This window comes from Diadema antillarum, unplaced genomic scaffold (assembly GCF_040938485.1).
Source record: "Diadema antillarum isolate AM-2024a unplaced genomic scaffold, OU_Dant_1.0 scf00000030, whole genome shotgun sequence".
NCBI lineage: Eukaryota > Metazoa > Echinodermata > Echinoidea > Diadematoida > Diadematidae > Diadema > Diadema antillarum.
In genome coordinates, this window is record NW_027270919.1 from 2,803,873 (window position 1) to 2,933,722 (window position 129,850).

General features: G+C 39.9%; 4 protein-coding genes and 1 long non-coding RNA gene across 5 annotated transcripts in view; all 5 read right to left on the reverse strand.

The window, feature by feature from the left end:
* Positions 1-1,519, reverse strand: part of LOC139740435 (uncharacterized) — a 10,361-nt gene extending 8,842 nt beyond the window's left edge. Inside the window, exon 1 of the mRNA XM_071651032.1 lies at positions 1,326-1,519. The gene's annotated coding sequence lies outside the window, so the exon portion shown is untranslated. The remainder of the gene's footprint in view (positions 1-1,325) is intronic.
* Positions 1,520-2,264: 745 nt separating this feature from the next.
* Positions 2,265-9,515, reverse strand: LOC139741038 (uncharacterized). The gene is made up of 3 exons (XR_011711602.1): positions 9,287-9,515; positions 6,447-6,586; positions 2,265-2,542 (listed from the first exon to the last, which is right to left on the reverse strand). It is a non-coding gene; the product is annotated as an uncharacterized lncRNA (long non-coding RNA).
* A 29,272-nt stretch (positions 9,516-38,787) lies between these two features.
* LOC139740463 (zinc finger protein 711-like) lies at positions 38,788-40,034 on the reverse strand. Its single transcript, XM_071651060.1, has one exon. It carries the CDS (start codon positions 40,032-40,034, stop codon positions 39,156-39,158), a length of 879 nt encoding a protein of 292 aa, XP_071507161.1. The 3' UTR covers positions 38,788-39,155.
* Positions 40,035-56,874: 16,840 nt separating this feature from the next.
* On the reverse strand, positions 56,875-73,231 carry LOC139740473 (uncharacterized). Its single transcript, XM_071651071.1, has 5 exons — positions 73,015-73,231; positions 65,811-65,944; positions 64,163-64,351; positions 59,898-60,578; positions 56,875-56,888 (listed from the first exon to the last, which is right to left on the reverse strand). The coding sequence occupies exons 1-5, from the start codon at positions 73,026-73,028 to the stop codon at positions 56,875-56,877; spliced, it is 1,032 nt and encodes a 343-aa protein (XP_071507172.1). The 5' UTR covers positions 73,029-73,231.
* Positions 73,232-84,344: 11,113 nt separating this feature from the next.
* Positions 84,345-111,622, reverse strand: LOC139740969 (uncharacterized). The gene is made up of 5 exons (XM_071651556.1): positions 111,441-111,622; positions 106,357-106,499; positions 103,447-103,644; positions 92,437-93,174; positions 84,345-87,754 (listed from the first exon to the last, which is right to left on the reverse strand). Exons 2-5 carry the CDS (start codon positions 106,469-106,471, stop codon positions 85,167-85,169), a joined length of 3,639 nt encoding a protein of 1,212 aa, XP_071507657.1. The 5' UTR covers positions 106,472-106,499; positions 111,441-111,622; the 3' UTR covers positions 84,345-85,166.
* Between the last annotated feature and the right edge of the window lie 18,228 nt (positions 111,623-129,850).

A 129,850-nucleotide genomic window follows, 5' to 3' on the forward strand; every position in this document is an offset into this window, starting at 1 on the left:
AGCCTCCCCGGGCAGAGCCCCAAGCGCCACGGGAGCATGGCTCGTACCGGCCAGCAGCTCCCGATGCGACGGCAGGGCATCTTTGGCCATGCTCAGACCGGGGGGGGGGGGGGGGATGGAAACAGATTTACAGATCAAAAATTAGACTCTCAATGCTTGACGTGGGTCTCACGCATGCAAAATTTCATCACGATTGCACCGATGGCCGAGATCTCGGGGGGGGGGGGGGGGGGGGGGGGAACAGATTGCTTTTAATTAGACTAAAATATGATCTTGAGCTTAATTTGCATAATTAATTAATTAAAATTAGAAATTGATTGATTGATTAGAAATTGATCTTGTAGATTTTGACATGGGTCTCACGCAGGCAAAATTTCATCGCGATTGCACCACCGATGGCCAAGATCTCGGCCATCGGTGGTGCAAGCGTGATGAAATTTTGCATGCGTGAGACCCACGTCAAGCATTGAGAGTTGTTTCTGAATATCTCGCAAAACATTAAAAGCTAAATCCTCACATCGACCAGAAGTGTGCACACCCTTCAATGCTACAGGGCACATGGGGACATTTTCGCGTGTTGTTAAATTCGTGATTGAACTGTGATTCATGAAATTTGCAAAAGAAACAGCTCATACAGCATATTTCTTTTTCTTTTTGCAAATACACAAAAAAGTCACAACGTTTCATTTTCAAGCATGCAACTAGGCCTTTATTTCAATGCATTGTGGATTAACTTGGACCCCGTTTATATTGAGTGAAAAGTCCAGGCTCAGCCATTCCTTGCTGTACCAAAATTGACCATGCATTTGGTCAAGCTCCAGAGGTAGTCTTGGCCATGGCTGAGCTGCGGCAGAGCTTGGCCTCTTCTCACCGTAAAACAAACTGCGCTTTAATGTGGTACCAAATTTAGTCTGGCTTCCAGACACTCTGTCCATACTATTTCGCTATTCAGGATATCAATGCTCTCAACACTGAAAACTAGTATATAGGTGGTTTTGTCCTGCGGAGGAATTTGCTTTCTGCAAAGGTGGTGACACCGCCGCAGGGTGCCGATTTTGTCGCCGCAGAGTCCAGTTGGCAAAGGGTCTGGAAACCAGTCTATACCACATTGTGGCCAGCGCCCTCTCAATAAATAGTGTTTGTTTGAACCTTGACAATTGTCTCAGCGCCATCTAATCTACCTGTCCAACAAAGACTGTCAAACCATCAGTTTGGAAAGTTGCAAGTTGCTACCTTTTGAACAGAGCCATTTCATCATCAAATGCCACGTTTATGGTTTGAGAATAATGCATGTTGGTTTAATACATTCCTATCACCATCATTACCTGGTGGGGCAGGGCTCTCTTGGTTGTGTCTGGATCCATGTCTTGTTAGGTGCTGTCTAAAATCTTCATTGCTTGTGAATGCTTCTCCACACTCTTCACACAGAGGTAGCTTGAAAGTCCTGACCACAACTTTTCTTTCCTTCTCCAGTTTTGGATTCGAGGATGTTGAACATGGGTCGGCACCATACTCTCCTGCAACAGAGCATTGAAAGACATATGTACATTGTATAGAATTAGAAGGTACTGGCACTATTCATTCAAGATGTTCATCACAATGTCCATTCATTTCAGTAAAATGGAAGACTCTTTTGGGGAGTGAAAAGGTGAACTGTCCTTGGCAATAAATGCTTCACTTACTATCACTCATACACTGTACTCCAACTTTAAATTTGTGCATCTCAAATAAGAAGTTACTGGCACCATTCATGAAGATTAAAAGTACAATGCAGATCACAAAGCCTATACATTTTAGTATGGAATAAATAAATGCACTGTGGATTAACTAAGGGCTTGTTTTCTTATATCATTCTTCCCACTGAAAAAAGTAATGTAGTCATCTTCACAAAATAAGGCCTCAAGCTCAAGGTAATAAGGGAAAAAGTATAGGAGATTTTCTTTAGAAAAGCAAGATTTCTCACTCTCCCAACTAATTTTGAATAGTGTTAAAAGCATCTTCACTATTAGAATGCAGATATCCTTGGTAAAAATATGAATTTTTAATAGTTCACTTGATATATTTCTTGCCAGGTTTGCACTGCTAAAAATTCAAAATTCATTACCATCACAGTCATGGTAGTTGTCAGAGTTGCTTGCTTGTATTTGGAGGTCTCCTGGCAGTGAAGATTCAACCTTGACAATTGTATCAGTGGAATACATGGAATCTATTGGTCCATCAAAGACTGTCAAACCATCAGCTTGGTTAGTTGGAAGTTGCTGCCTTTGGACTAGACCCACTTTGTCACTAGATTCCACTTTTATGGTTTGAGAATAAAGCATGTTGGTTACATTCCTATCACCATCATCACTTGGTGGGGCGGGGCTCTCTTGGGTGTGTCTGGATCCATGTCTTGTTTGGTGCTGTTTGAAATCTTCATTGCTTGTGAATGCTTCTCCACACTTCTCATGCCGAGGAAGCTTGTAAGTCTTGACCAAGACTTCTCTTTCCTTCTCCAGTTTTGGAATTGAGGAAGTTGAACATGGGTTGGTATCACTTTCTTCTGGAAGCGGGTATTGAAAGACATACATTGTAAAGAATTAGAAGTTACTGACACCATGCATGAAGATGTTAATCATAAAGTCCATTTGTTTAGTAATGGGATGCACTTTTGGGAGTGACAAGGTGAACTTCCCGTGGCAATGAATGCTGTACTATTCACTATACATTACAATTTTAACCCTATTCCAACAAGGGGGGCATTTGGCCACCCTCCTCGATGTTTCGCATGATTATTCCACAACATGTTATGCTCTCGCCGTGACATTTTATAACCTTTCAAGTATCGCGCAACTTTTGAGACCAAATTTGTCGCTCCCGGGCATACTGTTTTGAAGCCACGCCCTTTTGAAAAAATTTGTCGACCCAAAAATTGCCCTAAAACGTGATTTTGTGCACAAATCCAACGTAAGTTGTGTTTTTGCAATGAATTTATATACAAATAAATATTTTTACTTTCAATGGTTGATAATTTATTTTAGCTTGATTATGCTTTAAAAACTTTCTACGACAAATTTTGACAAAAAAACAACATAAACAAGGTAAAAAAAAATCAATAAACAAAATGCATAAGAAATAATTATGAAGCCGAATTTTTGCTTCAATATTAGGTGATAAGCACAATCAGGGTATGCAATCATGACTTTCTCACTTTAAAAAATTGTAACTTCTAAAAGAATGCACCAACTGACTTAAAAATTCACATGCAGCATGCTAAGACATCAGTAATCACATGTGGTAAGACAATAGCTAATTTCTTCTCATTTATTGTTAATTATTAAAGATTAATTACCAAAAAGTCCCCCAAAACCCGCGTAATGCGTCAAAAAAAGCATTTTACAACTTACGTAAAATCAAGATTTGAGGTCCATATTTTAAGTCTACCCCTATGTGTTTGGTATCAAATTAATGGATTTTTTTATTGGCATTGCTTGCATGCAATAAAAAACAGTGGTTCTTTCAGCTGGAGAAAGTTAAGAGGTCTGAAGTCCCAGCCTGGTAGGAGTGTAATGCTGGCTTATTTTTGTGACATTGTGACCTTTTAACCCATGCTGTACAGCTATACATGGAGAAACAGCTTATTTTTCTGCTTTTCCTGAAAGTACTGAAGACACACTACAATATGGTGCCAATAAATGTTCAGCCAGTTTTTAGTTTTGAGCCATTTTCAAATGCTGAGCAAATTAAGTGCAGCCGTTTTTCAGTATTTTCAGTGAGGTGTATCCTAATTTGACTACTTTAAAGAATCTTTTCCCCTTATTGAATATCCTTGTTTTTTTAACCATGAATTGTACATATGTAGAAATCTATTGTGTGAAAATTTTAGCAAATTTGAGCGATAGGAACTTATTTCTTTATATTTTTACAAATTGCTGAGCATAAAAAAGTGCAATACAAGCCCATGTTATACTGCATGAAGGTCATATGATAAGTGTTCAGTGTTCATATTTCAATGCTTGTTCAATTTCTAAAGATATCATAAGCAAAAACATGGTATTTTGGCTTAATATGTCATTGTTTGAGTGTCACAGCTTGGATATCAACTCAAGTCATCATAAATCTCACATTCATTCTTCTATCTGTGTTTACAAATATGAGAATTGATCCGAACACTGTGCGCACATTCAAGGTCAAACTGTACAGATAATTTTTTGATGAAAAATATATCTTCCAAAGTACCAGCCCTAATTTTATAAAAATTTGTAATAATGGCCACTATATGTCTGTTACCTATTCCTGAAAGTTTCGCCTCTTCACCCTTTGGCAAAAGTGAAATATGATAAAATATATAAAAGTGGTTTTATTTGAATTCAAAATAATGCCTACAAAATTGATCATCCATTTCGAGAAGTGAAAATATGAAATTTATTCATATTTTGTGATATGTCATGGCTATGTGCTGGTGGTGAATGAAAGGGATATTTATCAGAAATATCTAACAGCAATATCAGATGAAAAAAACATTCTCCTTTTTTTTAATGAATTTTTCCAATATATTAGTCATTTCAATGTAATTCGACACCCCTAATTTAAATGCTAATTTATGCGCAGTTTAATGCAAAATTTTGACTCTTTCTTTACATGAAACACTCAGCTACAACAAACAACAAAAAAAAGCATTTTCACCAAGTTTTTTTCATTTTTGCCCTGTTACACAATTGCATAGTCTATACCCTGATTGTGCTATGGACCATTACTGTTGAGGATATTGAAAAGAATATGTTCATCAAAAATTAGAAGACTTGGAGCTTTATTTTTTATTTTATAGGCAAATTATTATTTTTTGGCATAACTTAGCACAAATTAACTAATATAAAATACATACATAAACTAAAATTTGAAAAATCTAACTATGCACTCTTGTAGATTACATTGGCCTCTACCTTCGTAATTTTTTTTTTTTGCGAGGATCGTGCAATCCATGACCGAGATCTGAAGGGGGGCCAAAAAGGCCCCGTCGGTGGTTTCAAGTCCCTCAAAAAATCGGGTGGGATTAGGGTTAAATCCAAGCATCTGGAATTAGAAGTTACTGGTACCATTCATGAAGATTAAAAGTACATAATTATGCAGATCACAATGTGTATACATTTTAGTATTGGAGATGTATTCCTGGGGAGTAGGTAAAAGCAGAATTGTCCCTGTGAATGGTTGGCACAATGTACACACACGTGGATGAAATACAGTGGAAACTCGATATAACGAGATGGTCGGGACCGAGTCATTTTCCTCGTTATAGCCAATATCTCGTTATATCAGTAGGCATAACATAAAGACATTAATTTGCACATGTGGGACTACCCATCATATTTCAATCAATACTGATAACTTGATATTGTGTGTAAGGGAATTACTCACATTTATGGGTAAGAAGATGTTTTTCGCCCAGGAAATCCAATATCAAGAATGTGTTTCTTATTAATTGTAGATGTTTGAATTTGTAAATTTATATAGCTTGCGATTGTATCAAGATCGTCTGTGGATTGGTATGTGGTTATCGTATGGGTGTGTGTTGTGTGGAAAGCTTGAATATGGTTTGCACAATGCTGTGTGTGTATGTGACAGATTCTGTGTACATTATGACTGCGTGTGTGTGTGAAGATGGGGAATTCCCTACGTAGAAGGCCAATCACAGCATCAGATTGCCTCACACCTGCTAAACGTCATGATGATGTCATGTACATACATATGGCCGTCCCACCACATTTTCTGCATGTATCAGTGTGCGCACACACACACACTTACACGTACAACATGCAGTGCTAGCTGGAGTGCACTGAAGAAAATGATTATGTGTGTACAAGACAGTTTTTGGCGCATCAAGCTTTACAATCTCGGAAGATGATAGCACAGGCGAAGTAAAGCTTTACCGAAGGCATTTTGCTTTACCTCGCTATAGCAGGTTTGATTGACTATGTTTTTCTTTGTTTGGAAGTCACAAAATTTATCTCGTTATAGCAGTTATTTCGTTATAGCCGATCTCGCTATAAGAGTAACATTTTACATAGACTTGTGTGGAAGGAAATTTGGGAACGGGAAAATTTCCTCGTTATAACCGATATCTCGTTATAGCAGTGTTCGTTATACCGAGTTTCCCCTGTAAAAACAAGTTGCTAAATTGCATTTTAAAAAAATTATAAAGTTGTGAAACTCATATAAGATAAAATGGCGACCACATGGAAGCGAATATGTGCTATTGTATTCGCGATAGCGAAGGGCTTTTTTCTTTAAATCTCTAGGGTCAAGGATATTTTAGGGTCTGTCGGGATATTTTACTTTTTTTTTTTCTTGGCCTTATATTTTCTCATACAGTGTACGTACCTGCATTCTTATTGTTAGGCCAATAGTTTGACAAAAACTGTGTAAGTTTCACAGAAATTACTTTACATGCACAATGTACAATATTGTACCTGCTTCAGTGATGTCGTCCATAAAAACCACCTTCCACTGGGATTCATATTCTACTGCTTCATTCTCATCATCTTCTTCCTCCATCTTAATCCATGAGACTGCTATGTCCATCTGTTGTATGCTGGAAAGGAGTCTGCAACTAAAAAAAAAAGCAAAGGGACTGAATCTATGATCACATGAGATGAATGAGAGGTTTTACTGCACAGGACATGAGACCGCATGTGACAAGCACAGAGACTCCAACTCTCCCATTTTCGACGGGAGATCTCCCGCCGAAAACCCATTTTTGCAAAATCTCCCGTTCTCCCGCTTGAGATTTAATTTCTCCCGCCCTGGCTCCGTGTCTCCCATTGGAAAGGATTTCTTACTTATTGCTATTGTATGTTGAAAAAATAAGCCTTTGATAGCACCAGAGAGCATCTAGAACCCGAGGAACTTCGCGCTTCGCACACATCAACTTGAAGTCTCCCGTCTGCTAGGGGTTTCAGATCAGAAGGTGCTTTGGGTTGGAGTCTCTGCAAGCATCACAAAACCAACAAAAAGCTGCACACCCCAATTTCGTGTGAGGACTAAAAATGGTGAAAGAGGTCAACATACTCAGTCTTGACTCTTTGACATGACTTTTTGACATGCTGAGAGTTATTCTATATTTTTCAATTTCCAGGTAATGTAAAACAAATGGGAGATAAATGCATGATCTTCTTCTAGCCCATGATAAGAAAACCCAGACGGACATCATTATTTTGGATTTCTCCAAAGCGTTCAATACGGTACCACATGATCTACTACTACACAAACTAACCCATTATGGCATAGAAGGACCCATACATTGCTGGCTTACATCTTTCCTCACGCAACGGAAGATGTCAGTCGTCATTGATGCTATACAGTCAGACTGTGCAAATGTCAGCTCGGGAGTCCCACAGGGGACAGTCCTCGGACCGTTACTCTTCTTGTGCCATATCAATGATTTACCAGATACTGTCAAGTCCCAAGTACGTCTTTTCGCCGATGACTGTTTACTGTATCGACAAATTAATTCTCAGCAAGATCATCTCAAGTTACAAGAAGATTTATCCCAACTGGAAAAATGGGCATCCGACTGGGGAATGAGGTTCAATGCTGACAAATGCCAAGTGATGAGCATCGATACCAAATCCTCATATTTTTACCATATAAATGGGCACATCCTCAAGTATACATCACAACATCCATACCTTGGACTCACCATAGCTGACGACCTCAAATGGTCCCACCACATCAACAGATCAGTGAAGAAAGCAAATACAGTACTCACACTATCACGCAGGAATATCAACTTCTGCCCTGCAAGTTGCAAGAGAACAGCATACATTGCCTTACAACTCGTACGCTCGATCCTAGAGTACGGTGCTTGTGTATGGGACCCGTATTTGCAGAAAGACATCGAATGCCTAGAAAAAACACGACGGAAAGCAGCAAGGTTCATATGCAGTGACTATATCTCCCGCAACCCAGGCTGTGTCACGCAAATGAAGGAAAGATTAAACCTGCCACCTCTTGCCTCGAGACGCCAGGTCCTGAGACTAACATCCTACTTCAAGGTGGTCGAGGGGTTGGTCCTAGCCCTACCTGTTGAAAATTTTCTCTCAAAAATAAGACCAAAGCGAAACATCACAGCCAAGAAATTCAAAGAGTGTAACGTAGACAACATTGTAGAGATGTACGTTACAAATCATACAAAGTGTTATTCTGTAAGACAAGTCATTGTACACATAAAACAGAGCAACTGAAAAATTCTTTTTTTGTGAAAACTACCGTGGCTTGGAATCAGCTTCCCACTGAAGTTGTCAGTAGTACATCACCAGAGGTCTTTAAAGCAAAACTCGAGAAAAACCATTTCCATTACGACTAAAAACCATGCGCCCTCTCTCAGCCGGTGCTTTATACCTAAAGGTCGGTCCTGCACTGTACTCACATCCAGATCCAGGGCCAGGTTGCCTCCTGCACACGCCACGAGACGTGACGCCAAAGCCCGAAATCGAAATGTGTTTTAGCAGCGGCTCAACATACAGACGTGACGCCTTGACGTACGGTTGCGCTCGGCGGCACGTCCTTCTCATTCACCCAATCGAAAGCTCCAGGTATTATTACCACAGCACAGGTATCGCGTCACAGTCAGTTTTTCCTGCAAAGACTATATCATTAAAGTTCTCTCAATTTCCAGATAATGAACACTTTTTTTGCATAAATATTCATGCTAAAACAGTCAATCAAAAATAAAAGTTAAATATTCTTGAATACGCATTGCACAATTGGCCCATGAAAACACGTTTTAATGGGCGCTCTGCATCGGTTGATTAAAACTCGATTTTTGAAAAAAAAAAACAGGTAGGATTTTTTCTTCTTTTCATCATGGATAGTGGACATGTGTGTGTAACAAAAAATCACCGTGCAAAGTTGCGACAATTTATACGTCAGATGTGAGATGAATAGAAATGAATAGGGGGGCCTCATGAGGCGTTCCCCCCAGGCCTCATGAGGCATGGGGGCGGTCCTCATGAGGCGGGGCAGTCCTCGTACGCGGGAGCGGTCCTCATGAGCGGGTTTTCCGGACTAGATAGTGATACTGATGAGAGACGTGAGGCGCTCAGGCTGTATCTTAGCAACTTAACCAATTGACCTAGGGGCAAGATATTTTGGGATTTTCCGTTAGACACTGTAGGGAACATTTGGTGCGATTTAAAAAAAAAAAAAAATCGGAGGGGGTCGGGTGACAACTTTTCTGAAAATTGCATGATTTGACGTGGATTGACCCATGTACATTGTAAATACAAATACAATGAAAAAAGGTACTCACCAACTTAATTTCACGTAGGTGGGACTGACATTACGTTGCAAGCGATTAATCGTAATTTTTGTGCGCACTTTACAGCCAATTGATTGTAGTGATCAAGTTGAAGCGATAATACCACGTCATTTCCTTCCAAATTAAGCTCCTGGTGGACAGTAGTTGTAAAAAAAAAAACAAAAAACGACGAATTCTGATGATAAGATAACCCAGATTCTAATGCTACTTGCTAGCGAAGTTTGACTTCTATTCGAAGATCGACAAAGCTGATGCCATGCCACAGATCCAAATATGCTAGCTACACTAGCTGTGTGTACGTACGTATGCACCGCCAAAACTATGGCTGGCCATCGCTGCCATTAACGCCATCTACTGTACGTACCAAAGAGTATGATAGTCCATGAGCCATGACCCGAAAAATTGGTACCACCCGAGGTGGCAAAACCTTTTTGGTGTCATTTTGTTTGTCGGACATAGATATGCTTATCAAGCTATGATAGCATTTCCAAATGAGTAGCTTAGTCATAATAAATTAATTTTTAACCAATTTGGTCTCGTTTTTATATCCCTATACCATAGCTCGACACTAACTTTTTTGTTTGGTGGCCCGATGGGGCCACCAAAATCCTAAATTTCAAATTTTTGGTGGCCCGAGAAAAAAATTTGGTGTCCCGAAAAAAACAAACAAACATTAAAAGTCTTTTTTTTAATGAGTCAAATATTTAAGATTTATGATAGTAAGAATTAGAAGTTGGACATATCTACTCATAAATAAACTTCAACAAACTTGCAACACTCACTCTCAGGCACTCATTCAGTCCTTTTCATCCATCCTTTGAACAAATTTAACTGCTAATTTCCAGCGCAAAAAGTTATGAATTTATTGACATACTTTTCAAAAAATTTTGGTGGCCCGAGGCGGGCCACCAAATTTGCCCTTTTTTGAAATTTGGTGGCCCGACTTTCATTTTTGGTGGCCCCGGGCCACCGGGCCACCGTTAGTGTCGAGCCCTGCCTATACTTCTGAATCGAAACTAACCGCTATATAAAAAAGAGCGCTCTCTTCTGTATGTCCACAGGTGTTCTGTTGTAAACGCGGTGCGCTTAGTCTTTATCTAGAACAATGTACCGTTATCATATCTAAAGTTCCTAATAAAAGGGATTATTCATACTGTCTTCATACTATCCTCTCAACAACAAATACATCAGTTTTGATCCGTAAAAAAGGTCGTGCAAAAGATTTTGAAAGAGCTCTTATTTGGCCATTTATGCATGTACGAATAGTGGTAATGTGGCATCAATTCCACAAGCCTATGGCTGTGGAAGTTGTGACTTGTAAATTTGTACATTTCACGTGAACTACGCATGTACCATGTTCTCCTATTGATCCATGCTGGCTGCCCTGGCTGACACAATCACGATGCTCTCGGCTAGCACCTCGCTGCCCGCATATTTCCAGCGGGGTTATTTATAGGGCGCTCATGAACTGCGAATCGAATGTAAACTGAATAGCGAGCACGTACGTACGCACGCAGTGATCACACGTGATCATGTACGTGTGTGTAAATAATGTACAGTATGGCGAGTCCGTTCATCCTGTACAAATAAATTGGCCAAAGCCATAGAAATTCATGAAGTCCAGGCGCTTGCGCACTTCAAAATTTCAGCTAAACTTATGAATAATTCATGTCCTGTAGCGTTTCCATGTACGAAAAAAATATTCGCGCCCAGGCCTTCTCGGGTTATCGATTTAGTATCTCAAGGAGCATAACCATGTCTTTTGACTATTAGTTCTTGCCTCCCTTCTAGAGACAGACCATGAACCTCTGGGGAAATCTCAAAATTCGAACGGTTTTATGTTTTCTACAAATTTAACAAGAATGCATGATCGCAGACACCGTTTAATATTATACATGTATGTAGTAACATTGTACAGCGTGTCCCAGAAAAAACGAAACCGAGGTTTACTGCAATTCTTTGCGATCATAATTACATATTTGCTTTATGGGTTGTACATGGATTGAAAGAAACATTTCTCTTATTTCATTTGATGCACAACTCATTGTTCAAAATTTGTGCATGACCGAGTTAGAACAGTAGACAGGAGTGCTACTAAATGTTTGTTTGCACGAGCAAATGTCAATTTTGAATGAGTTTTTCAGACTTTTTCAGCAATTTTTTGCAAAAAAAAAAATGAAATCATAGTCTTAATATCCATTCTTTTTCCTTTCATAATATATATGATATCCCATGCGTCAAAAATGATCAACGCCTGCTCGAGAAAACTTAATTTGAAAATATGTTTCCATTTTACCCAGATGGATAGATAGTAAATAATGAGCCAGTTAGCTTTCCCAACATGCCCAACATGGCAGATAACAATGGCCTTCATGCTTCAATTAATGAATTTTTCACAAACATGAAGGGAGGGGGTAAAAGAGATTGTTACTGACGGTTCGGTTGTGAATTGGGTCTTAAATTAGCACATGATCATGAGCTTGCCTGACCATGCAGCTAACTACAGAGCAAAGGGTGTTCATCAGCGGAATGTTTGGGAAGGTGGGGTGGGAGAAACGGACCGAAAAAGCCCTTCCGAGCCCCCCCCCCCCCCCCCACCCGCCGAAAAAAGACGACTTTCTGCCCTGCATTTGCACATTTAAATGTTGGAAGAGCAAGTTCAGTGATAAATAAAGTGATGTACCCTCTGTTTCTACTTCACCTCCCCGTTCAAAAACTTCAACACCCTGTCAGTGATGAAGGACTAACCATGCGTAAGGGAAATGTAGAGAGGAATGAAAACAGTGAAATAAGTTTGAAGTACAAAATCATCAAAATGTAAATGTGTATCATTGTTGTAATGTTGATTTCCCGCAGCCATTGGACTGCGTGCAGCCTGAGCACAGGCCTATACTCACGATATTAGTCTTCAATAATTTTGGTCATGTCTCATAGCTTATTCTAAATAAATGACAACAAAGGGCTTTCCGTCTCATGCAGGATTCTCTGTAAATACCCCCCTCCCCAACAACAACATTCACTGTAGCACTGCGGTTGTTTTGTGTGAATTCAGTGGTGCAGATGAGCCCATTGTCTAATGCTAAGTCGGGAGAGCTGAATGCTTGTTTTTCGACTATCCGTAGAATCGGTAGAAATGAAACATGTTTTCATGCAAATTTTTCTCAAGCATGCATGATTCATATTTGACGCGTTAGTACTCATATGAAAGAAGAAAATATGAATATCTGGCTAATGAACTTTGTTTTTCGAAAACGTAATGTTAAATGTCTGAAAAATTCACTTTAAGTTACGATTTGTGCATGCGAATGAAAATTTGGTAGCACCACTGTTCATTGTTCTAACTCAGTCACGCATGAACAAAGAACATTAAGTTGTACATCAAACGAAAGAAGAAACGTTTATCTTTCCATTGATGTATAATGTATCTCATAAAGAAAATGTATGATTTCGATAGTAAAAAGTTGCATGGAAATCCGGTTTCGTTTTTTTCTGGGACACGCTGTATAACAAGAAATCAAAGTTAAAAAGCAGTATAGTATTGTTGCCTATATTTTATACCTGTAGCTATTTCACAAATAAAAAGACGTCACTTTTGTGCATATGGCTTTTTTTTTTCGGGGTCATCCTAGTAGACTGACACCCACGAGTCATACAGCCCACTAGCTCCACATTGAAAACAGGTCCATGAGTCATACAGCTCACGAGTCATACAGCCCATGAGTTCGATAGTAAGTGAAAACAGCCCACGAGTTCGACAGATACAACACGGTGTGTAATGTGTCGGCCTCGTGGGCCTTTTGTTGGCTTAGTGTCGAACTGATGGATTGTATGACTCCTGAGCTGTGTAACTCATGGGCTGTATGACTTGTGAGCTGTACGACTCGAGGATGTCGGTCTCATGACGTGCACCCATTTTTTTTTTCGCCCTTCTATTTTTTTAGTCTGGTCTGAAACGGCCTATATGGTGGAGCATTTTCCGCACATATTTAGGCCGAGATGCAAACATGAAAAAGTGCTCTAATTTTTGCTTTTTGTGACCATTATGTGGCAACTTGATAAGATTTTGCACATATAAAATTATAGAGATTTGTTTTGATTAACCACACAAAGTCGTCAAGTCGAAAAAGAGCACAATTCTGAGTTATCATACATTAATATTTCATAATCAATCATATCATAGTTCAATTTGTACACTAGGCAATCGCCTGTGTATTAGCTCACTTTTTCTGCAGTGTTGCAACAAAATTGTATGGCCTTAAATGCACATACATGGTACACTATGAAAGAACATTTTCTTGTTTTACTCGAAATATTTTCAATTGCTGGGACACTTTTGCAAACTACTTCAGTTACTTTGTAAGTGGGAACGGGGGTAATACTAACCTCTGAAGCATGTTAATGTTCAGAAATTAGTGTACATGTATATATGTATAGTAAAACTTGAAGTGTATGAAACATATTGTTATGTTAATACATGTTGTAATAATAAGATGCTGAGCATAATTTTCTTGTATTTCCTCATCACTGTCATACACTCTTCTGCTGTCATTCTCTTTTTTTTTCATACCTGTACTCTCTAAAAAAATCGAGTGAAAATTTTCACTCTTAAAGGAGTGAATACAAAAAAGAGTGAATTTTGAGTGAAATTGGGTTGAATTTTGAGTGAAAATGTTCATTTTCACTCGTTTTAGAGTGACGTCAGGGATCACTCCAAAATCTTCGAGTGATCCTTGAGGTCACTCCAAAATGAGTGAAAATGAACATTTTCACTCGAAATTCACAATTTCACTCTAAATTCACTTTTTTGTATTCACTCCTTTAAGAGTGAAAATTTTCACTCGATTTTTTTTAGAGAGTATACCTCTCTCTTTCTCGATCTTTTGCATTCATGCTTGCAGTTATTGCACACACACATACACACAAACACACAGCCACGCCCCCTTCTCTCTCTCTCTCTTACTACACATCTCTTCATTCCAAACATAAAATTTTGAGAAATAATGAAACCATTCACGCATTTGATATTGCCAGAAATATACTTTTCTGTAAAAAAGTTAATTTCCATTTTCAGACTGCCCTCTTTAGTCATGTTAGACTGGTAGCTTCCTGAGGATTGCATGATTAATTTCAGCATGAAGACACATGCGCACACAGCACAGTTGTATAGCAATCAAGTTAGAATGAAACGGTATGTGACAACAAGATTAAAGTCTGGGGGATTGCAACGTATAAGCAGAATGGTCATCACTATCTGATATTCTTACAGTTCTGTATAACTAAGGCCAAGTAAAAAAAGAAACCAGTTTCTCGTCCTCGCGCGCATCGATTTTGGCCGCCGCATCAATTTTTTTACTATTTACTATTTTCAAAATGGCGCTGAAAATACCAAGAAATTCATAATTCTCGTCCCAGCCCGCTCCCCGCCCGCATCGATTTTCAATTGCCGCATCGACTTTTTTGATATTTACTATTTTTTCGGCCGCCGAAAAAAAAATCGACAAATCATCTACCAATCGTGATGTGCTCTACTTAGCTGTAGTACAGCTGTAGCTTCTGTAGTGCGTATGTAATAACGCATGCATTTCACACTGTGAAGGAATGACCCACAAAGCAGTCGAACTGTAGTTGGATGGGCGGTCCTGGGCTGTGTGGTGTACAGCGCACTCGGTACGTCGTGAACGCGATAGCGGCAACATTTTTGCGAACAATCGCTGATATTCCATGCATATTTCGCGCATTGTTCGTATTTTCCCCCGTTTCTCATATTTTAAGCGGATGAATTGTACTGTACAAATGCTTGTGAGGATTGTATCGAGTTTGTATACATTTTCATGTCATTGTGACTATGTGCGTATGTGTGCAGTGTCGCAAGGTACGGTGCCAGTGCAGTGGCCGTGCCGGCCGCGTATGTGTGTCTGTACAAGTAGCTAGCTGTCAGGGTCCCCAGGCCCCTGGTCTGTCAGCTGTCTGCACGCACGCATGAACACATTCGAATGTGTAGAGGCCCGTACACTCTGCTCTGTAACGTTGCATCTGACAGCGATGTATTGTTCTATTTTGAAGAGAAAATGATTGCGCTTTTCCAGCAAATGTAGAATTATTAAATGGGTGTATCTACAAAATAAATAACTTTTCCACGGATTCTGGTTTGTCTCGTATTTCTGCGGGATACTTTTCTTTACGATGTAAATTCACGGACACGGCTGTGAGTCGTATCACCTGTAGTGTGGTATACAATCGTCATCCAAATGATGAGTGATTATCAAATGTCTTTTTAGAACATGAAGAAACATCTTTAAACGTTTAATGCTATAATGCCATATCAGTATCATTTTGACATCCATCTGCAATTGTACAAGCCAGTTTCCAGTTGAATGTGCTACTGTACTGTGAAGAGATGCAGATGCATACCAGCTGTGTGGACACAAAAAGTCACAAACACCAATGATAAATAAAGCAGTGTTTTGAATATCATGGAATTTATTTCAGTCGTACATTTGTTGAAAGACATGTTTTATACCTGTTTCAATTAATAGCACAATACATCAGAATTGCAAGTACACTGGTATCAGAAATGCCATTACAACACTAAATACCAGTATTAAGATGGTCATTTTCCCTTGACATCTGTAGTGGAAAGAAAAAGCAAATGTATTTCTGCATGCATGAAGTTTCATTTCAAGTATGGTACATTTTGTTGTTTGAAAATGCACAGAGTGCAGGCAAGACATACACTTGGGACCTGGTCTCTCATAACACAGCTACCAGAGTGATATTTCATTTCATAAATTTGATATAGAAAATAGTAAAGCCCTCTCTCGTTACCTTTCTCAGAATTACCGGACGAGAAACACATATTACGTGTACTTTCATTTTGACAATCCTCGAAAAAAATAGTAAGATATCAAATAGTAAGGACCTCCCTCATCGCCTTGCTCAAAAAACCCGGACGAGAAACTACTTTCTTTTTTTACTTGGCCTAAGCTGCATGAAAGTTACAAGCAAGCCATACAAAGACATTCTTCTGAACAAAATGTGACATCGAAATACTGACAATCCAAATTTTGGAATAGGTACATTGATCATGATAACATCAATTCTCACCAACGAACACTGAAGTTTTCGACATCGTTTGCCTTTTGGGATTATAACATTAGAAATTACCGATATATAACGAAAATAACATTTAGAAAAATCCGTCAATGACACCAATACTGTTAGATGCTCATGATCTAAAATCACTGCAACATGTAACACAATGTGAATGCACTTTATTTCTTTGAGTGTTTACCTAGTTGTCAGGAGAGAAATTTATTTTGATTTTGCCAGTGAAGTGAAATTGAATTTGTTTGAATTTGTAAAGATTTAGAATTTTAAAGTTGTCCTAGAAAGCCACTAGGTCAAACTGCAAGAGACTGACTGCCTGGAAATTTATATTATATGAGACAAAGTAAAAGTTAAAGAATAATCTGGCATAGCAACAGCATGTCTAGATCAGTCAAGTTCAGACAGAGCAGTCACATGAAACGAGACAAAGCAAAAGTTAAAGAAATAGCATGGCAACAGCATCCCCGGTTTGTAATATTATGTATTAGTTCAGACTATAGAAATTGAGTGAATAGGGTGTTATGCAATAGCTCCCATCCAGGTGGTGGCTAGGAATGTTCTCTAGCTCAGTCGAGACTCGGCTATGTCAGTGTCATTAGGGTGTTGGTTGTAGTTTATTGTTCACAAGTTCATGAGTAAAGATGTTATGTAACAGCAGTCTAGACGATGGCTAGACATATTGTGTAGAGTTTCAATAGGGCTATATTTAAGCATGATGATTGGATGATTTCTTTGATGTAGGAAAGGCATGAAAATGCGAGTGTATGGGAGTGTAAGGGACTTTAGTGTTAATCTCTATGGTTAGGGAAGCTAATAAAAAGCTGAGTAATGTAGAGGATCGAGGAGAAACACTTTAATCAGACATCCAGCATAGATCTCCGCTTAGGCAGCAGTCGTTCTTCTGGGGGTTTTCTACGTCGGTGAGATGCGAGCTCCAGCTGCCGACAAAACTGAACTCTGACAGTTATGATCCGAACTTTGGTACGGAGCTCAATCTCCATTTGCCTGCTCGCCGTCGTTTGAGCTCGGGCATCGCAGGTCAAGGCATGAGTCTGCGTGGTAGCAGGGACTAGTGAAGGCCGAGGAGCTGAGAGGACCGCCGATAGGGTAGCGTCTAGCTGAGTGGCCAAGTCAAGGGGTGCTGCCAAGAGACAAGCCAAGCGACTGTGCCGAGGTCGACGACGAGTGTATCCGGCATCGATGGCGACTGAGCCAAGCTGAGGGGATCACCAGTTCAGGTCATCCAAGATAACCTAAGTTATGTATTTGTGATTTGTTTCATATTATATTTTATGCTCAATGTATTGTTATGAACGAGAAAGCTGCAAAGATTTGAAAGATTAAACTCGAACATAACTGTATACGAACAGTTTGAATTTCCATTATTTTGGTGTCAGAGTAGCAGAGAGAGAGAGAGAAAAAAAAAGTCACTCACGAGACAATTTGGAGGTCCCACCGAGATACTAGTTTGCAGGCACAAACCCTTGTTGGTCGTATAGAAGTCTGCATGCGCCAAGACTAATACACGCACCACTACACTGCAGCCTCTCCCAACATTTGTTGGGAGAAGCTTCAACACAGGGCCTATGGGACAGTGCCAAAGTGGTGCATGTAGTAGTCTTGGCGCAGACTCCTTTACGACCAACAAGGGTTTGTGCCTGCAAACTACCGAGATACTGCTACCTGATTAGAAAAAGTATTCAGATACTCTTTTAACATGCTTTAGGCTTAAATGCAATGTTTGTGTTTGATTCATGATTGAAGTTTCATTGCTCAATCGTACGCATTACCGTCATATATTGCATGTTATTATTGTCGATATGATAACTGTTTCGTATGTTTGATTGGAAACATTACCCCAGTGTGAATCGTATGAGTATGTCGCCTTACGTGACAGTTTGATTTAAGTTTTTCTCCCCAAGGTTATGCCCTTGGTGTTGCCTACTCTATAGAGGCACATGTGTGATGTGGATTCGGGTATTGAATCTGTGTGGAATGTTGCTCCGTTTTCAAGGTTACGCCCTTGGTGTTGCATGTTATATGCATGTTTGATAGATTCGGGTTTGTGTGCATGAGTCTATGTGGAGTGTTACTCCTTTTTCAAGGTTACGCCCTTGGTATTGCCGGTTAGAGGCAGTTTGATAGATTCGGGGTTTGCATGCATGAATGAATCTGTGCGGAGTGTTACTTCATTGCAAGGTTACGCCCTTGATGTCGCCTGGTATAGGCATGTTTGATGGATTGTAGTGTTGGGTTTGTACAGTCCCAAATCAATGGTATACTCATTGGGAGATACAGCTCTAGTATGCTTATTGACTAAGGCATATTTGGTATGTGGAATGTTTGTTGAGTGAACTCGTGTCATTTCAGATTGCCTGCATTCCAGTGCGCTTTTGACAAGGTACTAGCGGTTTTGGTATGCGGAATACTTGTTGAGTAAATTTCAGCTGTTTGTCATTTGCAATTGTACGCTCGTTCGGAGATACAAATTGTTAATAAGTATACGCTGGCCGCAAGGTAGTACTTTTGTCGGACTTTGATAGCTAGGTGCTAGTCAGCTGTTGTTTTGTGCGACTACACGTTTGCTTAACTAGTCTGGAAGTTACATAGTCAGTATGGCTAGTGTTGAGCAAATCAGAGAGTTCTCTTCATTAGGCAGAGAAATGGGCCTTAGTGGTGGTGAATTGAGTAGCTTTGTTTCAGAGCGATGCCAGGCAATTGAAGCAGAGCTTAAAGCTGAACGCGAAGCTCGTGAAGCTGCCCGTGAAGCTGCCCGTGAAGCTGATCGTGAAGCACGTGAAGCTGAAGGTAAAGCACGCGAAGCTGAGCGTGAACGCGATGCTCTAGAAAAGGCGCGCGAACATGAAATTAAATTAGCACAGTTGCGTGTAAGGGAAGAAACAGCGAATGTTGGTAGGCCCCAGTTAGCTGGCTTAAAGCTGAAAGTAGGTCGCTTTGATGACGCACATGATAAGTTTGATGCTTATGTCACAAAGTTCGAAATGTTGATGAAAAGTCAGAATATTCCGGTAGACATGTGGGTGTTGTATCTGATTTCCAATCTAACAGGCAAAGCGTTAGATGTTGTGAATCGGATGAGTGCTGATGATCGCCAGAGTTATGCTACAGTGAAGCATGAGTTGATGTCATTTATCATCTCACTGAAGAGGGGTATAGGCGGAGTTTCAGATCAGCCAAGCCAATGAAGTTTGAGCGCCCAAAACAGTTTGCTACTCGAATGAAGGGGTATTTTGATCATTGGGTGGAAGAGGCTGAGATTGGGGATACTAGGAAGGATCTAGAAGATTTGATTTTGCAAGAGCAATTTCTGATAGATTGTCCCAGAGAAGTAGTTAGGTTTGTCAAGGAACGAATATGTAAAGATTTCAAGGAGGTAGTTGACTGCGCAGAAATCTATGTAGAAGCTCACGGTCCTCATGCATTTTCGGGTGTACAGAGATCGGAAAGAAACCGATCTGATTCAAAGCCGGATGGCGAACCACCCCAACAAAGTCAGGTCAAAAGGAATAGTACGTATCAGAAACCGGCTGATACTCAGTCAAAGGCGAGAAAGGCTATGGGAAATAGGACTTTTCAGGGCAGGGGTTGCTATATGTGTGGAAACCCAAATCACATGAAAAGAGATTGTCCCATGTTGTCTAGGCCTGCATCAGCTCAAGGTTTGATGGGTGCTGGGGAAGGTACGGCCCCAAAAGTAGACATGAATGTGGCGAATGAGGTGTCTCGGGGTCTAAGCCGGGGGTTGTTGGTTCGACGGCAGGTTGTTTCCCCATTGAAAGAGTGGTCGATGACTTTCAGGATGTGAAAATGAAAGTGGTTGACAGAGTTGGAATGGCATACAATGATGTCGCCGCGATGGTGAATCGTATGCCGGTTGTGTCTGGGAGGCTGATGCCAGATAATACACCCGTGTCTGTTTTGCGTGATACATGTTGTAGTACGTGTGTGGTGAAAGAAAGATTGGTTAGAAATGACCAATTAACAGGTCAACATCAGGCAGTGAGGTTAATTGACGGTACGGTTAGGCGTTTTCCCGTGGCTAAGGTAGCTGTTGACTCGCCATATTTTGAAGGGGAAGTTGAAGCCGTGTGCATGCCTGATTGTTTGAGTGAGGTAGTTATCGGGAATGTAGAAGGGGCTCGTGAACCGAGTGACCCCAATCTACATTGGGTCCCAAAGAGTGTTGTCTCTGACCCGGATGTAGAGGTCATAACTCCGGGTATGGGTCTAGAAAGTTCAAATGATGGTGTAGAACAGGACGTCGAGGTCGCAATCCCGGTTGAGCCGGATGATACAGGGATGGCTGTTCAAACTCGAGCACAAAAGCTGAAGGATTCGAGGCCTAGTAAAGGTTTGACTGTTGCAGATCCTGTTGATAATGTGCGGTCGAGTGAATTTCTAAAGGAACAGAAAGATGATGAGTCATTGCGCCCTCTATGGCAGAAAATAGGACAGGTTGATAATTCCAAGTACAAGTTTGTGTGTGAACAGGGGTTTCTACTTAGGCAGAAAAAGGATGAAAGTAATCAGGGCATAGGCCCTAAATTGCTCGTAGTGCCTAAGCCTCGTAGGAACGAGATAATGCGAGTCGCACATGACTCACTCCTAGGTGGACACTTGGGTATCAACAATACATTGTCTAAGATTCAGACTCAGTTCTGTTGGCCTGGGATGTCGGAAGATGTGGCTAATTTCTGTAGGTCATGTGCAGGGGCGTCACCAGCTTTTTTTCAAGGGGGGTGCGTTTTGACCCTAATGTAACGAGATTTTTTTTTTTTGACAGACATTTGGAATATAGGAAGCTCTCAATCCCTACACTTTTACTGTTTTTGAGGGAAACCAAGCGGGGAAAGGGTGTGGAAGTGCCTGTTGTCTCCCCCCCCCCCCCTTCCACGGTGAGAACTTTTTACATTCCGATGTTGTAAATGCTGCAATTTGATGCAGGCTTTTTGCGTGTTTTTATCGACTTGAAACAGTCCCACTTGTTTAAGGTAGCAGTACATTTTGATGGAATTTGTTGTTGAACAATGTGCCTATAAACTATATCATTTCAATAAACTTCTTGAAATTGATTCTTACACTGATGTCATGAACGCGACCGAGCCCGAGCAAGCGGAGAGAGCGAGGGGGAATTTGATGCATGTTTTGCCTGTTTTATCGACTTGAAACAGTCCCACTTGTTTAAAGTAAAGCAGTATATTTTGATGTAGATTATTATCGAACAATTTGCCTATAAAATGGTATCATCCAAATAAACTTCCTGTTTTAATATTTACACTGAATATCATGAACGCGGCCAAGCAAGAGCGAGAGGAGTGAGCGAGGGGGAGGATATGGGAGGGAGTGTCCCCCTCCCACGGTGAGCTCTTTTTGCATTTTGATGTTGTAAATGGTGCAATTTGATGCAGGTATTTTGCGTGTTTTATCGACTTGAAACAGTCCCACTTGTTTAAGGTATCAGAACATTTTTAAGTAAATTGCTATTGAACAATTTGCCTATAAATGGTATAATTCAAATGAACTTCTAGTAATAATTCTTACACTGATGTCATGAACGCGACCGAGCCCGAACAAGCGGAACGAGCACGGGGGGAGGTTGTGGGAGGGGGTTGTCCCCCTATGAATGGATTTTGGAATGACGGTGTGAAACGACAAATTACTGGCAGCAATATCGGGAGAATGGCTTAACGATTACATGCGAGCGAGCGAGCTTTGAAATTGTGACATTTTACTGTCCCAAAACTGCCGTTTGTAGCCATACATATATATATGTATATATATATATATATATATATATATATATATATATTTTTTTTTTTTTTTTTTTTTTTGCTTTGGAAATTAAAGGGGGGGGGGGGCGCACCGGGCGCAACTGCTGGCAATTGCTGGCAGCAACATCAGGTGAATGGCATAACGATTAAATGAGAGTAAGCGAAGCGAGCGAGCTTGAATATTTTGACATTTTACGGTAAAAAAAAAAAAAAAAACCCTGCCGTTTGTTGCTATATTTTTTCGCTTTGGAATTTAAGGGGGGCGCATCGGGCGCAACTCCTAGCAATTACTGGCAGCAATATCAGGAGAAAGACATAACAATTAAATGCGAGCGAGCGAAGCGAGCGAGCTTGAATATTTTGACATTTTACGGTAAAAAAAAACCCTGCCGTTTGTTGCTATATTTTTTCGCTTTGGAATTTAAGGGGGGCGCATCGGGCCCAACTCCTAGCTATTACTGGCAGCAATATCAGGAGAGCACAACGATTACATGCGAGCGAGCGGAGCAAGCGAGCTTGAAAATTTTACATTTTACAGTCCAAAAGCTGCCGTTCTCAGCCATTGTTTTTCGCTTTGGAAATCAAGGGAGGGGGCGCACCGGGCGGAACCCGCTGGCAGTTACTGGCAGCAACATCAGGTGAATTGCATAACGATGAAATGCGAGCGAGCGAAGAGAGCGAGCTTGAAAATTTTACATTTTACAGACCCAAAACTGCCGTTCTTAGCTACATTTTTTTGCTTTGGAAATTAAGGGAGGGGGCGCACCGGGCGGAACCCGCTGGCAATTACTGGCAGCAACATCAGGTAAATTGCATAACGATGAAATGCGAGCGAGCTTGAAAATTTTACATTTGACAGTCCAAAAACTGCCGTTCTTAACCATATTTTTTCGCTTTGGAAATTGAGGGGGGAGGGGTGGAGTGCATGCCACGGGGCGCAACTGCTGGCAATTACTGGCAGCAACATCAGGTGAATTGCATAACGATTAAATGCGAGCGAGCGAAGAGAGCGAGCTTGAAAATTTTGACATTTTAAAGTAGAAAAACTGCTGTTTGTAGCTATATTTTTTCGCTTTCGAAATTAAGGGGGGGGGCGCACTTGGCGCAACTGCAGACTATTACTGGCAGCAATATCAGGGGGATTGCATAAAGATTAAATGCGAGCGAGCTTGAAAATTTTGACATTTTACAGTCCAAAAACTGCCGTTTGAAGCTATATCTTTTTTACTTTCGAAATTAAGGAGGGCGCACCGGGCGCAACTGCTGGCAATTACTGGCAGCTGTATCAGGAGAATTTAAATGCGAGCAGGCGGAGCGAGCGAGCTTGAAAATTGTGACATTTTACAGTCCCAAAAACTGCCGTTTGTAGCTATATTTATTTGCCGTAAGGGGGGGGGGGCGCATCGGCTGGAACTGCCGGCAATTACTGGCAGCAACTTCAGGAGAATGGCATTACGACTAAATGCCAGCGAGCGGAGCGAGCGAGCTTGAAAATTTTGACATTTTACAGAAAACTGCCGTTTGTAGCTATACTTTTTCGCTTTGGAAATTAAGAGGGGGCGGGGGGGGGGGGGGGGGACGCCCGGTGCGCCTCTCCCCCTGGATCCACCACTGGTAGTCAAGGGTGTCGGTTTATGTTCATGACTAGGGGAGGTATGACCAGCGAGGTGGCGTCGAAGTGACCAAGCATGGGATGGATGTCCAAAATCTATCTAAATAGTAAACACTGTATAGAATACACTTGTACTATAGATTATGTATAAAATCATTGCTCCCAGAACCAGGGTGCGAATTGTTTTTTCCCACGATTTTTTTCTTTTTTTCTTCCCCGATGCAAAATTTCCCCCCCCCCCCAAAAAAAAAAAAAAAAGATAAAAAATAATAATCATTTAGGGTCCGACGTCGAGGTCGCTGGCGGACTGAATTTTTTTTTTTTTTTTTTTTTTTTTTTTTTTTTTTTTTTTTAAGGGTCTGAAGGGGGGTGCGTTCGCACCCAACGCACCCCCCCTGGTGACGCCCATGATGTGATGTATGCCAAAGGACTATTGACAAAAATAGTCGGCATGAGGAAGTGCCAGTGGCCAGTTGCTTTGAGGTTGAGGGGGTCGAAGGCAATGAGGAAGTTGTTGAGGTCATGGCTGACGAGGAAGATATAGCAGAGGCTGGTTCTGATTGGAATAGGGAGATGTCCAGTATGCCTAGTGTAGTGCAGATGGAGTTTGTTGACATGGTGACAGTAGATCCAGTCCAATGTGGAATCTCGTTGACGACTGAACGACCAGTGCGATCTCCGCCTCATAGGGTACCTCAGGCTATGGAAGAGGAGATTAGCAAGGAAGTTGATTCCATGCTGAAATTAGGAATAATCGAGCCTTCTAACTCTCCGTCCATTGTGCTAGTCAAAAGGCCGAACGGCTGACCTGTTTATATTGTTGTTGTTTGTAATGGTCCTTGCTTTTCCATTACATGTTGATGAGGTAAGGCTCAAAGAAAGAGAGAACATAATGATGAAACACATATTTGTTGAGTTGTCATGAAGGAAATAATGCGCATGTAAGTGCAAATGCTACAAAAGCCTTTCTCTCTCTCTCTTGTTTCTCTTACAGGAACAGCGAATCGCGAATACAATGTAGATGTAAAGGGATTAAGAGTAGGGAATAATGTTTAAGGCTTGGTTAAATCTCACAGTATATGTATTAAGTAAGCTATAAGGCCTTTATTAGGAATACCAACAAAGCAAATGTTGGTTGTTAAAAGGCTTGGGAGATGATTATGAATTGTTTCTTTTCAGAACAAGGATAGCAGAAGGGAAAAGGATAGTGTAATGCATGATGCATATATGCTGTTGGTATTGATGTCTATCAATCTCTCTTTTGAACATCAATGCATATTGGCATGCATTGTGAATAGTATGTTGGTTGATTGAATACTAGTAGTATGTTGCATAAATTTCTTGTAGGATATAATTTTGATATCCCAATTATATTTTAAGGTGGGGGATATTGTCAGGAGAGAAATTTATTTTGATTTTGCCAGTGAAGTGAAATTGAATTTGTTTGAATTTGTAAAGATTTAGAGTTTTAAAGTTGTCCTAGAAAGCCACTAGGTCAAACTGCAAGAGACTGACTGTCTGGAAATTTATATTATATGAGACAAAGTAAAAGTTAAAGAATAATCTGGCATAGCAACAGCATGTCTAGATCAGTCAAGTTCAGACAGAGCAGTCACATGAAATGAGACAAAGCAAAAGTTAAAGAAATAGCATGGCAACAGCATCCCCGGTTTGTAATATTATGTATTAGTTCAGACTATAGAAATTGAGTGAATAGGGTGTTATGCAATAGCTCCCATCCAGGTGGTGGCTAGGAATGTTCTCTAGCTCAGTCGAGACTCGGCTATGTCAGTGTCATTAGGGTGTTGGTTGTAGTTTATTGTTCACAAGTTCATGAGTAAAGATGTTATGTAACAGCAGTCTAGACGATGGCTAGACATATTGTGTAGAGTTTCAATAGGGCTATATTTAAGCATGATGATTGGATGATTTCTTTGATGTAGGAAAGGCATGAAAATGCAAGTGTATGGGAGTGTAAGGGACTTTAGTGTTAATCTCTATGGTTAGGGAAGCTAATAAAAAGCTGAGTAATGTAGAGGATCGAGGAGAAACACTTCAATCAGACATCCAGCATAGATCTCCGCTTAGGCAGCAGTCGTTCTTCTGGGGGTTTTCTACGTCGGTGAGATGCGAGCTCCAGCTGCCGATAAAACTGAACTCGGACAGTTATGATCCGAACTTTGGTACGGAGCTCAATCTCCATTTGCCTGCTCGCCGTCGTTTGAGCTCGGGCATCGCAGGTCAAGGCATGAGTCTGCGTGGTAGCAGGGACTAGTGAAGGCTGAGGAGCTGAGAGGACCGCCGATAGGGTAGCGTCTAGCTGAGTGGCCAAGTCAAGGGGTGCTGCCAAGAGACGAGCCAAGCGACTGTGCCGAGGTCGACGACGAGTGTATCCGGCATCGATGGCGACTGAGCCAAGCTGAGGGGATCACCAGTTCAGGTCATCCAAGATAACCTAAGTTATGTATTTGTGATTTGTTTCATATTATATTTTATGCTCAATGTATTGTTATGAACGAGAAAGCTGCAAAGATTTGAAAGATTAAACTCGAACATAACTGTATACGAACAGTTTGAATTTCCATTATTTTGGTGTCAGAGTAGCAGAGAGAGAGAGAAAAAAAAAGTCACTCACGTGACACTAGTTTATCAAGAACACTAGATATATCGCTACGGCGACTGATATGCCTCCGCCATAATGCATGGCCACCATAAAGCATGGTTCTCCTGATAGGTCTATAGTACAATGTCTTGACAATGTGTGATGACAGTTTCAAACAATTGGCAAAATATTGAAATGACAGGTTTGACACAAATGTGCTGAATGTTCACTTTCCTAGAACTAGGTTCAATTGGATGAATGATTCAAATGTTAGAGTGCAGGTATTTGGGGAACTGATGATTTTTACTTGACTTTTGACCCTTTTATAAGTTTATGCATTGAGCAATTTTTCAAGGTATTGAGAAAAAGTATAATTTCAATATCAAATGGGAAAATAGCATTATCTAAACCTGGCCTTTGACCTCACAGTTCCAAAGAGAATCACTGTTAGGTTGAACATGCATAAATATGTAAGTTTCATGATGATACCTTGAGTTACTTGTGAGATATGGAGGAAAAAGTGCAATTCAGCACTTTTACTTGACCTTTTGACCTTTGACCTTTTGGCAAGAAACTTCCCACAGAATATATATTGGATAATACATGTATACATCAAGTTAAAAAAAAAAACCACCTTCATTCATTGCATAAATATAAGGAAAGTAGTGATATTTTGAAGAGTTGACCTTGACCTTTGACCCCTGACCTTTGACCCATGACCCCCAACTTCCCTAGATAATCACTGCCCATCGGTACAAGCATATATACTAAGTTCCATGAAGATACCTTGAACCATTTGCGAGATATGGAGAAAAACATGAAATTTCAATTTTTTTTCACAAAATTCCTGTGACCTTTGACCTTTGACCCTGTGACCCTAAAATCCACACAAAGTATTATCCCCAAGGATATACCCTCATACCAAGTTTCATGTAAAACCACCACACGGTTCTTGAGATATTGACAAAAACAAAACGGGACGGACGGACGTATGGACGGACGTACGTACATACGTACGGACGGACGACCCGAAAACATAATGCCTCCGGCCACTTCGTTGCGGAGGCATAAAAATCACTTACCGCTGTAAATGTAATGAAAGAGATAAACCAACATCAGCTCATTGTTTGACATATGATGGCTGAAAAAACAAAAAACATGCCTTGAATAAATTGAGATTACAGACATATCCAAAATTGTCTGTCCCTCTCAATTCCACTTTCAAATTTGAAAACTTTTTCTTCATCACCAGTCTTTCTCTTGATTTTAGCTGAAAACAAAACAATGCCAACATAGAATACTCTTTCACTGTAACTTATAATACTACTTCACTTCAAGTTTCTTACTGTACAATGTATTGAACCACAATGCAACATTTGAAGACCTGAATATAAGAACGACCCAAGTCCAATTTTTGGCCAAATTCAGTTTGACATGGGAAATTGTAGCTTATACATGGACTCATCTTGTGTATAAATGATAAATCCTAATTACCCCCGGAAGTGTCTGAAATAAATGAGTTAAATCTTATATGAATGTAAGAATGAAGGACTTGGGTCATTCTTACATTCATATTATAGTGCCCTCTCTCGTCCTTCTCTCATCTCTATAGCAGAATATCATGTATATGAATCTAAGAACGACCCAAGTCCATATGAATCAAAGAACGACCCAAGTCCATCACACAAAATGGCCTCTCCACAATTAATGCAAATGTTAATTGTCATAATAATATATGTTCTAACTTGTATATACAATGTTACCTTCCCATCACAGTTAAATAGAATATTATTGGACAAATAAAAAAGATATGAAGTTTTTCTAAGTTTACTCGAAATGGTCTTCCATGGACTTGGGTCGTTCTTATATTCATATACTCATTTGAAATAGTCATTTTTGGCTTTACTTCCATTACATCACTTTGTGAGGAACACTGCCGTGCATGTCACTAACAATTCTGTTGCTGTATCTCAATTTTCTTTATACAGCACTGAGAATAAATCTTCAGAATTGATATTTACTTTAGAACTATACAAAATGAATACATGAAATATTTACTGACAAAAAAGAAAATGGTTCTGCGTACCAGAAATTTGCACAAACATTTCACCAATTACCTCATTGTGCTGAAAATGTTACCTTACAAAACATGCAAAAACATACATGCACAGTAAGACAAGTTCTCACATTTTGGAAAAATGCCAGCTACAGGAAAGATAAGAACGAGCAAATTGTAGGTTAAATGGCATCAATTATGCATACAAAGTCAGATTTCATTATCAATATCATTAACAATGAAATCCCCTTAAGAATATAACTATGTCAAAGTAATTTCCAAGGTCACAAAGCAGTTTCTCATATCACAAGATTGACAAGAATAATTACAAGTATCCTTATCAAGGACCACTCCAATCTTTTAATTTCCTCTAATATTCTATATACTGTAACTCCAATAAAGAATAATTGAGCATCACATCATCAACAATTTATCCATTTTAGTTGTGCATTGTAAAAAATTTCATATCATTCTCCCATTAGACAGTATGGCTACTAAAAGTCAAACTATACAAACTTACTGTTAACAATCAACATTCACAATTCAATTCAATTTTTTTCAATTCAATGAAGGTTTATTGACAATAAAAAAGAACATGCAGCTCATTAGCTGAAATTGTTCATTTTACAATTAAAACAGAAATACAACATTATACAAAATAAATACATATATTTGTGAAATTGGCTATCGATATGAATATGAATATGACGGAAACACTGTACAAACCGATAAAACATTGATACATTGTATTTCAACCCGGCCTCAAATCCCTGAATTTCGAACCTAAGACCCTAAAATTCCCAGGGAAATTATCAACAAACAGTACATGCATAAATATTTTCTTTTTCGCTGATTAAAACCTTTGACCTCTTAACCCTCAATAAAAATGCATGTATTAAAATTATTAATAATGGAGAGTGAATACAATGTACTGAAAAATATTGCACATGTAAAGAAACAAATGATTGTAAAAAATCATTGAGTAACTAAACTGAGCAGGGAGTAATTAAATTTCTGAACAATAAAATAATTAAGCTTAATTATCGATACGCATCATAAACACAATCATATGAATGTAAACAAACTCAAGGCGCCGTTATGGCACAACATGTGGTTCTCAAAACAAGTCTAAAGCACATCTCAAATATAAAGCAATATTTCAACACAATTGACAAAGCATTAAAAAAACAGTGTATTTATCACAAAGGTATTGAATGCTTCCCACCCCCCACCCACCAAGTTCAAATTCCGTCTGAAGCAATGACCGTTGTCATTTCTGTTTAAAAAAGGAACTATTTGCAAATATATTGTAATTGCTGTCTCTGTAAAATACACGAAATGTGTTTTTTCTTAATGCTTGTTAGAAATTACCACAGAGCTTAACCCGTTGAGGACGGACTGACTTTGCTTCAACACGCATTTCCCATTGACACCTGCCCGAGTATACTCGGGACTCGTCCTCAACGGGTTAAGAGATCTTGATTGACTAAGGCCGCGTTTATAAGATTTTGCGTGCCCAGAATCACTGTTTTGAAACACTGTTTTGAAACACTGTTTCAGATCACAGTTTCGTCAGGAGAGCGTTTATAAGATTTTTTCTCCAAGCGTGTTGGGGCTCTCGCTCAGACTGTGCCATTGCGCAACTCACTCTGCGCAGTTTTTCCTCAGCAAAAGGTCAAATAGGGTGCGCGCAAGCCATTATGACGTCACATAAACAGTGTTTGAGATCGCGGTTGCGTTTATAAGATTTTTGAAACACTGTTTCTACAGAAACACTGTTTGTAAACGAACTATTTTGTGCGTTTCAAAACAGTGTTTCAAATCACGGTTAGCGTTTATAAGATTTTTTTTCTTGCTAGAAACACTGTTTGGCCAAGAAGAAGAAAAATCTTATAAATGCACCCTAGGTTACATAGCACTCCTTTGCAACCAACCAAGTAAAAAAAGATAACAAAATTGGATTATTGTAGTTGTTGTTTGTTTCTGTTTGTTCGTTTTGTTCATAGAGGGAGAGAAAGAGAAAGTGGAGGGAAAGAAAAGTGGGAGTGACAAAAAAAAAATAGCGTGTTAATATGCCATAAAGGACAAACAACTTTGCCCCGACTCTGGGAGAGAAAACAGAGAGAAAGAAGAAAACTATAAATGTCACTATGGTGACTTCTATGCCTCTACCATGATGCATGGGTCCCTTAGGTCTATGTCTATAGTATAATGTCTTAACAATGTATGATGAGTTTCAAATAATTGGCAGAATTTTAAATCACAGATTTGTCAAAATTGTGCTGAATGTTTATTTTCCTTGAACTATACGTAGGCTTAATTAAATGAATGGCTAAATTGTCCTAGATTGCTGGTATTTTGCAATGTAAGGGCTTTTACTTGACTTTTGACCCTTTTATGAGATCATGCATTGAGTCATTCTCAAGGTATGGAGGAAAAGTAATTTCAGTATTAAATGGTAAAGTATTATCATTTAAGCCTGGTCTTTGACCCTTGACCTTGACTTTAAGACCATAAATTTCCCAAGAGAATCACTGTAAAGAAGAACAGTTGTAGCCATCTTTTATTTGGGGCCGTCGTCATAGTAACCACACTATGGAAAGCCAATAGTGCATAATCATACATAACAACCCCCCCCCCCCCCTCCAGCTCCCTATCACGTTTATGTAGCCTATTTGAAAAAAAACCCCAAAAAACCCAAAGGATATTTTTGTAGAGTCAGGAGGTTTTAATCACTGTAAGGAAGAACAGCTGTAGCCATCCTCCATTTGGGGCCGTCGTCATAGTAACCACACTATGGAAAGCCAATAGTGCATAATCATACATAACAACCCCCCCCCCTCCAGCTCCCCATCATGTTTATGTAGCCTATCTAAAAAATAAAAAAAAACCAAGGATATTTTTGTAGAGTCAGGAGGTTTTAGTTTTCATTTCAGGAGGATTGACTTTGAGTCACTTAGCACAGAACACAAGACGGGAGCTACCAACCTGCTATGCTGTGGTCAGATTGGGCACATATCGAGGAGATGTCCAACATGCGCTGACTCCAAGCACACGCAGGCTTTAAACATGTAAGTCCCACAGAAGGAGGGCGCTCTGTGGGTATTATGAACCATGTTAGCCCAACCAACAGAAAGGAATCAACCAACGGACCAAAAATGATGAATCAACTAATTGGGTCTGTCAAGTGTACCTGTATTTCCATCAGTGGCAAGAATTGTCCGGCACTGCTTGACACAGGATCCCAAGTCACGACGACATCGTCTGGTTTTAATGAAGCTCACCCAGTCCTGAGCAGACACACAATTCAGCCTGCGGATATCACAGTCGAAGGTGCTGGTGGACAGTCTGTACCATTTCTGGGCACTTTGAATATTGACATATAAGTTGAAGAATTAGGAATACGGCTTTGGTTGCTCCAAAGAAATACGGTGACAACAAAATACCTTGCCTTTTGGAAAATAATGTTCTCCGTGCATCCAGAGACAAGCTTCATAAAGAAACATGGTAGATGCTTCATGATGAAGATAAAGCCTGCTTCACCCCAGTATCTTGCTTGCCAGTCGCTCAATGATGACGGATTGGACCTGGTTGACAAAGATGGTTCACTTGGAATTCTTTGCCATGTTGAAAAGAAACTTATGTCAATACCGCCAGGACATCAGCAGATGGTGACAGTCCAAGCTCCAAAGATTGTCGGTGAACGAACCCTAGTAGGACTGGTTGAAGAGTAGTCTCTGTACCATCACATAAACGTTGAAGCAAGTCTGTCAGTGGTAGAAAGGAGAAAAGTCACCATTTCCGTCATCAATCGTACAAATGATGCTGTTGCGTTGAGGAATTATACACCTGTTGCAAAACTTGAAGTCGCCAATCTTGTAGACGATGCACCATTGGACGAACAATGTGAGGTATCTGCCAATCAAGATGTTCCTCCCGAGTGCAACAATATTGGACCAGTGGCAGGAATTGAACTGCCAAAAACTGACTTGACCGAAAAGGAAAGACAAGACTTTGAAAATCTATTGGTTGAGAACAATATGTGTTTTCCACAGGATCAACGGACTTTGGAAGAACGAACACAATCACGCATGACATACCCCTGGTAGATGAAACGCCATTCCAACTACCTTATAGTTATAGACGAAGAAGTCCAAATGACTACAAGGAAGTGAAGGAGCATATACAGGAATTGCAAGACGCAGGAGTAATATGCCCGAGCAAGAGTCTATTTGCATCGCCTATACTCATTGTCCAGGAAAAGGATGGAAGAATCCAGATGTGTGTTGACTACCGCAAACTGAACTCTCGCACCGTGCGTGATGCCTATCCCATACCACGGATCAAGGAATCACTAGATGCTCTGGGTAAGGCTAAATACCTCTCAAGTCTTGACCTTGTGTCAGGGTATCTTCAAGTAGGAATGGTAGAAGCTGACCAAGCTAAGACAGCCTTCACTGCACCTCTTGGACTCTTTGAATACACCCGCATGCCCTTCGGTCTCATGAATGCTCCTGTAACATTTCAGCGTCTCATGAATACTGTCTTTGGTGATCTTAAGGGGGCACTACTCCGAAAATTTGAAATTTTTCCAATTTTCTGTGACAGTTTAGGTTCTTACCTTCAATATTCAGTAGGTTCTACACTAAAAAAATGCAGTAAAAGTGGTTAGAATTCCTTTTTTCTGATACCCTTTTGAAGGTACATTTTTGCAGTGGAGGAACGCACACTCATATTCAAAACTCTATAGGTGGGACTACAGTGTGATAAACACTGAATATAATCATTATACTGTGTTTTTGAGAGTTAAAATCATAATTTTTGACAAAATATGTTTGTAAAAGTGCATTAAGTGAATTCTATATATATTTTGAAGGGATATTTATGTCTATATACTGCTAGAAAAGGCATCTGCCTGTACTTTGAGGTCAATTTTGTGTTGAAAGTATGGCGAATGCAACTTTTTTATGTATTTTATTGTTTGAAAATGACATCTTCATTTTCAAATGCCGTTTTCTCAGAATGTGTTTTTACATAAATACCTTTGTTTACAAATTTTGCTATAACTTGAAAATGCTTCAATATTTTCTTCCCAAATTTTTAATATGCAGAAGGACATGCTTAATAATCTAACTGAGCACTTTGGAATTATGGGCTTTGGTTTTTAAGTTATTGACAGCTGAATTCTGATTTGTTAATACCGGTTGCCATGGCAACAGGAAAACACACTTTTCAAAAATAGTCATTTAAAATCTTTGTTTTTTTTAGTTGCATCTATCGACCAAATATGAACTAAGAATGCCAAAGTTTACAGAAGTAGTAGGCATTTTTGTGGTAACCAATCACCTGTAGGCATCTGGTTACCATGGTAACCATGCATATTATATATTGCAATGTATATCATTGTATTGTTGACATCTCTAGCAACATGTACATATATAGTTTTATGGGGTTTTGATAAATTCTTCATGACATAAATGCAAGATATGTGATTTTTCGTCATTTTCAATTTTGTTGGTGTAGTGCCCCCTTAACCTGTCTGAAGTTCTCATCTATCTTGATGATATCATCTTCAGTGAGACCATAGACGAGCACATTTCTCGACTAGGTCATATATTCGCGTGCCTTCGAGAGCATGGCCTCAAGTTCAAACCGAGCAAGTGTCATTTGCTGATGGAAGAGGTCCTGTACCTAGGACATATCTTCTCCCAAGATGGTATCAAGACTGATCCAGACAAGGTTAAAGTTGCAAAGACGTGGCCAGTGCCCAAAACAGCCAACAGCTTCCTGGGATTTACGGGATATTACCGCCGCTTCATCGAGAAGTATGCTGCTGTGGCAAAACCTCTGTTCGAGCTGCTTGGTGGGAGCGCAGTGCCAAGAAATCACCACCCAAACCATTTGTGTGGACAGACGAATGCCAAAAAGGTCTTTGACGTGCTCAAGAGGAAACTCACTTCAGCGGCAGTCCTTGCACACCCAGACTTCACGAAACCCTTCATCCTTCAGACGGACGCTTCACTTGATGGATTTGGAGCGGTTCTCGTCTGAGAACAGGAAGACAAGGAGAGGGTAATTGCATATGCAAGTAGGAGTTTTCAACAAGGTGACAGCGCTACCCTGCTCATAAATTGGAATTCAAGGCATTGCACTGGCCTGCTACTGTGAAATTCCGGGACTATGTTTATGGCTGTGTCATTGCTGTGACAGACAATAACCCACTGACGTATGTTCTCAAGTCTGCTCAGTGTGACCTGGAGATTGTATAACGCCCTGGGAAAACAAATGACAATGCAGACAGTCTTTTGAGAGTTCAACGCCATGAGGTACAACACCTACTGGATCAAGCATCAAGAGAATCACCCAAAGCAAAGCTTAACACTGTCCAAGCCACTAGTGATGATGACTTATCATCCATGCTGTCTGGAACTGACCTTGTAGAAGCTCAATTTAAGGATGTGGAAATTGACAGAGTCATCGAGTTAATCACGAAGGGGAACAAACCGACCAGGAGGCATATTGGAAAAGAGTCCAACTATGTCCGGAAACTTCCGGGTAGATGGAATCGTCTCGTCCTAGTCAAAGGAGTACTGCACTACCAACCTGGCACAAAGGAGGGTATTGAGACTGTTCCAGTCATCCTGAAGTGCTGTCGAAAGAATGTCCTACAAAGTGTACATGACCAGATGGCCCACATGGGATATGAACGAACTCTAGACCTAGCAGGAAGACGCTGCTACTGGGTATGAATGGCATCAGATGTCAAGAGACATCTCCACCATTGCAGGAGATGCACCCTCAGGAAAGTAGCAGAACCTCAAGGTAAGACCAAGCTTACCAGCATGAAGATCTCTTACCCACTGGAAATAGTGTGTCTAGACTTTCTGAGCCTCAAAACTTCTGGAGGGGGTGATTGATAATGTTCTGGTCATAACAGACCATTTTACGCGTCACGCCAAAGCCTTTCCAGATGGCACTAATCGTGGCAAAGACGCTCTTCAGGAAGTACATAGTACACTATGGTATCCCAGAGAGGATTCATTCGGATCAAGGAAAGTGCTTCGAGGCAGATATCATCAAAGAGCTGTGCGAACTCTGTGGGATGGAAAAGTCGAGAATGACACCATACCATCCACAAGGAAATGGTATGACTGAGCGCTTCAACAGCACACTCCTGAACATGCTAGGGACTCTTCAGCCTTCCATGAAGAACTGGGCAGAACACGTGGAAACACTCACCCATGCATACAATTGCACGAGGCACCCCTCAACAGGGTTTTCACCATTTTTCCTCATGTTCATGAGAAAACCTAGGTTTCCACTTGACGGAAAACTTCACAGAGAGACAAAGGAGGAAAACAGAGAGGGATACTGCGAGTATGTGGCACAACTGCAAGAATTTCTCGAGGAGGCACATCACCAAGCTAACACAAATGCACAGGATGCTCGATCAAGACAGCAGGCACACCGGCCAGCAGAATTTTCTGCTGGGGACATCGTGCCCGTGTCAAGCAAAGGTCATCGAGGACGTCACAAGATAGCACACAAATAGGAAGAGACCCCATACTCTATTGTTCAGAAGATCGCAGACTCTCCTGTATATGTTGGTAAGCAACAAGGCACAGAAAAGGAGCACACCCTCCATCAGGACATGCTCATCCACTGTACCTTCAGTCTCAGTGAACAAGAGGACGACGTCAATGACTTCGCCAATGACGCAGATGACGAAACAATTTCACCCTCTTCTGACGAACATAATCTTGCTCCTCTCCAATCCTCATAATCCCGGTAAATCTGTGCGGATACATTAGTATATGCTTTATGTAATGTATAATTATCATGTCGTTTTCTTCACCATTATTGATTATACATTGTATCTATGTTGCCAGGGATGCCAACCGTTTAAAGGGCTGGTGAGTGCAAGAAGAAAAGATTGTAATTACAACCACGTATACATGTATTCTATGCTGCTACATCTTGGTGTGCCAGGTATTCTATTTTTTCGTTCGTCATTGATATTGTTATGCATGATTACCATTGATTTCTGGACACGTGTACGTGTGTCATATTCTGTTATGTAATTAGTACATATCATTCATACGATTATTGCCAGAGACCGTAATTATTCAGTTTACAGTGAGTGTCACAGAACAAATTTGTTGTACAGATAATATTCATGATATTCATGCTTGCGAGATATCAATACTTTATTTTTTCTTAATTATGCAATTACTATTGTTATATGTTATATTGACGGGGACGGCCATTATTTTAAGCAGGGGTTTGTGTGGGAGGACAGGATTGTCTCCTCCATCAGCACCATTGAGCACGTGGCGCAAGCCCCCGCGGTCACCATGGCGGCCTGGCCAAAGGCGCGTGTTGTTGAGCAGCATGGTAACCACACGCCTTATTGTTATCATAGCGCAAATTGTTATTACTTGCATATAATTTAATTCATTGTTGGATTGACTCGTTAAGACTGCGGACGTAAATTTTACAGCACGCCATCTTGTACCGGATTTTGTCATAAAACGACGAACTGATTCATTCATAGGTAAGTTGTTTTGCTGATAACTATTAAAAACGTATTTTGCATATATTATATTTGTTTGTTTGCTTTGACAATAATTATATTTACATTGCAAATTAGCCCGATTGTTTTATTACCAACATATGTCTGTTTAAACTGTGGTTCGTGAAATATATCATTTATCACTGTCGTACACATTCAGAATGCAAGTGTATACATATGTATCTTCTTATTAATGTTAGCGACATCCAGTATGTCATATGCTCTGTACCGCAGTATCTATTTATTACGGAAATACTATCACCAGAGCTGGTTGTTATTTGTAAATATGCGAATATACAATGTATTCGGTTTTTTTATATGTTTGTTTAGTCCGTCTACAGTAGTTTTATAGTGTAATTGAACTTCTGTTATTGTGTAGGTGGCGCCTACTATGTAAACGCTAACGGATCAGCTGGCGAGGCACCGTGGACGGTGTAATTTGCTTATTTAGGAGGTAAGTATATTTTAAGTGTATTTTGTATTGTAAGAGGTATATTATAACATATTTATGTATTCTTATTCATTAATGTATGAGCTTGTATCATACAATTATTACTACTATTATTTTTAATATCTTTCTGTTCTTGTTTGACATTTTACTTTCTGTTAATTCATCCAAGATTTATAAAGTAAGATAAGTATTGTGTCTTGGCGTGCTGTTAGAAAATATACAAATTATTTCATTCTTTCCTTATGTATTATTTACAGACGTCATATTGTGCTGTGTTGGTTTTCTCCCATTTATTTTTTTAGTTTTCATAATATTTATAGTTTTCATTTTATCTTTAATTATTTCAATAAACAAGCAATGATTTGAAATTTAAGATATTATTTGAGTTCTTCCTTTTCACCTTCTCTTCACGTGTTTGAATCAGGGATTGTTGGTGTATGTGTTGTATTAGAGTAATGCACGTTTTCAGTCTGTCACATTGGGACCATGCAAAGACGTGTGCCATTTGAGGTAGTTCTTTTTTGCGAAGCACCTTGAACAAACTTTTGCAGCGGAATGGCTTCTCTCCTGTGTGCACTCTCATGTGGACCCTCTTATTGTGCTGCAATATGGATTTCCCACACACTTTGCACTGCTATTGCTTGTATCTCATCAATTGGGGCTTGCTTTGGTCTTCATATGAATTCATCCACTTCTTTGACACATTAAGAGAGCTTGTCTTTATAGTCTCACTAGACGAATCTGTGCATCAAAGCATTATCCTATTTGTGCTTTGGACCGAGCAAAACCATGTGCAGTTTGAGGGACTATCTCTGTATGAAGCACCTTGAAAAAACTTTTCAGCGGAATAGCTTCTCCCCTGTGTGCACCCTCATGTGGACCTTCATATTTTTCTTAAATATTAATTTCCCACACACTTTGCACTGCTCTCTTTTTTCAAAAGAGTGCTTGGATCTCTCCCACTCCGGGGCTCACTCTGGTGTTCATGTGATTTCATCCTCTTCTGTGACAAAGCAGGAGAGGTTGCCCTCACTATCTCACTTAACAAATTTGAGTTAGTTGTATTACATGTGTGCATGTGACCTTGCAAAGACATGTGCCGAGTGAGGGAACCTTTCTGTGTGAAGCACCTTGAACAAACTTTACATTGGAATGGCGTCTCCCCTGTGGGCACCCTCATGTGGATCCTCATATAGTTCTTTAATATGGACTTCCCGCACACTTTGCACTGCTCTCTTTTTTTCAAAACAGTGCTTGGATCTCTCCCACTCAGGCTTACTCTGGTTTTCATGTGATTTCATCCTCTTCTTTGACACATCAAGAGAGGATGCCCAATACAGCCAATGTAGGCTCACTAAATGAATCTGGGTTAGCGTTATCATATGTATCCTTGGGACCATGCAAAGACTACTTTTGCCGTTTCAGGGAGTCCATTCTGTGTGAAGCACCTTGAACAAACTTTTCAGCGGAATGGCTTCTCCCCTATGTGCACTCTCATGTGGACTTTCATATGGTGCTTAAACATGGATTTCCTGCACATTTTGCATTGCTCTCTTACAATAAAGTCCTTGAATTTCTTAGACTGCTGCTTGCTTTGGTGCCCATGTAATTTCATCCTTTTCTGTGACACTTCAAAAGAGGTTGTGCTCATGGTGTAGTCTCACTAAACTAATCCTGGTTAATGTTATCACATGTATGCTTGGTACCACGCAAAGACATGTGCCGTTTGAGGGAGTCCTTTCTTGAGAAGCACCTTGAACAAACTTTACATTGGAATGGCTTCTCTCCTGTGTGCACTCTCATATGGACCTTCATATTGGTCTTCAATATAGATTTCTTGCACACTTTGCACTGCTTTTGCTTGTATATCCTCAGTTTGGGCTTGCTTTGGTCTTCATATGAATTCATCGACTTCTTTGACACATTAAGAGAGCTTGTGCTCATAGTCTCACTAAATGAACCTGGGTAAGCATTATCACAGTTGTGCTTGGGACCAAGCAAAATCATGTGCAGTTTGAGGGACCCACTCTGTGCGAAGCACCTTGAACAAACTTTGCAGCGGAATGGCTTTTCCCCCGTGTGCACCCTCATGTGCGCCTTCATATTTCTTCTCATTATAGATTTCCCACACACTTTGCACTGCTCTTTTTTTACAAAAGAGTGCTGGGATCTCTCCCACTCCGGCTCACTGAGTTCATGTGATTCAAGCCTCTTCTTTGACACATCAAGAGAGGTTGCTCTCATGGTCTCACTAAATGAATCTGGGTTAGCAATAGCATATGTTTGTTTGATAACATGCCTATACACGTGCCGTTTGAGGGACCATCTATATGTAAAGCAGCTTGAACAAAGTTTGCAGCGGAATGGCTTCTCCCCCGTGTGCACCCTAATGTGGACCCTCATATTACTGCTTAATATGGACTTCCCACACACTTTGCACTGCTCTCTTTTAACAAAAGAGTGCTTGGATCCCTCCCACTCCGGCTCACTCTGGTGCTCATGTGATTTCATCCTCTTCTTTGACACATCAAGAGAGGTTGCTCTCATGGTCTCACTAAATGAATCTGGGTTAGCAATAGCACATGTTTGTTTGATAACATGCCTATACACGTGCCGTTTGAGGGACCATCTATGTGTAAAGCAGCTTGAACAAAGTTTGCAGCGGAATGGCTTCTCCCCCGTGTGCACCCTAATGTGGACCCTCATATTACTGCTTAATATGGACTTCCCACACACTTTGCACTGCTCTCTTTTAACAAAAGAGTGCTTGGATCCCTCCCACTCTGGCTCACTCTGGTGTTCATGTGATTTCATCCTCTTCTTTGACACATCAAGAGAGGTTGCCCTTACAGTCTCACTAAACGAATCTGGGTTAGCCGTATTAAATGTATGCTTGGGACCATGAAGAAAAAACATGTGTAGGTTAAGGGATCTTTTCTGTGAGAAGCACCTTGAACAAACTTTACATTGGAATGGCTTCTCCCCTGTGTGCACTCTCATGTGTAGTTTGAGGGACGAACTCTTTGCGAAGCACCTTGAACAAACTTTACATTGGAATGGCTTCTCCCCTGTGTGCACTCTCATGTGTAGTTTGAGGGACCAACTCTTTGTGAAGCACCTTGAACAAACTTTACATTGGAATGGCTTCTCCCCTGTGTGCACTCTCATGTGTAGTTTGAGGGACCAACTCTTTGTGAAGCACTTTGAACAAACTTTACAGCGGAATGGCTCCTCACCCGTGTGCACTGTCATGTGTAGTTTGAGGGACCCACTCTTTGTGAAGCACTTTGAACAAACTTTACAGCGGAATAGCTTCTCACCCGTGTGCACTCTCATGTGCTGATTGAGGGACCCCTTCTGTGTGAAGCACCTCGAACAAACTTTACAGTGGAATGGCTTCTCCCCCGTGTGTATCCTCATATGGGGAATCATATTTTTCTTTAACATGGATTTCCCACATACTTTGCACTGTTTGCGCTCAAGTCCCTTCAACAGCTTGCCTTGGTGTTTGTGCGATGTTGAGGCTGATGGTGCTGTATTAGTCTTCTCACCATTCACTGAGGTTGTGTCATCCATTTCATCTGCAACTGGAAAGCACTTTGTATTTCTTGCAACATGTGCAGAATTACAGTGTTGGTCGGATTCTGGTATCTTAAAGTCTTTCTGCATTTCACTTTGAGTAGGAGTGCTTGTTCCAGAAACAGAACCCTCATCGCCATTTAGAACATGGTTCTTTGTTTCACCTGTGGAAATGATGAATATGAAAAACTTCAATGTAAACACTAATAGTCAAGGCGCTAATTCCTGTAAGGGGCTTAATTAAGGAGTTCGTTCAACCCACCCCGCAGAAAAGGTTTGACCACACAGGGTGGTAGATGGGACCTCTATGGACATCCCCAGGTAGTATGTGGTTCCACATTGTGGTGTCAGTAGAATTTTACTGGTCACTTTTCATCATGATTTGTTGGAACAAACGTAAAAGAGTCTGCACACGCCAAGATCCCCTAACAAAAAAGTCCTGTGGTACTCCCTGTGGTACTTGTCGGTACCACACAATGTACCACACACTTGTAATGTTACCACAGGAACTGTGTGGTACTGTACCATGGCTTGTAGGGTACTCCCTGTAGTACTTGTCAGTACCACACAATGTACCACATAAATAAATGTTACCACAGGAACTGTGTGGTACTGTTTTACAGGCTCATGTGGTACTCCCTGTGGTACTGGTTGGTACCACACAATGTACCACACAAATATATGTTAACACAGGAACTGTGTGGTACTGTGTCACAGGCTCGTGTGGTACTCTGGGATGTACCACAGGGCAGTACCACAGGACATTACCACAGGAAAGTACCACAGGACAGTACCACAAGACAGTACCACAGGACAGTACCACATGAATTGTCCTGTGGTATTTTGGGACGTACCACAGGAGAGTACAACAGTAAAGTACCACAGGATAGTACCACAGGACAGTACCACACGACTTGTTCTGTGGTATTTTAGGATGTACCACAGGACAGTACCACAGGGCAGTTCCACCGGACAGTACCACAGGAAAGTACCACAGGATAGTACCACAGGACAGTACCACACGACTTGTCCTGTGGTATTTTGGGACGTACCACAGGACAGTACCACAGGATAGTACCACAGGACAGTACCTCACGACTTGTCCTGTGGTATTTTGGGACGTACCACAGGATAGAACCACAGGGCAGTACCACAGGAAAGTACCACAGGACAGTACCACACGACTTGTCCTGTGGTATTTTGGGACATACCACAGGACAGTACCACAGGAATTGTCCTGTGGTGTATTTTGGGATGTACCACAGGACAGTACCACAGGATAGTACCACAGGACAGTACCACACGACTTGTCCTGTGGTATTTTGGGACGTACCACAGCACAGTACCACAGGGCAGTACCACAGGGCAGTACCACAGGACAGTACCACAGGATAGTACCACAGGACAGTACCTCACGACTTGTCCTGTGGTATTTTGGGACGTACCACAGGACAGTACCACAGGACAGTACCACGAGCAGTACCACAGGACAGTACCACAGGAAAGTACCACAGGACAGTACCACACGACTTGTCCTGCAGTATTTTGGGACATACCACAGGGCAGTACCACAGGACAGTACCACAGGATAGTACCACAGGACAGTACCACACGACTTGTCCTGTGGTATTTTGGGACGTACCACAGGAAAGTACCACAGGGCAGTACCACAGGACAGTACCACACGACTTGTCCTGTGGTATTTTGGGATATACCACAGGACAGTACCACAGGAATTGTCCTGTGGTATTTTGGGACGTACCACAGGATATTACCACAGGACAGTACCTCACGACTTGTCCTGTGGTATTTTGGGACGTACCACAGGACAGTACCACAGGAATTGTCCTGTGGTATTTTGGGACGTACCACAGGATATTACCACAGGACAGTGCCTCACGACTTGTCCTGTGGTATTTTGGGATGTACCACAGGACAGTACCACAATACCACAGGGCAGTACCACAGGACAGTACCACAGGAAAGTACCACAGGATAGTACCACAGGACAGTACGACACGACTTGTCCTGTGGTATTTTGGGATGTACCACAGGACAGTACCACAGGGCAGTACCAAAGGACAATACCACAGGGCAGTACCACAGGACAGTACCACAGGACAGTACCACAGGACAGTACCACAGGAAAGTACCACAGGATAGTACCACAGGACAGTACGACACGACTTGTCCTGTGGTATTTTGGGATGTACCACAGGACAGTACCACAGGGCAGTACCAAAGGACAATACCACAGGGCAGTACCACAGGATAGTACCACAGGACAGTACCACACGACTTGTCCTGTGGTATTTTGGGACATACCACAGGACAGTACCACAGGAATTGTCCTGTGGTGTATTTTGGGATGTACCACAGGACAGTACCACAGGATAGTACCACAGGACAGTACCACCCGACTTGTCCTATGGTATTTTGGGACGTACCACAGCACAGTACCACAGGGCAGTACCACAGGTCAGTACCATACGAAAGTACCACAGGACAGTACCACATGACTCATCCTGTGGTATTTTGGGACGTACCACAGGACGGTACCACACGAATTGTCCTGTGGAATTTTGGGACGTACCACAGGACAGTACGACAGGAATTCCTGTGGTTATTTTCGATGTATACCACAGGAGAGTACCACAGGAGCAGTCCAAAATCCCACAGGAAAATCATAATATGGTGCTATTCCACACAGAAGTATCACACAGCAAATTAAATTCGTAAGAACCACAGAAAAATGCTACAGGATATTTTTTTTCTTAACATTTTATACCAGAGGACTATCACATCAGGAGAATATCAAACAGCAGTACCACACAGGAGTACCACACAGGAAAATTGTAAGGCAGAATCAACTGAAATTTATAACAAAAATACAAACAAAAAAGCACATATTAATATTCCTCAATTAATTGATAGATGAGTTATGCTGTGAATTATAACAATTGATTTGCCATTACTTATCCTGTCCTATACTCCTACAGTGTTACCTATTTAGTGAAAGTGCTGATGTAAAGCATGACTATTACACACACCACTAGCACTGCTACAGGCGCCAGTGCCAGTGCTGCGTGTAGTAGTCTTAGTGCACATAAACTTTTTCTTAGACAAACAAGGGTTTTGCCTGCAAACTAACTTTTCACGCCAAGCTGGGGTCTGTGTAGTGTAGTTTCTAGCCGTTTTTATTTCGTCTTTATTTCAAGAGTTCAAGCAAGCCGAGTTAGAGCGCATACCCGGTGACTGTGATGACCGAAATGCAATCACTGGGTATGTGCCCTCACGATCTGCTTAGCGCAATACTGCGGGCTTCTGCATAATACACGAGCTGCAACTCAGAGAAATACGACGGAAAAAAAACGGCTAGAAATTAAGACTAGGGTCGGTAACACTTGTCGCTATTGGGGCACTGAAAATGACAAACTTACACAGTTTTTGCATTTATTTCATGAAGAATTAATCAAAACTGCACAAAACTACATATGTACATGTTGCTAGAGATGTCATCCATAGAGTGGGATTCATTGTAAGTTATAATATTGTGCATGGTTACCATGGTAACCGGATGACTAAAGGTGACTGGTAACCCCCAAAATGCCTCCTACTGCTGCAAACTTTGATTTTTTTTGATCTTATAGACGCAATATTAAAAAAAAATGATTATTGTTTAAAAAAAGATTTTCTCCTGTTGCCATGGCAACCAGTATTATCCAATCAGAATTCAGTTGTCAATAACTCAAAAACAAAAGCCCAAAATTTCAAAAACCTCAATAAGCATGTCCTTCCTTCTGCATAAAGTGTACGACATATTTGTGAAGAATATTTTGAAGCATTCTCAAATTACAGCAAAATTTGTAAGCAAATGCATAATAAACGGCCATTGAGAGAAAGATATCATTTTTGAATAGTAAAATGCATGAAGAAGTTGCATCCGTCGTACTTTCAACACAAATATGACTTCAAAGTATAGGCAAATGTATATAGTTTTTAATAATGTATGGACACAAATTTCCCTTAAAAATATAGGTGAATACAGAGAGCAAAGCCAATATTCTATTGTTAGCTCTTTTGAGCATTTACAGAGCGATGGCTATTCAAAACAATCCTGGAAAAGAGCAGAGGAAAACAATTATTGATTGCTTATGTTCTTAAAGGAAGTTTACTCAAGAATGCCGATAAATTCCTTTCTAGAGAAGGAATATACACGTGCGCTGGATTATCCATCAAAGAACAAGGAAAAGTAGAAATTACGCGGTGCGTAATATATGTCCCCGCCGGAAGTAGCATTTAGTAGCAAAATGTACAATATAGGTAAAAAGATGAAGGTCAAAGGTCAAAGAAGTCAAAGGTCAAAATTCTATGTAGAAGTTTTGAAGCCCTCACCTAGTGCCATCACATAAAGCAAACGGAATCGAAATCGGGTTAGAAATGGCGAAGGAGTAGCATTTTGTAGCCAATGTACAATATAGGTAAAAAAATCAAGGTCAAAGGTCAAAGAAGTCAAAGGTCAAAATTTTATGTAGAAGTTTTGAAGCCCTCACCTAGTGCCATCACATAAAGCAAACGGAATCGAAATCGGGTTAGAAATGGCGAAGGAGTAGCATTTTGTAGCCAATGTACAATATAGGTAAAAAAATCAAGGTCAAAGGTCAAAGAAGTCAAAGGTCAAAATTCTGTGTAGAAGTTTTGAAGCCCTCACCTAGTGCCATCACTTAAAGCAAACGGAATTGAAATCGGGTTACAAATGGCAAAGGAGTAGCATTTTGTAGCAAAATGTACAATATAGGTCAAAAATCAAGGTCAAAGGTCAAAGAAGTCAAAGGTCAAAATTCTGTGTAGAAGTTTTGAAGCCCTCACCTAGTGCCATCACATAAAGCAAACGGAATCAAAATCGGGTTAGAAATGGCGAAGGAGTAGCATTTTGTAGCCAATGTACAATATAGGTCAAAAATCAAGGTCAAAGGTCAAAGAAGTCAAAGGTCAAAATTCTGTGTAGAAGTTTTGAAGCCCTCACCTAGTGCCATCACTTAAAGCAAACGGAATCGAAATCGGGTTAGAAATGGCGAAGGAGTAGCATTTTGTAGCCAATGTACAATATAGGTAAAAAAATCAAGGTCAAAGGTCAAAGAAGTCAAAGGTCAAAATTCTGTGTAGAAGTTTTGAAGCCCTCACCTAGTGCCATCACATAAAGCAAACGGAATCGAAATCGGGTTAGAAATGGCGAAGGAGTAGCATTTTGTAGCCAATGTACAATATAGGTAAAAAAATCAAGGTCAAAGGTCAAAGAAGTCAAAGGTCAAAATTCTGTGTAGTAGTTTTGAAGCCCTCACCTAGTGCCATCACATAAAGCAAACGGAATCGAAATCGGGTTAGAAATGGCGAAGGAGTAGCATTTGGTAGCAAAATGTACAATACAGGTCAAAAATCAAGGTCAAAGGTCAAAGAAGTCAAAGGTCAAAATTCTGTGTAGAAGTTTTGAAGCCCTCACCTAGTGCCATCACCTAAAGCAAACGGAATTGAAATCGGGTTAGAAATGGCGAAGGAGTAGCATTTTGTAGCAAAATGTACAATATAGGTCAAAAATCAAGGTCAAAGGTCAAAGAAGTCAAAGGTCAAAATTCTGTGTAGAAGTTTTGAAGCCCTCACCTAGTGCCATCACATAAAGCAAACGGAATCAAAATCGGGTTAGAAATGGCGAAGGAGTAGCATTTGGTAGCAAAATGTACAATACAGGTCAAAAATCAAGGTCAAAGGTCAAAGAAGTCAAAGGTCAAAATTCTGTGTAGAAGTTTTGAAGCCCTCACCTAGTGCCATCATATAAAGCAAACGGAATCAAAATCGGGTTAGAAATGGCGAAGGAGTAGCATTTTGAAGCAAAATGTACAATATAGGTCAAAGGTCAAGGTCAAAGGTCACAACTGAAATTCTGTATAGAAGTTTCAAAGCTCCCATGTAGTGCTATCATATAAAGCAAACAGAATCAAAATCGGGTTAGAAATGGCGAAGGAGTAGCATTTTGAACATTTCGATCACACACGGACGCACACACGGACGGACACACGGACACACGGACGGACACACACACGTATGAAGCCCGTTTCATAGTCCCCTGCTCGAACTCATTCGGCGGGGACAATTAAGCGTACTTTTGTGTTCGTTAGCTATTGTAAAAAATATATATATATGTATACACATATATATATATATATAGAATAAAATGAAATATCATGATATGTAAATTTGTATCAAAAAGTGCAGTAATGAATTAATGCTTAGGAGAGAATGAGGGAAAAATCTTGGGCGTCTTTCCCTTTTATCCAGGCTAATTTTACAGTGTAGAGGTAGATAGGTACAGATCTACAATGGGTGAGGTGCACGAAAGGCAAAAGAAACAAACCTGTCTAAATTCCAGATATTTTGGGGGGTTACCAATCACCTGTAGGCATCCAGTTACCATGGTAACCATGCACAATATTATACCTTACAATGTATCCCATTGTATTGCTGACATCTCTAGGAACATGCACATATATAGTTTAAGGCGTTTCGATGAATTCTCCGTGAAATAAATGCAACAAGGAAAAGTAGAAATTACGCGGTGCGTAATATATGTCCCCGCCGGAAGTAGCATTTAGTAGCAAAATGTACAATATAGGTAAAAAGATGAAGGTCAAAGGTCAAAGAAGTCAAAGGTCAAAATTCTATGTAGAAGTTTTGAAGCCCTCACCTAGTGCCATCTCATAAAGCAAACGGAATCGAAATCGGGTTAGAAATGGCGAAGGAGTAGCATTTTGTAGCCAATGTACAATATAGGTTAAAAAATCAAGGTCAAAGGTCAAAGAAGTCAAAGGTCAAAATTCTGTGTAGTAGTTTTGAAGCCCTCACCTAGTGCCATCACATAAAGCAAACGGAATCGAAATCGGGTTAGAAATGGCGAAGGAGTAGCATTTGGTAGCAAAATGTACAATATAGGTCAAAAATCAAGGTCAAAGGTCAAAGAAGTCAAAGGTCAAAATTCTGTGTAGAAGTTTTGAAGCCCTCACCTAGTGCCATCACTTAAAGCAAACGGAATTGAAATCGGGTTACAAATGGCGAAGGAGTAGCATTTTGTAGCAAAATGTACAATATAGGTCAAAAATCAAGGTCAAAGGTCAAAGAAGTCAAAGGTCAAAATTCTGTGTAGAAGTTTTGAAGCCCTCACCTAGTGCCATCACATAAAGCAAACGGAATCAAAATCGGGTTAGAAATGGCGAAGGAGTAGCATTTGGTAGCAAAATGTACAATACAGGTCAAAAATCAAGGTCAAAGGTCAAAGAAGTCAAAGGTCAAAATTCTGTGTAGAAGTTTTGAAGCCCTCACCTAGTGCCATCATATAAAGCAAACGGAATCAAAATCGGGTTAGAAATGGCGAAGGAGTAGCATTTTGAAGCAAAATGTACAATATAGGTCAAAGGTCAAGGTCAAAGGTCACAACTGAAATTCTGTATAGAAGTTTCAAAGCTCCCATGTAGTGCTATCATATAAAGCAAACAGAATCAAAATCGGGTTAGAAATGGCGAAGGAGTAGCATTTTGAACATTTTGATCACACACGGACGCACACACGGACGGACACACAGACGGACACACGGACGGACACACGGACGGACACACGGACGGACGGACACATGGACACACACACGTACGGAGCCCGTTTCATAGTCCCCTGCTCGAACTCGTTCGGCGGGGACAAAAACTGTGATACTGTAAAACATGATATATTCGCGGCATGAAATTTTCGCGAATTGGAGCCGATGGCCTTTTTTGCGGCATGAAATTTTCGTGAACTGGAACTGGTATTCAATGCATATAGTGTAGAAAAGAAATTCGCGAAATTAAAATGCACACGAACATTTCTCGTTTTACAGTAATTTTGTCATTTTCAGTGCCCCAATAGCGACAAGCGTTACCGACCCTAGTCTTAATTTCTAGCTGTTTTTATTTTGTCTTTATTTCTCTGAGTTGCAGCTTGTGTATTGTGCAGAAGCCCGCTGTATTGCGCTAAGCCGAGTGAGGGCGCATACTCAGTGATTGCCACAAAAAAAACGGTTCGGGCGTCACAATCACTGGGTATGCGCTCTCACTCGGCTTGCTTCAACTCGGAGAAATAAAGATGAAATAAAAACGTCTGGAAACTACACTACTCCGACCCCAGCTTAGCGTGAAAAGTTAGTTTGCAGGCAAAAACCCATGTTTGTTGCGGAAAAAGTCTTTGTGCCCTAAGACTACTACACGCACCACTTGCATTGGCGCCTTTAGCAGTGCTAGTGGTAGGTGTACAGTAGTCTTAGCGTGCGCAGACTCTTCCTCGAAGAATAGGGTCTTGTCGCAACTAAAGTGGCCTGTAAAATTTTATTGATACCATAATTTTGAATCACATACTACCTAGGGGTGTTCCAGAGGGTCCAACCGACCACCCCATGCAGTCAAACCTTTCCTGCGGGGTGGGTTGAACGAAGTCATTTTTTTCTGGCTCCCTGCGCCTGGACTATAAATGAAAAACTAGTTCTCCCTAAAACAAATAGCTTCAATTTCTAAATCTGGAACCTTTGAGAAAATCTGAATTAAAAGGCATGTAGCTGTATTTCTTAGCTACTTCTCAAGTAATTCAGTGTAATGTATATCCATCGCTCATGCTTCAGTGAGCATCTAACAGGGGCGGCGCAGCCGTGGGGGCCGTGGGGGCTCGGGCCCCTACACTTTTTGTGCACCATACAAAGGAATACATAAGGTGTCATCACTTTGGGCCCCCACACTTTTTTCAACCCGGAAGTACGTAAGTGGCACTAAAATAGAAATAGATAGAGATCTTGAAGTACGGCGGCGGGAAGGTTAAGCGTTTTCTCAGAAGACCTTTTTTTTTATAACACCCAGAAATGGGAGGGGAGAGAATGAGCTGAGGAGTTTTTTTTTTTTTTTTTTGCTTGTCAGCTGAAGAAACCCCGGAAGTGGACGAGGACGGGGAGAGATGAGCTGAGAACGTTTTTTTTTTTTTTTTTTTGCGAGTTAGCTCATGAAAACACTGCACCGGCCCTTTGGACATTAGAACAAATTTTGAGTTTTGAATGACGTGCGGGCAGAACATCACGGTAGAGTGACCACAGGGTTACAATTGATTAAATGGCAGGTTGAGCATGTTTCTCGTGGTAAATTTTATCCTGACAGGCCTAATTCATGTTTTGCAAACCTAATAAAAATCAAGGTCAAAGGTCAAAGAAGTCAAAGGTCAAAATTCTGTGTAGAAGTTTTGAAGCCCTCACCTAGTGCCATCACTTAAAGCAAACGGAATTGAAATCGGGTTACAAATGGCGAAGGAGTAGCATTTTGTAGCCAAATGTACAATATAGGTCAAAAATCAAGGTCAAAGGTCAAAGAAGTCAAAGGTCAAAATTCTGTGTAGAAGTTTTGAAGCCCTCACCTAGTGCCATCATATAAAGCAAACGGAATCAAAATCGGGTTAGAAATGGCGAAGGAGTAGCATTTTGAAGCAAAATGTACAATATAGGTCAAAGGTCAAGGTCAAAGGTCACAATTGAAATTCTGTATAGAAGTTTCAAAGCTCCCATGTAGTGCTATCATATAAAGCAAACAGAATCAAAATCGGGTTAGAAATGGCGAAGGAGTAGCATTTTGAACATTTTGATCACACACGGACGCACACACGGACGGACACACGGACACACGGACGGACACACACACGTATGAAGCCCGTTTCATAGTCCCCTGCTCGAACTCATTCGGCGGGGACAATTAAGCGTACTTTTGTGTTCGTTAGCTATTGTAAAAAATATATATATATGTATACACATATATATATATATATAGAATAAAATGAAATATCATGATATGTAAATTTGTATCAAAAAGTGCAGTAATGAATTAATGCTTAGGAGAGAATGAGGGAAAAATCTTGGGCGTCTTTCCCTTTTATCCAGGCTAATTTTACAGTGTAGAGGTAGATAGGTACAGATCTACAATGGGTGAGGTGCACGAAAGGCAAAAGAAACAAACCTGTCTAAATTCCAGATATTTTGGGGGGTTACCAATCACCTGTAGGCATCCAGTTACCATGGTAACCATGCACAATATTATACCTTACAATGTATCCCATTGTATTGCTGACATCTCTAGGAACATGCACATATATAGTTTAAGGCGTTTCGATGAATTCTCCGTGAAATAAATGCAACAAGGAAAAGTAGAAATTACGCGGTGCGTAATATATGTCCCCGCCGGAAGTAGCATTTAGTAGCAAAATGTACAATATAGGTAAAAAGATGAAGGTCAAAGGTCAAAGAAGTCAAAGGTCAAAATTCTATGTAGAAGTTTTGAAGCCCTCACCTAGTGCCATCTCATAAAGCAAACGGAATCGAAATCGGGTTAGAAATGGCGAAGGAGTAGCATTTTGTAGCCAATGTACAATATAGGTTAAAAAATCAAGGTCAAAGGTCAAAGAAGTCAAAGGTCAAAATTCTGTGTAGTAGTTTTGAAGCCCTCACCTAGTGCCATCACATAAAGCAAACGGAATCGAAATCGGGTTAGAAATGGCGAAGGAGTAGCATTTGGTAGCAAAATGTACAATACAGGTCAAAAATCAAGGTCAAAGGTCAAAGAAGTCAAAGGTCAAAATTCTGTGTAGAAGTTTTGAAGCCCTCACCTAGTGCCATCACCTAAAGCAAACGGAATTGAAATCGGGTTAGAAATGGCGAAGGAGTAGCATTTTGTAGCAAAATGTACAATATAGGTCAAAAATCAAGGTCAAAGGTCAAAGAAGTCAAAGGTCAAAATTCTGTGTAGAAGTTTTGAAGCCCTCACCTAGTGCCATCACATAAAGCAAACGGAATCAAAATCGGGTTAGAAATGGCGAAGGAGTAGCATTTGGTAGCAAAATGTACAATACAGGTCAAAAATCAAGGTCAAAGGTCAAAGAAGTCAAAGGTCAAAATTCTGTGTAGAAGTTTTGAAGCCCTCACCTAGTGCCATCATATAAAGCAAACGGAATCAAAATCGGGTTAGAAATGGCGAAGGAGTAGCATTTTGAAGCAAAATGTACAATATAGGTCAAAGGTCAAGGTCAAAGGTCACAACTGAAATTCTGTATAGAAGTTTCAAAGCTCCCATGTAGTGCTATCATATAAAGCAAACAGAATCAAAATCGGGTTAGAAATGGCGAAGGAGTAGCATTTTGAACATTTTGATCACACACGGACGCACACACGGACGGACACACGGACGGACACACAGACGGACACACGGACGGACACACGGACGGACACACGGACGGACGGACACACGGACGGACGGACACACGGACACACACACGTACGGAGCCCGTTTCATAGTCCCCTGCTCGAACTCGTTCGGCGGGGACAAAAACTGTGATACTGTAAAACATGATATATTCGCGGCATGAAATTTTCGCAAATTGGAGCCGATGGCCTTTTTTGCGGCATGAAATTTTCGTGAACTGGAACTGGTATTCAATGCATATAGTGTAGAAAAGAAATTCGCGAAATTAAAATGCACACGAACATTTCTCGTTTTACAGTAATTTTGTCATTTTCAGTGCCCCAATAGCGACAAGCGTTACCGACCCTAGTCTTAATTTCTAGCTGTTTTTATTTTGTCTTTATTTCTCTGAGTTGCAGCTTGTGTATTGTGCAGAAGCCCGCTGTATTGCGCTAAGCCGAGTGAGGGCGCATACTCAGTGATTGCCACAAAAAAAACGGTTCGGGCGTCACAATCACTGGGTATGCGCTCTCACTCGGCTTGCTTCAACTCGGAGAAATAAAGATGAAATAAAAACGTCTGGAAACTACACTACTCCGACCCCAGCTTAGCGTGAAAAGTTAGTTTGCAGGCAAAAACCCATGTTTGTTGCGGAAAAAGTCTTTGTGCCCTAAGACTACTACACGCACCACTTGCATTGGCGCCTTTAGCAGTGCTAGTGGTAGGTGTACAGTAGTCTTAGCGTGCGCAGACTCTTCCTCGAAGAATAGGGTCTTGTCGCAACTAAAGTGGCCTGTAAAATTTTATTGATACCATAATTTTGAATCACATACTACCTAGGGGTGTTCCAGAGGGTCCAACCGACCACCCCATGCAGTCAAACCTTTCCTGCGGGGTGGGTTGAACGAAGTCATTTTTTTCTGGCTCCCTGCGCCTGGACTATAAATGAAAAACTAGTTCTCCCTAAAACAAATAGCTTCAATTTCTAAATCTGGAACCTTTGAGAAAATCTGAATTAAAAGGCATGTAGCTGTATTTCTTAGCTACTTCTCAAGTAATTCAGTGTAATGTATATCCATCGCTCATGCTTCAGTGAGCATCTAACAGGGGCGGCGCAGCCGTGGGGGCCGTGGGGGCTCGGGCCCCTACACTTTTTGTGCACCATACAAAGGAATACATAAGGTGTCATCACTTTGGGCCCCCACACTTTTTTCAACCCGGAAGTACGTAAGTGGCACTAAAATAGAAATAGATAGAGATCTTGAAGTACGGCGGCGGGAAGGTTAAGCGTTTTCTCAGAAGACCTTTTTTTTTATAACACCCAGAAATGGGAGGGGAGAGAATGAGCTGAGGAGTTTTTTTTTTTTTTTTTTTGCTTGTCAGCTGAAGAAACCCCGGAAGTGGACGAGGACGGGGAGAGCTGAGCTGAGAACGTTTTTTTTTTTTTTTTTTGCGAGTTAGCTCATGAAAACACTGCACCGGCCCTTTGGACATTAGAACAAATTTTGAGTTTTGAATGACGTGCGGGCAGAACATCACGGTAGAGTGACCACAGGGTTACAATTGATTAAATGGCAGGTTGAGCATGTTTCTCGTGGTAAATTTTATCCTGACAGGCCTAATTCATGTTTTGCAAACCTAATAAAAATGTTTGCACATAGTATGTGTTAATTCACTGTTGAATGAGCACATTATAAAACAAAAGATAACCACACTCAAATTGTAAAGTATATACTGCTGTAATTCTGAATTCACTGAAAATCAATGGCATGAATTTTTTATTACAGTGTTTATAAATTTTGTACAGTATTCCTATGGCATTGTTTGTTAGTTTTTTTCAAGATTTTGCACCTCAACGAGCATGTGGGTCAGGAAAACCCCATCATGTTAATGAATTATCATTTTGTATGTTAGGTTTACCTTTGGTTAAGTATTGAAGCATTCTTCTATTCTGATCTTATTCGGATTTAACCCCCCCCCCCCCCCCACACACACACACTGTAGTACACTTCAGTGAGCACAGAGACGAGCAATTGTGCTAATTACATCTTTGGGACCTCTCTGGGTGATGAATATTGATTTGGGGTTAAGATTTTGAATCTTGGTGATGTCTTGAAGCCATGCATTAACTCATGGTAAAAATGAGTACTGTATAATTAAACAATGAAAAAGGGTTCCAAATTTCATTTCTGTTAAAGGCGTGTTGTCCCGGTAGTGTTGAGGGCCCTGTTGATGAGAATGCCAATCACCGTTGCACAAATACAAAGATTGCCGAAGTTGACCTGTCATCAAGAGTAAAGCGCATGCTAGGTGTTGATAGGTACATAACATTGTCTTCGCTGTCTCCTATACAAAGGAAACGGATTTACAGTCCATTTATAGGGTAAAAAGGGTTTACTAGCTGCATGTGCTCGTTGAAGCGTAACACCTTGAAGGAAAAGGCACAAAATCACTGCACATGCACATCGGTGTTTTCATAACACAATGAAGAAAATGTCATCCAGTCGAGTCAAGAGCACATAATCAAAGCACTACGTGTACTGCATAATTTCAATATGATTCCTTGTTTCTTTTATACTGTGTTCATTCAACCATAAATTGGCCAATATCATGTGCAAAAGTCATTGTTAGCTTTCCAAAACATAAATTCCATCTGTTGGAATAAATGTATCATGGGAAACATATCCAAACTGCCATTTAGGCAATTTTTACCCCTTGGTCATTAAACCGTGAGATTTTACCCACAAGTCATACAATATGCCAAGAAGCACATAAATTGTACATTGCGTGCCTTCTTATGCTGGAAAATTGACATTTGTTCCAATATTATTGAATCAAATATATATGAAATACAGCTTGTGAATGTCAAAATGTGACCATTTTGCCTTAAGAGGATGCTCAATGAAGTGTGACCTAACGATAGCCACTGAATTCCACATGAAAGTTCAGCTACTTGCTCCTTTGTTTAAATTTCCTAAAAGGTTCCTGATTCAGAAATTACAGTGATTGGTTTTAGGGGAGCATATCTTTTGTTTAGTGTTGTTGTATTGTATTATCAAACAACAACTTGGTTCCCCCCACAATACACAAGTCAGTGTTCTTTTTTTCATAGCCATGCCGTCAATCCCTCGTTTGAGGCGAGACCCCACTTTAACGAAGCTGATGGGGTGCTATACCCCCCTAACGACTCTTTGTTTGAGAGTTGGGAGTTGAAGTATTTGTCCATTGCAAATTAACTTTCTGCTCAGGCGTGACAAACCTGGAGGCCAAGCCAGGGTTTAATGACTACAGCAGCTGTCGTATTACGTAAGAGCATGATAAGGATATCTGCCTGTGGCAGACCATTCAAAGTGCACTCAATTTTCTCTATTGTTTCTAAAGTTTTAGATTTTATATTCTATTGAGAAATTCTATAGTCGTCATTTTGAATTTCGAACGAAAAAATTTGACCCATAAATAACGAAAATACAGGAATAAGAAGGAGAGCATTGTAGAAGTTTGTCGACACACACACGCACCATGGAGCTACATAGCCCATGCCAAAACCAAAACAATCTCCTCCTATAAATTCATAACTTTTTAACGGATTGTCCAATTTTCCTTAAACTCTCACTGTCTCGACTAATATGCAGCTGCATTTACTCAATCCACATGTCTGTGAGGGTGGACATCCGTTTGTCCTTTAAGGCACTATTGAGATTTGGAGCAAGTATGAAGTTTAGCACTTACATGTGACCTTTGACCTTTTCTCATTTGATTTACAGCAAGAAACACCCCAGAAATTCTCTATTGGCTATCAAGTACATTTACATATTAAGTTTCATGAAATATTGTGCAGGCATAAATTGGAGGGAAACAATAAAATTATGAGTTAACCATGACCTTTGACTCCTGATCCTGAAATTTCCTAGATAGTCACTGCCAGTCAGTACACGTATGCATACAAGTACTGTTAAAGCGGATATTTTCTTGTGAGTAATTTTTCACACTCGGCTTGGTAAGATTGATTTCATGTATTTTTAATCCTGTGGAATCAGGACACTAACTACTGGTAAATATGGCATGCAAAAATACAGTTTTCGCCTGCTTTTATTGTAGCATCTGGTTGCCCGAAATGCGTGAAAATGTCTCCATCGCAAAAATTTAAAATTTTACAGTCTACAGTAAGTTCCTCGAATCATTTGGGAAATATTGAGAATACAGTGAAATTGTGATATTTTCACATGACCTTTGACCTCACGTCCCAAAACTCTCTTTGGAGAATCTTTATTTGATAGTAATGACAATGACAAAATGTCATAAAACTAGTTGTATTGCATTATCAAGCAACAATGGTTCCTTTCCTAATACCATAATCACTGCTATTACATTCATGGTTTTCATCTGTTAAGAAAGAAAGATTTCAAAATTTGTACAAGAATGAGTAGCATGATCAGACATATCATCAGGAAAAGGCATTAAAGCAACCAAATATTGTGTGCATGAAGATTCTACATTGTATGTGCAGGATTGTGTGGAAAACCTTGTACTTAGTGACCCTCCACTACAAAACCAACAAAAAGTTGTCAGACATAAATTAGTTTAAGGGCAAATTCTGAAAGAGGGCATGCCAAAGATAAGTTAACTCACACTTTATATCCTAGGGACATTTCAGAGGCCTTTGTGGCCTGAAAAAATAGTGTAAATGGCCTCTGATTATACTACACGTCATAGTGATTGTTATGTAGGAGAAGTATAATCATGTAAAAAAAGGAGAGAAATTAAAAAAAAAAATGACCTTGACATTCACAATTTAGAACAGAAATTCTTTGCCGTAACACATGAGACCAGAAAAAACAATGTTTCTGAAACTTTTTTTTTTACCCTGAAAAGTCCCTAAAAGTATTTTATTTTGCAACTTCTATCTCAGTTTCATAAAAGTCATAACAACCTCACAATTATCAGGTATAATTTTCATGTCTATTGTCATGAGGCAAACAGCTCCATATTCTAATTATTCAAGGGGATGGCTACAAATGTAGTAACTGATCAGTGGGAATCAGTGGGAATGTTGGGGGATGACTATTCCAATCCTTGTGGGATGCATTTAGGAGTACATTATAGATCAATTGTTATGTAAAAATTATTTGCTTCAGATTGGTCTCATATCCACGTAATGTGTAGTTCAATATTTCCAAGTTAGCATGACTGTAAAGTGTCGGGTCGTTAACGATTGCCCGACACTCAACGGTTATAATGATAACTTGGAATCATGAGATCTTGCACAGGACAGCGTAGGTACCAATGCCGTGTACCGTATTGTATCCCAAGTACAATCAATGTAACCTTTAAGTTCATCTTCACAGACATGCAGATTGAGTGAATGCAGCAAGAGAATCCATTTACAGTTGGAGTTTGAGGAAAATCAAGCAATCCATTCAAAAGCTATGAATTTTTGAATTTTCTGCTCAGTCACTGCTGGATGAAAAGATTACTGCAGCTTGTGATGTCACATGTGTAGAACAATAACAAAGAAATTTATAGACAATATTACATACTTGTATTTTCACTTTTTTTTGCATACCTGGGGGGACATTGGACAGGCGGGTGAGTTTGGACAGTTCAGAAAAAAAAAGATTGTTTCACTTACATTTCTTTTGCCGTTGGTTTTTCTGAAAATATTTTTGTAGGTTATGAAAGGGGGATATGTGAATATTTGAATGACTGCACTTCTCTTGTATATTGCATTACCTTATATGTATTTGGGGCTTTTCTTTGCAGGGTCCATGGAATACTTGAATTTTGTGGCCGTCGAACTTTTGGTACTCTAGGAATACAGAAGTATGGAAGCTCAAGCCTATTTGTTGGATAGTGAATATGAAGTGGTCATGAACCCACCTGTATACTCAGGATACCTGACCATCCTTACAAATTTCAAAAAAGGTCATGTCCAATTTCACCCCTGAATTTGGGGTCACTTACGGGGTGACTTTGGACACCAAAGAAGTACCAAATGTTCGACGGCTGCGCAATGTTTTTTCTTTCTTTTACAGATGAGATAATAAGGTAGGATGGGGAGATCATATAAAAGACGATCTGGGTCAAGAGACTACAGAAATTTTCCAGAAGAAAGCATGAAAGATGCTGTGAAAGCTTGCAAAAATGGAATGTCGATCAGGAAAGCATCCCCATGTGAAGAATTTAACGTTAAAAGAGGGACTTTGTGTATTACAGACTGAACAATCGGCACACAGGCACACAAGATTTCCAGTAGACATTGCTTTTCATTTTGTGAACCTATGTCCAAGAATTTAAGCAAATATTTCCTGTAGTTGGTTTTACTTTTGTGATTCCTAGGGCCAAGAAAACCTTGTATTTCCAATAGACATTGGCTTTACTTTTGTGATAACTACAGGGCCAAGAAAAGCCTTGTGTTTCCAGATGACACAATCTTGTTCTTTCTTTCCAAATGCATTTTTTTTTTGAAATAGAAATGTGTTATTTTGCAAACATTTCAAACTGACCTAAAGTTACAATGAACAACATTCAAAGGAAATTACAAAATCATCTTGTACGTGTAGAACTACATACCCCGGTACTTTAATCTGGCCAACATCATGTGTACACTGTACATGCATTTCTTGGGGTAAAACCCCAAATTATTCTTTAAAATTACTTGAAAGTGATTTATGACCCATTTGAATAGTAAATTAACATCTGTAGAATTGGACAACTCAATGATAGTACATGTACAATACCTCACTTATCCATGTGATCAAACTTGCTGACTATCCTAATTGCAAGAAAATTCATGCAGTGCCTTGTTTAAGTAGCATCCTTTTTCATTTTTGTTCTAAACTATTATGAATATTTAGGTCTACTGAAAATTCAGATTTTCAAATGTAGGGGTACCAGTAATTCTATTACTGGTATCTTGAAAAAATTGTGAAAAATTGTGCAACCAAATATCTGTGAATGCCTCTTTAAAGTTACATTCTTCACATGTTCATTACTGCAGAATTTTGCTTGTAAAAACTACCATACACAATGTATAAATCATTCTTGTGTATTTTGTATACTTGCTGGTTGTTATGAAACATTTCAACATTGTGTTAAAACTTTTTTCAAAACTTGTTATGAAACATTTATACATGTTAAAGTTGTTATAACTTTTAAAAAAACTTGTTAGTAGTCTAAACTCCCCCCTTAGAGAGTTAATCCTTGGACTAACAACAATCCTGTAGGGTATATTGACATGGTTTATATGGTTGTCCAAAGTTGCCCCGAACCCAGGGGGCACTTTGGACAAACTTTAACCAAAAAAAATTAACATGAAATAGAATAAACTGAAGAAGTCTCTATATGGCATGATATCCTCTTTATTAGTACTTGTTAACCCCCACATTAACCCCAGAATTCCTTTGTTCTTAATGAAGATATCAATAGAAATAGTTCAAATTTGTCCAAAGCCACCCCGGTTTACGGTAATGAAAAAAAACACTTGACTTGCCTCTGCCAGAGGGTAGGGGGAATGATACATGTAGTAGGCATGATTCGGCATGCGCTTCTTCACTGTGGATGAGCATGTGTTTCTTGAGTCTATGAGGTGTTCCACATGACTTCCGGCAAATGTGGCAGACGAAGAGTTTTGGAAACTGCTCTGGTACACCATTCTGTACTTCACCTTTTCTAGGAGTGTGTACATAATCTTGTTTGAGAACTTGGCTCTTCCTGTGTGTTTCCAGATTCCAGCCATGTGGAAAGCACCTGGAACTGCACTCACAATTCAACACATTTCTCCAGGCAAGGGTTTCTTGTGAATGCAGTTTCTTGTGCTTGTTAAGATTCCATTCGTTGACGCACATTCCATACTTGTAAATGGATTGCCCACAATGTAGTTGTACTTCTTCAGGATGCACTATTCTCGCATGCTTGTTCAGGCCCGACTTTGTCCAGAAGTCTTTTGAACACAACTTGCACTGCCATTTTTTTTGCCCCTCATGTAGCTGCATGTGTCTTGCAAGATTGGCAAAATGGCCTCCACAAATACGACACTCTTCACTATGGGTCAAAGGCACATTCCCATGAGACCCAGAGTTGCATTCCACAGAAGTGTCTGTTTTGGCACACACACTCAGGACCTTGGCCAGTGGTCTAAGTTTCCCCGGTCCAGACTGCATGTGACTGGATGCCTCTGATGCCAAACTTTTCTCAGCATCAGCTCCACCTTGGACTCCAGTGTCCAGAGCATCATCTATTTCAAAGGAGTCAAACAATTATAGACAACATTTGTCACAGATATCACACAAAGTATTTGAGTGTATACCGTAATATACACTCAGCAACAATAGTAAGTTCCCCCCTAACATTTTTGGATATATCTCAAAAAGTATTTTACGGATTTTCATAATTCAAACGGGATTGGATAGGAAATTTCATTACTCATAGTAACATGAGTGGCATATCATTGCCATCAGATGTCATTATTGGTGTAAAAAAAACGAATTTTATGTCAAAATACATGGAAAAAAAGTTGCACTTCAGGCTATATGAGGCATATTGTGTACATTTCCTATGTAAGTTAGCAAATGACCTTTTTAAATTGCTTAATAGTCTAACACTCAGGAATTTCTTCATGGAAAATTTGTGCTTCCTTATTCAACAGATGTTATGCATACTTTTTAAACAATAGGCCTTTTCAATATGAAAATGTTTGGTAGAAGCCATGTGATTTGTAATTGCAATTTGGGTTGATCACATTAATGTGCCTATGGCTATTTTGCATCATGCGCTCAAGTTGTAGATCAGTTTGTTAATGGAAATGGCATCGAACGTATGGAGTGGCCTGCAAGATCACCTGACTGTAATCCAGTAGAGAATCTTTGGGATATCATTAAGCGGAAAGCGAGCAAGAAGGTGAAAGATGACACTTCACTGCAAGAATTTCAGCGCATCTTGCAGAGAGCATGGGCCAACATTGAGCAGCGCCAAGTACAAACTTTAGTTAACAGTATGAGGAAGAAATTGAAGCGGATGGTGGACATATCAATTATCAAATGCTTTACTGTATGCTCACGAAAGAAAGAGATAGAGAAATATGCAATAACCCATGCTTAAATGTTCAGAATCATGAGTGATTGTTTGATTATTTGTGTAAAAGTCATTGCAAATCACTGAAGTGCAACTTTTGTTTCCATGCATTTTGACATAAAATGCATTTTTTTCACACCAATAATGATATCTGGTGGCAATGATTTACCACTCATGTAATAAAATTCCTTATCCATTTCTGTTTGAATTATGAAAATCGGTAAAATACTTTTTGAGATATGTCCAAAAATGCTAGGGGGGAACTTACTTTTTTTGTTGAGTGTACAACTGTATATAGTGACTGTGCGTCACAAAACGAACAAGAGACTTGGGGGTCTCGTGCTCACCTGAGTATCGCAAGTTCACCTTCCATGCATTCTTGCAGATTCTTACCTGAGAACATTGGAAACATGTGAGGGGTAGCTTTCAGAGCTGTGTCCATTTGCGTATATTTCTTCACACTGGTAAAAATGCCTGCCAAGTACCCTGTACTTTATAGTATGTTGGATTATGCTGTTTGTGGGGGGAAAAAAGACCTAAAGCAATATCACTTTGATTCTAGAGAAGAATATTATTGATATATTCCTCAATTTAGGAGGTTCTGGACTCTACAGGGCCCCAGGGAAAGCATGGTGCCCATTCAAACACTTTGAGATCCTATCCCCATAGGAATGCTATCTGCCAAATTTGGTGAAAAACCAAACTGGGGGGGGGGGGGGGGGGGGGTAGATAGGGAACCTTAAGGCCCCCAGGTGGGGCATGGTGCCCATTTGATGGAATTGAGATTCTGTCCCCCCAGGCATACTTCCTGGGAACTTTGGTGAATATTCATCATTACATTTTCAAGAAAAAGATGAAAATGTACAATTTGGGCCCCATTAGGACTCCTCCCCACTCCCCTCCCTGCCCTGGGTCCCAAGGGGGGGGGGGGGGGGGGCATCCCTGATTCCTCCATGAACAAACTTGAAACTACAGTCATCAATGTAGGCCGACTATCTCATAGTATTAAGTCAGCTCTATCACTTCTGGTTCTAGAGAGATTTTTAAAGATTCCCTAAGTTTTGGGAGATGGGCCCCTCTTGTGCCCCTCGAGTGAGGTATGGTGCCCACTTGAAGAAATTGAGATCCTATTCCCCTAGGGATGCTACCTGACAAGTTTGGTGAAAATCGGTCAAGGGGTTCTCAACAAGAAGATGAAGATGTAAAAATTTTACGCAACACGGATGACAGACACTGGACGAAGAGCAATCGCAATAGCTCGCTTAAGCCTTCAGCTCAGGTGAGCTAATAAAAAGTCGCACCCCTTGATTTTAAGTCAGGACTCAATAAAGGTGAAATGGGTCAACAAAGTCGATATTGGGTTTTCAAATTTTCTGAAAGAACTACCCTTCTTCTACATTATTTTTGAAGTCAGGATCCTAAAATGAATGGGAAAGTGCATTTTCACTAATCAGCAGTTTCTCTACAACTCTGTTTTTGTTTTTGTTTTTTGTAGAGCATAATGTGAGAGCAGGTATGTCTGCAAAGAGACCCTTTTCATTTCTTGAAAGCCCTTTGCACACTCTTCACTTTCAAGTCTACTGACATTTGAAGGGCTAAAGTCAATGCTTTGAAAGTTGGCATTAAACATAAACAGAATGTGTTGGTAGAGCACACAATTTTAGCCTAATCTGATACTCTCTTCATTGTTGTTGCTCCAGTCGTTTACACCCTGTATTTTGTCCTGTTCATTGCACAGCTAGTATGGTTTGGTGAAGATTAAGCGCTTGAAGAGACCCTGTACTTCAGAGCCTCTTTTCTCGCTTCACCCTTTTTCCAGAGTGTGTGCTTTCTTTCCAATATTTACATAGTTTAGAATTGCATGCATGCTCTTTGAGATCTCATAGAGTGGTTTCTGAATATCTCGCAAAACGTTAAAAGCTAAATCCTGACCTCGACCAGAACTGTACACATCCTTCAATGCTCTATTTACAGGGCACAAGGAGGCATTTTCATGTGTTGTTAAATTCGCGATCCAACTGTGATTCGCGAAATTCGCAACAGTACCAGCTCATACAGTTTATTTCTTTTTCTGCTTATACACAAAAAAAAACCACAAAAATTCATTTTCAAGCATGCAACTAGGCCTTTAATTCAATGCATTGTGGATTAACTTAGACCTCGATTTACATTGAGTAAATAGGCCAGGCTCAGCCGTTCCTTGCCGTACCAAAATTGGCCATGCATTTGGCCAAGCTCCAGAGGTAGTCTTGGCCATGGCTGAGCTGCGGCGGAGCCCGGCCTCTTCTCACTGTAAACACAAACTGTGCTTAATGTGGTATCAAATTTAGTCTGGCTTCCAGACCCTCTTTCCATACTATTTTGCTATTCAGGATATCGATGCTCTCAACATCAAAAACTAGTATAGCTTCAGGTGGTTTTGTCCTGCAGAGGAATTTGCCTTATACTGCAAAGGCGGCGACACCGCCGCGGGGCGCCGACTTTGTCGCCACGGAGTCCAGTTGGCAAAGGGTCTGGAAACCAGTCTATACCACATTGTGACCAGCCTCCTCTCAATAAATAGTGTTTGTTTGAACCTTGACAATTGTCTCAGTGGCATCTAATCTACTGGTCCAACAAAGACTGTTAAACCATCAGTTTGGTAAGTTGCAAGTTGCTACCTTTGGACCAGAACCACTTCATCATCAAGTGCCACTTTTATGGTTTGAGAATAATGCATATTGGTTACATTCCTATCACCATCATTACCTGGTGGGGCGGGGCTCTCTTGGGTGTGTCTGGATCCATGTCTTGTTAGGTGCTGTCTAAAATCTTCATTGCTTGTGAATGCTTCTCCACACTCCTCACACAGAGGTAGCTTGTAAGTCCTGACCACAACTTTTCTTTCCTTCTTCAGTTTTGGAATGGATGAAGTTGAACATGGGTTGGCATCATACTCTTCAGCAACGGAGCATTGAAAGACATACATACATTGCATAGAATTAGAAGGTACTGGCACCATTCATGAAGATGTTCATCATAAAGTCCATTCATTTCAGTAAAATGGAAGACTCTTTTAGGGAGTGAAAAGGTGAAATGTCCTTGGCAATAAATGCTTCACTTACCATCAATTATACACTGTACTACAACTTTAAATTTGAGCATCTCAAATTAGAAGTTACTGGCACCATGGTGACCCTACACCACAAAACAAACAAAAAGTCGCCAGACATGAATTTTTAGTTGAGACCATATTCTGAAAGAGCAAACTTTAAGCTTTAAAATGGTGTATAACTCAAATCAAATGGACTCTCCTAACCTATCTAGATATTGGAAAGAAAGCACAAACTCAGGAAAAGTGTGAACTGAGAAAAGAGGCTCTGAAGTACAGTGTCTATTCAAGCGCTTAATCTTTACTAAACAGTGCTGGCTGTGCGATGAATGGGACAAAAAAACAGGAAGTAAACCACCTGAGTAACAACAATGAAGGGATTATAAGATTAAACTGAAATTATCTCTTAAAGGACAAGTTCACCTTCATAAACATAAGGATTGAGAGAATGCAACAATATTAGTAGAACACATCAGTGAAAGTTCGAGGAGAATTGGACAATCGATGCAAAAGTTATGAATTTTTAAAATTTTTGGGTTGGAACCGCTGGATGAGGAGACTACTACAGCTTGTGAGTCATATGCGTACAACAGCATAAAGAAAATGTAAAAGAAAATTCAACATATTTTCACTTTTTTCGCATAATAAAAGAGCACTTGACTTGCCTCTTTCTAAAGGCAGGGGGGATAATATTACCCATAACATTTGTCGGTAACGAGTCAGGGGAATATGTACTTTTTTCAAAAAATGGAATTTTGTGAAATTCTCTTTATATTTTCCCTATATTGTTGTACGCATGTGACATCTAAGTTATTCATACACTGCAGTAGTCTTCTCATCCAGCGGTTACTGCACAAAAACTTTAAAAATTCATAACTTTTGAACGGATTGTCCAATTTTCCTCAAACTTTCACTGATGTGTTCTACTAATATTGCTACATTCTCCCAATCCTTATGTTTATGAAGGTGAACTTGTCCTTTAATGTGACAGGCCCAAAACCCCTAACGTGCCAGAGGTTTTTACCTAGCGAATGTTTCGAAACTGTTGTTTTTTCCTGAGTTCATTTAAAAGAGGAAGAGTAAGGGAATAATATCATGTCATTTTCAGAAAATTTTCCTCCCCCGACTTTCGAATCCTTTTGTTGCAGCGGGTCACATATTTTAGGGTCTGTCGGGATATGCCAATTAATACATTTTTTTCTTGGCCCTATATTTTATCATACATTCTGCATTCTTATTGCTACAACAATACTTTGACAAGAACTGCGTCAGTATGACAGAAATCATTTTACATGCACACTGTACCTGCTTCAGTGATGTCTTCCATCACCTTCCACAGGGATGCATATTTTGCTGCTTCATTTTCATCATCTTCTTCCTCCATCTTAATCCATGAGACTGCCATGTCCATCTGTTGTATACTGGAAGGGAGTCTGCAACTGAAAAGAAAAAAGAAAAAGCAAAGGGACTGAATCTGTGATCACATGAGATGAATGAGAGGTTCTTATTTACAAATGTACATTTGTACAGGACATGAGACCGCATGTGACACGTACATCACAAAACCAGCAAAAAGCTGCACACTCCAATTTCGTGTGAGGACTAAAAATGGTGAAACAGATCGACATAGTCTAGACTCTTTGATACAACTTTTTGACATGCTGAGAGTTATTCTATATTCTTCAATTTCCTGGGAATGTAAACAAATGGGAGATGACATTTTTAGCTGTTTTAAGTAAAACATTTTCAGTAGAATATTCTCATTAGGTATCTTATTATATTCATGAAATTCTTCCGTATGTACGCCCATGATTTTTTATCATGGCTACTACTAAACACTGATCAATTCAGTGCTTATTTACTGGAAGAATTTCATGAATTTGAATAACAAAGCAGTACCCGCTGCATGCTATAAGGATTAGAACCAGCACTTGCTTTCGGGCGAAAGCTCGGTGGTCTAGTGGAGATGACGCCTGTCCGGTGATCAGGAGGTCGTAGGTTCGAATCCTGCTCGAGTATGTACGCCCACGATTTTTTATCATGGCTACTACTAAACACTGATCAATTCAGTGCTTATTTACCGGAAGAATTTCATGAATTTGAATAACAAAGCAGTACCCGCTGCATGCTATAAGGATTAGAACCAGCACTTGCTTTCGGGCGAAAGCTCGGTGGTCTAGTGGAGATGACGCCTGTCCGGTGATCAGGAGGTCGTAGGTTCGAATCCTGCTCGAGTATGTACGCCCATGATTTTTTATCATGGCTACTACTAAACACTGATCAATTCAGTGCTTATTTATTTACGTCGATGTAGGGCAATTTGTCAATCAGTTGCAATGAAAACATCTCGACGGAAGAATTTCATGAATTTGTGAATGAACATGTTACCAAAGAAATATTAGAGTATTTGTGAATGTACTGTTTATTGGCTGTTCACAGTACACAAACAGCTACCAGTTTCATAACATATTAACCAATTCGAAAATTTGAGGTCTTTGTCACACTTTGATACGTGCCATGTATAAAATTTCCAGTAAAACCACAATCCCGAAAAAAAAATGTGACCATGTAGGACCAATATAACAGAAAACTAGAGATTGGTGCTCGGCGGGTCGCGCAGCTGAGCACATCCCCCGAACCCACAGCATCATACATCATCGCAATATATAGAGCTCACACAGAAATTTCATAAATTTTATAAAATACAGTTATCGTGGCAACAATGATCCTGTCCACATTTTGCCTCTGGGTACCAAATTTCATGACAATAATATGATGCAGCGGTGTAACTCTGCAGTGCTCTGTCAAATTTGAAGATGATCATATATAGAAGAAATGCAGCCAGTAGAGTGCTCACAAGGAAATCTCTGCTATATCCACAAAAATTCTTGTTACCATGGCAACAATGTCTCTGCCCACACCAAAAATAGGCGGCCTTGCTTTTAATACCATAATAGACCTTCATGCCAAATTTGAAGATGATTGGAGAGAAGAAATGCAGCCAATAGAGCGCTAACAAGAAAATCTCTTCTACATCGTATTTCCACAAAAATTCTTGTTACAATGGCAACAATGTCTCCGCCCACACCAACAAGGAAAAGTAGAAATTAGGCAGTGCGAAATATATGTCCCCGCCGGAAGTAGTAGCAAAATGTACACTACAGGTAAAAACTCAAGGTCAAAGGTCAAAGAAGTCAAAGGTCAAAATTCTGTGTAGAAGTTTTGAAGCCCTCACCTAGTGCCATCACATAAAGCAAACGGAAGTGAAATCGGGTTAGAAATGGCAAAGGAGTAGCATTTTGTAGCCAATGTACAATACAGGTCAAAAATCAAGGTCAAAGGTCACAGAAGTCTAAGGTCAAAATTCTGTGTAGAAGTTTTGAAGCCCTAACCTAGTGCCATCACATAAAGCAAACGGAATCAAAATCGGGTTAAAAATGGCGGAGTAGCATTTTGTAGCCAATGTACAATTATAGGTCAAAAATCAAGGTCAAAGGTCAAAATTCTGTGTACAAGTTTTGAAGCCCTCACCTAGTGCCATCACATAAAGCAAACGGAAGTGAAATCGGGTTAGAAATGGCGAAGGAGTAGCATTTTGTAGCCAATGTACAATACAGGTCAAAATCAAGGTCAAACAAAGAAGTCAAAGGTCAAAATTCTGTGTAGAAGTTTTGAAGCCCTAACCTAGTGCCATCACATAAAGCAAACGGAATCGAAATCGGGTTTAAATGGCGAAGGAGTAGCATTTTGTAGCCATAGTACAATATATCTAGGTCAAAAATCAAGGTCAAAGGTCTAAATTCTGTGTAATAGTTTTGAAGCCCTCACCTAGTGCCATCACATATTAAAAAGCAAACGGAATTGAAATCGGGTTAGAAATAGCGGAGTAGCATTTTGTAGCCAATGTACAATATACATGTAGGTCAAGGTCAAAGGTCAAAATTCTGTGTAGAAGTTTTGAAGCCCTCACCTAGTGCCATCACATAAAGCAAACGGAATCGAAATCGGGTTAGAAATGGTGAAGGAGTAGCATTTCGTAACCAATGTACAATATATAGGTAAAAAATCAAGGTCAAAGGTCAAAGAAGTCAAAGGTCAAAATTCTGTGTAATAGTTTTGAAGCCCTCACCTAGTGCCATCACATAAAGCAAACGGAAGTGAAATTGGGTTAGAAATGGCGAAGGAGTAGCATTTTGTAGCCAATGTACAATATAGGTCAAAAATCAAGGTCAGAGGTCAAAGAAGTCAAAGGTCAAAATTCTGTGTAGAAGTTTTGAAGCCCTCACCTAGAGCCATCACATAAAGCAAACGGAATCGAAATCGGGTTAGAAATGGCGAAGGAGTAGCATTTTGTAGCAAAATGTACAATACAGACCACAAAAATCAAGGTCAAAGGTCAAAATTCTGTGTAGAAGTTTTGAAGCCCTCACCTAGTGCCATCACATAAAGCAAACGGAATCGAAATCGGGTTAGAAATGGCAAAGGAGTAGCATTTTGTAGCAAAATGTACAATATAGGTCAAAAATCAAGGTCAAAGGTCAAAGAAGTCAAAGGTCAAAATTCTGTGTAGAAGTTTTGAAGCCCTCACCTAGTGCCATCACATAAAGCAAACGGAATCGCAATCGGGTTAAAAATGGCGAAGGAGTAGCATTTTGAAGCAAAATGTACAATATAGGTCAAAGGTCAAGGTCAAAGGTCACAACTGAAATTCTGTGTAGAAGTTTCAGAGCTCCCATGTAGTGCTATCATATAAAGCAAACAGAATCAAAATTGGCTCATAAATGACAGAGAAGTAGCAAATTGAACATTTTGATCACACACGGACGCACAAACGGACGGACGGACAGACGGACACACAGACACACACACATACGGAGCCTGTTTCATAGTCCCCTGCTTGAACTCGTTCGGCGGGGACAACAATAGCCATCTTCGTCTTATCTCATACACCTTCATGCCAAATTTGAAGATGATCTAAGAAGACCTGCAGCCAGTAGAGTGCTCACAAGCAGACCCTATTGGATTTACCTTTTCATGTATAAAGACTGAACAAGCGAGGCGCCATCACCAAAAACCATAGGCATCTTTGTCTTATCATAATACACCTTCATGCCAAATTTGAAGATGATCAAAAATAAAGAACTGCAGCCAGTAGAGCGCTCACAAGCAGACCCTATTGAATTTATCTTTTCATGTATAAAGACGTAACAAGCGAGGGCGCCATCTCCAAAAACAAAAGGTCTCTTCATCTTACCATAATACACCTTCACGCCAAATTTGAAGATGATCGAAGAAGAACTGCAGCCAGTAGAGCACTCAAAAGCCAGACCCTATTGAATTTACTTTTTCATGTATAAAGATGGAACAAGCGAGGGCGCCATCACCAAAAACAATAGGCCTCTTCATCCTACCATAATACACCTTCATGCCAAATTTGAAGATGATCGGAAAAGAAACGCAGATGGTAGAGCGCTAACAAGGAAATCTCTGCGGTGGCGACGGCGGCGGACGCGGACAAGGCGCGACGAGGCCAAATCCATAGTATCCTCCGAACTCTGTTCGGGGGATACCGGGTACAATAAAATTCTGGAATGGATTTGTGTACCGGTATGCTTGTATTCGCTCAGAACCTCTCATGAACACTGATGGAGTCGGAATTTGTAGCTCCCGCAATTCCAGCATTCGCTCCAATGAATATGGAAGGGGTACGTGCAAGCTTTTGTGTCTTCCGCGTAATCCTCAGCACCCATTTAAGTATTATGGAGCTGGTAGCACTGCACTTTCCGCGTATTCCTTCAACATCTTCACCTTCAACATTATTTGTATTGTACATCAATGACCTTCCTGAGTGAGGTGCTCACAGTCCAACTGTGTACAGCAGAGAGAGTGCAAAAGAGGGCAACCAGGATGATCCCCTCTTTGAGACAGCGGTACCTGCCTAGCCTCACACCACAGAAAGGCTTTAACTCCTCAACATACCTTGACCGAAAGATCGGTCTGTATCTATTCGTCGGGGAATGTTCCGCGGAGACTGCGTCTGGCTTCACTGATCCCCTCCTCTACGGAGGACAGCGATAATGGCAAAATATAAAAGAGTCCTCCAGACAGACGGATCTTTCTGTAACATACCATGCCTTGCATGTACTACCCAAGTACCAAAAAAAAAAAAGAAAAGAAAAGAAGAGAAATGCCAGGACTGCGCAGTGTGTGGCTAAATCGTTTTCGTGTGCGTCTTCACTATGTCATTATGTGGAAAGTGTATTATTACCAAAGAGATTATACCACAAGAGGGTGTAGTCCAGTGGGGAGGCAGCCACGCGAGGGAGCTGCCATTTCACGTTGTGGAAGCCGCCATTGCACGGATCCTGTACAGTTATTAATCAGTAGATGGCAGCGCAATGTTTAATGCGCTCGACTTGAATATTCGGCACAGTGACCTTGCGTTGTTTTATTGTGACATCACAATTGTCATGTTCAAGCGTCATAATGGTGCTGATGTTGTTTGATTTTATGGCGTGAGTTGGGAATGTACGCGAAACAATCGTCATAAGGCTGCGTTCACATAGAAGTATTCGTTATTCGTTATTCGGTATTCGCTATTCGGGCACCGAGTACACCATCGCCCGCACCGTCAACTCACCATCCCATGCAGTGAGGATTTCTTCCTCCTACAGTACCGGTATCCCAGCAAATCTTATTAATAATTTCTAAACTGCATCAGAATGTCAGTCTACATGCTTATTTTTGCTAAAGGGTAAATCCAGACCAAAATTGTCATTATTTCATAAACGAGAGACGGCATACGCTGCAAGAAAATCGAACAAGCTCGATTCCCACTTTGTTATACTATTCGCAGCTATTCGGTACTTTCGAATAGTGCCCTCTTATGTGAATCGGTGTCAGGAAATCCTATCGTTCGATTCAAGCTATTCGCGTGCCCTCGAAAACGAGCCCCGAATACCCCGAATAGTATACTTCTATGTGAACGCAGCCTAATGCTCAAGTACTGTCTAGTCTACACCCAAGTTCCCACTGTTTATTTTGCGAACAACAAAAAGGTCTGGACTCTACCAAATAATGGTTCAAATGATTATGATATCATCATAGTCCTAGAAACTATATAAAACAATTAACCAAATTGTGATTCTGAAAATGAAAATGTGTAATAAAGAATAGCATATCATTCCAGATATGATACGAGAAGATATGATTTGAACGTAGACTTAGATCCAGTGCCAGGAGCTGAGTGTGCGCTCCCTCTTCAATTTTGGATGCACTATTTGTACGCACACGTATGGCGACTACGTTTTTACCGTACTCTATACTATAGACTCTAGTAGGGTGGGACATCCAATTACCGGACGCTTTTTTTCGTGGCTTTGATTTCCGTACTCAGTGGATGAAATTTCGGCTAAAAATAACACCACTTATTCACAGACTCCTGGAAATTACGAATTCAGCCAACTTATGTCAATTCTTCGTTCAGTTTTTAGAAAATATGCTTCAAACATACCCCTCTAAAAATAATTGTATTTTGCGCGGTGCTACATCGCATTGCATTACTGGACGCGATTTTCGTAATCGAATAATCGAGGTCTTTCGCACCTAGTCCTTGCACCAGAGTCATAATTCATCCCACAAATCACCGTACACATTCTCACCGAGTGGATGACAAAGAAAAAATCGGCAAATGAGGCTTAAATTTTGTATTTTACGGTAAAATGTCTGTCTTGGACATTTCGAACAGTTCACACAATAAAGCCTTGTGAGAAATTGACAACTGGTTAGACTCTATACTTCTAGTTTACGTGCTTTGTCTATAGGAGCTGCACGCGTGGGTGATGAGCTGCGGGCCCCTAAGCGCACAACTATTCCGCATCGTTCGCGTTTGAAGACGATAGCTACAAATGTCCGATATCAATCAGTGAACTTTTGGTTTTATTGGAATCTTCAGCATTTTTCCTGTATGTGAGTGGGATTTCATAGAATTTCAGTCATGAAATGTGATTCAAACATGCATAAATATTAACTATGAAGAAGTGCGGGTCACTCAACTATAAATTTGAGGTAAAATGTGAATTTTTTTCGTGTTTTTACATTTTTATGTGGCGTTTTTTGCGATTTCGGTCCACACAAAGTTTTGTGAGGCTAATCTACGAAGTCTCGCGCGTACAGAATGTCATTAGTACGCAAAAATGTGCGTGTCCGGTAATACCATGCGTCCGGTAATACCATGCTTGCCCCTACACATGTACATGTAGTTGTTGTAGGTACTGTATCTCTTTGATTACACAGTCAGGACAGTAGTCATCATCAAATTTAAATTTAAACACTAAAATTTCAACGTTAAAATGAAAAAACTAAGAATTACATTTAGTCACAAAACATTCTAGATTCTATCTAACCAGTAAGCATGGTTAGAGAAGAGAGAACTATTGCTGGCTATATATTGTTGCCTTCTACTCTATGACATACAAATTGTATGGAATACAATGACAAAGTTACTCACCAACTGTATTTCATGTAGGTGGGACTAAGATTACGTTGAAAGCGATTAATCCTTATTTTTGTGCGCACTTTACAGCCAAATGATTGCAGTGATCAAGTTTAAGCGATAATTCCACGTCATTTCCTTCCGAATTAAGATCCTGGCGGACAGTAGTTGTAAAAAAGATAAATTCTGATGACAAGATAACCCAGATTCTAATTCTAATCGCTAGCGAAGTGTGATTTCTAATCCTCTATTCGAACTGCGTGTACGCATTTGCACCACCGAAAACTATGGCTGGCCATCGCTGCCATCATGGAATTAGGTCCATGGACTCATGAACCTATTACACGTGTATTGATGTCGGTCTCGTGGACAGTATGACTTGTGGGTGTCGGCCTAGTGATCCCACGAGGCCGTGGTAGGGTCTCTCAGTAAACACCTCTAAAAGTATGACAGTACTAAATTTTTACATAGCATGTGTATAGACTGCTCCATTCTCTTTTCAACGTAAGGAAATAAAAGTAAAAATGTGCGGCCCTGGCACTGATTAAAAAAGCAGACTTTAAGAAACCCCTTTATCTGAAAAAAAGGGGGAAGAACAAAAAAAAAAATGATTTGTCCTCGTGAATAGCGTAAGTTTGGAGGGTGTCGAAAAAAGACTTCACTAATATTGACATCCCGCCCAGTCCTTCTCGGGTCATCGATTTCTATCTCAAGGAGCCTAACCATGTCTTTTGACTGCATTAGTCCTTGCCTCCCTTCTAGAGGCAGACCATGAACCTCTGGGGAAATCTCAAAATACGAACGATTTTGTTTTCTACAAATTTAACAAGAATGCATGATCGCAGACACTGTTGAATATACAGTTGTACTTACATTGTACAACAACAAATCAAAGTTAAAAAGCAGTACAGTATTGTTGCCCATATTTTATACCTGTAGATATTTCACAAATAAAAAGACGTCACTTTTCTGCACGGTGCGTAATGTGTCGGTCTCGTGGGCCTTGTTGGCTTAGTTGATGAGTTGTATGACTCCTGAGCTGGATAACTCATGGTCTGTATGACTTGTGGGCTGTATGACTCGTGGGTGTCGGTCTCGTGAGGTGCACCCATTTTCGCCCATTTTATTTCATGAGTCTGGTCGAAAACTGCCTATCATGGTGGAGTATTTTCCGCACATATTCAGGCCGAGATACAAACATGAAAAAGTGCTCTAATTGTTGCTTTTTGTGACCATCATGTGACAACTTAATGAGATTTTGCACAAGTAAAATCATAGAGATCTGTTCTGATTAACCACACAAACTCGTCAAGTAGAAAAAATGGGTCTAGGAACACTACCCCCTGGAAAACCACCCCCGGATAACTACCACCCGGATTATTACCCCCAAGGAAAATTCCCCCCTAGGGCAACTAGGCCTACCCCCGGACAACTACCCTCCAAGGGCAATTACCCTCCAGGGTAATTACCCCCTAGGACAACTACCCCCCCCCCCCGGACAACTACTCTCCTAGGGCAATCACCCCCCAGTGCAATTCCCCCTCGGATAACTACCCCCTGGGTAACTACCCCCCGGAGAACTACCCTCTGGATAACTACCCCCGGAAGCTACCTCCTGGGTAACTACCCCCCGGAGAACTACCCCCTGGGTAACTACCCCCCGGATAACTACCCCCCCCCCCCCCCGGATAATTACCCCCGGATGATTACCCCCCGGATAATTACCCTCCGGATAACTACCCCCAAGATAATTACCACCAGGATAATTATCCCCAGGTTAACTACCTCCTCCTCCGATAACTAGACCCCAGATAACTTCCTCCCGATAACTACCCCCTCCGATAACTTCCCATGGATGATTACCCCGGATAAGTAGGCTTACAACTCCCCCTCCCCTATATAACTATCAAAAGGAAAATTACCCCCAGGACAGTGCACCACGTCAATTACCCCCCGGATAAGTACCTCCCGGGTCATTGCCCCCCCCCCCCCCAACTCTTACTTTTAATAAAAAGAATATTATTACTACAGGAAACGAAGTTCTTTGTATCATTTGCCAGGAATCACGGAGATGCCATACTGATACTTCATCTTATGAAACAACATCTTAAGGATTTACGATTTGTATCTTTTGCATTTAGGACGATTTATGTACAAGCTTACTCCCTTCTGTATTTTGACTCTATGTTCATCAAAAACGAAATGTCCCTGCATATCCTACCCGGTAATCCAGTAAATGTCAATGCCTTTAACCAAAACTATTTTCGCTAAATCTGTACAGTGTATTTTCTCTTACTGTTCCGAAATTTCGGATTTCTCTTGATAGTAGTATAAAAGAAGTTTTAAGTTTGAATGCCTTTACCATTGAACTAAAGACATTTTGAAGAAATGTTACACTTCACTTTTTGCAATATTTTTTTTAACCACAATCGTCTATCGTTTACCACAACTCCATGCAACACTTCTTTATTTTGAGCTTATATCTCATGCCTCACGTGCCCTGGTTTTGACCCATCATCTTCCTCTTCCCTCTCGCTTTTCTCTGTCCATGTACCGTGAAGGTAGTCTATTCATGTCATTCATTACTCACCTTTCCTCTTTCTCTCATTACCAGGGATTTATCTCGTGTGTGTTCAATGTGCAGTGCACTCTGTTATGACGAAATGCTCAGGACCGGCAGTTTTTTTATTTTTTTCGTTTTAACGAAATTTCGTTATAACCGAACAAATATGATATGCAATGTATAACGAAAAGGAGGAAACCACGCATAAAAAAAAAAAAATGTTTGTTGAATCATCATCATACGCTGGAAAGCTATGTGAAATGGGAGAGTACCTTTTTAATTTTGTTTAAATATTACATTTTAAAAGAGCATAAAGTTGTTTGTGGTGTCACAAATGTAGAGAAAATGACGGTGTATAGGATTTGGTTACAGTTCGTTATTCTAAAGGTTCTTTTCTTACTTAAGTACGTTACTCCGAAGGCTCCTTATTCCGAAGTTTCGCCATTCCCGGGATTCCGATGGTTTGTTTATCTGAAGGTTCGCATTTCCGAAAAATCATTATTCCGAAAGTTCATAATTTAGATTGAAATAATATTGTTCATTTTCCGAAGGTTCGTTGATCTGAAAATGAAATGAGGTTCGTCATTCTGAAGGTTAATTATAAATTAAAAAAAAAATAGAAAGGTTCACTATTCAGAAAGTCCGTTGTTCCGAAGGCTTTTTCATCCGAAAATGAAATAAGGTTCGTTATTCCGAAGAAAGTTTGTTAATGAAAAAAAAAATGAGAAAGGTTAGTTATTTCGAAGATTTCTTTATCTTAAGACGATTATAAGGATTGCAATTCTTAAGTTTTGTTAGTCTACTCACTTTTTTCCACCATGGATTAACGATTCTTTTTGTAATGTTCCGATTAACGAACGTTTTGAATTCCTATCATTTTCGGTCTAACGAACCGTATAAGAATAAGAATAAGAACCATATTTTATTATCGGATTAACAAACCTTTGGAATAACGCCAAAATGTGCTTAATATTTCATTTCCGAACTATTACGGACATTTAGTTGTATCAGAATCTGTGTGTTTTGTATTAAAGGACTTCGGAACAATGAAGCAAACCTTATCTGAATTCAGATTATTGTATTACAATAACGCAAGATCCCCTCGGAAACTGTGCGTGATACATGGAGTGAACATACAATGACGTGAAGCGTTCGCTCATGCATGCAGAGACGCTATAAAAATGCTTGTTCCGCTACGCATTTCGTTGTAACGGAGCACATTTCTGTTGTTTTTCTTTGTCAGTGGCGCTCAGAAAAGACTTCGTGATAACGAAAATTTTGTTATAACCGTCTTCGTTATAAGTGAATTTTGTACCATAGACTTTAATGGCGATAATTTTGGGACCAGAAGTTTTGCTTCGTTATAACGAAATTTCGTTATAACCGTGTTCGTTGTAACGGGAGTACACTGTATCTTTATTTGTGTACTTCGTCTCTGTCTTAATTTGCTTTCTTTACATTTCATCAATTTTGTAACTGTTTTACTATTATACCATTAACGCTCATTTCAGAATTGCCCTACTGCATCATTGGGCGTTAACAACTAGTATATCAAGGATGCGGAAAGAGATTGTCACATCCTTGGTATGATCACCGCAGAGCATTACCTCCCTTGACAATTACTCCTTATTAGAATTAGGCTCCAAACAATCACCCTCTTGCAATAACTCCCCCCCCCCCCAGAAAAGTACGTCTCTCATTGTCATTTTCGAACAACGTTTGCTATTTGAATTGAAAAAAAAAACAAACATTTTTTTCATATCGTCTGGTTTTAGTCAAGACCTAACTTCAGATTTTTAACATCTTTTGGGTGAGATAATTAGAAACCCCTTACGAAATATTAAAGAGCATGTTATTCCAAGAAGGATTCAAGTTTTTGTGAAAAAGAAAATACATGAAGTCTTACAATGGCCGGGATAAAACAGAGCAGCCCTAATGTAAGAAGGATTCTGTCAACTACAACTCTCTAGATCTATTCAAAAAGAGGATGCAGGACAAAAGACTTCTTTAACAACTAGAGGTGTTTTGTAAAAAAGAAAAGAAAAGAAAAAGAAATACACGTTGTACCGTTAAACTCTTGATATTTTACTCTTTCTAATCAGACTAGCTTATATTTGAACTGGATTTCTCCTTAAAGTGTCGAGAACATTTAATTTGGAAACTAGCACAATTCTACTTGTATGTAAAATAAGCTGTAATTTTACTCAAATGACAGATTAGGGCACCGTTTGATAAAAGTTGCCAGTGATGACATCTTGTTAGTCTTTAATAATTTCAATAAAACCATGGGTTCTGCTTGATTAATAAGCTCGAGTCACTGACTTGTTACCATGGACCTGCTTTGATCGACCTACAACGACTGGTAATTGTGTGGAACTGACAGCTTGTCAGGACTGATAACTTTAATAAAACCGTGCCTGGATCCTATCAGAAACTATGGCTTTATATCAAAGGGTCCCTCGCTAATGTTATGGGAATATGAATTACAGTGAAATCAACTCTCCTTTTCTTATATTTATCGTCTAATGTGTTATAATGGTAGAAAATGACAAGCCAAAAGAGTAAATGATGACAGTGTAAGAGAAAGGTGCATTAATGTAGGGCCTACATGAGCTTAGTCTTCTGATATGGTATATGAACTTATGGAAAAATTACAACGGGTGTATGGTAACTTACGGGGGGGGGGGGGGAGAGGGAAGGTTGTCCAGTGGGTAAGTATCAGGAGGGGGGGGGGGGTTCGGGGTGTGGTTATGGGGGGGTATCTCGGGGTGGTAATCCGGGTGGTACTTATCCTGGGGGTAGTTATCCGGGGGGTAGTTATCCGGGTGGTAGTTATCCTGGGGGTAGTTATCCGGGGGGTAGTTACCCAGGGGGTAGTTCTCCGGGGGGTAGTTATCCAGGGGGTAGTTATCCGGGTGGTAGTTATCTGGGGGGGTAGTTATCCGGGGGGTAGTCATCCAGGGGGTAGTTACCCAGGGGGTAGTTATCCAGGGGGTTAGTTATCCAGGGGGTAGATGTCCTAGGGGTAACTGCCCTTGGGGGTAGTTGCCCTAGGAGGGTAGATGACCGGGTGGTAGTTGTCCTAGGGGGTAATGGCCCTGGAGGGTGACTGCCCTAGGAGGGTAGTTGCCCTAGGGGGGAATAGACCTGGGGGGTAATTATCCGGGTGGTAGTTATCCGGAGGGTAGTTGCCCAGGGGGTAAGTGCCCGGATACGAGAAAAAAGGCACAATTCTGAGTTATCATACATTAATATTTCATAATTATGTTTAGCGTAATCTTGAGTTCAATTTGTACACTAGGCAATCGCCTGTGTATTAGCTTACTTTTTCGGCAGTGTTGCAACAATGAGTACTATAAAAGAACATTTTCTTGTTTTACTTGAAATGTTTTCAGTTGCTGGGACACTTTTACAAACTATTTTAGTTACTTTGTAAGTGGGATAACTGGGGTAATATAAATTTTGTCTGACCTTTGAAGCATGTCAATGTCAACAAATTAGTGTACATGTGTAGTAAACTTGAAGTGTATGAAACATATCGTTATGTTAATAATAATAAGGTACTGAATATAATTTTCTTGTATTTCCTCACCACTGCCATACACTCTTCTGCTGTCACCCTCTTTTCTCATACCTGTACCTCTCTCTCTTTCTCGATCTTTTGCATTCATGCTTGCAGTTATTGCATACACACATGCACACGCACACACACACACACACACACACACACACACAGCCACGTCCCCTTCTCTCTCTCTCTCTCTCTTTAGGTACTACACAGCTCTTCATTCCAAACACAAAGTTTTGAGAAATAATGAAAGCATCCACACATTTGATATTGCCAGAAATATACTTTTCTGTAAAAACTTTAATTTCCATTTTCAGCTTGCCCTCTTTAGTCATGTTATACTGGTTGTTTCTTGAGGACTGCATGATTAATTTCACCATGAAGACGCATGCGCACGCAGCACAGTTGTATAGCAATCAAGCTAGAATGAAACGGTACGTGACATCAATTATTATAAAAGTCTGGGTGATTGCAACGTATTTAATAGCAGAATGGTCACCATTGTCTGATATTCTTGAAACCAAGCTGCATGAAAGTTACAAGCAAGTCATACAAAGACATTCTTCTGAACAAAATGTGACATCGAAATACTGACAATCCAAATTTTGGAAAAGGTACATTGATTGTGATAACATCAGTTCTCATCAACGAACACTGAAGTATTTGACATCGTTTGACTTTTGGGGTTATAACATTAGAAATAACCGATAAACAAAACAAAAAATAACATTAAAAAATCTGTCAACGACACCAATATTGTTAGATGCTCATGATCTAAAATCACTGCAACATGTAACACAATGTGAATGCATTTTATTTCTTTGAGTGTTTACCTAGTTTATCAAGAAAAACAATCATTTACTGCTGTATAATGTAATGACAGAGATAAACCCACATCAGCTCATCGTTTGACACATGATGGCTGAAAAAACAAAAAACATGCCTTGAATAAATTGAGATTACAGAAATGTCCAAAATTGTCTGTCCCTCTCAATTCCACTTTCAAATTTGATTTTTTTTCTTTTCTTCATGACCAGTCTTTCTCTTGATTTTTGCTGAAAACAAAACAATGCAAACATACAGTCTGTAGATACTCATAATACTACAATGTACTTCACTTCAAGTTTCTTACTGTACGATGTATTGACCCACAATGCAACATTTGAAATGGTCATTTTAAGCTTTTCTTCAATTACAGTGTACTTTGTGAGGTACACTGCTGTGCATGTCACTAACAATTCTGTTGCTATATCTCAATTTTCTTTATACAGCACTGCAAACAAATCTTCAGAATTGACATTTACGACTATACAAAATGGATACATGAAATATTTACTGGCAAAAAAGAAAATGGTTCTGCATACCAGAAGTTTGCACGAACATTTTCAACAATTACCTCAATGTGCTAAAAATGTTATCTTACAAAACGTGCAAAAACATACATGCACAGTAAGACAAATTCTCACATTTTGTAAAAATGCCAGCTACAGGAAAGATAAGAGCGAGCAAATTGTAGGTTAAATGGCATCAATTATGCATACAATGTCAACTTTCATTATCAATGTCACAAACAAGGAAATCTCCTTAAGAATTTAACTGTGTCAAAGAATTCACCATGCACGACGTTCACCTCGGTTGAACTAATGAAAACTTTCATGTCAGAACATCAAAGAGTTGATTTTATGAGGTAGATTCTTTGACATGATAATTACACCATACATGTAATCAATACTGTTCAAACATTAGATTCAAATAGAGTCTTTATAAATGGGTCACAGTTATCATTCATGTCATGATCAATCATAAACTCTCACTAGATAAAACAACGCTGTCATTATACATGTACACTAGGAATATCAAATTGATCTGCCACAGCCACAGTACTTTAATGTGGAAATATAAACTGTGTAGCCATGAGATATGCAGGCCTAACTGGACAGAAGTCTCATACATTGTATACCACCACTGGCAAGCTACACATATTATTTAGCCCACCATATTCTCTCTTTTGTTATGTTGAATCATTTTTTTATTGTCTGTATGTCTTACATGATTCATTTATATATTTTGTATTACTTATAATGTTTGATGTACACATGTATCACTCATAGGCCTTTTTAGGCCGGCCGTCCGTGTGACGGGTGTGATCTTTAAAGAATAAACTACAACTACTACTACATGTCTTGGCACATGAAGAATAGAAGAAGTAACATTAAAGCAACCTTAACACCCCATTCTTTTTTTGTAAGATACCACTCAATTGCAACAAAAATTCGATTAGAATGAAGTTCACTGGGCCAGATTGTCATTTGTGTGTGTGTGTGTGTGTGTGTGTGTGTGTGGGCTGGAAGAACAGCTGTTTTGTGCTAGCGGTAGGCTAAACTCTTTGTTTCCTCATGTGTTCATCCAACCTGCAACAGTGGACCCATGATTTGTGGTACATGTTGCAGGTGTAGGCCTACAACACATGTGGAGGCAGCCATGCTCAAGATCGTACACAGACATGTGGGGATCGAGGGACCCACTCTGTGCTAAGCACTTTATATAAACTTTGCACCGGAATGGCTTCTCCCTTGTGTCCACCCTCATTATGGTAAATCATATTTTTCTTTAAAGGACAAGTTCACCTTCATAGACATGTGGGTTGAGTGAATACAGCAATATTAGTAGAGCACATTGAGAGTTTGAGGAAAATCGGACAATCCGTTCAAAAGTTATGAATCTTTAAAGTTTCTGCTCACTCAAGGCTGCTTGAGAAGACAACTATAGCTTGTGATGTCACATGAGTACAGGTGATAAGCACAATCAGGGTATGCAATCATGACTTTCTCACTTTAAAAAATTGTAACTTCTAAAAAGAATGCACCAACTGACTTAAAAATTCACATGCAGCATGCTAAGACATCAGTAATCACATATGGTAAGACAATAGCTAATTTCTTCATATTTACTGTTAATTATTAAAGATTAATTACCAAAAAGTCCACCAAAACCCACGTAATGCGTCAAAAAAAAAGCGTTTTACAACTTACGTAAAATCAAGATTTGAGGTCCATATTTTAAGTCTACCCCTATGTGTTTGGCATCAAATTAATGGATTTTTTCCTAGTATTGCTTGCATGCAATAAAAAATAGTGGTTCTTTCAGCTGGAGAAAGTTATAAGGTCTGAAATCCCATCCTGGTAGGAGTGTAATGCTGGCTTATTTTTGTGACATTGTGACCTTTTAACCCATGCTGTACAGCTATACATGGAGAAACAGCTTATTTTTCTGCTTTTCCTGAAAGTACTGAAGACACACTACAATATGGTGCGCTGTTTGCCAATAAATGTTCAGCCAGTTTTGAGTTTTAAGCCATTTTCAAATGCTGAGTAAAATAAGTGCAGCCGTTTTTCAGTATTTTCAGTGAGGTACTGCAGTATATCCTAATTTGACTACTTTAAAGAATCTTTTCCCCTTATTGAATATCCTTGTTTTTTTGCCCATGAATTGTACATGTGTAGAAATCTATTGTGTGAAAATTTTAGCAAATTTGAGCAATAGGAACTTATTTTTTTATATTTTTACAAATTGCTGAGCATAAAAAAGTGCGATACACGCCCATGTTATACTGCATGAAGGTCATATGATGTGTTCAGTGTTCATATTTCAATGCTTGTTCAATTTCTAAAGATATCATAAGCAAAAAAATAGTATTTTGGCTTAATATGTCATTGTTTGAGTGTCACAGCTTGGATATCAACTCAAGTCATCATAAATCTCACATTCATTCTTCTATCTGTGTTTACAAATATGAGAATTGATCCAAACACTGTGCACACATTCAAGGTCAAATTGTACAGATAATTTTTTGATGAAAAATATAATATCTTCCAAAGTACCAGCCTTAATTTCATAAAAAATTGTAATAATGGCCACTATATGTCTGTTACCTATTCCTGAAAGTTTCCCCTCTTCACTCTTTGGCAAAAGTGAAATATGATAAAATATGTAAAAGTGGTTTTATTTGAATTCAAAATAATGCCTACAAAATTGATCATCCATTTCGAGAAGTGAAAATATGAAATTCATTCATATTTTGTGATATGTCATGGCTATGTGCTGGTGGTGAATGAAAGGGATATTTATGAGGAATATCTAACAGCAATATCAGATGAAAAAAAAACATTCTATTTTTTAATGAATTTTTCCAATATATAGGTCATTTCAATGTAATTCGACACCCCTAATTTAAATGCTAATTTATGCGCAGTTTAATGCACAATTTTGACTCTTTCTTTACATGAAATGAAAATTTGAACACTCAGCTACAACAAACAAAAAAAAAAGCATTTTCACCAAGTTTTTTTCATTTTTGCCCTGTTACACAATTGCATACCCTGATTGTGCTATCGACCTACAACAATATAAAGAAAGAATAAAGAAAATTCAACATATTCTCACTTTTCTCGCATAACAAAAGAACACTTGAATTCTCTCTTTCAGAAGGCAGGGGGAATGATATTACCCTTAACATATGTCAGTAACAAGTCAAAGAAAGGTGCACTTAATTCAAAAAGCAAAGTTTTGTGAAATTCTCTTTTTATTTTCTTTATATGGTTGTATGCATATGACATCATACACTATAGTAGTCTTCTCATCCAGCAGTGACTACTCAGATACTTTAAAAACTCATAACTTTTGAACGGATTGTTCGATTTTCCCCCAACTTTCACTGATGTGTTCTACTAATATTGCTGCATTCACTCAAGCCACATGTTTATGAAGGTGGAGTTGTCCTTTAATATTACTTTCCCACCCACTTTGCCCTGCTCTCTTTTTACAAAAGAGTGCTTGGATCTCTCCCACTCCGGCTCACTCTGGTTTTCATGTGATTTCATCCTCTTCTTTGACACATCAAGAGAGGTTGCCCAATAGTCTCACTAAACGAATCTGGGTTAGCAGTATTATATGTGTGCTTGGGACCATGCAAAGACATATGTGCCGTTTGAGGTTCGTATTCCATGAGAAGCACTATGGACAAACTTTACAGCGGACTGTCTTCTCCCCTGTGTGCACTCTCATGTGGACCTTCATACGGTGCTCAGATATGGATTTCCCGCACACTTTGCACTGCTGTTGTTTGCGTCTCTTCACTTGGGACTTGCTTTGGTCTTCATATGAATTCATCTGCTCTTTTGACACATCAAGAGAGGTTGTGCTCATAGCCTCACAGTAATTGAATCTGGGTTAGCAGTATCATATGCTTGGGACCAGGCAGACATGTGCCGTTTGAGGGATTCCTTTCTTGCGAAGCACCTTGAACAAACTTTGCAGCGGAATGGCTTCTCTCCTGTGTGCACTCTCATGTGGACCTTCATATTGTCCTTCAATATAGATTTCTTGCACACTTTGCACTGCTCTTGCTTGTATCTCCTCAATTGGGGCTTGCTTTGGTCTTCATATGAATTCACCCACTTCTTTGACACACTAAGAGAGCTTGTCTTATAGTCTCACTACACGAATCTGGGCATCAAAGCATTATTATATTTGTTTTTGGGACCGAGCAAAACCATGTGCAGTTTGAGGGACCATCTCTGTATGAAGCACCTTGAACAAACTTTTCAGCGGAATGGCTTCTCCCCTGTGCACCCTCATGTGGACCTTCATATTTTTTTCTTACTATATATTTCCCACACACTTTGCACTGCTCTCTTTTTTCATAGCATTGCTTGGATCACACCCCCTCGGGCTTACTCTGGTGTTCATGTGCTTTAATCCTCTTCTTTGACACATCAAGAGAGGTTGCCCTAAAAGTCTCACTAAACGAATCTGGGTTAACGTTATTATATGTATCCTTGGGACCATGCAAAGTATGCCGTTTCAGGGAGTCCATTCTTGCGATGCACCTTGAACAAACTTTGCAGCAGAATGGCTTCTCCCCTGTGTGCACTCTCATGTGGACCTTCATATTGTGCTTCAATATAGATTTCTTGCACACTTTGCACTGCTTTTGCTTGTACAGTGTATCTCCTCAATTGGGCCTTGCTTTGGTCTTCATAAATTCATCCACTTATTTGACACATTAAAAGAGCTTGTGTTCATAGGCTGACTAAACGAACCTGGGTAAGCATTATCATATTTGTGCTTGGGACCGAGCAAAACCATGTGCCGTTTGAGGGACCCTCTCTGTGTGAAGCACCTTGAACAAACTTTGCAGCGGAATGGCTTCTCCCCCGTGTGCACCCTCATGTGCAACTTCATATTTCTTCTGCTTATAGATTTCCCACACACTTTGCACTGCTCTTTTTTTACAAAAGAGTGCTTGGATCCCTCCCCCTCAGGCTTACTCTGGTGTTCATGTGATTTAATCCTCTTCTTTGACACATCAAGAGAGGTTGATCTCACTGTCTCACTAAATGAATCTGGGTTAGCAGTATCATATGTGTGCTTGGGACCAAGCAAAAGCATGTGCCGTTTGAGGGAGTCCCTTCTTGCGAAGCACCTTGAACAGATTTTGCAGCGGAATGGCTTCTCCCCCGTGTGCACTCTCATGTGGACCTTCATCTGGTGCTTAGATATGGATTCCCCGCACACTTTGCAGTGCTTTTGCTTGCGTCTCTTCAATTGGGGCTTGCTTTGGTCTTCATATGAATTCATCCGCTTTTTTGACACATTAAGAGAGCTTGTGCTCACAGTCTCACAAAAAGAGCCTGGGTAAGCATTATCATATGTGTGCTTGGGACCAAGCAAAATCATGTGCCGTTTAAGGGTCCTACTGTGTGCAAAGCACCTTGAACAAACTTTGCAGCGGAATGGCTTTTCCCCCGTGTGCACTCTCATGTGCACCTTCATATTTCTTCTCATTATAGATTTCCCACACACTTTGCACTGCTCTTTTTTTACAAAAGAGTGCTGGGATCTCTCCCACTCCGGCTCACTGAGTTCATGTGATTCAAGCCTCTTCTTTGACACATCAAGAGAGGTTGCTCTCATGGTCTCACTAAATGAATCTGGGTAAGCGGTATCATATGTGTGCTTGGGACCAAGCAAAAACATGTGCCGTTTGAGGGAGTCACTTCTTGCAAAGCACCTTGAACAGATTTTGCAGCAGAATGGCTTCTCCCCCGTGTGCACTCTCATGTGGACAGCCATATGGCTCTTAGATATGGATTTCCTGCACACTTTGCACTGCTTTTGCTTGCCTCTCTTCAATTGGGACTCGCTTTGGTCTTCATATGAATTCATCCGCTTTTTTGACACAGCAAGAGAGGTAGTGCTCATTGTAGTCTCACTAAACCAATCCTGGTTAGGGTTATCATATGTATGCTTGGTGCCATGCAAAGATATGTGCCGTGTGAGGGAGTTCTTTCTTGCGAAGCACTTTGAACAAACTTTGCAGCGGAATGGCTTCTCCCCTGTGTGCACTCTCATGTGGACCCTCATATTGTGCTTAAATATGATCATCCCACATACTTTGCACTGCTTTTTCTTGCCTCTCTTCAATTGGGGCTTACTTTGGTCTTCATATGAAGTCATCCACTTGTGTGACACAGCAAGAGAGGATGTGCTCATAGTCTCACTAAACGAATCTGGGTTAGTTGTAGTGTGCTTTAGACCATGAAGCAAAATCATGTGCAGTTTGAGGGACCCACTCTGTGCGAAGCACCTTGAACAAACTTTGCAGCGGAATGGTTTTTCCCCCGTGTGCACCCTCATGTGCAAGTTCATATTTCTTCTTATTATAGATATCCCACACACTTTGCACTGCTCTTTTTTTTCAAAAGAGTGCTGGGATCCCTCCCACTCCGGCTTACTCTGGTGGACATGTGATTCCATCCTATTCTTTGACAAATCAAGAGAGGTTGATCTCACTGTCTCACTAAACGAATCTGGGTTAGTTGTATCATATGTGTGCATGTGACCTTGCAAAGACATGTGCCGTTTGAGAGAACTTTTCTGTGAGAAGCAACATGAGCAAACTTTACATTGGAATGGCTTCTCCCCCGTGTGCACCCTCATGTGGACCTTCATATTGTGCTTTATTACAGATTTTCCGCAAACTTTGCAGTTCTCTCTTACAATGAAGGGCTTGGATTTCTGCGACTGGTGTTTGCTTTGATGTTCATATGATTTCCTCGTTTTCTGTGACACATCAAGAGAGGTTGCCCTCGTAGTCTCACTAAACAAATCCTGGTTAGCTGTATCATGTGTGTGCTTGAGACCATGCAAAGACATATGCCATTCGAGGGTCATATTCTGTGAGAAGCACCTCGAACAAACTTTACAGCGGAATGGCTTCTCCCCTGTGTGCATCCTCATATGGCGAATCATATTTTTCTTTAATATGGATTTCCCACATACTTTGCACTGTTTATGCTCAAGTCCCTTCAAAAGCTTGCCTTGGTGTTTGTGCGATGTTGAGGCTGATGGGGCTGTGTTAGTCTTCTCAAAATTCACTGAGGCTGTGTCATCCATTTTATCTGCAACTGGAAGGCACTTTGTATTTCTTGCAACATGTGCAGAATTGCAGTGTTGGTCGGATTCTGCTATATTAAAGTCTTTCTGCATTTCACTTTGAATAGGTGTGCTTGTTCCAGAAACAGAATCCTCATCGCCATTTACAACACTGTTCTTTGTTTCACCTGTGGAAATAATGAAATGACATTAAACTACAAAGTAAACACGAAGTAAAAATAAGTTTGCCCTAAAACAAATAGCTGTAATTTCTAAATCTGGAACCTTTCAGAAAATCTGAATACAGAGGCATGTAGCTGTATTTCTGTAATAGCTACCTCTCAAGTAATTCAGTGAATATCGATTGCTCATGCTTCAGTGAGCATCTAATAATGATACTCTAATAAGGCAAAATAGTCAATTTTTTAAGTTCACAAGCGAAATTTTGTAACTTCAATTTAATGACATTGGCACAATGCTGGAATTTCCAGCATGAGAAGGTAGACAGTATACAATTTATGTTCTGCCAGTCGTAACATATGACAAGAGGGCAGAATATCACGGTTGAGTGACCACAGGGTTAAAGATAAAAGTTTTGATACCTCAAAAGTTTCCCTGAGTTTCCTTGTCTTAGTTTGTGTTTCAGGTTAAAGTACCTTTCATATAACTAACACTGTGAGACTTACTCGCCCCAAAGTGCTCTCATGTCTTAGTAGTCATGCAATAATGGTTTCGTACAATACGTGTATATTGATTGTCGCGGTACCGTGTCGAGTCAATCTAATGGCTCGTTCGAATTTTTCAGAGCCCGCTCTGCTCTGGTACAAAACCATTATTGCAGGATTACTATTACTATTACTCTTATTCAGATAACCCCCCCCCCCCCCCCCACACACACACACACTGTAATACACTTCAGTGAGCACAGAAATGAGCAATTGTGCTAATTACATCCTTGGGGCCTCTCTGGGTGATGAATATTGATTTGGGGTTAAGATTTTGATTCTTGGTGATGTCTTGAAGCCATGCATTAACAGAATAGTAAAAATGAGTACTATAAAAGTGGATATTTTTGCGCTTGGCTGGGTAAGAAGAGTTTTGCGTGTTTTTAATTCCGTGGAATCAAGACATGACGCACAGGAACATATGGCTAACAAAAATATTCCCGTGCTTTTATTTTCGTGGTAGTTTCTGGTTGCGCAAAATGCGGGAAAACTTCAACACTGCGAAAATTCCACACTTTTACAGTATGAATAACCAATGAAAAGGTGCCAAATTTCATTTCTGTTAAAGGCACATCCCTTATAAAAATCGTAGGTTGCGGCAAGCTTGCAGCAAGCTTGCAGTAAGCTTGCGGCAACCTTAATTAGCTTGTATTAAAGAGCGCAAGCTTGCACATGCTTATTGCCATCTTACTGCAAGCATGATACAAACTTGGCATCCCCTGGTAAGCTTGCTGCAAGCTTGCGGTAAGCTTGCAGCAACTTACCATTAGCTTGTGGACGATTGCAAGGTCGCAGATATGATTGCAAAAATAATCGCAAGCTTGCAGATAAGTTTGCAAGACCATATGAAAGCTGTGCAAGCTTACGACAAGCTTGCCGTGAGACAACTAACAGCTCTGCAAGCTGGCCGTAAGCTTGAAGGTAATGCAGAAATCTCCGCAAGCTTACCACAAGCTTGCAGGCCATTATCAGAATTTCTGTGAGCTTGTCGCAAGCTTGCAGGTTGTTAAAGAAAACTCCTCAAGCTTACTGAGCTTGTGAACTGCCATAAAAACTTAACATTGAGCCCTTAAAGTTTGTTGACCCCTGCCTGTGACCTTTGACCTTGTGGTGACCATCCACTCTCCAAGTGACATCTACTATCTAAGTTTGGTAATAAACGGACCTGTGGATCAAAAGTTATGACCAATAATAAAAACACGCCACAAAAATTTAACATTGGGCTCTAAAAGTTCGTTGGCCCATGCTTGTGACCTTTAACCTTGTGGTGACCATCCACTCCCCAAGGGACATCTACCATCCAAGTTTGGTCACAAATGGAGCTATGAATCAAAAGTTATGACCCATAATAGAAATGCACCATAAAAACATAACATTGGGCTCTAAAAGTTTGTTGACCCATGCTTGTGACCTTTAACTTTGTGGTGACCATCCACTCCCTATGGAAAGGGACATCTACCATCCAAGTTTGGTTACAAATGGAGTTACGGATCAAAAGTTATGACCCATAATAAAACGCACCATAAAAACTTAACATTGGACTCTAAAAGTTTGTTGACCCTTGCCTGTGACCTCTGACCTTGTGGTGACCATCCACTCCCCAAGGGACATCTACCATCTAAGTTTGGTCACAAATGAAGTTATGAATCAAAAGTTATGACCCATAATAGAAATGCGCCATAAAAATTTAACATTGGACTCTAAAAGTTCGTTGACTCCTGCCTGTGACCTTTGATCTTGTGGTGACCATCCACTCCCCAAGGGACATCTACCATCCAAGTCTGGTAACAAACAGACCTATGGATCAAAAGTTATGACCCATAATAGAAACGCACCATAAAAATTCAACATTGGGCCCTAAAGTTCATTGACCCCTGCCTGTGAGCTTTGACTTTGAGGTGACCTTCATATACTGTAAACGTGGAAATTTTCGCGGTACATTAATTTTCGCGGATTTCGCGCTACGCTCGGCTAGCGCGAATTCAAAAACGCGCGAATATATCTTCACAATTTTCTACGCACATTTTGAACGGGATGAATTGTGTGCGCTTCATCGATGATACTGCTACGTAGTACAATGTACAGGCATGTTTACGCTACAAGTACTGTGCGAAGAGACGATACCCTAGATTGCTGTGTACTGTAGCATGCATGTGTGCACCGCACGCATCGATGCTACAGTCCCCCGTGACTACGGTACTAGAGTCACAGCTGTACTACGTATTTGAGTGCTTGTACTCGCAGTCGAGCCGCTCGCTACGTCGCTTGTCGTACGCTGGCATAGCAAGCTATGTAGCAGAGGCTTTGGATGAAAGCAGTGAATGTGTACTACAGTAAAGTAACCTGCTGCGGAGCGCGAATTTAAGAACCCGCGAATACGTTTTCGAGCCGCTCAGCGCGAAAAATTAATCGCGTGAAAATATTGACGTTTACAGTATGGCAAAATGTGAAACTTCGTATGACCCCTCTTCCCTCAAAGTTTGATTGCAATTGAAGCCTAGAGTAAAGAGTTATTGAAGTTTTTGTAGCGTTACAGACAGACGACGGACGGACAGACGCCGCAGGTGATTCCTAAGGGTGGGATTTCACGGAGCATGCGAACGATTTGCGAAGGACACGAATGACAAAATCCAACATTCGGAAAAGTTTTTCTCCGAATGCGTTCCGATAATGAAGCCAAAAACTATTCTTGCGCAATTTGTGCGAAGTTTCCATGACGTATGTGTGAATGTCGTGTGTATCATTGCAAAAGTACAGCATGTTACGTACACGAGGAACACGCGACAGAAATGCGAACAACAACAAATTTCCAATAATCATGGGATAAAATGTACCCAAGGAGAGGTGGAAGCTGTCTTGAGTTGAATTTTTTTTCTTTCCTCTATTTCTCCTTTCGTTTTCTCTCATTTCTCTATCGTGTGCTTGCCTACATTCTTTTTCCTAATACCTACAATGTATTTTAAGTGTATTCTGCGATTCTTTTTTTGTATATCAAACATTTCTTTCTCTTTGCTAGTCTTAAATTTCTTTTCTTTGATGTTTAGCTGTATGCCACAAAGTCATACATCCCCCAAACGTGCGCTAAACGTTCGCGAGAATGTCTCAAAAGGTACGCGAACAGTTTGCGATTACGTCGTAAAATGATCGGAAAAACTTCGCAGATTTCGCCTAACATATGCGAGACATTCTCCAAAGTTTCGAAGTCTCTTTGGGGTTTCACAAACATTTTGCGAACATTGCGCGTGTCTTGCAAAGGTCTTCCGCCTATGACGAGGCTTTGAAGACACTTTCGAGAACAATTCACGAGCAAATCACGACCAACTGACCAAGTGTGCGGAAAAGGTTTGCAAAAAATGTCAAACTTTTTAAAAATAATCGCCGTAGTAAAAACGACATTCGCGAACAACTGACAACACTTCTGAACCCTCACATTCGTTTGGCGAACTTTTGCAGACTAAAATACGAATGCTGGATTTTGCCCTTCACGTCCTTCGCAAATCATTCGCGTGCTCCGTGAAATCCCACCCTTAATCTCCCCACACCTCAGGTGGGCTCTACAAAATTACGGCAAAATCCATGAGGAATTGCTTTTTTGTGTTTTTAGATAAAGGGATATGATATACACTGTATCATACGCTTTGGATATTCCCTTTGCCGTCTTGAATAAAGGCCAAGCGCTGTGGACATCATAACCTTTGGATATTCCCTTTGCTGCATTGAATAAAGACTATGAAAGCACACCACACAACAAAACACCTGCAGACATACAGAAGACAGTGCTCTTCTTTGTATAGCAGTTTGTCTTGATTCAGAAGTATAAGGATATAATCAAAACGAGACCAAATTGGCTAAAAACTCATTTATTATGACTAAGCTATTGTACTCATTTGGAAATGCTATCACACCTTGACAAGCATATCTGTGCCTGACAAACAAAGTGACACCAAAAAGGTTTTGCCACCTCAGGTGGTACCAATATCTGGCTTGGGCCATGGACTACATGTATTACAGCTTATGATATGAGACAGAACGTTGTGCCATTTATTTGCTAGTGCTTCAGAGTGTACTTTTTATTGTGCAAGTATATATGTAGAATTAAATACATTAAAAAAAAGAATACTCTACAAAAACAGGACATTTCTTACCTTTGAGAACTCCCACGCTGCAAGATTTGGCTTGCGCTTCTTCATTGTGGATGAGCATGTGTTTCTTGAGACTATAAGGTGTTCCACATGACTTCCGGCAAATGTGGCAGACGGAGGGTTTTGTAAACTGCTCTGGCACACCATTCTGTACTTCAACTTTTCTAGGAGCGTGTACATAATCTTGTTTGAGAACTTGGCTCTTCCTGTGTGTTTCCAGATTCCAGCCATGTGGTAAGCACCTGGAACTGCACTCGCACTTCAACACATTTCTCAAGGCAAGGGTTTCTTGTGAATGCAGTTTCTTGTGCTTGTTAAGATCCCATTCCTTGACACACATTTCACTCTTGTAAATGGATTGCCCAAAATGTAGTTGTACTTCTTCTGGGTGTACTATTCTCACATGCTTGTTCAGGTCCCACTTTGTCCAGAAGTCTTTTGCACACCACTTGCACTGTAATATTTCTTCCCCCTCATGTACTTGTAGTCCCATGGGTTTTGCATGATTGAATAAGCAGCCTCCAGAAACATGGCACTCTTTGCTGCTTGTCAAGCACAAGTTCTCATGAGACCCAGAGTTGTATTCCATTGAAGTGTCTGCTCTGTCACATGCGCTTATGACCTTGGCCAGTGTTACCGGTACAAGTTTACCAGCTAACGACTGCATATGACTAGATGCCTCTGATATCACACTTTTCTCAGCATCAGCTCCGCCTTGGACTCCGGTGTCCAGAGCATCATCTGTTTCAAAGGAGTCAAACAATTATAGACAACATTTGTCACAAATATCACACAAAGCATGTGCGTATAAGAAATACGCATGTATAGGTCTTGTTTCAGATCAACGGTGTAACTGAGGGACAAAATGGATAAAACTTAGAATTGTTTTTTATGCTTCGAAATGTTGTTGGACATTTCTCTCAGGGTTGGTATTTAATGGGGAAAAAATTTTCAGAGCTCATGTTTCAATGAAAAGGAAATTCATACAGGGAGGCAAACTGACACATGAAGCTAATTCTATAAAAATCCATTTTTCCATTTCTTGACAAAGAAGCATACAAATATATAACTTCTCTTTCCATCTTTATCAATATTTACTGCTTGGAATATAGACTCAAAATTTAAGCTACCATTTTTTTTTTTTTTTTTTTTGATAGGGAGATGTAATTTTGCATATTTGAGGAGGAAAATGTAAAATATTAATTTTTTACAAAATGACTGTTTCTTTTTGTAATTTCTTTACTAAAAATGAGAGAACATGGATCAGTAACGGTGTAAATAGAAAATGTGCTTAGGAAGTAACATAATGATATAGGTATCACCAGATTTCAGTCATTTTAACTTATGGTGATATTTTTCTGGCTCAATGTTTCGGATGTGACTGTTAACAAAAGGCCATTGTTTTGGACATGACTCAGTAGTTAACATACAATTAAAAACACACCTGAATGTGAAAAAAAAAAAATTAAATACATTGTCAAGTAAAAAGTAATGTTACCACTGATGTCTCACGTCCAAATAGTATTTATTATATTCCACATATCATATGTACTAAGAATGTTGCAATTGGATTGGTCCAGAGCTGATCATGTGATGAAGCATAGTTTTGCCCATCACATCACCTGAGAAGAAGAGTTTGTTACACTCTATGTTGATAGTCCCTTTTGTTTCGCTGATCTCCACACAGTCCACAAAGCCCTAATGCAAGATGTGTACCCGCGAAATAATGCACTGTGGACTACCATGTGACCTCGGTCACTTGATAGTACACAGTGCAACACACTTTCACTTCAGTGCTGCCCGGTTCGCGCAGCAAGTTCCTTGTTTTGTCATCTACGCACATGTGTAGCCTAAGCCCTAAGGATACATAAAGACAGCTAAAACGGTTTCCAATGTGGAATAAAATCTGAATTTCTAGGACCCTAGATGTGGAATATAAAGCAAATAATCAATTTTCAGTTTCAGGCAATGAGATAAACTATCACTTTCTCAGCGATCTGAATGTGTACACTATCTTTCCTCAGCTGCGCTTCGGAAAGATAGCTACATCCAAATCGCCTCTGAAGTGATAATTTATCCCATCACCTTCATCAACGTTGATTATTTGCTTACTATAATGTAAACATCAGTTGTTTTTCAAACTAGCAGACTTTGTATAAACCGCAGAAAGATGATGTGAAAGATAATATCAAATATGAGTTACATACAATAGATAATTCAGGTTTATTTATTTTGGAACTCTACTTCCAATTTATCCTCCACGGATGAGTAAATGAAAGACACTCAGCTATCCCTATCCCAGGTTCATTTTATAGGCATACTTGTGTCTCTGGACTAGCAGGTGCCGTAAAATATTAGTTGTGGTTAATTCTACATCTTGTACCGTGTAAATTCAATTCATTTCAATTCAATGCAATTCACTTATTTCTATACTTCTCATTTATGGACATTATAACAGAAATCAAACAAGTTCTTTCACCTTGTAAACAATGTGCAAAACACAAACAATATACATGGTGATAATTAACAGTAATTATATGTAATGATAACTGGTCAAAATCGAAATCGACATGGGGTTGATCAAAGACAAGGCAATCGCCGAATTGTGTCTCGCCCATTCGCGTACAAGGAATTAATATTTTTTTTAAAACTCCCACATGTTAATTGACCTGCTTATGACCTTTGACCTTGTGGTGACCTTCAACACCCTAAGGGACATTCACCATCCAAGTTTGGTCACAAACAGACAAAGGGATCAAAAGTAATGAGCCATAATCGAAACGCGCCATAAAAACTTAACATTTGGCCCTAAAAATTTGTTGACCCCTTTCTGTGACCTTTGACCTTGTGATGACCTTTAACTTCCCAAGGGACATCTACCGTCCAAGTTTGGTCACAAACGGACATAGGGATCAAAAGTTATGAGCCACAATCGAAACGCGCCCTAAAAGTTTGTTGACCCCTGTCTGTGACCTTTGACCTTGTGACGACCTTCACCTCCCCAAGGGACATCTTCCATCCAAGTTTGGTCACAAACGGACAAAGGGATCAAAAGTTATGAGCCATAAACGAAATGCGCCCTAAAAACTTAACATTGGGCCCTAAAAGTTCATTGACCCCTGTCTGTAACCTTTGACCTTGTGGTTACCTTCAACTTCCCAAGAGACATCTACCATCACCTAAGTTTGATTGCCATTGTCGCAACATGTGCTGAGTTACGTGTGATAAGAGAGTCTTGCAAGTAAACTTTAACGTATGACCTCAAATGACCTTTGACCTTATCATGTGACCTCTTATGGCATCATAACATGAAGGCACCCCCAGTGCATCCATCACCCAAGTTTGATTGCCATTGTAGCAACATGTGTCGAGTTACATGTGATAAGAGAGTCTTGCAAGTAAACTTTAACGTTTGACCTCAAATGACCTTTGACCTTATCCTGCGACCTCCAACGGCACCATAACATGAAGGTACCCCCAGTGCATCTATGACCCAAGTTAGGTTGTAATCCAAGCAAGTAATGTGAAGTTATTTGTCAAAAGAGAGTCTTGCAGGTAAACTTTAACATAGAAAAGAGAGTCTTGCACACACTCTTTAATATATGACCTCAAATGACCTTTGACATCATCACATGACCTCTGACAACACCATAACATGAAGATACCCCTAGTGCTTCTATCACCCAAGTGTGGCTGCCATTGCTGTAACAGATGCCAAGTTATGCATCATAAGAGAGTCTTGCAGGTAAACTTTAACATTTGTGACGGACGACGGACGGACGACGGACGGACGGACGACGGACGACGGACAGATGCCATTTGGATCCCTTAGTCTCGCCTTCACCTCCAGTGGGCGAGACAAAAAGTACGACGGGACCTACATGAAAGCAAGCTTGTTTGGCTGTAAGCCCCGAGTAATCAGTGTTTGTGAAAAAGAAACGGTGAACGGATAGAAGATAAGACCAGATGATGTAATGGTGTCAAATAAGAAAAAAAAAATACTAAAATGTGAACCATTACTGTTACCGAGCTATCACTGGTTTCAGGAGTACAACATGATTTGCATAATCATAAAGCCTACTTTGGTATACACAATATAAACTGTTGTTGCATTACAACTATCGCCAAGATATGATCAGTAAGACACAAAAAGTAACATGTACAGCTATTAAGCCATTTGATGCCTGCCGTCAAGCTCTGTATAGAAAGTTAGAGCGAGGAAGAGGGAAAGAAGAAGAGAGGGAAATGAAGTAGAATGTGGAATAGCTGATGATGAATTTCCGAGAGTCTGACAGCAAGGCCCAAAATGGAATCTGCAGTGGGTTGACAAGAGTGTTTGATCGGACAATAACATACCACAATATTACATAAGACATTGCAATTACAGACAGTGTATTCAGTTTCTGCAAGATATGCACTCAATAAAGACTCTTTTAATTTGCGTTTAAAGTAATATAAAGACGAGCAGCTTGTTATTTCGGGGGAGAAGTCATTCCAGTATCTAGGGCCCGTATATATTATCGTTTTTTGAGCGAAAATTGTTCGAGTACGTGGAAGGTGAAATGCGTCACTTTGGCGGGTAGGATAATTATGAATCAAATAGTTTTTCCTGAACAGGCAAGAAAAAACATCCGGTAACTCCTTGGCAGAAGATTTATACATAAAATATGCCGACATTGTAACTAAATAAATCTGATGTTTTCAGTATCTTATTTTTGAAAAATAAATCATTCGTGTTTGACAAACATCCCAAATGGTTGATATTTCTGATGGCACGTTTTTGAACACGGGACGGTATATTAAAAAGATTTCTAGGTGCATTCCCCCAAACAAGAATACCATAATCAAGGTACGGAGTAATCAAAGTAGAATAGAGATTAAGCAGGATTTGACTTGGAAAAACACTCTTCAGTTTATTAAGAACACCCATATTTTTGGAAAGAATATTACTTTACTGACGTGGGATTTCCAAGACAAATCACTGTCAATAAAAAGCCCTAGAAACGTTATGCTACTAACTTGATTTAATTCAGTTTCATTAAACTTAATGTTACAAGGTTCCCATATAAGTATTTGAATTTGAATTTTCTTTCGCACATGACAAAAAGTTAACAGAAAATTGTAAACAAAAATGTATAGTATCTTGGGATGTTTTGCATTCATGCATAGGTGATACCTTCATATTGCTACAACGTACATGTAAATCTACACATCATTAGCCATGCATTTAAAGGGGATTCAAGCATGGGTGATACCTTCATACTGCTATGTGTAAATCTGCACATCATTAGCCACGCATTTATTAAAAGGGAATGACGAGTAACTTATCAGTGGGTATCAGTGGGAATGCTGGGGGATGATTGTTCCAATGCTTGTGGGATACCACAAAAATTGGAAAAATCATCCCCCAGCATTCCCACCGATTCCCACTGATCATCTACAGTACTACTGAACACTAGCCATCTCCTTTAACAATAATTGGTGCTCTCTCTGTGAATTTATTTTTTCCAAGCACTAAACTGATTCTCAAAGACCCTCAATTGTTAACAGAAAATGTCATGTCCAAAACACCAATCTAAAGTTACAACTGTAGTGTCACCTGTACATGAGGTGTTGTACTGTTCCAATGGTGAAAGGTATTTAGTATGACTTCTCTTCTTCCACAACAGCAATAATGAGATTTTAACTTTGGAAAGCTTCATTACATAATATTGATTACCCGTACCCTAAAACCTGCTGCAAATTTTTTCCCTGAAAAATGGCAATTTTGGACCACTTATGCCTCGCTGGCAAGGATGGATTGACCACAGAAGTTTGTTATGCTACGGAGGGGGCCTCCTGATCTCGGTCGTAGATCGCGCAATCGCGCTGAAAATTGGCACACACATTGTCTATGATGTAATCTACAGTACCACGAAAATAATTTGTGTAAAAAAAAATATTTTAATGATAAATTATGCTTGCCTAATTTAATCAAAATGATACACAGAATCAGACAATTTGCAATAAATCACAAAATAAAGTGCGAAACAGGCACATTTTTTGAGTAAATATTATTTTTAGTGTCTGTAGCAAATGTACGAGAAAAACAAATAGTGCCATCATAAAAATTTCTGAAGTATTTTATTGTTTTATTTTGAATTTCTCATGTCTTTGTTTTCAACTTTATTTCTTTTATTGTTTTTTTTTTTTGATGAAATTTGTCCATGACATTGTTCTGGACAAGAAGTGATATAATTGTTTTTAATCAATAAAACCCCCCAAAATCATGCTTTATGAAATTTGCCTGTAAGCACAGTTTGCATTGAAATTGTACAAAAATTAATGTTTTCGAGCAACATTTGGTCTGACATGCACGTACGCATTTATGCGCAACTTCGGAACCGCGCCCGGGGCATTGCAAATTTGGTCTCAAAAGATGCGGGAGACTCAAAAGAAAAGTCATGAAACATCGCGCCGATAGCTTTTCGCGATAGTGATACATCACGCGGAACGTCGAGGGGAAGGCACCCCCTCCCCCCCCCCCCGAGGCACCCCCCTCCCCCCCCCCCCCAGCCTAGTTAGAGTTTAAAAAAAAAAATGGAAGCTTTAAGGTGCATAGTCCTGTTGAGGGCACTGTTGATGATACTGCCAATCACTGTCAGCATTGATATGAAGATAGCCAAAGTTGAGCTGTCATCAAGAGTAAAGCGTGTAGGTGTTGTTAAGTAACGTTGCCTTTGTTGTCTTCTCTGCACATCACGCAGTCTGTAGCAATGCCAGGGTGCGTGCATATGTGCTTCTTATTATGCCATCACAAAAGAAATTTGCTAAAGCTGTCATTCCCCTAAGCCTAATCATGAGCCGAACTGTGATTAGACCACTGACTACAGTGAATTGGACTTCTTCAGACTCGGGGAAGTGAGCCACAGCGTAAGAGCCAAAGAGGAGTCGATAACATATAGGTCTCTATAGGAAACTTGCGTCGTGCGTCCGCGTACACATTTGACAATGCACCTTTAATCTACGCAAAACTGAGACCTCAAGCTGGGGTCGCTGGGGTGACAAGACCTTGTACTGCAAATTTGGTGAAAATGACTTTTTTGGATTAATGGTCAAATAATGGGTTAAGTGATGTCCTGTCCAAATCCTAACTGTCTTACTCCAAAAATGAAGCCACCACGGCATGTCAAAGGAAAGATGATCCCATTCGTCACAGTTCTTTGCTGCCATGTTTTTTGGCTCTCCTGAACATTTGACATTTCGTAGATACGAGGTCTTGTTGCCCCAGCAAGCGACGATATGCAGATCACAAAGCCTATTCACATTTTAAGTATTGGAATTTATAAATAAATGCATTGTGGATTAACTTAGGGCCTGTTTTTTTATACCAAAATTCTTCCTATTAAAAATAAGACAAGAGACCCAGGGGTCTAGCGCTCACCTGAGTATTGCAAGTTCACCTTCCATGCATTATAGTAGACTCTTGCCTGGAACACTGGAAACTAGTCATGGGGGTAGTTTGGGAGCTGGGGCATGGTGTCCATTTGTATACTAGAAGCACTTGCAATCAAGCACATGTATCCCCCGACCCCATCTCCCATACTCCATCTGGATTACTTTTTAGGCCAGAATTTTGTATGATATGGCAACTGTTGTACACATAGGATACAATAAAATCCAAATAGGTGTAGGTGTATGGATTTGACTATGATTCATTTACATACCAAATTTGAAAAAAATCGGTCAAGAAACAAGGCAGGGTCTCACATACAAGCAGATCCTGTAAAATTTACCTTTTCATGTATAAAGACGGAACAAGCGAGGGCGCCACCACCAAAAACAATATGGGCATCTTTATTTCACTTTAATGCACCTTTTTGCCAAATTTGAAGAAAATCTGATAAGAAATGTGGCCCATAGAGCACACACAAGAAATGAGCATTGGCATCCAAAGTCGGAACACTGAGGGAGCCGTCACCACAAACTGTTGTGTCCTTCATGTAGAATGATCACCCATACTCCTCCCAAGCGAGTCTGAATAAAATCTGTTGGGTAACAAACAAGTTATTGCATAAATAAGCACTTTTGCAAATTTTGATATGATCAAGATGACCTTTGACCCTGTAAAAGGTGGAACGGTGAGGGCAGCATTATCAATAGGTATAGATGTATAGATTTGACTATGATACATTTACATTCCATATTTGAAAAAAATTGGTCAAGAAACACGGCCAGCGTCACACACACCAGCAGGCCCTTTAACAGTTACCTTTTCATGTGTAAAGACGGAACAAGCGAGGGCGCCATCACCAAAAACAATAGGCGTCTTCGTCTTACCATAATACACCTTCATACCAAATTTGAAGATGGTCGAAGAAGAACTGAAGTCAGTAGAGCGCTCACAAGCAGACCCTATTGAATTTACCTTTTCATGTTTAAAGACGGAACAAGCGAGGGCCTCATCAACAAAAACAATAGGCGTCTTCGTCTTATCATAATACACCTTCATGCCAAATTTGAAGACGATCGAAGAAGAACTGCAGCCAGTAGAGCGCTCACAAGCAGACCCTATTGAATTTACCTTTTCATGTATAAAGATGGAACAAGCGAGGGCGCCATCACCAAAAACAATAGGCATCTTTGTCTAACCATAATATACCTTCATGCCAAATTTGAAGACGATCGGAAAAGAAACAAGCTGATGAGCGCTCACAAGGAAATCTCTGCGGCGGCAGCGGACGAGGCCAAATCCATAGTATCCTCCGAACTCTATTCTGGGGATACAATTATATCACACTGGTAAAAATATCTGCCAAGTACACTGTACTTTATAGAATATTGGACTGTGCAGTTTGAAAAAAAAAAAAGACTTAAAGCTCTATCACTTATCCTGGTTTTAGAGAGGAACAATAATTGTAAATATTTCTTACTGTTGGGGGATATTGGGCCCCCTAGGGGCCCCCAAGGGGAGCTTGGTGACCTGTTGGGCAAATTGAGATCCTAATCCCCTGGCAGGCTACCTGCCAAGTTTGATGAATATTCATCAAGGGGTTTTCAATATGAAGATGTACAATCTAAGTCCCCATTTGGACCCATTCCACCCCACTGGGTTTGGGGGACAACCCTGATTCTGCTATAGACAAACTTGAAACAACAGTCTCATCAATCTGTACTGATTTATTGTATGCACTTAGCTTAATCACTTCTGGTTCTAGAGAAAATCTTTAAAGGACAAGTTCACCTTCATAAACATAAGGATTGAGAAAATGCAACAATATTAGTAGAACACATCAATGAAAGTTTGAGGAAAATTGGACAATCGATGCAGAAGTTATGAATTTTTAAAATTTTTGTGTTGGAACCGCTGGATGAGGAGACTACTACAGCTTGTGAGTCATATGCGTACAACAGTATAAAGAAAATGTAAAAGAAAATTCAACATATTTTCATTTTTTTCGCATAATAAAAGAGCACTTGACTTGCCTCTTTCTAAAGGCAGGGGGAATAATATTACCCATAACATTTGTCGGTAACAAGTCAGGGGAATGTGTACTTTTTTCAAAAGATGGAATTTTGTGAAATTCTCTTTATGTTTTCCTTATATTGTTGTACGCATGTGACATCTAAGTTATTCATACACTGCAGTAGTCTTCTCATCCAGCGGGTACTGCAAAAAAATTTTAAAAATTCATAACTTTTGAACGGATTGTCTGATTTTCCTCAAACTTTCAATGATGTGTTCTACTAATATTGCTACATTCTCTCAATCCTTATGTTTATGAAGGTGAACTTGTCCTTTAAAGATTCCTTACTGGAGGGGGTGGGTTGGGCCCCCCTGGGGGACCCCCAGGTAGAGCATGGTGCCAATATGATGGGTTTGAGATTCTATCCCCCTAAGGATGCTACTTGCCAAGTTTGGTGAAAATCCATCCTGGTATTTCCAAGAAAAAGATGAAAATGTACAATTCGGTCCCAATTCGGTCCCAATCTAGGCCCCCTGGGGCCCCCAGGAGAAGAATGGTGCCCATACAATGGGTTTGAGAATCTATCCCCCTAGGGATGCTACCTGCCAAGTTTAGTGAAAATTCATCATGGCATTTTCAAGAAAAAAATGAAAATGTACAATTTGGGCCCCATTAGGACCCCTCTTCACCCCATCCCCTGGGTCCCAAGGGGGGCACCCCTGATCCCGCCATGAAAAAACTTGAAACTACAGTCATCAATGTACTAACTCATAGTATTGACTAAGCTCTATCATTTCTGGTACTAGAGAAGAAGTTTTTTTAAGATTCCTTAATTTTAGGGGATTTGGGCCCCTTTTGGGGCCCTTCGGATGGGGCATGGTGCCCATTTGAACAAATTGAGATCCTATCCCCCTTGGGATGTTACCTACCAAGTTTGGTGAAAATCGGTCATGGAGTTCTCAAGAAGAAGATGAAAATGTAAAAAATTTATGCACGACGGACGATGCATCACGGACGACGGACGAAGAGCGATTGCAACAGCTTAGGTGAGCTAAAAATAGAAGGTTTAATCTATGCAAAACTGAGACCTCAAGCTCTAGGTGATAAGTGAAAAAATATAGGGCATTTTTTTAATCTTTGTAACAGCAGGATTTGTCACTCTCTCAACTAATTTCAAATATTGTTATAAGCATCTTCACTATTACAATTCAGACATCCTTTGTCAAAATATCTACCTGCCACATGCTAAACAGCTCTTCACATAATGTAGAATTTTCATCGTTAACTTGACATATTTCTTGCCAGGTTTGCATTGCTAAAAAATAAAAATTCATCACCATCACAGTCACAGTAGTTGTCACGGCTGCTTGCTCGTACCTGGAGTTCTCCTGGCAGTGAAGATTCAACATTGACAATTGTATCAGTGGTATACATGGAACCTACCAGTGCCTCAAAGACTGTCAAACCATCAGCTTGGTTAGTTGGAAGTTGCTGCCTTCGTCATCACATGCCACTTTTATGGTTTGAGAATAATGCATGTTGGTTACATTCCTATCACCATCATTACCTGGTGGGGCAGGACTCTCTTGGGTGTGTCTGGATCCATGTCTTGTTAGGTGCTGTCTGAAATCTTCACTGCTTGTGAATGCTTCTCCACACTCCTCACACAGAGGTAGCTTGTAAGTCCTGACCACAACTTTTCTTTCCTTCTCCAGTTTTGGAATGGAGGAAGTTGAGCATGGGTTGGCATCATAGTCTTCTGCAACTGAGGATGGAAAGACATACATACATTGTATAGAATTAGAAGTTACTGGCACCATTCATGTATATGTTCATCATAGAGTCCATTCATTCAGTAATGGACTACACTTTTGGGGAGCGACAAGGTGAACTGTCTGTGGCAATAAATGCTTTACTAATTGTAGGTACAACTTTAAATCTGAGCATCTGAAATGAGAAGTTACTGGCACCATTCATGAAGATTAAAAGTACATAATTATTCAGATCACAAAGCCAATACACTTTACTATTGGAATATATCCCTGGGGAGTGGGTAAAAGAAGATATGAACTGTCCCTGGGAATAGTTGACACAATGTACACACACGTGGATGAAATAACAAGGCAAGTGCCATAATGTGTCTCACCCATTAACGTACAATTTCTTGTACGCGAATGGGATATAACAGATTAAAAAAAGAGATATAACAGATAAAAAGAGAAATAAAAAAGTAAAAATTTATGGCAAAAAAAAATGTGTCATGAAAACTTAACCTTGGGACCTTAAAGTATGTTGACCCCTGCCTGTGACCTTTGAACTTGTGGTGACCTTTGACCGTGCAATGACCATCCACTCCCCAGGGGATATCTACTATCCAAGTTTAGTCACAAATGGAGTTATGGATCAAAAGTTGTGACCCATAATACAAACACGCCATAAAAACTTAACATAGGGCTGTAAAAGTTTGTTGACCCCTGCTTGTGACCTTTGACCTTGAGGTGATCATCCACTCCCCAAGGGACATCTACCATCCAAGTTTAGTCACAAATGGAGTCATGGATTAAAAGTTATGACCCATATTAGAAACGCGGCATAAAACACTTAACATTCGGCTCTAAAAGTTTGTTGACCCCTGCTTGTGACCTTTGATCTTGTAGTGATCATCCACTCCCCAAGGGACATCTACCTTCCAAGTTTCGTCACAAATATAGTTATGGATCAAAAGTTACGCCCCATAATAGAAACGCGCCATAAAAACTTAACATTCGGCTCCAAAAGTTTGTTGACCCCTGCTTGTGACCTTTGATCTTGTGGTGATGATCCACTCCCCAAGGGACATCTACCTTCCAAGTTTCGTCACAAATGGAGTTATGGATCAAAAGTTATGACCCATAATAGAAACACGCCATAAAAACTTATCACTGGACTCTAAAAGTTTGTTGACCCCTGCTTGTGACCTTTGACCTTGTGGTGATCATCCACTCCCTACCAGACATCTACCATCCAAGTTTAGTCACAAATAAAAGTTATGGATCAAAAGTTATGACCCATAATAGAAACGCGCCATAAAAAATTTACATTGGGCTCTAAAAGTTCGTTGACCCCTGCCTGTGAGCTTTGACCTTCAGGTGACCTTCTTATACGGTAAATTGTGAAACTTTGTATGACCCCTCTTCCCTCGAAGTTTGATTGCAACTGAAGCCCAGAGTAAAGAGTTATTGAAGTTTTTGTAGCGTTACCGACGGACGGACGACGGACGGACGGACAACGGACAGACAGACAGACGACGGACGGACAGACGCAGCAGGCGATCCCTTAGTCTCCCTGCACCTCCGGTGGGCTCGACAAAAGAATGGTCAAGAAACAAGGCCAGCATAGCACCCACAAGAACACCCTGTTAAAGTTACCTTTTCATGTATAAAGATGGAACAAGTGAGGGCACCACCAGCAAAAACAATATAGGCGTCCTTCATTTTCCCATTTACACCTTCATGCCAAATTTGAACATGATCGAAGAAGAACGGCAGCCAGTAAAGCGCTTGCAAGAAAATCTCTGCAGTGGACCCGGCTCAACGAGGCCAAATCCAAGTTGTCAAATTTCGCTCCCAAATGTGAACGTATGCTTAGGAAATGTGCAGGATAACGATGTTATTACAAGATATTCGATGGGTAACGACGAAAATGCGAAATATTAACCAAAAAGGTTCAGTCTCAGTACTTACCCGAACGGGGTCAGGCTAAACTCGGACTCAGGGATAACTTGGCTTCGCTTTGACGGCGGGATGAGTTATAATGGTTGTCCCTCTGATTGTACAGTGTTGTCCTATGGGAGCGGCAGGTATAAACTAGCGCTTCGTGTTCTGGCTACTATACTCGCAGTAATGGTCCAAGTTGTTACAACTCGCGCATCAAAAACCTCTTTTACGCGCATGCAAAATTAGTGTGCGCCTATCAAGCACCTTTAGAACAATCAAAGGCGCTTGATAAACAACAACAAAAACTCCAAAGACCGCGTGTCTCAGCAACTGAGGACCGCGCGCTGTCATTTTTGTTTTGTTTTGTACAGGATTACGTTAGCACACACTTTCCTGTCCATTCAGTTTTAGGCCTCATCATTTGGTATTATGCAGTGGCAAGTAGAATGTGGCGATCACTTACTGCGTGTGAATTGTCTGAAGTAGGGTCGAATTTTTCCCGAGACCGAGTCAGTCTGGAGCCTTCTAGAATAAAAGTCGGTTTTCCTACTATTATCATTTTTCTCAAAATACTCCAAACCGACTCATCATTCCGGCAAACCGCGTCAGCCAGGTAAGTTTCTTAGTGGACTCTTTCGATATATTGCAAGCAAAAATGAAATGGTGCTAGACGGGTTCTCAAGCACTTACTGAAACTTAGTTTTCACTTTAAGCCAATAGTTTGACAAAAACTGTGTCAGTTTGACAGAAATCACTTTACATGCACACTGTAGGCCACTTACCTGCATCAGTGATGTCTTCAATATAGACCACCTTCCACTGGGATGCATATTCTGCTGCTTCATTTTCGTCATCATCTTCTTCCTCCATCTCAATCCATGAGACTGCCATGTCCATCTATTGTATAGTGGAAGGGAGTCTGCAACTGAAAAAAAAAGCAAAGGGACTGAATCTGTGATCACATGCGATGAATTAGAGGTTTTACTGCACTGGACGTATGTGACAGGCATCACAAAATCAATAAAAAGCTGCACACCCCAATTTCATGTATAGTAGACTGTCCAAACACTTGAGATCCTCTTTTCTCAGTACACTTTTCCACAGGGTGTGCCTTCTTCCCAATAAGTTGGCAAAGTCCCCTTTGAATTGTTTCACATAACTTTGAAGATTAGATACTCTTTCAGAATCTATTCTGAACCAAACATCTCGGTTTGGTGACTTTTCAGTTTCTGTTTCTGTTCTGGTTCCGTCCATATACCGAGAATTAACTGTACTACACCACAGAATGACCGTGGCGTGTATGTGCAGGGCAGGAAAAGTGTTTCACATTTGGAGTCTCTGCTTAAAGACTGTATTGGACGTAGATGTGACTGTTTCCTTGTCAAGCAGGTTCAAGTCCACTGCTGTCTTGTGGAAGAATGAGTACACACGGTATGTATATGTCTGTCTTGGTCAGTGTTCTTTGGATTCTTCTGCTGTTCCCTCTGCTCTGGTTGCTCTTCCCCCTCTGTTATCAACTTTAATGTAAGCGTTGGCGCGCAAGTCTATGCTATTTTCCACCAGTAACGCATAGGACATCACAAACAAATTTAAGCCATATACTTCAGTTAGGAATATTTATGAAAACTTAGGGTTCTACTTGTTTGGTTGTTTCTGGGAGATAGTAGGTATCTACACACAAAACAACAGAAATAATGAAAATTACTCATTCTGTAATTAACTCAAATGGTAATTTATTGTGCAGTAACACGTGGGACCAGAAAGAGGGCTCTTTTGTTTTCTTTCACTTTGTCTCTCAAATATTGTGAAAATACCTGTCACACTAAAAAATCCTTGTGAAACTACTGTAGAAATGTCGCTGTGGCGACTAATGTCTCCGCCATTTAAATGCATGATTCTCCCAATAGGTGTAAAGTACAATGTCTTCACAAAGTGTGATGACAGTTTCACATAACTGGCAAAATATTGAAATGACAGGTTTGTCAGAAATATCTTACATGTTCACTTTCCTTACACTGGGTTTGCTATAATTGTCTAAGAGTGCAGTTACACATATTTGGGGAATTGAGGATTTTTACTTGACTTCTGACCGACCCTTTTATAAATTTTTGCATCGAGTAATTCTCAAGGTATGAAGAAGTGAGTGTAATTACAGTACAAAATAGAATATATTTTTTTTTTGCATTTAAACCTGGCCTTTGACCCTTAACCTTTGACCTTCGGGCTGGAAATTTCCCAGAGAATCTCCATTAGGTAATACATGCATATATAAAGTTTTAAAACTAATAATGCAAGCATTGCATATTATATACTAGTATATGAGGGAAATTGTAAAATTTTGAGGAGTTGACCTTTGACCCCTGACTATTAACCCATGACCCCTAAATTCCCTAGATAATCCCTGCCAGTCAGTACATGCGTACGTACCAAGTTCCATGAAAATATATCGAACCATTCGCGAGAAAAGTGAAATTGTAACATTTTCACCTAATTTTGACCATTTGACCTTTGACCTTATGACATGAAACTCTCTCTGGAGAATCTTTACACAGTAGTACATGTCTACACTAAGTTTCAAGAAAATATCTTTGGGCATTGCATAGATATGGGGGAAATAGCAACATTTTTAGCATTTGACCTTGACCTTTTGACCTTTGACCTCTTGCCAATGTCACTAAAATCTGCTCAACTAATTGTCCCATCATCCATCATCCTTGGACCAAGTTTGGTGAAAGCTGCTTCATCCAGTTTTGAGTTATCACGTAAACAGATAAATTTTAGGATTTGGCCTTGACCTTTGACCTCAGTCCGATTTCACTAAAAAACTAATCAAGTACAAAATTGTCCCACCACACATCATCCTCGGGCAAAGTTTGGTGAAATTTGCTCAATCCAGTCTTGAGTTATCGCATAAACAAATACAATTTCATGATTTGACCTTGACCTTTGGTCGATTTCACCCAAAACCTAATAAAGTAATTGCCCCATCATATTTTATACTTGGACCAAGTTTGGTAAAATTCCGGTCAATATTACTCAAGTTATCGCGTAAACGAATGCAGACGGACGTACAGACGTAAGTACGGACGGACGGACAACTCGAAAACATAATGCCTCCGGCACCACTTCGTGGCGGAGGCATAAAAACTTGTTACCGTACTAATTATATATTACTTAAGGCAGAACATCATGTTTCATTAGTGTACAACAAGTACAATACATTCATTTCATTTTATGACTGGAAAAACAAAATAGGGTTAGTATCGCATTATTAGTTGACACTTTATTTGTTTAAAAAAGAAAAAGAAAAAGATTAAGACTGTGATTTATATGATATTGAAGGAAAAATTACGTCATCTCTTCAGTGAATGTCACAAAATATATTCACAATTAAGCAAAATATGGTGAAGACGTATGAAGTTATTAATTCTGTTTATTTCATTTCATTTGGATTGTTTTTGCTTTGCACAAAAATTTTTAAAATTTACTTCCAGCTCAGTAAAAGAATGGCAGGAATGTACAAGGCCAAAATAATAAATATTTTGAGTACTGCATCTCCAAATTCATTGTATTAATTCTATAAGGTCACCATGAAGCTTTCTACCATCAAACAGTTTACCAGTTAATCAACTTGTTTTTTAAATTGCCTTTAATAATATAATGGGTCTATTTCTTCCCTCTTTCAATGGCAGTTAACTTCTTAAATCAATGCTTGGGCCAACCTACAATAACCTGGGCTTGGAACGCTCCTTGTACACCGCTATTCTGTGGGAACACTTTGCGGTCAGGGTGGCTGCACTACCCTGCAGTAATTAAGGGCCTACCTAAAACATCTTTTAAATCACACTACAAGTGCAATGACCTCAATATTATGATAACCAAGGAACCCCCTCAACTCCCACTGCCCCCCCCCCCAAAAAAAAGAAATAGAATAAAAAACAATTAAACAGGACTTAAATATGATCTGCATTATTGTCTCGTACCGGTACATACTATAAATAGGCCATAGACTCGGTCTCCACAGAGCATATCTCCAACGATCCGCGACGACCAGTGCAGTAGTTGTAGAAAAGTACTGTATTTTACACTGTGCAGACAAGTTTGCTATAGGAGAAGAACATAGTGAGGGGGTGCAAGGTTAACCAAGATCGCCGTCTGATCGGTCTGTATCTGGTCGGCAGGGATATGCTCCGCGGAGACTGGCTGTGTCTCACTTCATGGATCCCCTCACCTCGGAGGAGAGCGATAACAATAAAAGACTCTTCTGAACGGACGAATTTGTCCGTCTAGCCTAGGAGGTGCCTGCACTTCATGAGGGGCCCTAATTAGTGCAGTATGTATCAGTAAAATCTATGATACCTTAAACCTAAATTTACCTAACTATGACCAGCAGGGCTGCTGGTTGTAGTTAACTTAAACCCTGCTTTAATTGCTACTTAGCAGCACAGTTATGCAAGTGCACTGAACAAAAAGTATCATAGAGTTCTAGGCCCTATGCCTACAAGTTTTCAGGACTGTGACTGTGTTCAGGCCTGAAACTTGGCAGGGTTACCACAACCAAGCCATCTGTGGTGAAAACAGAGTCTGTTAGTGTTTCTTGGAAATCTTAAATCTAGGCCTAACATTGTTAGTAACAAGCGCACACTCACTTCAGTTTAGTTTTACAATTCAAATTAAATTACATGCTTTGCCTTTATGATAAAATTATAATTAATGCGAGGTGCGGGTCCTTAAAGGACCACACGTTGCTCTTCTGTGAGCTGGGCTAGTTCTAATAAATTTACGTAGTAGAGAGTTCCGTAATGTGATGAGAGTAGTAGAGAGCTGAGCTAACAATGTTGACAATGTCTGCCAAAAAGCTAATAACACCCTGGCCTTCCTGAGAAAAAAATCTGCACCTCAACTCACCGAAACTCAAAACCACAGCATACAGAACAAGGGACAGACCTCTAGTTGAATATGCCTCCCCCGTGTGGGATCCATCAACTGCAAGGAATATCAGCAAGATTGAGATGATCCAGCGGAGGGCAGCCAGATACACTCTAAACCGATACCGGAATACATCAAGTGTATCATCAATGCTGCGGGAGCTGGGATGGACATCACTACAACAGAGACGTGAACATCTCCGTCTTGTGATGTTCTACAACTTACAAGATCCACACCCAGCTTGTACCATTCAACTGTGAGGCTTTCATCACCAAATCCACCAGACCATCCAGAGGTGTGAACACCCAAGGCTAGTATTATAGCTACCTCATCCCTACCTCATCCCTCAATCCCGGACACAACAGCACCAAAACTCGTTCTTTCCTAGAACTGTAGTAGATCCTGGAATGCCCTCCCTGACGATGTTGTGACGGCCTCTTCAGTTAACGGCTAAGATTAAAAAAGTAAGAACGCCTTTCGTCTCCTGCTGACGGAAGGCAGCAACAGCTATTCTCGATTTCTAGATTCGAGGCAGTTTTTACTTGCACCCTGTAAATTATTGGCACATGTATGCACCTTACCCCTACGACACACACTATCATCAAGTTCTGCAAGAATCTTCAAGGTTGAAGGAAGCAGACTACTGACAAGAAGAAGAGGAAGAAGGAGAGTTCCGTTACCAGGTACTAGACCTAACAATTAATTAGTGAAATTATGTGATGATAACCCCCCACCTAGCACTGCCCCCCCCCCCTCCCGCTAAAATTTTGGGGAAAAACAGAAATTTTGCCATTTTGGTATCACAGATGCTTTCACATCAATGTCTGTAGGGCCTACGTAGAAATAGCCTAACTGTTAGTGGCAGAAATAAAAAAAAACTGTAATTTTTAGGCCTAAATAATGACATTTAACGTTACAACAAGGGACATTTACTCACCAACTTTATTTCGCGTAGGTGGGACTAAGATTTGCGCTGCTACCGATTAGTCCTTATTTTTGTGCTACTTTACAGCCAATTCTTCCAAAAAAAAGAAGCACCAGGTGTAGTTGAAAAAAAGATGAATTCTGATGTAGCGAAATACACAGTAGTAACGTTCAAAGACTGACGGCAGCGGCCCGGCATTGTCCTTGACGCGATGGATGGACGTCGTACAGTACTTTGCTGAGTTGTATCCGTGGTTTTGTATCTCATGCTGTGTACGTTTGCCAAAAAGAAAATCTCTTTGACGTTTGCACTGGTGTGTACGTATAGTCTGGCTTCCAGACCCTCTGCTAACTTTCTCAACTCAACTTTCTCCTTCGTCCGCGATTTCTTGAGCTAACACCCCCCCCCCCCCCACACACACACACACAAATAAATAAATAGAAATAAATAAAATAAAAATCAAATTACATTAGGTTAAATAAAAAGCACTTCAGTTCATCTTTCTCTTTCGAATTCCGGGTTTCTTCAGCTGACAAGCAAGCAAAAGAAAAAAAAAAAAGAACAGTAAAAAAGGGAGGGGTCTTCAGCGCAAAAGCATAAAGCTTACCGCACTCACACTTCAAGATCATGCTGCGTATCCAAGGCAACTACCCCAAGAGGACAATTACCCCCCCCCCCCCCCCCCCCCCCCCCGGCTAAATATTGGTTAGTGGTAAGGTTAGAGTAAAGATTAGAGTTAGGTTTAGGGTTAAGAGTTTGGGTTAGGGTTAGGGTGAGGTTCAGGATTATAGGATTAGGGCCAGGGAAAGGGTCCGGGGTAATTGCCCTAGACCCCTATAGATCTATTTCTTTTGAGTGCCACTGACGTACTTACGGGTTTAAAAAAAAAAGAGAGAGAGAGAGAGAGAAAACAAGGTCAGGGTTAGTGTTAGGGTAACGTGGACCCGGGGCCCGTTTCATAAAAGTTCACCTGCCATTTTTACCCCTGCCATTTTTACCTCTGCCATTTTTACCCCTGCCATTTTTACCCCTGCCATTTACCCCTGCCATTCTTACCTCTGCCATTTTTACCTCTGCCATTTCTACCTCTGCCATTTTTACCTCTGCCATTTTTACCTCTGCCATTTTTGCCTCTGCCATTTTTGCCTCTGCCATTTTTACCCCTGCCATTTTTATATACCTCTGCCATTTTTACCCCTGCCATTTTTACCTCTGCCATTTTTACCTGGCACCGCTGCATTCACTCAATTCACATGATGATGTATAAGATTATGAAGGTGAACTTGTCCTTTAAAGCGTTCTACAATATATAGGACTTAATAAATTTATTTTTAGCTATGGCATTAGTCAATGTATGGCACTCAAATCTTATAATAGTGATATTCATCACCGAGTCTAAACTCGATCACAATGTTCCATTCCAATGCTCATACACTGTACCAGTCACAGTTGGTAATCTGTAGTTATAGCACATTGAAATTTGAAGAGTTTGTCTTAACAAGCAAGGAATTTTTAACAAGTAAAAATCTAAAAACAAATTTGTTTTGAAGGTCCTGTATTGGTACAACATGTACTCTTCTTATCTTCGACTGCCAATACTGTACAAAATGCGTCACGTAGTCTAAGTCTTATCGAGGATTTAAATCATGAAGAACTTATCTATAAGCTATATTGTATCTTGCAAAAAAATATCCCTATACAGCTAAGTGTGTCATGAACTTTCAACAACCATGGCACTGAATATATCTTGTAATTATGCAAAATGGATATAATTTTCATATCCGAAACTTCACTTCCATAATAAGTATGCATGGGTACAACCAGCCGGTCAAACAATAACTGAATATCTTCTGGAAGCCGCAACTTTCTAGATTTAACTATTAGACTATAGGCCCTATACGTTGCTCGTTTCGTTGATCAACTTGTTTAGCTTGAGCCTTTTTAAATTCATTTTTATAATCAAACACAACTTGAAGGTAAGTATATTCATCTACAACCTCTAAGATATTCTCATTCAACTTAAAGGGCTTAAATTTTCTAACTTTTTATCTGGAGAAAATCATTACTTTTGTTTTACTGACATTAACTTTAGTAGTAAACACAATTTGCAGCAATCACAGCATTGAGTGCAACTGCAATTTTTTCTCACTAGTTGCTAGGATTACATCAAGGAGAAGAGTCTTAGAACTACATCTATTCCTTTAACATGTACGGTCAACAAATTATTCGGCAAAAAAAAAATCAACACCATTTATGCGGAATTTACATATAATCTTGAAAATCATAATGTACATTTATGTAAATCCTGCCTGTTCTTTCCTGATCGAATGATTATATCATCAATATATATCATTATTTGAAGTAAATAATTTGCCAATGCAACTTAACAAAGATATACCACCATAGTTATTTGGGTCATTATCAGATCCATCATTTTGTGTAGATACGGCGTGTCATACAATTATCCATGCAATCCGTTGGAATGATTCCAGTATCCAAACTAAATTATATAACATGGTTGTATATCCCATTCACTAAAGACGCATTTCTGTTGTTATCTAAATCATTAAGCATCAAATCAAACCCATCAGATGCTTTATTTCTTAATTGTGTTACATGAGCAGTCACCTCTTCTACAGATATTCGATCGCCATAATCACGTTCAATGTGCATGATGGTAAGAGGAATTATGTCCTACATTCAGTATTTACAAAACTCGCCGGTTTCGATCTCGGCATACCACGGGCACTATTATTAATATCATTTAGACTTTTAAATGTTTCTGGAAAGTTCCCATGTCAATTGAACGCTTCTATGATTTCGCTTTTCTTGAGGGATTTTCGCAGTATATTCCAATACTCCTTAATTAAGATTTTCAGTCTTTAACGGATACCTAATTTTTCATGAGTGTCCTTAAAAGAACGTGTACTGTGCTTTCTTCAAGATTTTTCTTGTATGATCTGACATTTTCAAACTCATCCATACATCACGATTGAAACCATTACATTTACATTTCTTTTTTTTCCAATCTGATACTAGTAAATCGTTTCCTAAGTTTCTTACAATCATCGTCAAGCCATGGTTTATTATCCGAAGATTTTGCGAAATTATCTTTATTCTTTGTTACAGACCTTCGAACCATATTCGTGTTTGAGGCTGAAGTAAAGTACACCGTCTGTAATGAAACGAACAAAATTAATTATTATCACGGTTTGATTGACATATATAACTTCTCAATTCAATAGAGTCCATTCTGGCAGAGATGTCATCTTTGATGCTCTCATCGAGGGTGCAACAAAGAGTGTGTGGCATCAGGCAAAATGTTCTGATTGCTTGATCTGCAATACTTTCTCCTCGCCTAATGCAGTTCCATCATTTAGTTTCATCGTGTGATGGCACGATTAGAGCGCATACGTTTGGTTCGTATACTCCCGTCTCTTAAAAGCGAGTTCGACTTCCAGACCCGTCCATTAAGTTGCATTTCGTCAAAATGTTTCATTCATATGCTTCTCATGTTTATCTCCACAGGTTCAATCGCAGAAATCGGCAGTTGATGATGGAGACAGAAAAAAGAGAAGGTGAGAGAGCGAGAGAGATCGAGATAGAAAATAAGGAGAGGAGATTATTACGATTACGCCTTTTTTTTTCGTCATTTTTTTTCTTTTAGAATGTACCTCCCAAATTTACCACGCCCCATTCTATATTTACTCAACCTCCATCAAAATTATCGCCCTCTTATACAGTATAGCATGTCAACCTGTTTTCACACAATTTTAGCGGGGGGGGGGGTATATTGGACTCTTTCAATGAGCTGTACTGTGCAGTGTAGGCGGCTCAAACTAGCTAGAACACGGACAAGTCCGGAGGTTGTGGGATCGAGGCGCCGTAACGCCTTGCTCTTGTCACACGTACACGTACACACACTGACGTTCAACTTCAATCGACAGTATGTGCGCGCACTAAAATGATCTGCATGCGTCAATCTACTCGCCCACGGAAAATTAGACCAGCAAAGCTAGCTCTCAACAAAACGCTGTTACAAATTGCTGCGTACGTGATATGTTGCTACATGAGTGTCCCATCTTTTTGACAATATTATTGGCATATCAACCTAAAAAGTCTGTGAATGACGCTGTTCTCATTTATAGAGTTCGCTCAGCACACCGATAAACCAAGACTGTTGCGACAAGTTAAGGTTGGCGTCAAAGATTGTCCTCCGTCAAAGATTGTCGTCTGGCGACAATCTTTGACGAGGGCTGGCGGTAAAGATTGTCGCCCGCCCTCGGAGCACATTTTGCTGGGTAATATCGCTCTTGACATAGGCCTATAACCTAGTCATTGAAATACTATTAACACATACTAGTAACTTTAATATACAAGGCTACTTCCATGCAAACATGTAAAAAGCCATGGTGAGGTTTCAAGGAAGTGTGTATGTATGTATGTACGCGCGCACATGACAATTTAATGTCCGTTTGTGCGTGTGTGTGTTTGTGCGTGTGTGTGTTTGTGCGTGTGTGTGTGTGTTAATGGTGGGCGAATGTGTTTATTATGTCACCATATGTGTTTTGGCTGCGCGTGGCGAGGGATAAGCTGTTGTTGGCATAAACGTTATATTGTTTATTAGCAGCTTTGAGTTTGACGAGTTTGACGGATTTGTATATGAATTCGGAGTGGTGCTTAAGTTACGTGCGGGCGGATGCTGCTTTTATGCATACGATCCATTCATCTGGTATCAACATTGAGAAGTCGTTTCATCAGGAAGGAAGGTGGTATCGGTTCGGGTGTGTGTGTGTGTGGGGGGGGGGGGGGTATGCATTTCGTTATTGCGAAGGTTCGTTATTCTGAAGGCTCTTTTAGTCCGAAGGTTCGTTATTCGAAAGGTTCGTTATTCCGAATTTCATTTTCGGATCAACGAACCTTCGGAATAACGCCACAAGCGTTCGAATTAACGAACCCTTTTTTCATTTTCGGATTAACGAACCTCTAGGAATAGGGAATTGTGCGTTTCGGATAAATGATAGTTCGGAAAAAACGAACCTTCAGAATAACGAACAGCACCCGTGTGTGTGTGTGTATGTGTGTGGGTGTGTGTATGAGTGTGGATTGGTGGGTGTGGGATGATTTAGGTTTTGGTTAATCGGGGGTTGGGGATTTCATTTGAAGGACAGTTATAAATGGTATGACAGATTTTGGTAGGATTTGATATTTAGGATAGATCTAATGTATAGATTTGTTTCGGTGTGGGGGGTGGTCGGTTTTTTATGACTGATTTAATTCTATAGATTTGTACAATGTATTTGTGTTTTTTATGTATATGCCCTTGTAAGTAAGAAGGTGATGATCCAAACCAAACATATTCAAGGGATATAGGTTTGGAACATGGCAAAACTTTCTCGTGAAGAAATTGTTAATAGGGTTGATCTATAATCGAGTTATCGTATGTTGAAGTGAGATTTGTAGAATAAATTAACAAACGGATTTGTTTGTGTTTTGAATTAGGTGATCCGAGTATCCTCTCGGATCACCTTCTGTTTTTGTACGGATTCTTTCTTCTTCTTCTTCTTTTTCTTCTTATTTCTCCCCAAAAGTTGTGCATCGATTAGCTCAGAAAGTCCTCTTCCTATCAATTTCAAACTTATACCATATATGTATCGTCTCCCAAAGACGGCAATCGAACTAAAATCAAAGTGATCAGTCGACCGTGACGTCACTATGACGTCATTATATGAAAACACATTCTCAATCATATCTCATTAATGGAATGGAATTTTTCAATGAAATTTACGTCACATATATTTCAAGTCAAGCGCATTCTACTCATATTCTCAAAATTCATCTATACCTTAAAACGTGCGCGTACGCGCGCGTTGAAATATTTGTATGCTCAAATCGAGCTCAAATTTTTTTTTGCACACGTTTCAGACCATTTAGAGCATTTTTTGAAAAATTGAAAAAAATTTACGGACGCGTACGCGCGCGCACATATACGCACGCACAGCTCATATGCGATAGAAATTTCCCGTTTTTTCACACTTATCGCCTGCCTGAAATGTCAGGGAATATGTCTACCAAGTTTCAAGTCAATCCGACTCAATATGACGTCATACGAGCCCGTCAAAGTTGAAATTCCGCGCGCGCGTCAATGGCGATATACAGTGCAACAATGCCAAAAAACCGCCAATTTTAAATCCGATATTACTCGTCAGGATGGACGGTGATTCCCCATTTTTTTTACATATTCTGAAAGCTGATGAGTTGTACATGTCATTTCATGGGTTGGCGATGCTGGAAAAATGATTAAAAGATATCAAATTTCTTAATAAAGTAAAACAAGGAAATTTTCAAAATGACGTCATCAAATTACAAGTTTACTCGAGCGTATCTCACTTATCCTTTGCCAATTTTCACCCAGATTTCAGTATGTTGTAGCTTACTAAATGCTCTTTCATTAATAATAATAATAACAACATTTTGATTAGATGACGGCATCACCTCGTAATATTGGATTGAGAGTAATCTTGTCAAATTTGACCAGTTTACGTGTTATCTTAATGGGAGTGCAGTTTTTCTGGAAATGAAAATTGACATGACTATCTTTTTCGAGCACTAGCTCACCTATGCTTCGTTGAATTTCTCTAAGATTTTAATATGTTGTAGCTGAGACTTGGGCTATCGTTAATGTGCCCTTTATTTTTTCATACGGTATCGGGATCACGTCCAAAAACTTGGTTGAAATCAAAGCCTATCTTCGATATATTTTCATATTTCTTTCTTTTTCCAACTTTCTTTGCAATAACTCAAGAAAAACATACCCCATCACCACTATATTTTGCACATGTTTAGTTCATGTCACGTACATTATTTCATAAAATAACAACTACTTCATCAGACGCCATCTTGGGTATGTAAATTAGGGTCAAAGGTCATAAATGTTTCATCCTGTATCTTGGTGAATACATGTTCTATCTTCCCCATATTTTGCGCACGTAAAGACCGTGTTACAAGGATCATTTCACAAAATAACCACTTTTTGCTCAGATGCCATCTTGTCTGTGCAGATCGGGGTCAAAGGTCATATGTACTTCTTTCTTTATCTTCGTTATGACGTGTTATCTCTATGGGAGGGAATTTTTTTAGATGTGAAAATTGACATGATTGTCTTTATCGAGCACTAGCTCACTTATCCTTCAGTGAATTTCTCCCAGATTTTAATATGTTGCAGGTGAGACTTTGCGCTATCGTATGAAATCCCTTTGTTTTTCATATGGTGTCGGGATCACGTCCAAAAACGTGGTTGAAATTAAAGGTTATCTTCGATGTATTTTCATATTTCTTTCTTTTTCAAATTTTCTTTGCAATAACTCAAGAAAAATAGCCCCTATCAACCCCATATTTTGCACATGTTTAGTTAATGTTACGTACATTATTTCATAAAATAACAACTACTTGATCAGACACCATCTTGGGTATGTAAACTAGGGTCAAAGGTCATAAATGTTTCATCCTGTATCTTGGTGAATAAATGTCTTATCTTTCCCATATTTTGCACACGCAAAGACCATGTTACAAGAATCATTTCACAAAATAACCATTTTTTGCTCAGATGCCATCTTGGGGGTGCAAAGTGGGGTCAAAGGTCAAATATACTTCATTCTGCATCTTTGATAGTGTATACGGAATTCGGTACCCAAGATGGCAGGTCTGACTCCCTTTTCAAAATGAGAATCCAAACATCACACGACCAATGTCCCTAATCTCAGGTGAAAACTCGAATCATTGATTTAAAAAAAATCGGATCACCTAATTTGTCAGTCTTGACAAATTCCGGGTCTAGTTGCATTTGTAACGTGTTTTTTTCTTCATGTTACATCCAGAATGGGTTGATTTTGAATGATTTGAATGAAATCAATAAATGTCAAGGAAAAGTGTTGAGGTGGTTTATTTGCATTATGACAGTTTTGTGAGGATTTGTTTGAGTGTTTGTTGGTGTTTGTTTACAATACGTATGAATTGGCGGTGTGCATTTATATGACAAAGAATAGTGATATGAAAGTTGTAGTTAAGACTGATGGATACGAAAAATACGACTACAGTGAAAAAATGAACAAAGACAGATTTAGGGTGGGTACCTCCCTCGTATGCCTTTACTCTCGGTCTCTCTCTCCTATAGCCCGCCTCACCGCTGAAATTGACACACCCATACTATATTTTGAAATCAAAGCTGCTGTGAACTCTATAATACGTGCTCATACAAGTTGAAGGCATTTTCATTGCCACAGTAGTGCCTGCTGCTCAAAAAAGTTTGTTCGCACAAACATCAAAACACAAACACCGGCAACAGATACACTTACGCAAACAGGCACGCGTATAACACACAGACAAACAAACCACTACCACTCAGCCACCACACATGCACAGTTTCTACATATTGTATTATTATACCCCAAACACACACACACGCACAGCTATACGCAAACGCATGTTATACAAACGTCACTTATTGTACGCACCTACAAATCACACACAGCACATACCATGCAGCCCCTAACACAAATACACACCCACACAGACGCATAATTAACTTACCAGTCATACCCATCTCACCAAAGCATAACATCGGAGCAACCACCCCGAGCCGGGGGCGACAAGCTTTGACGAAACAATTTTTTTTTTTTTTTTGCCATAATTGCCGCCATCGAGGTCAAAAATTGGGAACTGCACAAGCGTCAAAGATTGTCGCCAGACGATAATCTTTGACGGGGCGACAATCTTTGACGCCAACTCCGTCATAGGGTGCATTTATCAACTCTTTTTCTCTTTGAAAGCCCTTTCGGAGAGCCTTTTCGAAAGCCGCAAATTTGTGGCTCTTCAAACAGGTTTCCTAAGCAGGTTTTCAGAAACCTGTTTGTAAAAGCCTTTTAAAGTTGATAAACGCAAAGCTGTTTAGAAACGGCTTTGTAGTATTGTACTCCAGTTACGAACAATACACGCCTTATGACCTCTTCTCCTCGGGTCGAATTGCGCAATGCAGCTGTGCAATGATAATGACAGGTCAGTTATCGTGTTCGCGAAGAGTTTATAAACGCAACTATTTTGGAAGCCGTTTCTGAAGGGCTGTGGAAAGGGCTTTGGAAAGGGCTTTGGAAAGGGCTTTGGAAAGCCGTTTAAACAGGGGAAAGTTGATAAACGCAGCCAAAGATTGTCGTCCCAAGCCGGGGTGACAATCCTTGGGTGCGTTTATCAACTCCTTTTCTCGGCAGAAACAGGTTTTCCAAACAGCTTTCAAGAATTTTTACGAGTTGATAAACGCAAAGCTGTTTTGAAAGCCCTTTCGGAAAGCCTTTTCGAAAGGGTGCGTTCATCAACTCTCCTTTTCTCGGCAGAAACAGGTTTTCCAAACAGCTTTCAAGGAATTTTTACGAGTTGATAAACGCAAAGCCCTTTCGGAAAGCCTTTTCGAAAGCCGCAAATTTGTGGCTTTCCAAACAGGTTTCCTAAAGAGGTTTTCAGAAACCTATTTGTAAAAGCCTTTTGAAGGTGATAAACGCAAAGCTGTTTTGAAACGGCTTTGTAGTATTGTACTGCAGTTACGAACAATGCACGCCTAAATGACCTCTTCTCCTCGGGTCGAATTGCGCAATGCAGCTGTGCAGTGACAGGCCAGTTATCGTGCTCGCGGAGAGAGTTTTGTCTACGCAACTATTTTGGAAGCCGTTTCTAAAGGGCTTTGGAAAGGGCTTTTGAAAGCCGTTTAAACAGGGGAAAGTTGATAAACGCAGCCTGAAGTCTCATCCCGCCACTCAGAAATATTTGAAGTATGTGCGAAACTGGAGCTGCCTCACAGATAGGAAGACAATACTATTTTCATGGCATTGCATCATGACTCGTCACTCTCAAAGGAAGATATGTCTTTATGATGGTAATTGCTTTTCGCCGTCCCTTCTTACAAAAAAAGCGGCACATTGATAGTATATACAGGGCTTTGGAAAGGGCTTTGGAAAGGGCTTTGGAAAGGGCCTTGTAAAGGGCTTTGGAAAGGACTTTGGAAAGCCGTTTAAACAAGAGAAAGTTGATAAACACAGCCCTTGACGGGGCGCCAATCCTTGTCGCAACACACGACGCTATGCTTTATTTTGTAGACTTTTCCTCCGCATTCAATACTATGCAGACTCACATTCTTCCTCGGAAGCTGCGCCACATGAATGTACCGTCTTATCTGATCTTTTCTTTTGTAATCGGTCTCAAGTGAAGGTCCAAAATTGCTTTTCAGACCCTGCCGTTTTAAACACAGGTGCTCCACAAGGATGTGTTTTGTCGGCGTTACTGTTCATTCTGTACACAAACGACTGTAAATCAGCAAGGGAAAATGTTTTCATTTTGAAATGCATGTATGCAGATGACACTGTCATTTTAGGACTTATTGATGATGATGATGATGATGATGATGATGAATCTAGTTACCGGGCAGAGGTTGAACGTTTTACCTCTTGGTGTTACAAGAACTGTCTGCAGTTAAATTTCACCAAAACTATGGAGATTGTGTTTGATATTCGGAAAATGTCCCCACAGCCAAAATTCATAAATATTGGTGGTATATAGATATTGAGATAGTAAAGGGTTACAAATATCTAGGGACAACAGTGGACAGTCAATTTTCTTGGACTGAAGAGTGCAGATCTGTTATCTCAAAAGCCCGGACTCGTCATGTACTTTCTGAGAAAACTGAGATCACTACACATCGATAGAACTATTCTCAATCTTTTCTGTAAATCAGTGGTTGAACGTATTATGTTTAACTGTGTCATCTGGTTCGGGGTTTGCAGGAAACAAGACTTCAAGAGAATGGAAGCTATAGTGAGACAGGCTAGCAAAATCACTGGGGAAAGTTACGACCTTACAACGGAATGTACAGATCGGCTCTTCAATATGGCAGATAAACTATGCTAAACGAGAATCACCCGCTACATGATTTTTTCGAATACCTACGATCAGGCAGAAGACTACGATCTCTGAAATATCGTACAAATCGATATGCAGACTCCTTTGTTCCATACGCAATCAGGATGTGCAAAACAACCGCTGATTTTTGCATAAAGTGAACACTCTTAAAACATCAGTCAGAACTGACCCGGAACTGGGTCCATTGGGGTCATACACCGTTCCGCGGGTCAGAAATGACAAGGAATGGGGTCAGATATGACCCATTCAAGTCATGAATTGGGTCAGGGTGACCCCATTCGGGGTCTTCATGACCAAATTCCAAGTCATTTTTGACCCGGAACGGTGTGTGACCCCAACGGACCCAGTTCCGGGTCAGTTCTGACTCGGAATTTTTTAGAGTGAAGGATGAGCTGTAGCTGGTTTGTGTATGAAGGCAGGCGGGGGGGGGGGGGGGTATTTTTGTACATTATTAAAAACACGCGAGAATTTTAAGTTTGTGATTTTTTTTTTTGGAACAAAATCATTTCTATGTGAAATAAGATTATGATTTAACCCTAGGCCGGGCTATTTAGGTAGATCATAGAGCGGGGGGGGGGGGGAGCTCCCAGGTCCCCCCTCCAGATCTCGACTGTCGAGCGCGCGATCGCGACGGAAATTGGCACACACATTGCCTATGATGTACTCTAAAGTACCACAAAGTTAAATTGAAAGAAAAAATAATCATTTATGCTAAATTATGTTAATTTATGCATAGTGATGCATGAAGTCAGACAATTTAGTATAAATTACTAAATAAGCTCAAAATGGGCACATTTTTTTGTGTAAATATTCTTTTAAGTGTCCTGAGCAAATATAGGAGAAAAAATTGCGCTATCAGAAAAAGATTCTGAAGTATTTTGTTGTTTTAAAAATTTCTTATGTATTTCTTTGTTTTTTGGATTTTATCTTTTTCATTGTTTTTTCGATGAAGCTTGTCCGCGACATTGTTCCGAGCAAGGAAATATATGTTATTAATTGATTATAATCAATAAACCCCCAAAATAATCATGCTTTTATGAAATTGGCCTGTAAGCACAGTTTGCATTGAAATTGTACACGAATTCACGTTTTTGAGCAATTTTTGGTCCGACATGCACGTACATATTTATGCGCAACTTCGGAACCACGCGCCCGGGCGTCGCAAATTTGGTGTCAAAAGATGCGGAAGACTCGAAAGAAAAAAGTCATGAAACGTCGCGGCGATTGCTTCTCGCGTTTAGTAGCGATACATCGCGCGGAACGTCGAGGGGGGGGGGGGGGCTCGGAGGCCCCCCCCCCCCCCCCCCGGCCTAGTTAGGGTTAAGATTTTGGGTTGGATGTATATTTTGTTATGAAATTACCCGATGAGTTTATTTTGTGTCTCTGTGTTTAAGTTTAAAAATAAACATGGTTTTCATGGTATTTGAAATGAAGTATTAACAGAAATGTATCTTTTTATTTTTTATTGGAAATATCCCATGATCTATCACAGTATATTGGAAAAAGATATATTTGATTCCTAATGATGTAAATGTATGTATGGATTTTTTTTCTGTATGTTAATGTGCAATCAGATAATGGTTGTTCGACTGAGCGCATCAGGCGTGTCAGGGCATCAGTGAAAGGAAGCAAATTTTAGCTGTGTGTATGGGGGTTGTAAGGAATACGTGCAATATGTGTTTTAATTTATGGTTTATGATGTTGTGGTGGTCTGTATAAAGTAAGGTGTTTTAGAATTTGTGGTTATATATACTTTTTGCAGCAATTGACTCTTTCATAATTTTCTGTGTATGTACACAAATGTATCTATTTTTCCCTCTCTGCACGTTCAACACATGATAGTCTGTTGCTATGTATGTTTAGTTCCCTGTATTTTTTTTTTAGTATTCATTTAGTGTTTTATATGCGATGTAATTTGTTATTTATGTGTTGTCGATGTGTTTATGAATCTGTGACAAAACCAAATTTCCATGCCATGTTTTTATACATAATTTGGACAATAAAGAAATGAAATGAAATTACAATCTGAATTACACGAACGTTAATTACATGTAAAATGTGTATGTTCGGTGATAGTATTGGCTGACGTGAGAATTCAGCTTTTGACTTGCGAGATACACTATACTTTGAAAAACAATTTTTGAAATGTTCAAAAGCATACAATTCTAAACGGAATTAAGTTTAATTGATGAAAATCAGTTTTGAACGATTGGTCGAGATGTTCAAAAAGAAAAGCAACATCGCACAGAGCGATCGTAAAGGCTAAAATGTGATGGGTCCTACCTGTTCCTTCTATTAGGATTGTTTGGTTTTTTGGATATCTCAGCCATTTCAAGACCAATATTTATCAAATAAACTTACCCAAAAAAATCTCTTAGAATATTACATGCTCTCTTAATATTTCATAGGTGTCTCTTCATCTAAAAAACATAAAATTGTTGTCCATATATATATATATATATATATATATATATATATATACATATATATATATATATATATATATATATATATATATATATAACATATTAACATACTATATATAATAACACGTATTATACAAATCTATTGCAAATTATTTTAATATCGGAGGATTGAACAACCCCCATTGCTGTAGGTCCGGCATAGTAAGATTCGTGAGATTCATCGCTACCAGAATGACACTAAACTTCTGATCCTTCTTCACTCCCCTCATCAAATGGGACTTTTTCTTTTAAAGTAAAGTAGGCCTACACCATATGAATTCTAATAGCCTCGTGTAGAAAACCTTCAAATTACAATTGAACTCAAATGCTAATGATAAAATGAAGATATCCACTGATAAATTTTGTTACTGGTGATTAAGACATTTTGTTCAAAAAGTTCTTGATCTAGCGGAATACAGTGAGAAAACGGAGTGCATGCTGACTGCACATCAACTCCTGACTATAATGCAAGGCCGGCTTTAGCTTTTTGAGATGTGTTGCTCCCAAAATTACATCGTACACATATCATAACATTTTTGCATCTGCGAAATATTTCATCTTGATGCACATAAATTGAGGGACTAAGAAAAACAGGGTAATGTGAAGGGATAACAAATCAACAAAGAAAGATACACGAAGTCGAAGAAACTATACCATTGTAGTTACTAAAACGACGCTTACGGTTGTTCACAACCATGCTAAAAAAACAACTAGTTTTATCAAAAAGGATACTACTTGTACATCCAAAAAATCCTCAAATTATTATTTTTGGTAATACAGGATAAGAATGTAGATTTTTGAGGAAAATTTCTTTATCTCATTATGGGGTGTGCACTCCACTGGGACACAAAGTCATTAAATTGGAATTCTTATCAGCTTGTGAAATGAATATTCACTTCTTATCTCTTTATATACCATTGAAAGTAGATGAAGCATCTTCTGGAAACAAAAAAACAAACAAACTCACAAATCCAATGTAACTCAAGATAAACAATTTAGATAAATCCGTATTTATTACAAAATATTCACCTTGTTTGCACAAATGATACAACTGTCCCACGAGAACACGTAAAAAAAAAGAGGACAGCATTAATCTAGTCGTACACCTAACTGCCTATATAGGAGCGTAGCATATGAATATTCCTTGGGCCAAACGGAAGAGATTACACAAAACAAATCGCCAGACTTTTTGAAGAATTCCTTTCATTAGCAGGAAAAATGCATACAAGTGTATAAACAATGACGTAACATAAGATTTTAAGCATGTATAATGTACAGAATATACATGTTACATTAATGAAAGCTTTCAAGCGAAATAAATACATAAGGTGAAACCTGATGCTGAAATTTAGGGTATATATTATTGTATTGACCCTATGTTCATGCTAAAGTGAGATACTGGACATAATAGGGCTACATGAATGAGGTCACCAACAAGCAAGAATTTACCACCAAAACCGTTCCTACAAGCAGTTTCAAATCGTTACAAATTCTAAATTCTTTTGATAGGCACATTTTTTCTTTGTGCTAACTGAAGCATAACACAGCGGAATGTTTTTTATTTATATCTTCGAAAATGAAATCAAACTAATTCCCAACGAATAATTCTGAAGGTTACTCAACACAGGAAATGAATATAGACCATCGTGCAGGGAAAAGGTGTTTTTTAGCTCCACGTGCTCATTGACGCTTGACACCTTGAAGGAAATGCCACAGGATCACTGTACAGACACATCAGTTTTTAGCACAACAAAAATGCCATTAAGTTGATTCAAGTGTACAAAATCAAAGCACTATCTACTGCATAAATTCAATGATTTTTCTGTTTGTTTTATAATGAGTTCATCCAATTAAATGTCCTGAATTAACCAACATTGCGTGCCAAAGTCGTCGTTATAGCTTATCAAAACATCGATTCTATCCGTTTGAACAAATGTTCCATGCGAAAAATGTCCAAACTGCCATTCGGCAATTTTTACTCCGTTTTCACTCAACCGTGACATTTTGCCCACAAGTCATATGGTACGACAGGAAGCACATAAATTGTGCATTGCATGCCTTCTTATGCTGGCAATGTGAGGTATGTTCCGATAACCTTAAATCTAAGATACGAAATAATATGGCTTGTGAACTTCAAAAAGTGACCATTTTGCCTTGAAGGCGTGCTAACTGAAGCGTGACCCGACAATATACATACAGTGAATTCCACATGATAGCTAACTACAGCTACTTGCCCCTGTGCTGAGATTTCCTCTAAGGTTCCTGATTTAGAAATTACAGCGATTTGCTTTAGGGGGAACTTATTTTGTGTGTGTGTGTGTTTAGTGTTAAGACTGACTCATCGCTGTGATACACTTTTCAATGGAGCATGTTGAGAGAGACAGAGAAAAAAAACCCCGTTCTATATTAATAGAGAACCACCACTGTCTTCGCAATTTTAGTGTTGAATACCAACATAAGTACACTTACAAAGAATAATAACATCCACAATATCTTACATGTATATTCTACTTACAGTATATCATGGCAATATTCCAGACCATACACTTTCAAGATTAACATCCATTGGTCTCCTTTTGGCAAAAGTCTTCTTGTGGGGCAGATAAAAGATGTCTTTCTGTCCCGAAACAAATACACAGATATTTCATATAGTATATGTATGTCCATGTATATAGCTCACCCAATCTGGAATGATCTAGGAGGTGCCTATTGACCGATTCTGTGACGCGCTATGTGTATTTTTGGCATGGGCGCAGCCATAGTGGGTGTATCAGTCGACCCCCCCCCCCCGCACTCCCCTACCCCTCTCCCTACATTAGCACGCGCGCAGAATGAAAAACTGCTTTAGCCAATGGGCGTCTCGTACTGAGTGCGCGAATGCTTGCTAGTGCGCGAACCTTTGTTACAAATGCGTGATAAACATGTTGCCCTGGGGTGGGGGAGAGCAGGGGGGTCGGCTGATACACCCACTATGGCTGCGCCCTGTGTCGTAAAATGTCTGCTGCCCTCAACGAACCCGAATCGGTCAATACATAGGCCTATTTTGCTGAGTGATGCACTGTACAGTGTATTTGAAGCCTAACATGATTGTTATAGTTATTTTTTAGGGATGAAGTACAAATGCAATTCCTACACTGTCCTTGTAGCCAAAATCTTCAAGTGATCCCTGAGGTCACTCGCAAAATGAGTGAAAATAAGCATTTTCACTCAAAATTCACCTTTTTTTGTATTCACTCGATTTTTTTTTTTTTAATAGAGATGTGCATCGAACATCGTCTTTGGATATTTCCAGGGATTACATCATGGACCTTGTGATTTCAGATTTGACTGTATTGCATGCATGAAGTGATTCCATTATACCGATTTATAATTGTTTGTATTGATTTATTGTGAACAATCATTACGAGTCTGTAACAGCAATATTACTGTTAATTAAACCGCTTGAACATCAACATATTGGTTCATTTGTGCGATCGTTTCCAGTGTGATTTTGGTCGTAACACAACAAATCAACCGAGAAAAATAGAAAATGTCAGGGAAACTAAATTAACTAGTTACTAAAACAACATATACGGATTGTTCATCACCCTCAAACTTGCATATAAGTCGAATCTAATTTGGAATGAAGAAATAGCTTCGACTTAGGGAAATTTTACTTGGGAATTAAAGTCAGTAGAATATAAAGAGAAGAGGACTTGAAAAAAAACTTCGACTCAGGCCATTATTCGACTTATGCGCGGAAAACTTGAGCAGGGTTTTTTTTTTTTGTCGAAAAGATGGTAAATCCACAAAACCCAAACTGTTCCTTTAAAAAGCAGAGTAAACGTACACGTAATTTTTTAAGGCAAATTTTCTTTATCTCGCCATGGGTATGATAAACTGCAATGTGACATAAAGTCACTGAATTGAAATGATTTGTAGCTTGTTGAAAAAAGAAGCTTTTTTCTCTTTATATGCCATTGAAAGTAGATGAAGTATCTTCTTGAAACAGACAAAAAAGTACGAATTAATAAAATCCAATTACATTCAAGATGGACATATTTATTACAGATATACATGTATTCACCTTGTTTGTGCAAATGATACAGAGTATAACAAGAGACCCGCGGGTCTAGCGCTCACCTGAGTATCGCAAGTTCACCTTTCACGCAGTCACTAATCTAAATTATTCACAGCTCTACCAAAATTTGACGAGGCATTCTCAAGTGGAAGATGAAAATGTAGAATAAGGGCCCAATTTTTTCAAGATTCCTTAATTTGGGGGAATTGGGGCCCCCTGGGGCCCTCTGGGTGGGGCATGGTGCCCAGTTTGATAAATTGAGATCCTGACCACCTAGGGATGCTACCTGCCAAGTTTGACAAAAATCCATCATGAGGTTTTCAGGAAGAAGATGAAAATGTACAATTCAGGCCTCCATTTGGACCCTTCCAACCACCCCCCCCCCCCACCCCCAAGAGGGGCACCCCTGGATCTCCTATGAACAAACTTGAAACTACAGTCATTACTGTACTCACTCATAGTATTATCTCAGCTCTATAACTTCTGATTCTAGAGAAGATTTTTAAAGATTCCTTCATTTGGGGGGTTTGGGCCCCCTGGGGGCCCCCTGGGCGGGGCATGGTGCCCATTTTAACAAATTGAGATCCTAACCCCCTAGGGATGCTACCTGCCAAGTTTGGTGAAAATGGGTCATGGGGTTCTCAAGAAGAAGATAAAAATGTACAATTTAGGCCCCATTAGGACCCCTCCTCACCCCCACCCCCCCCCCCCTGGGTCCAAAGGGGGGCACCCCTGATTCTGCCATGAACAAACTTGAAACTACAGTCATCAATGTGCTAACTCATAGTATTAACCTAGCTCTATCACTTCTGGTTCTAGAGAAGAAGATTTTTGCGGATTCCTTAATTTTGGGGGGTTTGGGCCCCCTGGGGGCCCCCTGGGTGGGTCATGGTGCCCATTTTAACAAATGGAGTTCCTAACCCCCTAGGGATGCT

Excerpts from the sequence above, each read along its gene's own strand:
- LOC139740463 (XM_071651060.1), bottom strand. The coding sequence starts at position 40,034 with ATGAGAGCAACCTCTCTTGATGTGTCAAAGAAGAGGATGAAATCACAT.
- LOC139740969 (XM_071651556.1), bottom strand. The coding sequence starts at position 106,471 with ATGGACATGGCAGTCTCATGGATTGAGATGGAGGAAGAAGATGATGAC. Across the intron at positions 93,175-103,446 it reads AGAGAGTCCTGCCCCACCAG|ATGATGCTCTGGACACCGGA; the intron begins GTAATGATGGTG and ends CCTTTGAAACAG. Across the intron at positions 87,755-92,436 it reads CAGCGTGGGAGTTCTCAAAG|GTGAAACAAAGAACAGTGTT; the intron begins GTAAGAAATGTC and ends TTATTTCCACAG.
- LOC139740473 (XM_071651071.1), bottom strand. Across the intron at positions 64,352-65,810 it reads GGAAGACATCACTGAAGCAG|AGTATGATGCCAACCCATGT; the intron begins GTACAGTGTGCA and ends CCGTTGCTGAAG. Across the intron at positions 60,579-64,162 it reads AGAGAGCCCCGCCCCACCAG|ATGATGCTCTGGACACTGGA; the intron begins GTAATGATGGTG and ends CCTTTGAAATAG.